This window comes from Balaenoptera ricei, chromosome 11 (genome assembly GCF_028023285.1).
Source record: "Balaenoptera ricei isolate mBalRic1 chromosome 11, mBalRic1.hap2, whole genome shotgun sequence".
NCBI classification, from domain to species: domain Eukaryota; kingdom Metazoa; phylum Chordata; class Mammalia; order Artiodactyla; family Balaenopteridae; genus Balaenoptera; species Balaenoptera ricei.
The window spans coordinates 9,148,983-9,293,161 of NC_082649.1; the positions used below are offsets into that span (position 1 = coordinate 9,148,983).

Sequence of the window (144,179 nt, forward strand, 5' to 3'; positions counted from 1 at the left end):
CTTCCTGTTATGACAAGTATTGCAAGCGAGTAGGTGCAGAGGAGCCAAAAATAGCTTGAGAAATGTATGACCCATTTGCAGGGAGCATGGGGCTAATGTATTGTTTAGGCAAACAAGGTTAAGTCTTCTCCCCAAACTCAAAATTGGTGTCACATGTGAGATAGCAACTCCAGAATATAAGCACAGGTATGGACCAGTCCGTGAAGCAGTAATGTAGCTCCTCCCCCTGCCTGTATAGGTGAGCGTTTCCACCCAGTTGGGGTCCCTAACCCCTTCTTTTGTGTAACCTTGCAGATGTGCATACGTTTTTGCTTTTTAAAATAAAGGCTTCCAGATGCTCAGTTCCTGCTTTGTTCTGTAATAAAGAGGAAGGAAAGTTGGCTTGGGAATCAACCATCTGTGTGACCTTGGATCGGTTTTTTCCCTTTCTCTGAACCCAGTGGTGTGCTGGAGAGAGTTTGTACAGGCTCACAAGGATTCAGTGGTTCTGTGTCTCTCTTCCCAACTCTGCATTCAGTGACACGTTGGTAGCTTGAAAAAGGTCATGTTGGAGTGTTTACACCATGGCAATGGGCAAACTATAAATCAAGGCCTTAAAGTTTTCTTTTTTCCAGAGAGTTGGATTTTAAACATTTACAGAACACCAACATCAGAAACTCAGTTTGCTCGTTTGTAAAAGGAGGACATAATGCATATTCTACTTTTAAGACTTTTGTGAAGATAAAACGAGGTCGTGGAGGTGAGAGTGGCTCTAAATTACATGACACTGTACAAGTGTTACTGCTGGTTTTCTCATCATTTGGTTTGTATTGTTGTTTTCTAACCACTAAGGGCCAAACACAGCCTTATGTAGGCAGCTAATACTGTCTCCCTTTTAATGAATGTTTAGTCAGTGTTCATTACAGGTGTTTTGTTGCTTCTCCTTTCTTAAGCTACACCAGCACCAAGGAAGCACTGTGTGCTTACGTATGTGCTCAATGGGGAATGGTTCTGGGGTATTTCTGGTGTTGGAATAGATATTGCACAGCGGCCAGTCATGCAGCAATCCCAGTTTTATTTGGTCCTGGGGACAGTGAAACCACAAATAGAAATCTGCAGGCTCATCGCAGCCAAGAGCTTACTATGACTCCGAGAAGTATGCAGCCCGAGTCATCTTTGGGTGTGGAAAATCTGGGTGATCCCCTGCAGGCTTCACGTTTGGAGAATTTCCACTGTGACAACTGCTTCTGGGCTCCTGCTGAGACAGGTGCTAGGAGCAGTCAAGAAGCAGCAGGTGTGGGAAAAGAGGTGGTGTTCCCAACTTAATCCAAAAAGACTTGAGGCTCTTATTTGTATAACTGTAAGAGTAGGTTTCAAGCAGTTTTCTTGGTGCCTGTCCTAGTCTTCCCTTGGACTACCTGCCCTGTTGGGATAGTCTGCTCTCTTCTCTAACCCTATCAGACTGCCCTTGGTGTCCATTTCAACCAGATTTCTCCTCTATAATGTTAGATTGGGAAGCCCAAGTACAATTTACTCTGGTGCCCACACCCAACCCACATGGGCCTGTTGACCCATCGATGGACTTGAACATGTTTACCTACCACTAGTCATTTGTGTTCTTTACAAAATATGTCTGTAAATAAAGACCCAGAAAAATCCTCTAGGAAAATTAAAGCAGTGTTCATGAATGTGCTTGTTAATCATCTGACAATCAGCTTTGTTAAACCGTAAACTAATGCAGCAAAGTGCTTTGTACTTAAAGCAGTGTCAGCAGTCATCATAATCATATCACTTCCCATCCAGATTATTCCCCAAGTAAAATGTACATTTATTTGACAAATTAATCAGTATACCAATGGAAGAGATTTTGACAATATCAGTGTGTTCAGTGTTTACCTGCCCCAAATGCTTGCTCACAAGAGGGACAGATTTACCAGTATTTTTTATAACTTATTTTCTCATCGCCCCAGTTAATTTGCTATTATACTAGGTAGACAGACAACTTCAAAAGCAACCATCTCCCTACATTTCCATTTGGACTGAGAAAAAAATAGATGAGAAGTCCATGAAAATAACTAGCTTATGAAAGTGCCTCTGTTTAGGAAAATTGGGATTATTCAAAAATGGCCCAGGACTGGGAGTTAGAAGATATGGGAGACAAAAGCTTTTATTTTGGTTCTGATGCTAATTCTTTGGCCTCATGCAGGTGACTTCTCATCTAGGTCCTCAGCATCCTCCTCTGTAAAGTGAATAGTTTGGATGATCCTAAGTTTCTTTCTCTCTCTAAACATTCTCTAACACCACATTTACGTGAGTTTCTTTGGCTTTGGGCCAGATGTTGACCACAGACCATCCTCCACAGAGGTCAGACGGATGTAACAAATTCTGTGACAGCAGGAATTGTTTTGGGTGTGTCCAGTAAAAGTTTTAAAAAAACAAGAGTCCTCAAATTCAGCTACCTTCATGGCTGTCTTATTAAATTTAAATATCATTCCCTGTCCTTTTTACCTTCCTTTGTTGCTCCACCACCTCCCTGCACCAGGAAGAAAAAAGATGAAAAAAACTCTCATGTTTTCTTCTTCCTCGGTTCTTGGAAAATGGTGTCTAATCACTTCCTCTTCTTCCTCGGCTGCATCGTGTCACCTGCACAAACAAGAACAGAAAGAGACCTTAGCCTTCAGGCTTTCCCTAATGGGTATTCTTGTGTGGGTGGACATTCACCCTGACTTGGGACAGTGGAAAGTTGAGGAAGCTTTTCTGAAGGCAAGATGATGTATTTTAAAGAGTTCTGGGAAACCACCAGCACCGCCGCAAGGGCAAGAAGGGACATCTTGCTGTCCTACTTGGTGCCTGGCTCACAGCTGGCCAGCTGACCAGCGGTGCAGTTCATATCGCATGGCTCTGAATACGTCCTGTGAACCACTGATGGCTGTTGCTTTTGGCCATGTGTTTGTAGGCTGCACACAGTTCATCAACAAACTTTGAGACTTTGCAGATGGAGATGAACAAACCACATCAAATGAGAGAGGAAAGAGAAGAATGGATATTCACCTAACTAGGGGCCATTCTGTGACCTCTCACCAAATCAGCTTATTGGCCTGGGTAGAAAAGTACTGGCATATTGATTTAGTTTTTAGTAAGCTTATTACTAATTGTAATAAGTAATAAGCTTACTACTAATTAGGAATTACTAATTACCAATCTAATTGTAGCATTAGATTTCTAGAATGACTTCCATTTAGCCAACCATGGGTACCCCCATATTTAATGATCACAAATCTTTACATAAACTTTGAAACTTTGAAAACTTCATTAACTCATTGTCCTTCCTGTCTGTTGCCAAATGCAGTCTTTTTTCAGCTCAGCCTCTTCTCATCCATTCTGGAAGTTAGAGCCCTATTACTTCCGGCTCGGTATTACCATAGCAATCTCAGCTCCCAATTCCATACTTTATGCTTCAGACCCTGCCCCCTCCATCAGTTATATCTTTAATAGTAAATTTTAAATATCTTATAATTTTATTTGCTGAAACTCCCCTTCTCAGAGGCTTTAGTGACTGATGACTTGAAGTCCTCCTGTGGTCCCCTCATCACACTGATTTTCTAGGGCAGACAGCTCCTAATCACACAGCCCTTGTGGCCACACTTGAATTCATGTCTCTCAACATTTTTAGGCACAGTCCTCTCCTTTCTTCTACTCCTCATCAATCCATACTATATCCAGTCACTCCGGTGAAGCCTAGCTGATTTATCCAGCTTTACATGCTTCATGTTCTTTTCATTTATGCTTCCACTTGTTTTTCATTTTTCCCCCGTTAGGTCTTCTCTACATTAGGTCTATAAGGACAAACACAGTATCTTCTCTTTTCTGAAATATACACTTAGGGCCTTTAATGAATCAGTTTTCAGATAAATAACACGTTAATTCTCCTGTGTTCAAGAGCTTGGTCAGTATAAACTTCTCAAAGTTGTTCCCTCTGTGGTCACTCTGAGGGCACCTAAAACTTTGTTTATCCATGTTGTTACCAACCCTCAACACTTCGAATCTAACTGTAATCAAAACCTCGCTTCTTCAACCCAGGGTTCCAAGGATTGGAGATTCCTTCTCCAGTTAAGAAACACAACAGGGCATGATGGCTTAGAGAGAAACAGCAGAAGCAGCAGCAGAAGTGGTGGTGGGAAGTTCCTCTGGGGGAGGAGGGCAGATGGCTTCTTCCAGTGGATCAGGGTCTCCCCTGTCCAACACCTTGAAGCTAGATAGAGCACCAGGAAATTCCCACATGCCCACCCGTGTGCTAGAGAAGGCACCATCCCCAGATGTGTCTCTGTGTGGAGCTCTAACAGTCATTTCATTCTGTAGAGACGTACACGGTGTGACTATCACAGAAATCACATTTTTCTTTTTGTTTCTAGCAGGTGGGGATGGTTCCTTAGTCCTGAATTCTTATGAGGCTGAGCAGTCTCTAGACTTCTTTGAGTCTTCAGAATTTATCTCTGACCGTGTTTCCACAGTGCATGGCTGGAGATAAGGGAAGTGTTGACTTAGTAATAGACCATATTATCTTACCCAAAGTTCACAAAATGGATTTCAAACTGGTTGAGAAATAATGTTCCTTGTTATCACTCTTTTCCTCATTGAAGGGAGTCTTTCCCAGTGGAACACCTCCTAGTTGGTGGTTAGGGGGTTAGGTCCACCCTGATTTCGTTTGTTTCAGTTTTTGTTTTACTGAAGTATATTTGATTTACAATGTTATATTAGTTTTAGGTATACAACATAGTGATTCAATATTTTTATAGATTATACTTCATTCAAAATTATTGTGAAATATTAGTTATATTTCCTGTGCTGTACACTACATCCTTGTATCTTATTTATTTTATACATAGTAGTTTGTACCTCTTAATCTCCTTCCCCTATCTTTCTCCTCCCCCACCCCTTTCCCCACTGGTAACCACTAGTTTGTTTTGTGTATCTATGAGTCTTTTTCTGTTTTATTATATTCATTCGTTTTATTTTTCAGATTCCACATATAAGTAAAAAGATACAGTATTTGTCTTTCTCTGTCTGACTTACTTCACTAAGTGTAATACCCTCCAGGTCCATCCATGTTGCTGTAAATGGCAAAATTTCATTCTTTTTTCTGGCTGAGTAATATTCATATGTTATCTTCTTTATCCATTCTTCTGATGATGGACACTTAGGTTGCTTCCATATCTTGGCTATTGTAAATAGTGCTTCTATAAATATTGGGGTGCATATATCTTTTCAAATTAGTGTTTTCCTTTTCTTTGGATGTATACCTAGGAGTGGAATTGCTGGGTCATATGGTAGTTCTATTTTTAATTTTTTGAGGAGCCAATTTACATTCCCACCAGTGTGTACTAGAGTTGCCTTGTCTCTCCATCCTTGCCAGCATTTATTATTATTTGTCTTTTTGACAATAATAGCTGTTCTAACAGGCGTGAGCTGATATCTCACTATGGTTTTGATTAGCATTCCCCTGATGATTAGTGATGCTGAGCATCTTTTCATGTGCTGGTTGGCCACCTGTATGACTTCTTTGGAAAAAAGTCTATTGAGGTCTTCTGCCCATTTTTTAATTGGATTGTTTGTTTTCTTGATATTGAGTCATATGAGCTCTTTAATATTTTGGATATTAACCTGTTATCAGACAAATCATTTGCAAATATCTTCTCTCATTCAGTAGGTTGTCTGTTCATGTTGTTGTTGGTTTCCTTCACTGTGCAAAAGCTTTCAAGTTTAATTTGATGTAGTCTTATTTACTTATTTTTGCTTTTGTTTCTCTTGCCTGAGGAGACAGATCCAAAAAAAATATTGCTAAGATTTATGTCAAAGAATGTACTGCCTGTGTTTTCTTCTAGGAGTTTTATGGTTTCCGGTCTTACATTTAGGTCTTTAATCCATTTTGAATTTATTTTTCTGTATGGTGTGAGAAAATGCTCTAATTTCATTCTTTCACATACACCTGTCCAGTTTTCCCAACACCACTTACTGAAGAGACTGTCTTTTTCCTGCTTTATATTTTTGCCTCCTTTGTTGTAGATTAATAGGCCATATGTGCATGGGCTTATTTCTGGGCTATTTATTCTGTTCCATTGATCTGTGTGTCTGTTTTTGTGCCAGTATCATACTGTTTTGATGACTATAGCTTTGTAGTATAGTCTAAAGTCTGGGCACATGATGCTTCCAGATTTGTTCTTTTTTCTCAAGATTACTTTGGCTCTTCAGGGACTTTTGTTCTTCCATACAAATTTTGGAAATTTTTGTTCTAGTTCTGTGAAAATGTCATGTGAGTGTTTCAATAGGGATTGTATTGAATCTGTAGATTGCTTTGGGCAGTATGGACATTTTAACAATATTAATCCATGAACACAGAATCTTTCCATTTAATAGTATCATCTTCAGTTTCTTTTATCAGTGCCTTATGTTTTTAGGGAATAGGTCTTTTCACTTCACTGGGTGAGTTTATTCCTAGATATTTTATTGTTTTTGATGTGATTGTAAATGGGATGATTTCTTACTTTCTCTGTCCGATAGTTCATTATTAGTGTATAGAAAAGCAATAGATTTCTGTATTCATCTTGTATCCTGAAACTTTAGTGAATTCATTTATTTGTTCTAATAGGTTTTTTTGGTGGAGACTTTAGTGTTTTCTATATATAGTATCATGTCTGCAAATAGTAACAGTTTGACTTCTTCCATTCCAATTTGAATGCCTTTTAATTCTTTTTCTTGTCTGAGTGCTGTGGCTAGGACTTCCAATACTATGTTAAATAGAAATGGTGAGAGTGGACATCCTTGTCTTGATCCTGATTGTAGAGGAAAAACTTTGCTTTTAACTGTTGTATATGATGTTAGCTGTGGGCCTTTATTATGTTGAGATATGTTCCCTCTGTACCAACTTTGTTGAGAGTTTTTATTATGAATGAGCGTTGAATTTTGTCAGATGCTTTTTTTTGCATCCATTGAGATTATCATGTGATTTTTATCCTTCATTTTGTTAATGTGGTATATCACATTGATTGATTTGCAGATATTGAATCATTCTTGCATCCCTGGAATAAATCCCACTTGATTATGGTGTATGATCATTTGTATATGTTATTGAATTCAATTTGCTAATATTTTGTTGAGAGTTTTTGTGTCTATATTTATCAGGAATATTGGCCTGTAATTTTCTTTTTGTGTAGTGTCTTTGTCTAGTTTTGGTATCAGAGTAATGGTGGCCTCATAGAATGAATTTGGGAGTGTTCTCTCCTCTTCAATTTTCTGGAATAGTTTGAGAAGGATAGGTATTGACTCTTGTTTATTTGTTTGGTAGAATTCCCCCTGTGAAGTTGTCCAGTCCTGGACTTTTGTTTGTTTTGGGAGTATTTTGATTACTGAGTCAATTACAATACTAGTAATCGGTCTGTTCAGATGATCTATTTCTTCCTGATTTTGTCTTGGAAGATTGCATGTTTCTAGGAATTTATCCATTTCTTCTACATTGTCCAATTTGTTGGCATACAACTGTTTGTAGTGATTTCTTATGATTTTTTGTATCTCTGTGATATAGTTTGTTATTTCTCCTCTTTGGTTTCTTATTTTATTTGGGTCCTTTCTTTTCTTCTTGATGAGCCTAGCTAAAAGCTTATAAATTTTGTTTATCTTTTCAAAAAACCATCTTTTGGTTTTATCGATCTCTTCTATTTTTTAATCTCTATTTTATTTTCTCTCTGATCTTTATTATTTCCTTCCTTCTGCTGATTTTGGGCTTTTTGTTCTTTGTCTAATCCCTTCAGATGGTAGATTAGGTTGTATGAGATTTTTTGCTTGTTTCTTTCTTGAGATGTGCCTGTATCACTGTTAACTTTCCTCTTAGGACTGCTTTTGCTGTGTCCCATAGATTTTGGAAAGTTGTGTTTTTATTTTCATTTGTCTCGAGGCATTTTCTGATTTCCTCTTCAATTTTTTTGTTGACCCCTTGGTTTTTCAGTAGCAGGTAGTTTAGCCTCCATGTGTTTGTGTTTTTCTAAGTTTTCTTCCTGTAATTGGTTTCTAGTTTCATACTGCTGTGGTCAGAAAGGATGCTTGATACAATTTCTATCCTCTTAAATTTTGTTGAGACTTGTTTTGTGGCCTGGAATGTGATCTATCCTGGAGTACACTCTATGTGCACTTAAAAAGAAAGTGTATTCTGCTTTTTTGGATGGAATGTCCTGTAGTTATAAGTCCAACTACTCTAATGTGTCACTTAAGTCTACTGTTTCCTCATTGATTTTCTTTCTGGATGATCTGTCCATTGATGTACATGGGGTGTTGAAGTCCCCTATTATTTTATTATTGTCAATTTCTCTTTTTATGTCTGTTAACATTTGCTTTATAAATTTAGGTGCTCCTATACTAGATGCATATATGTTTATGAACATTATAGCTTCTTCTTGTATTGATCCCTTTATCATTATGTAATGTTCTTCTTTGTCTTTTATTACAGACTTTGTTTTAAAGTCTACTTTGTCTGATATGAGCATTGCTACCCCAGCTTTCTATTCATTTCCATTTGCATGCAATATCTTTTTCCATCCCCTAACTTGCAGTCTGTGTTTCCTTAGCTCTGAAGTGAGTCTCTTGTAGGCAGCATGTTTTTTTATTCAGTCAGCTACTCTATGTCTTTTGATTGGAGCATTTAGTGCATTTTTATTTAAAGTGATTGTTGATAGGTATGTACTTAATGCCATTTTGTTATTTGTTTTCTGATTGTTTTTGTAGTTCTTCTCTATTCTTTTCTTCTTCCTATGGTCTCTTCCCTTGTGATTTGATGATTTTCTTTAATGTTATGTTTATGTTCCTTTCTAGTTTTTGTATATATATTGTAGTTTTTTGACTTGTGGTTATCATGCAGTTCATATATATTGATCTATAACTATATCTATTTATTTTAAACTGGTAGTCCTTTAAGTTCAAACACATTCTAAAAGGTCTACATTTTTTCTCCCCCCACACCATGTTTTGTATTTTTGATGTAATATTTTACATCTTCATGTCTGTCCCTTACCTGTTTATTATAGTTACAGTTGATTTTACATTTTTGTCTTTTAACCTTCATACAAACTTATTTCAGTGGTTGATCCACAGTCTTTATATTTGTCTTTACTAGTAGGATTTTCCCCTTCCTATAATTTCTTATCTCTTGATATAGCCTTTTCATTTTCATTTAAAGACTCCTTAACACTTCTTGTAATATTGGTTTAATATTGATGAATGTTAGTTTTTGCTTGTCTGAGAAACTCTTTCTCTCTCCTTCAATTCTGAATGATAACCTTGCTGGGAGGAGTATCCCAGGTTGTAAGTTTTTTCCTTTCAGCACTTTATCTATATCATGCCACTCCCTTCTAGCCTGCAAAGTTTCTGCTGCAAAATCAGTTGATAGCCTTATGGGGGTTCCCTTGTAGGTGACTCTTTGTTTTTCTCTTGCCACCTTTAGAATTCTCTTTTTATCTTTAACTTTTGCCATTTTAATTATGATATGTTTTGGTGTGGGTCTCTTTGAGTTCATCTTGTTTGGAACTCTCTGTGCTTCTTGTACCTGGATATCTGTTTCCTTCTTCAGGTTTGGGAAGTTTTGAGTCCCAGTTTTATCAGTTACATTTTCTACCCTTTTTTCTCTCTCTTCTCCTTTTGGGAACTCTATAAGTCAAATGTTAGTACGATTGATGTTGTCCCAGAGGTCCCTTAGACCATTCTCATTTTTAAAGATTTGTTCTCCTTTTTGCTGTTCTGATTGGGTGACTTCCATTATTCTATCTTTCAGATTGCTTATGCATTGTTCTATATCACCTAATCTCCTGTTCATGCCATCTAGTGTGTTTTTCATTTCAGTTATTGTATTCTTCAACTCTGACTGGTTCTTTCCTGTATTTTCTAGTTCTTTGTTGAATTCTCATTGTGTTCATCTGTTCTTTTCCCCAGTTCAGTTAATATTTTTATTACTATTTCTTTGTACTCTTTGTCAGATAAATTATTTATCTCTGTTTCATTAGCATTTTTTCAGGTATTTTTTTCTTGTTTCATTTTGTCTTCCCATTTTGTTTAACTTTCTTCATCTGTGTGAAATCAGGTGAAACAGTTGCCTGTCCTAGTCTTGATGTCATGTCCTCGTGTGGGACCATTCCCGTGCAGTCTGTGTGAGCCCAGTGGCTTTGGTGGGACAGCTGGATTTGAGGTGAGCATCTGCATCTTCCCCCAGGGTGTGCTGGTAGCCACGGCCTTGGTGGGAGGTAGGCCTGGAGTTGGAGGGGCTAGAGCCAGAGCCAGGTGCAAGCCAGGGCTGCTTCTGTGCTCAATGACTGTCACTGCTCTGTTGGGGGTTGGGGTGAGGGCGGAGGGGCTGGAGCAGGAGCCCTGAGGGAGCTGGGTTTCTCTTGGGTATGATGGCAGTCTCCATCTTGGTTTGGGACAAGGTCAGGGCCTAAGGTCTTGGGGCCGCACTTCTGTGCTGGTTTTACTTTTTCCCCAGTGTGTGCCCTCAGTTAGAGGCTGGGTCAGGGCTGGAGGGGTTAGTGCCATGCCACTGAGCTGACCCCACCCCTCCTCCCCCCAGTGTGCACAGAGATCTGTGCTCCAGCGATGGCATTCTCCATCCGGAGTGTGGGCAGGGATTCGTGAGCTGGTAATGGTTGCCTCTACCCTGGGCAGAGGCAGGGCCAGGGTCCAAGCCAGCTCCATTCCCTCCAAGTGTGCACATTCTCGTGGGCAGTGGCAGCCTCTGCCTTAGTGGAGAGCAGTGCTGGAGCAAGAGGGGCTGGAGCAGGTGCCTGGTGCAGGCTGGGGGGCACACTGGGATGGTCCCTAGGCATTTTTCAATCAGCTGCCTCTTTGCTGTCACTGGGAGTAAGCAGATCTGTGCGTGTGCTCTTCAAGAGTGGAGTCTCAGTTTCTTACAGCCCTTATTAGTAAATCCCACTGGTTTTCAAGCCAGCCAAGGGGGCTCGTCTTCCCCATGTCAGACCCAAGTGCTGAGGTGCCTAATATATGGCTCGCACCCCTCGTTCCCCAGGGAGGCTCCCTTAGCTTGTGATAGCCCCCTCCTCCTCTGTGTCCCCCACCAGCGGTGCGGGTCCTGACCAGATGGCTTCTTCTCCCTTCCTACTCAACTGCGTGTGGACCTTTCTTTACAGCCTTGGTTGTAGAATAGCTATTCTGCTAGTCCCCAGGTCAGTTTCAGTGAGAGAAGCTCTATATGCAGTTGTAGTTTTGATGTGTTCATGAGGGAAGGTGAGCCCAGTGTCGTCCTACTACACCATTTTGATCTCCTCCCACCCTGGATTATTTTAGTCCTTTCTTTATCCTATGTTAGTACCAAGGAGTAGAGGTATTTTAGGCCAAACATTTAATGTTCGTCTTGTGCAAGATTCAAACATTTTCTGCTGGCGTGGTAAGGGAAACCATTCATTTAGTCAACATCACTATGGATACATACGTAATTATATACCTTATTATTCCAATAGTTGGAACACAGGATAAGTAAAAGCTACTATTAAAAAAAAAGATTTACACCTATGTATCTACCATCACAAAAGCTACTGCTAGACTTTGAACTGAAAATTTGAAGAACATTTGCCTGGTTTTAGAGGCTTGGCTTGGAAAAGGGTGAGAAGGCAGATTGTGGGGGGGGATATGAGGTGTTAGAAGAATGAGATTTGAACATAGTACAAGTGAGTACAAGATTTGAATGTAGTTGAGTACAAGAACATGAGTACAAGTCACAGTGCAGAAGTAGTAGGAGGAGATGGAGTTGAGAGCTGGCTGGAGAAACCCTAGTGGGGAAAGAGGCTGCGGAAGAGGGAGAAGTAATGATCCCTAGTGGACTCTCTGAGCTTAGGGAGATGAAGTTAGGACAAGAAATGCAAAAAGGAGATGTATTTTTCTAATGGACTAAATGGTGCCCAGTGAGGCCATGCTTTATAAATACATGTGGAGTCAACTCATGATAAGATTTTTTTTAATGAAATGATTAGGGACAACATGCAAGATAGACCTTATAATAAATTTCTTTATGGGTAAAACTAAGTAGGTAAACTAGATGGCCTCTAAGCAGCTTTCAACAATAAAATCTCTTTTAAATAAATCTGATCTGTAGGAAATAGTATTAAAGGAAGGTTTTAATATCATTCTATCCAAGGCACTGTCACAAGGTCACTTGGCCAGATTGGAATTTTCAGCTTATAAACTATCCTGGGTGAAAAGGATCTGTGGTCTTGGGCCCTGACAAAGGATACCCCTGGCATATATCCCTCAGTGAATGTAAGGAGAGGGGCCGTGGGCCACAGGTAAGCTGACTGCGTCTCCAGCTACACCTACATATAAGAGGCCGTCCATTTTGGCCTGGAGGCACTTAGTCCCTTTCAGTGCCTGGTATATCTTGTAGATTGGGTTTCTCTTCCTGATGGACTTGTGTCCTTGTGTCGGCATCCTTATGTCTTATCAAGAAGGAAAAAAAAAAGAGAGAAAATTAAGTAGTTAAGTGGCAGAGAAGGAGGCCTATACTGGGACCCCCTGACAGCCCCTTTCTCCCATTCAGAGTGTAAATAATCTGTCTGGAGTATCCCTAGATGCTCAGCCATGGTGAGCCAAGTTTTCAGTGATCTACCAAAGACTGCTTCCCCCTGCCGGCTTCCATCATTGTTTGAAATCAGTGTTTCACCTAGCTCTGCCTGAAAAGTAGAAATTGACTCTTTCCTGGTGGGTATCTGGTCCCAGTAATTGACTCAGTGTTTGTCCACCCTTCTGTTCCATGATACAGAAAAGCTAGCACAGGTCAGGAAATGAGATGGTGACAAGTCAAGCAGGGTGGCCCTCTGGAACCTTTTGAGAGCTTTTTGAAGGCCAGCAGGACCTTCCTGAGGGCTTGACAACAGTTGTCTCCCTGGCGCACAGGGTCAGCTCTCTGCATCTGTATACCCCTGGAGAATGTCACACACTTTCCAAGTTTACATTTGATTCCTGGTATCACTCCTTATTATTGCCCGTCTCAATCTCTTCTTCATTTTCACCCACTGACATGACACACGAAGAAGTATAAAGTGGGTAGACGTGACCATCATTTCCAACACCCTTCTCAGCCAAGCAGCTGACTTGGGAGAACACCACATTGGACAAGGAGGCTTGTAGACATAACTATTTAAACTGAAAGGAGTCCAGGGTCCTGTGGCACATAGGGCCTTGCTCTCGGACCAGCAGTGTCAGTCTCTCTGGGGCACATGTTAGAAGGACAGAATCCCAAGCTATCCTCCAGATCTACTGAATGAGAATCTACATTTTAACAAGATCCTAATTTTAACAAGATTTTCAGGCACATACAAGTTTGAGAAGCGCTGTTCTGTGACAGTGGTTCTTGACCCTGACTGCAAATTAAAATAACTGGGAAGTTTTTAAAAATACCAATGCTGAGTCCCCATCTCCATAGATAGATTTAATTGGTCTGGGGTGGACCTGGGAGTTAGTATTCTTAAAATTCCCCTAGTGATTTTGTAATGTGCAGTCAAGATCGAGCATTACTGCTAGAGAGATACTTGCATATTACCTGGGTCTTGACCGATACTTCTTGATCACTTGGTTAGTTGGCTGGCGACTCCCAACCAGGCCGCACTGTGGCTCAGAAATTTCAGAAGCAGAGATTCTAATCAATTCTAATCTCAATTAGCCCAGCCTCCTGCTTCACTCTGTAAGTTCTTCAGGAACTACACCCTCTCTGTCAGTTTGCATTCAGTTAGGTGGCTGTTACTTTTAATCACCTTCAGCTGGGGAAACTGATAATTTATGCATGAAGTTGAAGGGGATGATTGGAATATCCACATAGAAAAGAAGGTTACTGATTTTTCCTGGGAAAGAATGAAATTAACAGCAATAGTGACTAACCCTGTGTGCCAGACCCTATACTTGGCAGTTGACACGTCCCAAGTCATTTATTATCCTCCAGAATCCCACGAGGAGGGTACTAATATTGTCTCCATGATATGTAAGAGAAAACTGGAACATGAAGACATTGAGTGCCTCGCCCAGTGAAACAGGTCTATAAGTGGTAAGCCCAAGGTAGGAACCCAGGCAATCAGGCACAGAACTTTTCTCCAAACCACAGCTGCCCACTGCATCACTAAAGCACTCCTTTGAATTTCTGCTCTCATCCAAGGAAGCTCAGGCTGTGGGAAAAGGTGAGAAAGTAGAATTAGCCCTGAATTTGGACAGAGTAGGTGGCCACTTAACATGTTTCCATAGATCCAGAACAGAGGGTCTAGAGGCGGACTCAGAGATAGAGGGACCGCACAGTGTGTTGTCCAAGCCTAGACAATGTAAAATTCTATTCACACTGGCACAGCTGGCATTAACCAGGACTGTCCTAGGCAAACTGAGATGTGCAATTGCCTTTCTTATAGGTCGTCTCATCAGCGAGGAGTTGAAGTGCATTAATACAGGATACATGGTTGGTTTGTGGCCAGGTGAAGGACATATCCTAGTTTTCTTGATTCCTATTCCGATGCTCTTCTCCTGTTTTGTATTGCTTGCCCTAATTTTCATCTCTTTTTTTGGCAACTCTCTAACCAGTATACTGTATCATACCCTCCTATTCTCCTTAAACTCCCTGTCCCACACTTTAATCTCCAACCAGTAGAGTCACTCCTTGACCACTGTCTCCAGAACAACTTTGCACAAAGTCCCATTTAATGCCTAGAGAGAAGAGGCCTTGAATATTCTCTATTTGTGTTGATTGATCCATTTAATATTGGGGAAGCTAATGGAAATGGGGGATTCAAAGATGGATAAGACATACTTCTACCCCTTAAGAAACTCAGGGTCTAGTGTAAAAACAAATCTTGGGGCAGACCAGGGTAGGCTTCCTAGAAGAGGTGAGTTGAAATGAATGAGTGGGTGTGAGACAGGCAAAGACTGGGGGAAGTGAGAGAGCCCATGGAGGTGAGAAACATCAATGTGTAGGGGAAACAAGCGGTTCCGTGCTGCTGGGGCACAAGTTTAGAAGAAGGAGAGTAAGAGTCAAGGCAGGGACTGGGTCACAGTGTGCCATTCCAAGGGCTTGGATTTTCATCTGATGAGGGAAGGCTGACAGTGCTTTCAGTGGAATAGGACACGGGAAAATGTGTTCACATATACAGCTCTGTTTAGTTTTAGGTGATTTAAGTGTTCACTGCCATTGGAATTTTAAATGATCTAATTTCTCTTTTTAATTTCTTATTTAACCATTTATAATTAAGATCAGTTCAGAATGTAACACATTTATGATCCTATTCTGATGCTATATAGAACTTTTTACCCATTCTATTCTTAAGGAGTTTAAAATCTAGAGAGAAGAGAGAGACACATAGCCACTGACGGTAGTGTCCATCGTTCACATGAACATTCACATATGCATGATGCAAATGAGGGTCCACACGTTGATGCCAGCCTGCTTGCTCATTGGGATTCAACTGTAGTAGACAATGGATGTAGCACTTAAACAATGAGGCTTATTAAAAAGAGCTTTGTGTTGAAAATAGTATTGATTTAAAAAGTTATTGTTCTCTAAGCACTGAGTAATCACTTTTTTCTCTGCACATTTTCTGCCAAGTTTTAAATGGATTAGTGTCTTGCTTTATTTCTTTTTTTTTTTTTTTAATATAGATTTGGGGAAGGCATCAACAATCTACCCAGAACTTCAAGGAGCCAAAACTAGTTAGAATTAGATGTCAGCACATCTGAAATGTCAACACATTTTTTTCTGGATAATTTCCTGTGATTTGAAATCCTGATTTTTTGAGTCATTTTTAGTATTCCATTTTTTAAGTGTTTGCTTTCAAGGAGGATATTGCCTCTGAGGCTTTCTCAACCAGTTAAATTCTCCAAGAGCAGAAAATATGTGAAAAAGCCAAGTTGCATGCTTATTTCTCCAGGGTCTCAGTCTCCTCTCAGAAATACAGACTCTTATACTGAACCTTCTGAGACTGTCGTTTTTTTTGCATACACAGGCTTATGTTTTCACACCAGTTCATAGATTGGGCGGAAGATGCCACTTCTATTTTAATAGAACAGAATGGCATGTGGGTGTGTGATGTGGGGGACTGTGTGTGACTCTTGCCTTCCTTATATACAAAATCAGAGTGGAGTTCCTGCACTTCTCCTTGGATAGGTAAAAAATCCTGGCTATTTTGCAACCTGACTTTTTGGTGGTTACTTTTCCGACAGAAAATATTCTGGGAGGTGAGGGCAGTAGGGGAAGCAGGGAGAGAATAAAATCTTCCACTTTGAAATCAACTAAGTTAAGATTGCTTTTTTTCTATGAAGAAGCAACATGGTTCTGCCTACCTATAATTAGAAAGCTTAGCTTACGGGCATATTCACATTGCCTAAACCCCAAGTGAGAATTTCAGTCTCAAGTACAGGGTGTGATTCTACCTGGTGAACACTTTACTAAAGGTTGAGAAGCAACCTCATGAGAGAGGGATGGGAACACATCAGGGAAGGCACTGCTGAGGGTGGAAGAGCTAAGAGGGTCATCTGGATCCATTTCTTTCAAAGAGGAATTCTCGGTATTTAATAACTTGTGAACCTCAAGTCCTCACTTAAGGGAGGGAGAGACCTTGAGTCGGTTTTTTCATGCAGGGGTTGGTGATACCCGTGCTCTCTGGGTCCTGAGCTCTCTAAACAAGATGATTTTTAGCCTTAAAGTTAAATGAGGTGTTGTTTGGAGGAGAAGGGGAGATAATTTGATGGGGTCCTTTGAGAAAGTATGAACTTCCCCCAGGCTTTTCCTTTGCTGGCTTTGGACAAAGGCATCAAACATCACTGCTTTCTGCGTTACTGGTTTCTCCTTTTGTTTCCAGGAGGAGTCAAGAGAGCATAAGGAAGAAGTGTTTCTGTAGGTAAGAGAGAGATGAACTGACCCCATTTCCAGTGGTTGAGCTTCTCTCCAAATAGGTAGATGCCGACGCTAAAGACGTAGCTGAGAGAGAAGAAGGCTGCTAGACCCACTGGGCTGAGTTTGGCAAACACGGGATACACCCATGTACCAGTCTCAGAGTAGATCCATAGAACCCTGCAGAAAAGGACAAATCACAATGATTAGGACAGCAGGGGAAAAAAGCCGTAGTCTCTCTTCAAGATCATTGGGGTTCTGGAGTCCAGGCAGAGGAAAAGAAGCCACAGGAGACATTTAACAGCCGAGGTGTTTCCCGAACCTACAGAAGTGAGTATTCTCTGGATAAATAGACTGATTCATTGAGACATTCTGTTTCAGGTGCTGGGCTTGGCTATTTTACCTAATCCATTAAAATTCAATGATGGTAAAAGACTATGGGAGAACACTGAACACATCATTAGCCAAACAAAATGTATAAGAACATGAATTATTTCTTTCCCTGAAAGATATGACCTGCTGAGACATTGAACTTGCTAAGATGGTGCCCATTTGCTCACTGTCAGCCAGACAAGTGGGGTTTGCTTTTCTGTGCCTAAGAGTTAAGTATAGCTTTCCATTAGCTCTCCAAGCCTGTTGGGGTAGGAGAGGCAGAGATTGAGCATTATTACTATAATACAGTAGACCTGGGGTTTAATTGTGGGCCTAGATTTCAGCTCATGGAAATAGCCACGGATAGAGTATTAAGTAGGAATAGATGGATCTACAGGAGGCTCAGATCTTGCTCATGTGAGGATAGAATATAAATCATTTCTGTCAGCCAAGAGAAGGAAAAGAAATGCTAGGAGAGGAGCCACAATGTCTAAGTGAAGCCTAAAAATGCAGTTTGCTGGAAACAAACTGCACCGGAAGATGCCAAAGTCTGAAATAACTTTTAAAATTAAATACGGGGAAGATGATGTATCAGCTACAGTTTATAATCGGTTAAGAGTACGGAATATGGAACCAGGCTTCTGTGATTCGAATCCTAGTTGTGCTACCTGCTAGCTGTGTTACCGTCACTAATTTATTCAACTTTTCTCTCCCCCTACCCTCATGTATAAAGTAGGGGTACAAACAGCATACAGCTTACAAGGCTATTGTAAAGATTAAGGGAGTTAATTTAGCACATGTAAATTACATAGAACAGTGCCTGGCAGATTGTAATCATTTTATAAGAGTTTAAAAGCTTCTCTCCTCTGAGGGAATACACAGTGGGTGTCGCCTCAGCAATCTTTCTTTGAGGCTATTCATCTCTTGTAAAAATTAGGGTAGCCTAGGTTATGCTTCAGAAACAACGTTCATATGTGGATATCCCAAGTTGTCAAACGAGTTCAGATGGAAGAATGAAATTCTGTGCTTAATTAAACTTTCAGAACCCAAGTGCAATCTTGGTTGTTTCAAATACTTTAAGTTTGTCAAATGCTTTGCTGGAAGAGAGGGGCTAACATCAGGGCCAGGACTAGGGTGAGGCAAGGGAGGCACCTATGGCATAAAATTTAAGAAGTCATCTCTGTGCATCAAAGGACACAGTCAACAGAATAAAAAGGCAACTTATAGAATGGGAAAAATATTTGCAAATCATGCATCTGATATGGGATTATTATCCAGAATATATAAAGAACTCCTAGAACTCAACAACAAAAAATAAACAATCCAATTAAAAATGGACACAGGACTTGAAGAGACATTTCTATGAAGAAGATATACAAATGGCCAACAAACACATGAAAAGATACTCAGTGTCACTAGTCATTAGGGAAATGTGAATCAAAACTATAATGAGATTCCACTTCACACCTATTAGGGTATCTTCTATCAAAAAACCCCCAGAGAATATCAAGTGTTGAAGAGGGTGTGGAGAAATTGGAACCCCTGTGCACTGTTGGTAGGAATGTAAGGTGGTGTAACTGCTGTGGAAAACAGTATAGCAGTTCCTCAAAAAATTAAACCTAGAATTACCATATGATCCAGCAATTCCATTTCTGGGTACATACTCCAAAGTATTAAAAGCAAGGACTCAAAGAGATATTTGTACTCTCATGTTCACAGCAGCATTATTCACAATCGGTAAAATATGGGAGCAACCCAAGTGTCCATTTAAGGATGAACAGATAAATAAAATGTGGTACAGTTATATACACACAATGGAATGTTATGCAACCTTTAAAAGGAAGGAAATCCTGGGACTTCCCTGGTGGTGCAGTGGTTAAGAATCGCCTGCCAATGCAGGGGACACGGGTTCGAGCCCTGGTCCAGGAAGATCCCACATGCCACGGAGCAACTAAGCCTGTGTGCCACAACTACTGAGGCTGTGCTCTAGGACCTGCGTGCCACAACTCCTGAGCCCGCATGCTGCAACTACTGAAGCCTGCGCGCCTAGAGCCCATGCTCAGCAGCAAGAGAAGCCAGCGCACCTCAACGAAGAGTAGCCCCCGTTCGCCGCAACTAGAGAAAGCCCATGCGCAGCAACGAAGACCCAACGCAGCCAAAAATAAATTAAAAAAAAAAAAAAAGGAAGGAAATCCTGACATATGCTATAACTTGAATGAAACTTGAGGATATTATGTTAGGTAAAATAAGCCAGTCACAAAAGGACAAATACTGTATAATTTCACTTATATGAAGTACTTAGAGTCATCAAATTCATAGAGACAAAGTAGAATGGAGCTGGGGGGAAGGAGGAAATGGGGAGTTTGGGAAGAAAAGCATTCTGGAGAAGGATAGTGGTGATGGCTGCACAACCATGTTAATGTCCTTAATGCCACTAAACTGTATACTTAAAAATTGTAAATTTTGCGTTATGTGTATTTTACCACAATAAAAAAGAAAATTTAAGGAGGCATCAGTCTCAGGTTTCTGCATGTGTAGTATTGTCCCTTGGGCCCTAGTCCTGGCCCTGCTGGTATCACTCTGCTGCCCCAGACTTGTCTAGATGCTACTCTCATGTACTCAAAACTGCACTAGATTGAAAACAAGTAATAATTGTTATCATTGTTACTAATATTAGAATTCTGTGAGATGTGCATCCATGGATGCATTTTAGAAGGATATCTACAGCACTTCTTTCCTGTGTGCCTGTCTCTCCTGACAGGCCGGAGGAAGTATAAGGGACAGAAAGTAAATATCCTCAAGTAGCTAAGGCCAGAAGTTTGGCGTCAGCGAGGAGATCTAAATACACTCCAAACGGGTTGCATTAATTAGTTCACTTTGTTTTCTTTATGTACTTGAAATTAGGGCTTCCTAGTTTCCATGCACATTTATATAAGATAGTCTACAAATAAGGACATTCCTCTAGAAGCCTGGAAAGTTTCTGTTTATTTACTTCATTTTTGTTTCCACCAGCATAAGGTTTGTAAAGGAAAGTTCCTGAAGTAAGCTAATGAAGTCTGCACTTTCACAGAGAAGGTGCAAAGAAAGTTATAGGTGTGTTAACTGACAGTGGGAAAAGTAATGCAAATACAATTAGAGCGTGAGGCATGATTGCAGTCATTTAATGAAGGGCAGTCAGCAGAGAGGCCTGAGTGCAGAGATAGTCATGGTCAGGTGCTATCACCTCTTTATGGCTTCTGGAATATATGTTAAAAGGGGGAGAGAGAGAGAGGGAGGGAAGGGGAGAAGGAAGGAGGCGGGGAAAGAAGGAAGGGAGGGGGGGAGGGAGGGAAAGGCACTGAGCACGTGTGCAGCCGAATTGTCCTTGTCCTCCTCCTCAGTCAATGTCAGCTCTCCCCTAGCTGCCATATATGATCCCATGGAATCGTATGTAAATATTGCTGCAGTGCGCTCATTTCATGATCTCAATCCAGGCTCCTTCATCTCGTATACGTTTCTATAATTGTCTCCTCACTGGGCTTTCTTGCTCACATCAATCCACTTTCCACAATGCAGTAACCCAATAATCTCTCTGAAAGAAAACACTCTGTTCATGGTGCTCCTGTGCTTCCAGTGGATCCACGTTGCTTTAGGAAAACACCCAAGCTCCTTCCCCTGGCCTGCCTGGCCCTGCCCTGCCTACCCATCCACCCATCCACCCTCAGCTCTGCAGTCTAAGCCTTTCTGTTTCTTGAATGAACCCAGCTCTACAGCTTCTGGTCTTCACACAGGCTATTGTCTCTGCTTGGAACACCTCTGCCTTTACCCTTCCTAGGACATACTTCTTGCTCTGTCCCTGGCTGAATCTTACTCATGCTTTGAATTTCAGCTTAAAAGTTAATTTCTCCAGAAAAAATTTCCTGACCATTCTTCCCACAACCCACATTTGGTTAGGTTGTTATGTGCTTCCCCTACCATGAATTTACCCTTGTTGCATATTTGACTGTCTTTCTCCAGAGCTTCTGGAAGCTTTGTAAGGACTGGGATTTTATCTATTATGTGCATCTGTTTCCCAAGTGCTAGGAACATGGCAGGTTCTTTATTTTTAAATAAATGGCTGTTTGGGTGGCACTACCAGCACCTTGGTTCCTTTTAACTGCTGTTAGCTGTGGCTTCTATAGACAGGTCTCAGCTGCCTGACCCACCGAGAACACTGCAGCCTCTGAAAACTGGAAAGTGTAACCGGTAGCCTTCCAAATGGTAGTTAATTGGGTGCTCACACTAATGGAATCACCATCTTCCCAATCCACCAGCTGAAAATTCTGAGAGTTATCCTTGATGTTTCCTTTTCATTTGCCCACTACACACCAATTAATCCATAAAACCTATTCTGTTACACCAATAATGTGTCTCAGGTATGTCCCTCATTCCTAATCGTACAGCTATATCCCTCTTCAGGCTCTTCTTATTTCTAAGTTCTGTAACAGGCATTTTGGGTGAGCAGGAGCTGAGATTTGGACAGGAAGGATGAGAAGTGTAGATAATCATTTCCATTCTTAGCCCTCCACCTCCACCCGTCTTCAATTTGCATGCTGGCTGGCCTGGACCCCAGATGCTGATGATAGAGGAAGTTGTGTGGCATCTTCATATTTATTTTCATATATTAATTTACATGAGGGCTAGGGAGTCTTTCTGTGGAAAATGAGGCTGGGATTCTGATCCCCACTAAGATTTTAGGTTGTAAAACAGTGGTGCCATCTAGATGGTCCCAGACTAAGGTCATATTTCAGGAAAGGGTAACAGTGGCTCTAGGAGTGAATTCACATAGTGCGCTAGTGGGAGTAGGAGAGGATTGTTGGTAGCGGGTATGACCAGGTGGCTGGTCCTGGAACTCAGCTTAGTCTGCCCCTCTGGCAGTTTCTGATGGCTTCTGGGGGTAAGATGTCTATATGTGTAAGTGTGCACGTGTAAACGGGTGCACGAATTTAGAGGGTTATTACGCTTGGGGTGTCCAGGCAGCTTTGCTCTGGGGCCTCACTTGAGTGAGCACAGAATAGAAGAAAGGAATCATCTCTCTTGCCCCATAGGAACTGCTATTGAGAGGTGACTTTAAAAGTATCTTTCCCCAGGCTGGGTTACAGCTGTATATCTGTATGACACTTGCACTTAGCATGCAGTACCCTACACGCTAGCAGAGACAAATACAGCATCAGCTGATTTCTGGTCTACCAAGAGCAAGGCGGTGGTGCCCTGCAGGCCAGCTGGGGCTGTTGCACTAGCCAGTAGCATTGTTCGACTTCCACCAGCATAGGAGACTAATGGGCAGTGGCATTGTTGGCAGTGACAGCAGCGGGGGAGGCGTGCTAACCTCAAAGCAAGCGCCGTGGAGGTGTTGGATCCAGGAGGCTGGGTATTGTGGGCTTCACAGTCTGTGTGGGAGAGTGATTCTCAGGACTGTGCACTACCTGGGCATGTGTGAGCCCTCACTGGATTATTAAAATATTTTAGAGATGGAGGTCTTGGAGGACTGGACCCCCTGCAGAAGGGTGTTCCAAGCATCCAGACATGGGATGACACTGGAACTGTGAAATATCCGTGGATGAAGAATAAACCATTGTGATTGAACTAGATGACTTAAGAGTATTCCAGCTAACCTTTATTCGTATATTGCTTTCTTCTGTTTTGCTTCCCATGTCTTGCCACTTCAATCCATTTTAAGCACTATAGTCAAGATAGTCATTTTAAAGCATAATTCTCTGTCCATGTTACTAAGAATTCTCACTTCTACCTCCATGGCAAACAAACACATCTCACATTGTCTGTACCGTGTCCAGCCTCCTCCAGCCTGCCGCCTGCAAGGCTCTGTGAGTGGGCAGTTTCAGGGTGATTTCCTGTTAGTCTCTTTCACTAGCAGGTCCAGCGAAAGTGAATTGCTAGCCATTGCTTTAACGTGATGTGTGCCCTCTTGGCTTTGCAACTGTGCAGTGTTCGCTTTCTCCCAGTTTTTGCTACTCCAATCCAGGCAGTCCTTCAGGGCCCAGATCCAACGACACCTTTCATGAAGTCCTTCCCACACTGCCCAGTCAGGTGTAACTGCTTCCTCCTCGTGTTCCCTTTGGCTCCTCGTTTTTGTAATGACATTTTATCACTTCCCATCTCGTGTTCTTATAATTTGTATGCATGGCTCATCTCCACTTATTAGGTACAAACTCCCTATGGGCTGGGGCCTGGCCTTATATAACTTTGCTTTTCCCAGCAGGACCAGCCCTGTGTTAGGGGAAATATTTGTTCAATAAAAGAATGAATAAGAGCCAGCAGTAGGAGCGTTTCTATTTTCCTGCTCCTTAGGAAGAGCTCGGTGATGTGTTTTGGGGTGAGAGAGAAGGGGGGAGTAAGTGAGCTGCCATATATATAGATGACTAATGCTTTCCAAAGGAAATGAAAGATTTACAGTTATTACTACTTTGCAAAGCTTTATTTTCCCGCTTAGGGGCCAGCCCTCCAATTTTGCAATCTGAAAAATAACAAAAAGCAAGTGCCACATATGAGGCAGTCCCCATGGTCTTGGTGGATATTTTTAGGTCATTGTAACATGGTTTCAGCAGTGAAATGCTTCTCCGGCTCAGGGTTATTGCCATTTTTTTGAGTCATGTTTGTTTCTCACGCTCTCTCTGGCCCGGGACCGTATTCTTTACCTCATTCCTCCTATGCTGTTTCCCTATTTGAGCATCCAAACTGGCACGCCTAACAGCTGACCTATAGCCGCTTCCCTAAAATATCTCCGTGGACATCCACAGTTTGTGGAACTTGTTGCTGACCATCCGTGGCCATGAAGGTGCATGTGCCCCCAGAGTGTTGTGTAAGGGTGGAGGCAGCTGGCAGCAAGGAGGCTGAGCTCCCCTAATCAGGCAACGGGCGGGGAGGGAAGCTTCAATCCATAGGGCAGCATAAAATGCCTGCGTACAGGTGTGTTTGCTTCACTCCAGCAAAAATGAGGCCTACTGGACAGAATGCTGATTCTGTACTTCATTAATGATAAGAAAGTCCAAATCCCAAACCACTTCAGCTCCCTGCCAGGGTCTACCCAGTCACATCCCTGCTAGCGATAGGTCTCCAGCCCTTCCCTTCATTTGCCCCATTACATCACTTTAACATACAGTCAGAGCACAGAGCTGGAAGGAACAACATCGTGAAAGCTTTTAGACTGTAGAGATGATGGTAAGCTTTTTTGTGTTCTCACCCCTTCAGCATTTAGCAGAGTGTGTTTTACACAAACAGGGAGCTGAACAAATACCTGACCATCTGAATACACTGAAAAGAGAACTGGATTTGGAAATAGAAGTCCTTGATTTAAGTCTCAGCTTTCATTTTCCCCAGCCACACGACCTTGGACATGTCATGTAGCCCACTGGGGCTTCAGGTCTCCAAAGCTGGATGATCTCTGAGTCTCCTTCCACCACCCACCCTCTCTGATTCTATTGGCAGATTGATTGATATTGTCATCTGTGGGCCAACATCAACTCTCTTGAGTTACCACAAATGCCACCAACTGATCTCCCTGTCTGATTCCTCTTTAATTTCCATACTTCAGCCAGCATCATCTTTCTTTTTAATTTAAAAAAAATTTTTTTTTATTTTATGGCTGTGTTGGGTCTTCGTTTCTGTGCGAGGGCTTTCTCTAGTTGTGGCAAGTGGGGGCCACTCTTCATCGCGGTGCGCGGGCCTCTCACTATCGTGGCCTCTCTTGTTGCGGAGCACAGGCTCCAGACGCGCAGGCTCAGTAATTGTGGCTCACGGGCCCAGCTGTTCCGCAGCATGTGGGATCTTCCCAGACCAGGGCTCGAACCCGTGTCCCCTGCATTGGCAGGCAGATTCTCAACCACTGCACCACCAGGGAAGCCCCAGCATCATCTTTCTAATCATCTTTCTTACATAAGCCATGTTATTTCACTTCTCTGCTTATAACTTTTGCAAAGAAAAGCCCTCATTTTAAAAGTCCAAATTCACTAACTTCTCCCTGTCCTACAGTTCAGCCACGCCCTCAGCTCCTCCAGCCTTTCACAGATGCTGTTCCCTCTGCCTGAAGGTCTTTTCCCTATCTCTTTTGCCTTATTTCTCCTTATTCTTTGCATCTCAGCTTAGACACCACCTCCTTTAAGAAGCCAGTCCTCCACATCCCCCAGCACCCCGTGCTTTTCCCTGTTAGAGTCTCACCACCCTGTCTTCCCGTTGTTTCTGTACTTTCCTCTCTCCCAGGCTGTCCCTAAAGGCAGCACGGTGTCTTGTACATCTCTATATCCTCATACCTTAGCACAGTGCCTGGCACTGAGGAACAATTGACTGGACGTGTGACGTGTTCACTCCTGACCATCTTGCTGCACCTCCTTTCTCCAGCACCCCAGTTCCCTGCATTGTCAGAGCTCATGCCCAGGCACCAGTGAGCCAAACCCTCTTGACCACTGCTTTTCATCCTTACGGGCACCACAATTTTCCCCAAATACCAGTCACCTTAGGTGCTCTATTACCTTCTTGGTTTCTGAGGAAGAAAAGAGCAAGGGTAGATATGAGGATTGATGATCAACTTCCAAGTCCTTAGGTAGAAGAAAATTAATAGACCAAAAGTACTATCTCATATATGAACTCTGAAAGTTATATTTGGCAAGAAAGAATAAATCAGATGAAAGTCCACCAAAAAAAACAGAGTATGGAAATTCATGTGCATAATCAACCAGCTACCACCCTGCTTCTCCTCAACACATAAAAGAAAAAAATATATCTTTTGTGTATACCTTACCCGACCCCAGGTCCTAGATATTCTGTCTTTAGGGATTTATTCCTTTGGGTTAAGCCAGACTTGGAATATACATGGCGCATGTCCCACCACTCTCCATTCACATGCTATAGGCAGATATTGCTAAATGATAGCACAGCTCTTTTGGTAGGGCCTCAGAATCCTTCTCAACACAGTGCTCCAGACCTCAACTACCAGTAGGTCCCCAACTTATGCCTTATTCTCTAAAAGTGTCCTTTGTTAAAATGCAAAGGCCCCAGGCTAGTGAACAGTGTAAATCAATTGAGTCTTGGGGTGGATTTACTGAACAAGTGCTTTCTTTAAGACAGGTGAAACATGAAAGACTTTAGGCACTCGGGGAAAGAAGGGTGCAGAAGGGTGGGAGGAACATACCTTGCAAAAGGGAAGGAAAGGCTAGGGAGGAACCGTCACCTGAGTTCTGGGCACAAAGGTTACTGGCTCTAAGACAAAGGCTGGTGAAGCACATGAAGCAGGCACTGCTGGAGACCAGTCCTTTGGAATGTGTTCTTTCCCTGGCTTCCGTCTCTGCCAGAGCACTGCCCTGAGTGAAACTACCCCTCACATAGGGATTGGGGGATTATCCGGATTGGCAGATGTGAAAAGCTTATGTGAGGCTAGGCTAGAGTAGGAACATCATGATTCGCTTCCAATCTGCAGGTATTATGCTTGGCATGCCCCTCCCGGTAGAACAAGAGCATGGCTGTGGGTGAGAAGGCTGTAGAATAGAAAGGGGGGTTTTTCCAGTTGCTAGGTGGAAGGCCAAGCACTTTGCCTTGATTACAGACATTGGGCAGAATTTCTGAGAATTAGTGTCACCAGGTGGTTGAATGATGAAATCTAGGCCAGCTACTTAAGTTATCTCTCATGCCTCCAGTTAGGCTGTTCTGCAGGCCCCTGGGCAATTGCCCAAATGCCCTTTCGGTGCTCCAGTGCCAGATGTTGATGCAGCTAAGCCCATAATAATACAGGCAACAGGAATGGACCAAACCTTGCCTGCTCAACCTGTCAAGCACCCTTTTAGATGGAATATATTTAGATGCCTTAGATCATTCAACCATTCAAACATTTTAATTACAAATGAAACCAAAGATTAATGTTTTCCTAGGGAAAGTAACATGTGTAGCTTTACAACAATTCTTCATGAGAGGGAGGGGGAGCTCATGACTTGCTGTGTGTGTGCACGCATACCTGTGTATTCTTGGGCATTTGATGTTTCCATGAGTATCAAAAGGAAACACTAAGATTCCTTTTTTCCTGAAATTTAAAGATGGTAAAATCCCTGTTAACTCAAGATAAAGGCACTCTTATAGAACAGTGTGCTTCTTCTGGAATATTCCTCTGAGTCTGGAATGACAAGTCTAAGTTGATTTTCTCTCTGCAACTCTTACCTGCTGACATAAGCAAGGCTAGCAGCAGCCAACAAGGCGAGTCCTTTCTTCTTCAGTGGGTAGCAGTGTGGCCTGAGGATGACTTCAGCCAGAGAGAAGGGCAATATGGACGTGTGCTGCAGGAGAAAAGACGACAAATCATCAAGTCAAGTTGCCCCGGCTGCCTCCAGCACCCCTAATTCTCTCTTCCCCTCCAGTCTACCTTCTTACACAAGTACCAGATGAAACTTTCCAAAACTTGGCTTGAATCGTACTCCTTGGATGCCAAGGACCTACAGCAGGTCCCTACTGCCTACCATATTGATCCAGACTCCTTCATCTGGCTACCAAGGCTCTTTATAATATGCTGTCACCCCCTTCCTGACACACACACTCACACACTCACACACACACACACACTCCTTCATAGAACAAGGCTGTCTCCTTCATTCTTTGCACTTGGCATGCTTGCTCCCCCTTCACACTCCTGTTCATGCTTCAGCTGTGTGGAGTGTGTCTTTTCTCCCTGTATTCATATCGTCCATGGTGTTCACAGCCAGTGCAATCTTCCATGATGCTGTCTCTGTATTTTCCTCTTGCTAATTTCTCTCACTCAGTTCTGCTGCATTTATATCCTGTGCCATGTAGTCTAACACTTACGGTGTGTATTGGTAAGCTCGGTGCGGGGAGAGGCCGAGAACACATTTAGCAGTGCCCTTGGCACCGTGGAACTGTCCTGTCGACAGGTGATGGGTGCTGTAGGGGGTGTGAGAGTCTCCCTCTGAAACCTCTATATTCTCCCCCCTCCTTCCCTGCTTCACCTCCTTCTTTATAACCATCTGTTTTCTCACATCTTTCCAACTCTTAACACTAGATTTTTTCAAATGACATAATCAAGGAATAGTGGTGTTTTCAGGTACGAAGACTACTGAGTCCCACTCCTCTCTTGGTTATGGGAACTGATCTGGGAAAGGTGACTTGAGTGTCTTTGCAATGTCCTTTCATTTCTTAAACACATTTATTAAGTTCCTCTGCCACACTCTGTGCTTACTGGTAACATCTCACAGTGTTAGTATTTTATACTTTTTACATTGACATCATTCCTCTTTCATCCCTGCTCCCCAATTTCCTCAGCTCTTGGAAGCCTCTTGCATCCATAGCTTCCACTTGCAAGCTCCCTCCCAGTCCCATTCTTGAGCCCCGAGACAGCTGCGTCAGCACCTCAATTACAATAGGGGCTGGGGCTTAGGCATGTCACAGTGCCCATGCCACCATGCTCCCATGCCCAGCTGTGCTGCTGGAACCCTGGGTGCTGACTCTGGCTGGCCTTTGCTGTCAGTCATACCGGTCTTGTGCTCAGAAGCGTCCACAGGAGGTGGTAGCTTCTTCTTGCTCTACCTGTGCTGGCGTGGGTCCAGGCAGGAGATCAGAACCCTCTGATGACAAGACACATGACAGGTTTTAATGGAGCAGGGGTGGGATGAGGAAGAACAGGTCTTAAATATAGGGCCGTGCTGGGCAGAGGGAGCCTGCACTTCAGTGGCACAGAGCAGTCAGGCTTCTTGAAGGCCCTGGGTACCCACATTTTAGCAGCAGAGCTTGGAGGAAGAGCACTGTGGACAAACCACAGCTTTTATAGACTTTCTGCAAGGTTGGTCCTGAATATACTGACTGGTTGACCACACAATGGAAAGACTTCCAGGCCCACTGTCATATCCTGCATCTTTCTTTGGTCTAATTTTAGGGACCAAAATCTACAGTTTCTCTGTCTCTCCCTCCAGTAAAGGAGCGTGGTGTTTAAGGGCACGTATTTTCGAATCTGACCCTGGACTAGTTACTGAATCTGTCTGAGCTTCAGCTTCCTCGGTTATAAAACGTGACAGTAAATAGTACACATGTCATAGAGGTACTGCTCTGAGGATTGAGATTAGTGCACATAAAGGGCTTAGTGCTTAGCCCAGGAGAGCTTCCAGTGAGCATTAGCTGTGATGATCACTGTTACCCTTGTGATTGTCACGCTTCCTCTCATTGGTGGCCCAGTGTGGAGTGGGGTGAGGCCAGCTTCTGGGGTGTCCACAGCACCAGGTGTCTGGATGCACCCTTGCCTGTGGCCTGCAGGCGGCTGGAGTGTGGTAGCAGGGCCATCCCCATGGCTGTCCCGTGGGTCCCTCTCCACCCACAGCTGGTGCCTGCGCTCCCAGTGACGGCCACCTCAGAGCCCTGGCGATACTCTGTGACGGACACTGATGCTCCTTTAATCCAGAGGCCGCTTCAGGAGGCCAGAGATGGGGCTGTCTGCCCAGTACAGTTGCCTGCCTTTCTGCCCACCTTCGCTCTATCAGGAAGGTCCGACTTCTATCAGGAACCATTAACAGTCCCATTATACTGGCCATTGACCTGACAGGCTCTATTATCCCTGCTCACAGTCAGCAGCTTCTGTTCTCTACATTAATGATCATTTGGAACAGAATTCCTCTGGGATAGTGTAGCGCGTTTGCATTAGGAACAAATGAGTTCACAGTGATTAATGCTTTTATAACAAATAACTCAGGAATGCATGACTGGTCACCTCTTCTAGGAGCCTGCCCTTTGCAAGTGACATTCAGTTGGGTTTCCAAATGAATTCTCCCTGATGGCTTCTGGGAAGTTTACTTCAGTGATGCCATTAGTGATGGGCCATATACTATGGCTTAATACCAGCTAAAAGGTCTCTAAAAGAACCACATCGTTTTGGCCAGGGCTGGGGGTATGAAAGAGGAAAGGAGGAAGATTGTATTCTGTGAGCTTTCTAAATATTGAGCTACTGTGAAGAGCCAAGCATGACACAGTAAACCTCCTGGTATTTCACCTCACGTTGATATAAATTATATAACCTTTGTCAGGCAGCACATATTTTTCAAAAAAGGAGAAAAAATTTAGTAAGAGAAAAATCAAATATGCTTTCTGCTTCCAAAAAATCTAATAATTAGGCTGGGATTGACACAAATTAGAATGCTGCCAAAAATTACTGAAAACAGTGACTCATTCTGTATTTCAGTTAACAGTTTTTCAGTTTCCCTTATAAACAGTGAAGCTGACAAAAATTAATTATCTCAGAGGGGGTAAAATATTTCCTTCCAAAGTAAACAAAACATCATGGGCTGAAACAATAGTATGTGTAAACAGAGGGGATGGAAGGAAGCTATCTTTCCTTGTTAACTGAGCCATCATTTTGGTAGATTTTTCTTTAAATACCTCATTCCAAAAGCATTGGTTAAAAGGAAAAGTGTTGTTCTTTTTTCATCCTTTTCTACTAAATTACACCTTTCCTCCTGTCCTTTGTGTGATGCCTACTTCCATCGGAATATCTTGGAGACAGAACTATAAGCATGAAAGATTGATTTAAGTGTTAGTATAATAGTTGCCCTGTAGATTCCTTGGTTGCAAAACAGCCTTGTAGATAAGTACTACAATTTACTAGCCCATAGAGAATTCCTATAAGGTTATATGAGTGGCAACATGGAAAGTAATGAGCACTTATTTTTACTAGCCTCATACCAGTAGATAAGTAGCTGCTCTAAACAGCTTCCCTATGTCTGAGGCTCAAATTAAAATGAGATGCATTTGCCTGACTCTTGAGAAAGAGCCAAGCCTCGATCACTCAGATAACCCATGGAGCCGACAGTCTTCCATCCTTGTTGTGCAGCCTCCAGAGACTGACTCCAGAAGGCGAGGACGGCCACACTCTTATCTCTAAGATTCTTGGAGGTCCAAGAGCACTTAATTGTCTTCAGTGAAAGAAATTCAGAGAGCCTACACATTGTAAAAATCAGACGATAACACTTTAAAATAAGTTCTCTGCCTCTCTCCTCTGTTTCATTTCCTTATTGCACCAGCTCTTATGTTGAGTGGACCAGTATAAATACATCAGCCTTTGCCTTCTCAGGCTGGTCATTGAAAGGCTTTCTGCTTCATGTGCTGTTCCTAATCATGAGCTTATGTACTATTGCCCACTTCACATCTGCTTCAGTCTTCTCCTTCCTTCCTCTGTTCAGGCAACGCTTGGATCTGAGAATTCATTCCTTACACTGGCTCTTCCCAAACTGAGTTTCTTTCTCTCAAGTCTCTAAGATAATGTCTTTGGTTTGTTTATGGTGCTACTGGATAGATATTTTAAAATGAAGTTTTAGTGCACGGACAAGATTTTACTTCTGGGTACATTAAGGAGGATATTTTTGCTTACTGTATATTAAATATATCATTTTTAAAATTTATTTAAAAATGAAAGCCTTCACAAAACCTCCTCTGGGCAAACACATGGTCAAAACATCAATTAAAACTTAAACATAAATACAACAACAGACATGAAAATGGAGGCAAAACAAACCTTAATAGAACGCCATTGTACCCAGGCTTGTTATTACAATGGTGGATCATGTTCCTTAAGCTTGAAAACTACACACAGTTAAAACATGCAGTAATAGTTGTTTTGTAAATCCTAGTAAGGCAATCTCTGGTTTTGATAATATCCATTTACCAGCTAAAAAACTTTACCTCACTTCTCACCAACTTCCCCCACTGCAGTTTCTGCCTCTAACTCTTACAGTTTGGGACAGTGGTGATGGTCTTTCTGGGAATATTTTGTATCCAAAAGCAGAGACCATCTGTATTCTCTATGCCCCACCCCCATGTTACTAAAGGTGCAGTTTTGCTTTAAGTCAATCCAATATATGGTAATCTGGATATGTAGACACAGGTTATAATGCTTACATATCTAGGGGACCTTTTTTTTCACTCTTCCACCTGCACTACCTGCAGGAGTCTTTTCCATCTCAAATACTAGAGTTTAGAAGATAATTGGATTTGTAAAAACTTCCTTTTCTACTTTCTAGGAACTTAAGTGCACAGACTAAGCATCACTGTAATTAAAGAGTCAGGGCCTGGGGATGAGGGATTGGGAGGATAAACCACCCATAGATAGAGCCAAAGGCTTCTCTTTGATCTCCAGTCTACCTAGGTGGGCTGACACAGCCCAGTCAGGTAAAAATTCAGAGAACAGAAGTTAAAAACCAATAGTTTTATTTATTGCAGAAGAGTAGTAATGTTTGCAACTTCCTCTGATATGCACCACAAATAAGATGGTGGTTGGATGGATAGATGCATAGATTTGTGATAAAGCAAATACAGTAAACTATCAATAGCAGAACCTAAGTGGCAGGTAATACAGGTGTTCACTGTAAAATTCACTCAACTGTGCTTTATGTTTGAAAATGTTCATAATAAAATGTTGGGAGAAATATGAATAGTCTTACTGACCTGGAAAGAGAAACAAATGCTCCATTGGGCTGAGGAAGAAAAGCATGCCATTATTTATGAACTTGTATGTGAAATGAACAGGTGGTTAAATGATAACTTTCTGAATCTTTTATGGTTAAATGATAACTTTCTGAATCTCTGAACTTCCTATGTGATTTTTTACTTGCTACACTATTGTCCTTTGGGTTAATATGTAGTTTAGCCAACATTTCAAAGTAGCATTCTTCTAGGAAGCTAGTCGGCTTTGATGGTGTCCAGCCTGGTGAAGAAGTGATTTAGGTTCTATTCAGTTAAGGGTAAGACAAAAGAAAGATCTGGGCTCTTGAGAGCCTGCAGTCAGGAATATATCTGCCTCTTCCCATTCTCCTCCTCTCTGTCCCTGCCTCTCCAAAGCACCAAACCCCTTCCTCTAATTTAACTCTCTCCAGCAATAATAACACCCTAGACACCAGCTGTAATAAGTGACTCATTTCTTTCCTTCTCGATCCAAACTTGATTCACTTTCCTCCTCAGATGCTTCCCGTAGCTGTCTATTCTTTTATCTTCCCCAACATCACCTCCCTAGCTTTCTTCTATTTTGGTCCATACTCAACGTGGCAATTAGACCAACCTTCTTCAAACAAGTTTCATGTTACTACTCCCCCCAAAACCTCCTGTGGCTCCCTGTTGCCTCAGTCCACTGTCTACTCCTCTAATCTTATCTCTCTCCCGTTTCCCACAGTATCTCCACAGGCTCCATCCCTTCCACTCAGTCCAGTCTCCTCATTATTCCTGTGTTTCATTCTGTTTCCTTCCCTAGAACGCCTCCCTCTTTTCATACACCTAACTCTTTTCTTTAATTCTTCTCTCCCAGTCAGACCCACACACTTTTGAGATGCCTTCCAACCAAGAGCACACACATTAACATGAGGAGATGTAAAAGAACATCAGGACCCAGGAGAACACTGAAACAGAAACACGCCAACCAGAGGCTTGCTGGGTTGCTGCTGTCGAGATTTAAATTTAGCAATTTCTTTCCAGACAGCCAAAGTGAAAAGAGAGAAATGGAATGTATACAGTTCCTGTTTTTTTTTTTTTTAAGGGGAAATTAAGTTTTTCCACTAGTAAGTAGGCCTCAAAGAAATGTTCACTGTTGCGTCTCATTTAGGGAACACTCAGTAATAGTAGGCAGTGCTCTTACCAGTGTCCCCATAGCAAAACATTTCAGAGATCTAAGTTCCATAAAATGATAATATCTGATAAAATTTGAAGACAAAATAATAAAACATATTTTGAAGGGGATTCTGCCAGTAAGGAGATAACATTGTATGATTATGTAGGCTTCTGATGATCAGAGCATTAGAGGGACTCCAGAAATAACATTTCCCCCCACAAGAGTTTTTGTTTGTTTTTACTCTAATTGTGAGTCATAAAACAGCCAGTATTTTATTCTGTGTTTAGAGCCTAGAGTGTAGGTATTATACACTGTTGATGACATGGAGATATAAATGCTTGCAGGAATTCAGAGAGTCAGTGGTAATGTTGACACCCTTTCACTGCAGATCAGAAGCCTCACCAAGGAAACCATCCTGCCTCTAGGAGCTGAGCACCCAGCGCTTTCTGCAACCTCTGGGGCCCGTGTCACATGCATGTCACACTCGTGTCACATCCTGCCTTTGCATTAGATGCTGACTCTCCCCTGTCCTTCCTGCAGCTCTTTTGGTTTGCATTAGACTCTTCTGTGCTTAATTCCATTCAGTTTTCACTTTTACACTGTCAATTTCGTGTACTTTTTCTTCTGTTCTCAGTTAGATTATAAACAATTTGAGGTCAAAGCTTTCATCTCCTATTTTTTCAGGACTCCCCTCCACCCTCTGATTAATAACTACTTTTCGACCCATTTTCTTCATTCAAACCTATGTGTTACACAGTATTATAGAATTAAGCCCTTAATATGGCCTGCAAAGCCCCTGGTGATCTGGTTACCTGTCCCATCTTTATTTCCATGCCCTGCTCCGCATCCTGTGGCCTTCACCCAGCCCTCACCCCCTGATTACGCTGCCCTCCCCCCACAGTTCCCTTTCTCACCACTGGTACATTACACACACTTATGTCTCCCCGTCCTCAGCCCCCTCCACCTTCTTCTCACCTTATAGGGCTCAAGGTGGATACCCCTGCCTCCAGGGCAGCATCTGGACCTCCGGCAGGTGCCCTTCCTTGGCACGGCTGGACCTCCCTGTGCTCGTCCCCATCACAGCATCACACTATTGTGTTCACCCAGTACCGGCCAAACCTCCCAGAGATGGAAGCAACTCGAGGCTAGGGCTGTCACCATTTCATCTCCAGGGCTTAGAACGGTGCTTAACCTCTCTGGCCACTTACTATCCGTGGCATTAATGAATGAATCAGTGAAACAGTGGAGTGGGGCAAAAGAGGAAGAAGAGTTCCTCTGCATAGCCTGGGAAGATAATCAGTGTCCCAGAGTGAGAAGCCAACAGCTACAGGCCACACTCACCTGGCTTGGCAGCCACATGTCGGGCTGTGCCCATGGTTAGCAGGGCCACAGAGTCAATCCCACTTCAGGCTGGTCACCTGTACCCTTTGCCATGGCTATAGATGGCACCCCAAATCCTGAAAATGGGTGTTGTGGGTCACGGGGAAACCTGTGAGAAAATGTGACTCCTGGGAACAATCTCCGGGTGCCAACATTACAGCAGCTAAACTATAGACTCAGTAAAGGGGTGTCACCATCCCTGCAGCCCTGCAGGAGTCGGCAGCCCTGGAAGAAGTCAGGAAATTTTTATCCAGCAAAGGCTGTTCTTTGGGACCCACTGGCCAGTGGCCCTCCATTCTTTTTTTTTTTTTTTTTTAAAACATCTTTATTGAAGTATAATTGCCTTACAATGGTGTGCCAGTTTCTGCTTTATAACAAAGTGAATCAGTTATACATATACATATGTTCCCATATCTCTTCCCTCTTGCATCTCCCTCCCTCCCACCCTCCCCATCCCACCCCTCTAGGTGGTCACAAAGCACCGAGCTGATCTCCCTGTGCTATGCGGCTGCTTCCCACTAGCTATCTATTTTACATTTGGTAGTGTATATATGTCCATGACACTCTCTCACCCTGTCACATCTCACCCCTCCCCCTCCCCATATCCTCAAGTCCATTCTCTAGTAGGCCTGTGTCTTTATTCCCGTCTTGCCACTAGGTTCTTCATGGCCTTTTTTTTTTTTTCCCCCCTTAGATTCCATATATATGTGTTAGCATACTGTATTTGTTTTTCTCTTTCTGACTTACTTCACTCTGTATGACAGACTCTAACTCCATCCACCTCATTACAAATACCTCCATTTCATTTCTTTTTATGGCTGAGTAATATTCCATTGTATATATGTGCCACATCTTCTTTATCCATTCATCTGTCGATGGACATTTAGGTTGCTTCCATGTCCTGGCTATTGTAAATAGAGCTGCAATGAACATTTTGGTACATGACTCTTTTTGAACTATGGTTTTCTCAGAGTATATGCCCAGTAGTGGGATTGCTGGGTCGTAATCCTTGCATTCCTGGGATAAACCCCACTTGATCATGGTGTATGATCCTTTTAATGTGCTGTTGGATTCTGTTTGCTAGTATTTTGTTGAGGATTTTTGCATCTATGTTCATCAGTGATATTGGCCTGTAGTTTTCTTTCTTTGTGACATCTTTGTCTGGTTTTGGTATCAGGGTGATGGTGGCCTCGTAGAATGAGTTTGGGAGTGTTCCTCCCTCTGCAATATTTTGGAAGAGTTTGAGAAGGATCGGTGTTAGCTCTTCTCTAAATGTTTGATAGAATTCACCTGTGAAGCCATCTGGTCCTGGGCTTTTGTTTGTTGGAAGGTTTTTAATCACAGTTTCAATTTCAGTGCTTGTGATTGGTCTGTTCATATATTCTATTTCTTCCTGGTTCAGTCTCGGCAAGTTGTGCATTTCTAAGAATCTGTCCATTTCTTCCAGGTTGTCCATTTTATTGGCATAGAGTTGCTTGTAGTAATCTCTCATGATCTTTTGTATTTCTGCAGTGTCAGTGGTTACTTCTCCTTTTTCATTTCTAATTCTATTGATTTGAGTCTTCTCCCTTTTTCTCTTGATGAGTCTGGCTAATGGTTTATCAATTTTGTTTATCTTCTCAAAGAACCAGCTTTTAGTTTCATTGATTTTTCCTATTGTTTCCTTCATTTCTTTTTCATTTATTTCTGACCTGATCTTTATGATTTCTTTCCTTCTGCTAGCTTTGGGGTTTTTTTGTTCTTCTTTCTCTAATTGCTTTAGGTGCAAGGTTAGGTTGTTTATTCGAGATGTTTCCTGTTTCTTGAGGTAGGCTTGTATTGCTATAAACTTCCCTCTTAGCACTGCTTTTGCTGCGTCCCATAGGTTTTGGGTTGTCGTGTCTCCATTGTCATTTGTTTCTAGGTATTTTTTGATTTCCCCTTTGATTTCTTCAGTGATCACTTCGTTATTAAGTAGTGTATTGTGTAGCCTCCATGTGTTTGTATTTTTTACAGATCTTTTCCTGTAATTGATATCTAGTCTCATAGCGTTGTGGTTGGAAAAGATACTTGATACGATTTCAATTTTCTTAAATTTACTAAGGCTTGATTTGTGACCCAAGATATGATCTATCCTGGAGAATGTTCCATGAGCACTTGAGAAAAATGTGTGTTCTGTTGTTTTTGGGTGGAATGTCCTATAAATATCAATTAAGTCCATCTTGTTTAATGTATCATTTAAAGCTTGTGTTTCCTTATTTATTTTCATTTTGGATGATCTGTCCATTGGTGAAAGTGGGGTGTTAAAGTCCCCTACTATGATTGTGTTGCTGTCGATTTCCCCTTTTATGGCTGTTAGTATTTGCCTTATGTATTGAGGTGATCCTATGTTGGGTGCATAAGTATTTACAATTGTTATACCTTCCTCTTGGATCGATCCCTTGATCATTATATAGTGTCCTTCTTTGTCTCTTGTAACAGTGTTTATTTTAAAGTCTATTTTGTCTGATATGAGAATTGCTACTCCAGCTTTCTTTTGATTTCCATTTGCATGGAATATCTTTTTCCATCCCCTCACTTTCAGTCTGTATGTGTCTCTAGGTCTGAAGTGGGTCTCTTGTAGACAGCATATATATGGGTCTTGTTTTTGTATCCATTCAGCCAGTCTGTGTCTTTTGGTGGGAGCATTTAATCCATTTACATTTAAGGTAATTATCAAAATGTATGTTCCTATTCCCATTTTCTTAAATATTTTGGGTTTGTTATTGTAGGTGCTTTCCTCCTCTTGTGTTTCTTGCCTAGAGAAGTTCCTTTAGCATTTGTTGTAAAGCTGGTTTGGTGGTGCTGAACTCTCTCAGCTTTTGCTTGTCTGTAAAGGTTTTAATTTCTCCATCAAATCTGAATGAGATCCTTGCTGGGTAGAGTAACCTTGGTTGTAGGTTTTTCTCCTTCATCACTTTAAGTATATCCTGCCACTCCCTTCTGGCTTGCAGAGTTTCTGCTGAAAGATCAGATGTTAGCCTTATGGGGATTCCCTTGTGTGTTATTTGTTGTTTTTCCCTTGCTGCTTTTAATATGTTTTCTTTGTATTTAATTTTTGACAGTTTGATTAATATGTGTCTTGGCGTGTTTCTCCTTGAATTTATCCTGTATGGGACTCTCTGTGCTTCCAGGACTTGATTAACTATTTCCTTTCCCATATTAGGGAAGTTTTCAACTATAATCTCTTCAAATATTTTCTCAGTCCCTTTCTTTTTCTCTTCTTCTTCTGGGACCCCTATAATTCAAATGTTGGTGCATTTAATGTTGTCCCAGAGGTCCCTGAGACTGTCCTCAGTTCTTTTCATTCTTTTTTCTTTATCCTGCTCTGCAGTAGTTATTTCCACCATTTTATCTTCCAGGTCACTTATCCTTTCTTCTGCCTCAGTTATTCTGCTATTGATCCCATCTAGAGTATTTTTAATTTCATTAATTGTGTTTTTCATCGTTGCTTGGTTCCTCTTTAGTTCTTCTACGTCCTTGTTAAATGTTTCTTGCATTTTGTCTATTCTATTTCCAAGATTTTGGATCATCCTTACTATCATTATTCTGAATTCTTTTTCAGGTAGACTACCTATTTCCTCTTCATTTGTTAGGTCTGGTGGGTTTTGACCCTGCTGCTTCATCTGCTGTGTGTTTTTCTGTCATCTCATTTTGCTTATCTTACTGTGTTTGGGGTCTCCTTTTCACAGGCTGCAGATTCGTAGTTCCCGTTGTTTTTGGTATCTGTCCCCAGTGGCTAAGGTTGGTTCAGTGGGTTGTGTAGGCTTCCTGGTGGAGGGAACTAGTGCCTGTGTTCTGGTGGATGAGGCTGGATCTTGTCTTTCTGCTGGGCATGTCCACGTCTGGTGGTGTATTTTGGGGTGTCTGTGGCCTTATTATGATTTTAGGCAGCCTCTCTGCTAATGGATGGGGCTGTGTTCCTGTCTTGCTAGTTGTTTGGCATAGGGTGTCCAGCACTGTAGCTTGCTGGTCATTGAGTGAAGCTGGGTCTTGATGTTGAGATGGAGATCTCTGAGAGATTTTCGCCGTTTGGTATTACGTGGAGCTGGGAGGTCTCTTGTGGACCAGTGTCCTGAAGTTGGCTCTCCCACCTCAGAGGCACAGCCCTGATGCCTGGCTGGAGCACCAAGAGCCTTTCATCCACACGGCTCAGAGTAAAAGGGAGAAAAAATAAAAAGAAAGAAAGAAAGAGGATATAATATAGTGAAGTAAAATAAAGCTATTATAAAGCAAAGCTCTACAGACAAAATCTCACCCAGAAGCATATACATATACACTCACAAAAAAAGGAAAAGGGGAAAAATTAATATATCCTGCTCCCAAAGTCCACCTCCTGAATTTGGGATGATTCGTTGTCTATTCAGCTATTCAACAGATGCAGGCATATCAAGTTGTTTGTGGAGTTTTAATCCGCTGCTTCTGAGGCTGCTGGGAGAGATTTCCCTTTCTCTTTGTTCGCACAGCTCCCGGGGTTCAGCTTTGGATTTGGACCCGCCTCTGCTTGTAGGTCACCTGAGGGCGTCTGTTCCCCGCCCTGACAAGACGGGGTTAAAGGAGCAGCTGCTTCGGGGGCTCTGGCTCACTCAGGCCGGGGGGATGGCCCTCCATTCTGAGATTGGGCCAGGTGTAAACAAAGTCCCCAGGTTTTGTTTGGTATCTTCTCTGTGCCCCCTCCTCTGTATCAGTCTGTAATCCGCGCTTCCTCCACGCTTCTGCGCCTGGCTCCACAGAGCACACGTGGAGACTTGTTTCGAAGACACAGACGGATGGGCAGCGCTCTAGAAAGCTGCTCCGAGCTGGAGAAAGGAGACTGTTCTTCTCAAGAAAGAGAAAGTTTCAGAAGCCTAGGAGTCTGCTCTTGCTTTAGAGCCACCATCTCTCAGGGCACCTTCCTTCTTCTCAGCTGTCTCATCTCCATGTCAATAAAGGACTCAGTATGTAGGCACCTGGTTTCCCTGGGAGATAAAACAGTGAATCAGGAAAGTACCCTGTAAGCACAAGCACCAGGGCAGAGTTCCAGATTCTCCATGTGACGGATCTCATGATGGACCAGTTTCCACACTTTCTCCTTCCTGCCTCTGGCTTTCCCTTGCTGACCCATCAGGGTATTCCTAGAAGGACTCACCAGCTGTTCTGCAAGAATGGCAGTTGCTCACTGGTGATTTTCCCAGATGTGTGTACTTGGTTGATTTAGGGTCTGTCTGCATGAGGGGCACATGAGCTCACTGTGGGGTTTCGGTGGTGGTGGGGGGGTCTTCCCAGTAGAGGGAGGGGATGGACGGGAGTGGCGCCTAGAGGTAAAAGAAAAGTTTGCTTGGGAAATGCCCTCATTTGCTATCCATCAAATATCTCATGAAAAGCAGTTATGTTTCAGCACTCCAGGCAATTAAAAGGTCCATAAGATATGGTCTTGGAACTCAAAAATATATTAATGAATTTCAACTTACATTTACTGTAACCCTACAGGTTTTACACTACGCCTGGGCTAGTTCTAAAGCATTATGTAGTGGAGGCTCTGAAAGTGTTAGACAGCAGTAGGCAGCACTGGGTTGAGCCTTTGAAGTCCACAACCAAAGAGAACAAGTTCTCATTTACTGCAAAGGCCTGCTTCTCCTTCACGCACTTCGTAAAAATTCTTCACACCTAAGAGACTCAAGGGTTTCTCCTCATCAGCTTTTGTGGCATCCCAAACTGTCTTAATATCTCATAGGCAGTCACTAAGCTGTGTTTTGTTCTTTCAAAATAAAAGTCAATTTTAATTCTCTTTTATTAAAAGCAGGTAGCTATAATCACAGACTACTTTTTCAATTATGAACAATTATTTTTCTGGCTGAGAATCAAAAAGCAAAACAAAATGAAAACAAAAGGGGCATCTGTAGGATATCAAACTGAGGGAGTCCTGTAAGATAGCAGATACACAAGTCTGGTGCTCAGAAGAGAAATCTAGCTGGAGAGAGAGAGATGGGAGCAGAGTGTAGAACTTGTTTTAGTGGTAGTAGTTGAGATGACCCAAAGGGAGTGTGTGAGTGAGAAGAATAATAAAGGATCTAGAAGTAAACAGTGTGAAAGGCAGGGTTTCTCAGTCTCTGAACGATTGATGTTGAAGAACAGATAACTCTTTGTTGTGGAGGGCTGCCTCTGCCTGTAGGATGTGTGGCATCATCCTTGGCTTCTACTCACTAGAAGCCAGGAGCACCTGCCCACCCACAGTTGTGACAATCAAATCCATCTCCAGATACTGCCATGCATTCCCTGGAGAGCAAAAGCAATCCCAGTTGAAAATCCCTGATTTAAGTGATGGACAAAAGAAGAACGTCTTGCAAAGGTAGTTGACAAGGAGTGTCAGAGAGTCTGGAGGTAAAGGAAGAGAATATTTTGAGAAAAAGATGTGGTAAATTTGTGTCAAAGATCAAGGAAAGGTATTAAGACATGAGCACCAGCACCCCTGGTTTTAGGGAAGAGAATGTGTGGTGAGCAGAGAGGAGCTTGCTCCTTGTGTCCCTGATCGCTCCTTCTTCCTTCTAGGCTGACTCCCATGTTCCTTGTCCAGTCTCCTGCATCTTTGGGTTTCAACCTCCCGTTCATAGTATTTTTAGACCTGGACCTTGGAGCCCCTGGGCTCTGGGAGGAGGTTAATACAGAGATGTCTCCAGAGCTGCCATTGCCTTCTGTTCTATAAACCCCAAGAGTGGGTGGACATCTAGACAAGTTTTTTTTTTTTTTTTAATTAAATCAGGTTATTGTTGGCTTTCTTCTTTCTATAAGTAAGTGGTGTAATGATAATTACCGTAGGTCTTTCTTTTTTTTTTTTTTTAAAGATTTATTGATTGATTGATTCATTGATTGATTGCTATGTTGGGTCTTCATTTCTGTGCTAGGGCTTTCTATAGTTGCGACAAGTGGGGGCCACTCTTCATCGCGGTGCGCGGGCCTCTCACTATCGTGGCCTCTCTTGTTGCGGAGCACAGGCTCCAGACACACAGGCTCAGTAGTTGTGGCTCACGGGCCTAGTTGCTCCGCGGCATGTGGGATCCTCCCAGACCAGGGCGCAAACCCGTGTCCCCTGCATTAGCAGGCAGATTCTCAACCACTGCGCCACCAGGGAAGCCCCTAGACAAGTTTTTAAGTGTAAAATTTGGGAACCTACATGTGGCACAAGTTGATGACAAGTCCACTTGCTCAGAGCCCTCTACACTCCTGGGAATGCAAGCCTGGGGCATTGAACTTCTCCCATTGCCGGGAAATTTGGCTTACTTCCTTATCGTGGTCCTCTTAGGAAAAATAGAACAGAATTTCTCAAAAGGTCACAAAATTCCGTCTCACCAGAGAATAGTAAAAATGTGGCTTTTATGAGTTCCTAGATGTGTTTGGAGAGAGATGTCAAAAACACACAAGCTTTTATTCCCAAGCAGTTTGTACAGGAGAGCTCTCCAGAATACCCCTCTGAAATGATCATGCATTTTTTGGTTTCCAAACTCAGGGGGGAAAAGCACAAAGGTTTTTGTTTTGTTTTAGTTTGGTTTTTATAGCTTTCAGATCTGAATTTTCACTGGTAAAATCTGTTCTGATTAAGGGAAGTGAAATGCTGAAATCTCCCCTGACTTTATGAGGGGTTTTTTTGTTTGTTTGTTTGTTTTCCAAATCTGCCCTCAACATAAGACTCTTGATTACTACTGAACTCTTAAAACATTAGGTTCTGGCTTTATGGAAGAGGGGCTACAAAAAGTTGCTGCTGCAGGTGGCCCGGCTTTAGGAAGACCAGTATAAGTGCCATGAAGCCACACATTCTTGACTGCTTTTTACTACTGAAATCCATGGATCTACATTAGTTCCTGGTTCATAATTTTCAGAAGGACTGGAGAAGAGCAGAGATTAGAAAGACTCTCAGAATTATAGCAGCTTGGAAATCCTGAACAGAAGCCAGTCTAACAAGGTAGAAAGGTTTGCTTTTACCATTTGTCCTAGGTTCTGACTGTTTGGGTTTTTTTTGTTGTTGTTGTTTGTTTGTTTTCTTTTTATGAGTGTGTGTATGTATGTTTCTTTGTGTGATTTTTTTTTCCGTTTAGTTTTGCTTTTACCATTTGGCTTGGGGTTCTATCGTTCATTTTCTTTTTTTTTTTCCTTTTTTTCCCTTCCTTTTCTTCCAAGCCTTGTGACTGGCAGGGTCTTGGTGCTCTGGCCAGGTGTCAGGCCTGAGCCTCCGAGGTGGGAGAGCCAAGTCCAGGACATTGGACCACCAGAGACCTTCTGGCCCCATGTAATACCAATTGGTGAGAGCTCGCCCAGAGATCTCTGTCTCAGTGCTAAGACTCAGCTCCACCCAATGGCCAGCAAGCTCCAGTACTGGACACCCCATGCCAAAAAACTAGCAAGACAGGAACACAGCCCCACGTATTAGCAGAGAGGCTGCCTAAAGTCATACTAAGTTCACAGACACCCCAAAACACACCACTGGATGCGGTCCAGGACCACCAGAAGAACAAGGTCCAGCCCCACCCACCAGAACACAGACACAAGTCCCCTCCACCAGGAAGCCTACACAAGCCATTGAACCAACCTAACCCACTGGAGGCAAACACCAAAAACAACAGGAACTACAAACCTGCAGCCTGCAAAAAGGAGACCCCAAACACAGTAAGTTAAACAAAATGAGAAGACAGAGAAATATGCAGCAGATGAAGGAGTAAGGTAAAAACCCACCAGACCAAACAAATGAAGAGGAAATAGGCAGTCTACCTGAAAAAGAATTCAGAGTAATAATAGTAAAGATAATCCAAAATCTTGGAAATAGAATGGAGAAAATGCAAGAAACGTTTAACAAGGACCTAGAAGGACTAAAGAGCAAACAAACAGTGATGAACAACACAATAAATGAAATTAAAAATTCTCTAGAAGGAATCAATAGCAGAATAACTGAGGCAGAAGAATGGAAAAGTGACGTGGAAGATAAAATAGTGGAAGTAACTGCCACAGAGCAGAATAAAGAAAAAAGAATGAAAAGAATTGAGGACAGTCTCAGAGACCTCTGGGACAACATTAAATGCACCAACATTCAAATAATAGGGGTCGCAGAAGAAGAGAAAAAGAAAGGGTCTGAGAAAATATTTGAAGAGATAATAGTTGAAAACTTCCCTAACATGGGAAAGGAAATAGTCAAGTCCAGGAAGCACAGAGAGTCCCATACAGGATAAATCCAAGGAGAAACACAGGAAGACACATATTAATCAAAGTATCAAAAATTAAATACAGAGAAAAAATATTAAGAGCAGTAAGGGAAAAGCAACAAATAACATGCAAGGGAATGCCCATAAGGTTAACAGCTGATCTTTCAGCAAAAACTCTGCAAGCCAGAAGGGAGTGGCAGGACATATTTAAAGTGAGAAAGGGAAAAACCTACAACCAAGATTACTCTGCCCAGCAAGGATCTCATTCAGATTCCACGGATAAATTAAAACCTTTACAGACAAGCAAAAGTTAAGAGAATTCAGCACCGCCAAACCAGCTTTACAACAAATGCTAAAGGAACTTCTCTAAGCAGGAGACACAAGAGAAGGAAAAGACCTACAAAAACAAACCCAAAACAATTAAGAAAATGGTTATAGGAACATATGTATCGATAATTACCTTAAATGTAAATGGATTAAATGCTCCAACCAAAAGACACAGACTGGCTGAGTGGATACAAAAACAGGACCCGTATATATGGTGTCTACAAGAGACTCACTTCAGACCTAGGGACATGCACAGACTGAAAGTGAGGGGATGGAAAAAGATATTCCATGCAAATGGACATCAAAAGAAAGCTGGAATAGCAATACTCATATCAGACAAAACAGACTTTAAAATAAAGACTATTACAAGAGACAAAGAAGGACACTACATAATGATCAAGGGATCAGTCCAAGAAGAAGATATAACAATTGAAAATATTTATGCACCCAACATAGGAGCACCTCAATACATAAGACAAATGCTAACAGCCATAAAAGGGGAAATTGACAGTAACACAATAATAGTAGGGGATTTTAACACCCCACTTTCACCAATGGACAGATCATCCAAAATGAAAATAAATAAGGAAACAAGCTTTAAATGACACATTAGACCAGATGGACTTAATTGATATTTATAGGACATTCCATCCAAAAACAACAGAATACACTTTCTTCTCAGGTGCTCATGGAACATTCTCCAAGATAGATCACATCTTGGGTCACAAATCAAGCCTCGGTAAATTTAAGAAAATAGAAATCGTATCAAGTATCTTTTCCAACCACAACGCTATGATACTAGATATCAATTATACGAAAAAAACTTTAAAAAATACAAACACGTGGAGGCTAAACAATACGCTACTAAATAACCAAGAGATCACTGAAGAAATCAAAGAGGAAATCAAAAAATACCTAGGAATAAATGACAATGAAAACATGATGACCCAAAATCTATGGGATGCAGCAAAAGCAGTTGTAAGAGGGAAGTTTATAGCAACAGTCCTACCTCAAGAAACAAGAAAAATCTCAAATAAACGACCTAACCTTACACCTAAAACAATTAGAGAAAGAAGAACAAAAAAACCCCCAAAGTTAGCAGAAGGAAAGAAATCATAAAGATCAGATCAGAAATAAATGAAAAAGAAATGAAGGAAATAATAGCAAAGATCAATAAAACTAAAAGCTGTTTCTTTGAGAAGATAAACAAAATTCATAAGCCATTAGCCAGACTCATCAAGAAAGAAAGGGAGAAGACTCAAATGAAAAGAATTAGAAATGAAAAAGGAGAAGTAACAACTGATACTGCAGAAATACAAAGGATCATGAGAGATTACTATAAGCAACTATATGCCAATAAGACGGACACCCTGGAAGAAATGGACAAATTCTTAGAAAAGTACAACCTTCTAAGACTGAACCAGGAAGAAAGAGAAAATATGAACGGACCAATCACAAGCACTGAAATTGAAACTATGATTAAAAATCTTCCAACAAACAAAAGCCCAGGACCAGATGGCTTCATGGGTGAATTCTATCAAACATTTAGAGAAGAGCTAACACCTATCTTTCTCAAACTCTGCCAAAATATAGCAGAGGGAGGAACACTCCCAAACTCATTCTACGAGGCCGCCATCACCCTGATACCAAAATCAGACAAAGATGTCACAAAGAAAGAAAACTACAGGCCAATATCACTGATGAACATAGATGCAAAAATCCTCAACAAAATACTAGCAAACAGAATCCAACAGCACATTTAAAGGATCATACACCAGGATCAAGTGGGGTTTATCCCAGGAATGCAAGGATTCTTCAGTATACGCAAATCAGTCAATGTGATACACCATATTAACAAATTGAAGGATAAAAACCATATGGTAATCTCAGTAGATGCAGAAAAAGCTTTCGACAAAATTCAACAACAATTTATGATAAAAACTCTCCAGAAAGTAGGCATAGAGGGAACCTACCTCAACATAATAAAGGCCATATACGACAAACCCACTGCCAACATCGTGCTCAATGGTGAAAAACTGAAACCATTTCCTCTAAGATCAGGAAGAAGGCAAGGTTGCCCACTCTCACCACAATTATACAACACTGTTTTGGATGTTTTAGCCACAGCAATCAGAGAAGAAAAAGAAATAAAAGGAATCCAAATCGGAAAAGAAGAAGTAAAACTGTCACTGTTTGCAGATGACATGATGCTATACATAGAGAATCCTAAAGGTGCTACCAGAAAACTACTAGAGCTAATCAATGAATTTGGTAGAGTAGCAGGATACAAAATTAATGCACAGAAATCTCTTGCATTCCTGTACACTAATGGCAAAAATTCTGAAAGAGAAATTAAGGAAACACTCCCTTTTACCATTGCAACAAAAAGAATAAAATACCTAGGAATAAACCTACCTAAGGGGACAAAAGACATGTATGCAGAAAACTATAAGACACTGATGAAAGAAATTAAAGATGATACGAACAGATGGAGAGATATACCAGGTTCTTGGATTGGAAGACTCAACATTGTGAAAATGACTATACTACCCAAAGCAATCTACAGATTCGGTGCAATCCCTATCAAACTACCAGTGGCATTTGTCACAGAACTAGAACAAAAAAATTTCACAATTTGTATGGAAACACAAAAGACCCCAAATAGCCAAAGCAATCTTGAGAAAGAAAAACAGAGCTGGAGGAATCAGACTCCGTGACTTCAGACTCTACTACAAAGCTACAGTAATCAAGACAGTATGGTACTGGCACAAAAACCAAAATATAGATCAATGGAACAGGGTCGAAAGCCCAGAGGTAAACCCACACACATATGGTCATCTTATCTTTGATAAAGGAGGCAAGAATATACAGTGGAGAAAAGACAGCCTCTTCAATAAGTGATGATGGGAAAACTGGACAGCTACATGTAAAAGAATGAAATTAGAACACTTCCTAACACCATACACAAAAATAAACTCAAAATGGATTAAAGACCTAAATGTAAGGCCAGACACTATAAAACTCTTAGAGGAAAACATAGGCAGAACACTCTATGACATAAATCACAGCAAGATCCTTTTTGACCTACCTACTAGAGAAATGGAAATAAAAACAAAAATTAACAAATAGGACCTACTTAAACTTAAAAGCTTTTGCATAGCAAAGGAAACCATACACAAGACGAAAAGACAACCCACAAAATGGGAGAAAATATTTGCAAATGAAGCAACTGACAAAGCATTAACCTCCAAAATATACAAGCAGCTCATACAGCTCAACATCAAAAAAACGAACAACCCAATCCAAAAATGGGCGGAAGACCTAAATAGGCATTTCTCTAAAGAAGATGTACAGATTGCCAACAAACACATGAAAGGATGCTCAACATCACTAATCATTAGAGAAATGCAAATCAAAACCACAATGAGGTATCACCTCACACTGGTCAGAATGGCCATCATCACAAAATCTACAAACAACAAATGCTGGAGAGGGTGTGGAGAAAAGGGAACTCTCTTGCACTGTTGGTGGGAATGTAAATTGATACAGCCACTATGGAGAATAGTATGGAGGTTCCTTATAAAACTAAAAATTGAACTACCATATGATCCAGCAATCCCACTACTGCACATATACCCTGAGAAAACCATAATTCAAAAAGAGACATGTACCCCAGTGTTCATTGCAGCACTATTTACAATAGCCAGGACATGGAAGCAACCTAAGGTCCATCGACAGATGAATGGATAAAGAAGATGCGGCACATATATACAATGGAATATTACTCAGCCTTAAAAAGAAATGAAATTAAGTTATTTGTAGTGAGGTGGATGGACCTAGAGTCTGTCATACAGAGTGAAGTAAGTCAGAAAGAGGAAAACAAATACCGTATGCTAACACATGTATTTGGAATCTAAAAAAAAAAAATGGTTCTGATGAACCTAGGGGCAGAACAGGAGTAAAGACGGAGACAGAGAGAATGGTCTTGATGACACGGGGAGAGGGAAGGGTAAGCTGGGATGAAGTGAGAGAGTAGCACTGATATATATACACTACCAAATGTAAAATAGATAGCTAGTGGGAAGCAGCTGCGTAGCACAGGAAGATCAGCTGAGTGCTTTGTGACCACCTAGAGGGGTGGGATAGGGAAGGTGGGAGGGAGGCGCAAGAGGGAGGAGATATGGGGATGGATATATATATACATACAGCTGATTCACTTTGTTATACAGCAGGAACTAACACAACATTGTAGAGCAATTATACTCCAATAAAGATGTTAAAGGAAAGAAAAAACATTAGGTTCAGTGGCAGCCACCGAAGTCGTTATTCTCTTTCTATCGGTGGAATTCCACATTCGTGGGTTCACTTTTCACAAATACTAATGCACCCCATTACTAGCTTCTGCTCATCAGTAGGAATCCTTGGTTGTATGTTATCAAGAATCTCTCTCAGAGGGATTTCCCTGGTGGTCCAGTGGTTAAGACTTCCAATGCAGGGGGTGTGGGTTTGATCCCTGGTCGTGGAGCTAAGATCCCACATGCCTTGGGGCCAAAAAACTAAAACATAAAACAGAAGCAATATTGTAACAAATTCAATAAAGACTTCTTAAAAAATGGTCTGCATTTAAAAAAAAAAAAAAAAAAATCTATCTCTCTCAGAGCCACTGCTAGCCCACCAACAAAACTGGGGGAAATTGGCCTTCCACACACTTTCACAGAGATAAAAAGAGGCAGTTTTTGCAACCAATGCTTCTCTTTCTTTTGACCACTTTTCTTTCATCTGGTTTTTTCTGTGGTCATGTCTTCATTCCTTTTCTTAAATTCAGCCTCTGCCACCCTTCTTCCTTCATTTAATGGTTTTTTGAACTCTCTTTGGCTACATGAATACTCAGTTACCTAATTAACATCTGAGAATGGTGATAACAGAGGAAGATGTAAGCCTGGAAATGGTTTTTCCAGAACCGCTTTTGAGCCCCAGTCCAGTCCAAATCAGAATAAACATCATCTCTCCTTTAACGAAATATATGTAATTGCTATGACTCTGTGCATCTCTTTGAACATAAATCAGTCACTAATATAGCATACGTCTCAGATGCAACAACTAAAAGCTCCATAGATATTTCAAGGTACCAATAATCTCTCTAGAATTTTCCTCACTTGTAACTTTCTGTACAAAAGAACACCTCAAAGTTTCAAACGTGTCATGTCATCCACAGATTGTAAAGGCAGGGCTGCTAAAGGCTTTCTCTCTGCCTCCAGTGCCCTTTGGTCCCAGCACACCTCACTCTACCCCTGAGGAGGAACTCTGGGGTCAGTCTAGGGCACAGAGAAGCTACCAGAGCAAGAGGAAAAGACTTCATTCTTCCGTGCGGCCATCTTCATTAGGTGCCTACCCCATGCCAGGTGCTGTGTGAGGTGCTGGGGATTAAACGGTAAACAAATATGGGCCCTGCCCTTGTAGACCTTACAGTCTAATCAGCAAGATTTTCTGTAAACAAGTAAACAGCCACATAGATACCAGTCACGATATGGGCTATAAAGGAAACAAACAGGAATCTGCTCATTGGAAGGAAAGTGGAGGCACGTGCTTTACATAAGGCAGTCAGGGAAGGTCATTCTGAGGAGGTCATTTTTAAGCTGGGACCTAAATGTAAGGGAAGGTCATTCTGAGGAGGTCATTTTTAAGCTGGGACCTAAATTTAAGAGCAAAGCCAGGGAAGAGCAAATGGAGAACATTCCAGGCAAAGGGGACAGCATATGCAGAGGTCCTGGTGTGGGAAGGAGCTCTCATAGTTACAGAAACAAAGCGGAGGCCAGAAGAGCTGTAACATAGTGTAATGGGGGGACAGCCTCCGCTGGAGTCTGGAGCATTAAGCAGGGACCGGGTTCCTCAGGCCTGTAGGCCGTGGGAGGGAGTTCCCATAAGCGTAGTTTCCACTACACCTATTCCAAGTGTAGTGGAAAGCCACTGCAGAGCACTAGGAAGGGGGACACGATTTCCTGTGGATCGTGCTGCTGTATGGAGAAGGTTGGAATGGAAGCAGGAAGACCAGTTTGGAGGTATTGTATGGTTTAGATGAAAATTGAAGGTGGACACCAGGGTGTCGGCAGTGAACAGAAAGCAAACTAGAAAGCGAACAGATTTGCTACATATTTTGGAGGTAGCATCGACGACATTCGTTCATAGATGGCATATGAGGTGGTGGGATGGAGGGAGGTGGGAAGGTCAATGCTGGTTTCTGTCTTGAGCTGTTGGGAGGATGGGGGCTCCATTTTCTGAGATGGAGGTGCCCAGGACAGGTTTGGCAGTGAGTATAACAGGTCCACTTCTGGACACGTTGATTCAGAGATGTCTGTGGCACGCCTATAGGTGTGCCTATAACAGCGATGTCAGGTAGGCAGTTGAGAAACAAATCTGGAACTCAAAGGCTATCTGAGCTATAGACTCAGCACATGGATAGAATTAAACCCATGGGGATGGATGTGAGTAGTTACTGGGAAAAGAGTACTGGCAAAGAGGGTCCAGGACAAGCCTTAAAGAGGGCATCACTTAGAGGGCAGGTAGAGGACACAACCAGAGACTGAGGTAGGAGGAAAACTAGTCAGTCTGCTATCAATAGAACCAAAAAGGCACAGTTTCAGGGAGCGAGAAGTGTAGTGTGCTGACTGCTGCTGAGAGTAAGATGGGGGCTGAAACAGGAGCCCTGGGTTTGGCAGTTTGGGGATAGTTGGTGGCTAGAATAAGAGGAATGAGTAGAATGTATAGATAATCCGTATGGGTCTGGGGCAATGCTCTTGGACTTTGTTCTGTTCGAAAAAGTATACCTGCTTGTTTTGCGTGTGGCTCAAATAGCAGTATCTGCCCTGAAGGAAACTCCTAATCAGCCAACCCCACAACCACCAGAATAGAATAGAATACAAGAACAGAAGGGATTGGGAAATTGGGGAAAAGAAAAGCAGTGCCTGTGTTGGCAAAGTCTCCATTTTGGGGCATTGCTGAGCTGGGGAGAGCTGAGAATTTGGTTTCCAGTTAGATCTCTCAGTGGGGGAAATCCTGGGTAACAAATAGAACTTGTATTTCACCCCTCCCCTCACTAGTAGGTCCAGGTTGTTGTATAGATTTGTGTGCAGAACTCCCATGTTGACATTAACAGGAAAGTAAATCAGGCAATCCTGAGACATTAAAACCCAACCCTGAAACTTTAATTATATACAAAGGAATACACAGCATGCACCACGATATAAAAAAGATACAAACTTGTGCTTAATTGTTACATTGCCTAGCATGGAAGGCAGGCAATTTGATCACCTCCAGAGATCACTTTATGGTCAAGAGCCCTTTCTTAATTGCCAGAGAACTCTACGGGCCTCCTCTCCAAGGACAGCTGCCAGGATTAGAAAGGAGAACACTCCACCAAATTCATCTATAATCACAATTTAGTATTAGTAAATAGTGGCCTGTGGAATAAGCCTTCGGGAACAGGGCTCTTGTCCCTACTAAAGGGATGAACAGAAAGGATGCTTTAATCATTAATTCCCTTTTCTTTTGCCTACTCCTTTAAAATGAGTACTTCAGAAGCTTAGCATTTTACTCTCAAATATGTTCTGACCTTCCCATCCTGCACCCCAACCCCCATCATATCAACTACATTATTACCTGGAACAGCTCAATTAGGGGTTAGTTGCATCATTTAGAGATCTGTGCCTGCAGGAACAGTAGACATGATTCTCAGGGGAAGGTAACTTAATCCTTCAGGAAAGGCCTTTCCACCATAAGCCACTTCCCATATTCATGGGTTTGAATCTACCTCATACCAGGTCCTGTTCCCATGCTTTTCTCCACACCTTAGAACAGTCTCTGACCATGGATTCGAACTCTCTTCAGTTTATTTTTTTTTCTGTTCATTTTTTCCTTTTCTACTGATGCGTAAGTCATACAGTCCATTTGTATGTGGCTATTCTAGACATTAAAACACACGTATTTAATGTGGTAACGGCTAATATAAGTCATTATTTCTAGCCCCTCCCCACCAGCAATCCAGGGGGGCTTAGCGTGCCTTAATTCTAATCAGCCCTCTCTCAATTTACATTCTGTTTTCATCCAGGATTTTAATTCATTCTTTTTTAGAGTCACCATAAACCGAACACATTGCTTGCCATTGTTTTTGGTATCTCGTACCTCCCTTCTGAGATCATTTTCCTTCTTCCTGAAGTACGACCTTTAGCATTTTCCATTACTGAGGGTCTGTGGGTGATAACGTCTGCTTTAATGTGCCTGAAAATGTCTTTACTTTGTCCCTGTTTCAGAAGATACTTTCGGAGAGTAAATAGGTTGGCTCTTTTTTTCTTCAATACTTTGAAGCTGTTATTCCACTTCTTCTGGCTTCTTTGTTGGTATTGAGAAATCAGCTATCAGTGTAACAGTGGTTACTTTTTGGGAAATCCATTTTATCAATCTGGCTGGTTCTAGGATCTTTTTGTCTAAGGTGTCTGGGATGTCATACAAGTGACTAGATGTCTGCACTGTGTCCTGTGTGTCTTTTTTTTTTTTTTTTTTTTGGCACTTCTTGACTCTGAGGATTCATTTTTCATAAATTCCAAGAAATAATCAGTGATTCTCTCTTCAGATATTGCCTGCATCTCACTCTCTTTCTTAGCTCCTCTTCTGTTTTATTTTAACTTTGGGGAATTTCCATTATTTTCTTGTCCGTAAGTCAGATGTTTACAAATATTTTAAAAATATTTTTTTCAGCGTTGGAGGTGCCTTGTACTGTTTATATGTTTGTTTGTTTCAGGCTACTGTTGTTCTCTATGGCCAGAAATGGACGTCACTCGGGACCTTGTTTCCTTTGGATGGATAACTTTCTCCTCCTGCTAAGGGTTGTGGGCATGATTTGGAAGGATGCAGGAATTTATGGTCATTATCAGTCAGGATCCCATCAGGAACAGGGAAGCCCATTGAGGGATTCCAAGGATGAAGGTTTTAGAGGCTTTGGCAGTTATTGGAAAGGTCAAAGCAGTAAAAGTCAGGGAAACTTCTACTACAAGGGGAGGGTTTGAGGGAGCTGGCTCAGAAGGTGTGGTAAATCTCAGAAGTCTCTGGGAACTGCCGCCTCGCTGCTTGTAGTATAAAGCCTGTGATTCCTGGGTGCTTGTCCAGCAGTTGATGCTACCCTCGTGTCTGCACATCTGTTCTCAACTGCCACTAGAGAAAAAGGCGTCCTCACTTTCACGTCTCATGAGAGTGCCTGTCATTGGCTGACTCTCACCTGGAACCATATGGAGAAAGGGATTCTAGGACCTTGTGTGTGATTCCAGGCTTACCCCTTGCTATGCAGAGGAGAATGGAGAAGGGGTGACGGTGATTCCAAGCTGACAACAATTTGGCATAGGTTGTTACAGATCACGGATAGCACTTTATGTTGCACACATATTATTTTATTTGCTCCTAATAGCATCACTGAGAATTAAGAACAGTAAACATACCTATTTCAAGGAACCAATACCCAGTGTAGGTCTGTTAGCTTTTCCAAAAATCACACAGCAAGACAGTGGCAGAAATGGGACCAGAATTGAGGTTTTCTGGTACCTGTCAATTCTTTTCATGAAATCAAAAATTAGCTTGTAGAAAACATCTGAGATCAATTATTTTTGCAACTGAGACACAGGGCTAAGACATTTTGCTTCCACTCATCCCAAACTAACTCTTAGGGATCAAGCTCCAGCACTTTTCTTCCTAGTAATTTATCCCTTCCAACTTTTTAGCCCAAGAAGAACCTTAACAGATGTGAAAGGACATTTGTGAAGATAGAATATGATTCACCAGATGGTCCATTTCCTGATGACCTGTACCTGGAGATGTCTTGGACTGTCTGCACCATGCTCTAAAAGTCACCGCCTCAAAAGATACCACTAAGATTGTGTCATTCCCTTTGCATATGCAGCTTAATATTCCAGTTGTCAAATATCATTCAACAAATATTTCTTAAGCACCTTTTTTGCTAGGCTTACAATTTCTGTGATCATCATGATATTTTAATGCCACTAACTCTGACATTATTAGGTTAGCAAAGTATTTTAAAATATGTCAGAAAAAGTATGCATATTAATTAAAATGTTCCCACATATAAGCCTTAAACTAAAGTCCCTGGGTTGATTGGAGACAAAAGACTTTTATTAAATACTATTTGATAGGTTAAGTGTTTTAGTGTCTCTGCCAATCATTGCTACTAAAGAATATTTATCGTCAAGCATGAATTGGGTAAAAAGGGAAATACCCCTATATTATTGTCTGTTAGTCATATGTACTAAGACAATAGCAAGAACAGCATTTTCAAGCAATGGCCATGCCCTCTTGCCCCTGATCAGCAAGCTTGTTTCTAACATCAGGTTTTTATTGTTTCTCAGCATTTAGAATTAGATAGCTGATTCTTTTTTTTTTTTTTAATTTATTTGTTTTATTTATTTAATTTTGGCTGTGTTGGGTCTTTGTTGCCATGTGCGGGCTTTCTCTAGTTGCGGCAAGCAGGGTCTACTCTTTGTTGTGGTGCATGGGCTTCTCATTGCCGTGGCTTCTCTTGTTGTGGAGCACAGGTTCTAGGCACGTGGGCTTCAGTAGTTACAGCACGCGGGCTCACTAGTTGTGGCGCACGGGCTTAGTTGCTCCGCGGCATGTGGGATCTTCCCAGACCAGGGCTCGAACCCGTGTCCCCTGCATTAGCAGGCGGATTCCTAACCACTACGCCACCAGGGAAGCCCTAGATAGCTGATTCTTTGAGTGAATACATGGAGCGTGCACCAACATGCCTATAGATTTTAGTATTAATGGAGATGCTCTTTAGTGGCATCTGGGCCCTTTCATCAGACCACTGTTAAAAGACTGCAAGTATACACTCAGTGTAGAATCACTGAGCGTAAAAGCAGGGTCTCCACTTTGAGCAAACCTTTTGCTCACACTCTCAGACTCTGGCAGTTGCCCCTGTCTCACATGGCTCAACATGCATGAACTCCCTAGAGAAAGAGCTCATTCTTGTTCCCATGTTCTCACTCTTCTTTAGCTTTGCTCTAATTATAAACTTTTAGAGAAAACAAATGAGTCTAGTGAATACATGAAGGTGATAGAAAAAGGATGAAGCTGGTAAGTGAGTAAGGCTGGTGGTAGGTTGGAAGAGTTGTTGAGATTTAGGAAGCAGTTGGGAACGCAGGCACCTATATATTAATGAATGTGCCCATTGGATTGAGAGGAATGAAAGGCAGGGCTGAGAATTCAAAACTTAGGACATAAGCATGTGAGAGCTAGGAATCCATGTGATGGGTGTATAATATGTGGGCAAGTGGAATAAAGCAGACTAGATAACGCCCTACAGAAATCATCTACTGGCTGATAATCCAAGGATCTGGAGGTGAGAGTAAGATTAGAGGACTTGGAAAAGCTCAATTCCCAATTAGGCACAAGTGGTTGCTCTGTAGGCAGAGAAGATAAAGAGACCAGGGAAAAAGATGTGGAGGCTGGTTGAGAGCCTGTCAGCGGCTCCCTGTTCAAGGACAGGACTCCGCAGCTGTCAGAGTGTCTGCCTGTGGGGTTATGAAGTAACCAGAAGCACGAAGGGGGCTTTTCTGTGCTGGCTCTCTAATCAGGAAGGGGATGTCCATTCAAATGTGTGGAGAAGGCTCTCACAGCCTCCACCAGGCTGCTCGTGGGCATTTTCACTTCTGCTCTGAGATCATGGGACTTTCGCCCTCTCCTACCCACTTAGATTTTATTTCTTTTGGTATTTCAGAGAGGTTTAGGATCTTCTGTTGTGAGTTTCTCCATCTTGGTTATTCTCCAGCATAAAGTCATTCTTCCTGTTGGTCATATTACCCGTGGTTGCCATGGAAGTGGAGACTAATTACATCACACAGGAGGGGAGACCTGCTAGCGAACCCTCAAGGACACCGAATGATTTCAATTATTCAAATTCCCAGTAACTTCTTAGAAGACATGTATAGGTTTTGATCATTAAAAACCTTTGACTTTGATTTTGAAATTGGGATGTATTTTCTACTGGTATTCTTCTATTTCAAAAGCAGCCCATTGATAGAGCATCACTGGATAATGGAATTGTAAAAGCAAGCTACTCTTCAGCACACACTGGAAATTCTCAGAACTGGGATTTTTTTTTAAAAAGATATACTTCCACCATTCTGGTTTCTGCTCTCAAGAGATGAAGAAAGCAGGCACTGTGATTGCTTGGTTCTAGTTATATAAAACCTTCAGTGGACTGGTGATCCTTTGGCAGTTCATTATCAGAATCTCCTGTGTTTACCTTAAGGCTTCCTGAGGGGCAAGATGGCTTTACTGTCCTTACCCAGCTAACTCTGCTTCCTCATCCCAGCTTAGCTTCTGATTTCACTGCGGAGCTTTAAGCATTCATTTAACTCAGTGTTTCTCCAGTGCCACCAGAGAGTCTAACCTACCTTAGATTAGGAAGCGAATGGAATGAATAAAGTGTTTTAAAACAAGAGGCCAACTTTTTATAACACTGTAGTGATTAAACCTGAAAAAAAATCCAAGTAAATTTCAGGGTTTGGTAAATGATTCTATCTTCATTCTTGCTCAGAGCTTTAGAACAATTCTCTGAGAAAGGATCTTTCCTGTGGTACACCATCGGCTTAACTAGTGCAACTCTTCCCTCTCCAGAGTCACATGATGAGTTTTTTCCCAGCACCATTTTCTGGTCATTGTTGGCAGTCATAGTTTCTCTTTCTGATGTGGACTTGGTCTAGAGTAGAAAATGGCCAGAGAAGATTTTAGAATTTAATGGTACAACAGATTTGAAGGAGGAAGAGACCATGAATCAAAGAAGGCAGACAGACTGTAGGTGGAAGAGGGAAGGAAACAGATTCTCCTCTAGAGCTTCCAGAAGGAATGCTGCTCTGCTGACACCTTGATTTTATCCCGTAAGACCCATTTTGAACTTCTGACGTCTACAACTGTAAGATAATTTGTATTGCTTTAAGCCATTTAAGTTTGCATTAATTTGTTACAGTAGCAGCAGGCAACTAATACGTACAGCACTACCAAGGCTCTCCCCTCCCCCCAATCAAACTGCTCTTGTACAAGTCACCAGAGAGTTCATTACTGCAAATCCAGTGATCATCTTACAGTGTCGTTCTTACTTGACCTCTCAGCAGCTTTTGACATAGAAGACTTCCTCTTGAAACATTTTTATACTTGACTTCCAGGAGACTAAACTGCACTGGATTTCCTCCTCACTCACTGGCATCTCCTTTTCAATCTCCTTTGTTGAATTCTCCTGTTTTTCCTCCCAAGTACTGAAAGTTGGAATGTTCTAAGGCTTAGTCCTGGGATATCTTCTCTAACCATACTTACTCCCTAGATGATCTTATTTAACTTTAAAAACAATCTTTATAATGAAGACAGCCAAATTTATGTCACCAGCCCAGAAATCTCCCCTAGGCTTATATGTCCAGCTGCCTATTCTGCATCTAAAGTTTGTTGTCTAATTGGCACCTCAAACATGTCCAGACAAAACAATTTCCTTCTCCACAATCCTTGCACCTCCCCTACCATCTCTATCCATACCTCCCCTGTGTCTTAAGCTGATAATCTTATCTCCCTTTTTTTTCTTGCCAGATGTTCAGTAAACCCTGATGGCTCTACATTCCAGATCTATACTGAACACAAGCGCAGCATGTCTGCGGACTTAGACCAAGCCTCCAGAGGATCTCACTTACCACCCTGTGAGTGACATGGGCCGGGACACTGCTGTTTCAGCAGAACGTACTCTGGCTGTTGTCTTGTATCATATGGAAACAGAAGTAGATGGGAGGTGGAGTTCCCCATAGGAACCGTGACCAGGAGCCTCTTCCTTTTCAGGCATGGACTTTCTGGGGAATAATACTGGAGGGGCGGGGGGCTGTTTTTAACTGTGGCAGATGTTCTGCCAGAGTTCCTTCAGAACACAGCCTCTACTTACAGCAAGTTAAAAGGCTGGGTGGGAGTATGTATATAGATAAAACTATAATTTAAGCTTCTTGAGGTTAGGAATCATACCTCAAATTTCTGTTGTCACCCCATGAATAATTCTTGATTTTGTATTAGAACTCATCTGGGGGCCCAGTTTTCAAGTATATGTTCAGTTATGTCAGGAGATTTTAACCTGCGGTCCATAAATGGAATTTTGAGGGTCTATGAACCTTCTAAGATTGTACACAAAATTTTATGGTTATTTGTGCTTTCCTTGGGAAAGTGTTCATAGATTTCCTCAGATTCACGAAGGGTTCTGTTTCCTAAAGGCTGAAAACCACTGAGCTATCCAGAGATATCTAGACTGTGGGTCCTCTCTGCCCAGAAGCACTGGGGGAAAGAACCAAGGAGGCATGGGCGAGGGGTTTGTAATGTTGAGGACAAAGAGCGGCCATTTGATGCTGATGTCCCCACAGGTGACCTTCTGTACTCATTAGGACTCACCTACCTCTACCTAGCAGCCCGACAGTTTCACACCAAGCTTACGGGTGGGAGAGAAAAATCTGAGACGGGGCCTGAATTTAGTGATGGACAACATCTGGCATACTGTGAGTGAGGAAGAAACTGGAAGGTTTAGAGTTTCACTCCCTTGACATTTTGACTCCCCAGCAAGCCCCCAGAGAGGGCTAAAAGGCCTTCCAGGTTGTCCAGTCATGACCCACGTGCCTGTCACAGCCAGGCTGGGACACAAGGGGCATAGCAGCCCTCCTGTCAATGCATTCACTTGGCAATAATAGCATACCGCTGCATGACACCACCTATGTCAATGTCTTATATTAGTATTAACTGTTATTTTTATTATTTCAACTTTGTGTGTGTATACTAGGCTCAACCACATTTAAGGGTGCCAGAAGTCAAAACCCTTGTCAAATATCCATCCTGGTGTTACCCTTATAGTTGGTACTTAATAATTATTTTTTTCAAGTGAATAAATGACAACACATTAAATAACTAGGTAGCTGGTATTTGCTCCAACATTAAATAACTAGGTAGCTGGTATTTGCTCCAATTTAAAGAGCCAAGATAAGGCCTGTCTCTTAAGAGCAGATTGTTTTGAAATCTCTATTAATATAAATGAAGCCTTTCCAGTTCTAAAACTCTGTGATCATGGATTGAGAGTCTTACATGATAATAACTATTTATGCAGTCCTTGGTAGTTTATAAGGTGCTTGTATGCACATGCTCAATAATCGTGTACTGATTTCAAATGTAGAGGGCCTCTGAGGGGGTTCTCTGATCTTTTACCTCTCCTTTAGGGAAACCTGAATGGTTTAGGTTGATTTCCGGAGAAATAAGTTCCCCAGCTCCCTTCAGGGTAGGATCTGAGCGTTTCTTCAGTTACTGAGTCCTCTTCCTGCTGTTTGAATCTATCTGTTCTGGTTCTGTCTTTAGTAGTCATTTAGATAATGCCTGAGGAGTTAATGTTTTCCTGGCAAAACCTGGAGGAGTACTTTGCTATTCTTTCCCTTCTTTCTTGAAGACTGGAGAACAGCTTAGCAATAAAACAGTCCAGTTGATCTACTTTAAATAAGGCAGGCTGCCCACGGTTGATGCAGATATTACACTGATGTTACTGTTTGGTTTGAATATATAACAAGGATAGAAAAATGTCCATTAGAGATGATAGTCAGCTTTGAATGATCTATTGCAATGGCAAGTCTATAATGAGCTAGAAGGGTTGGGCTGGGAGGAGCCCAAAGGCTTGATGAATCATGAAGGTTTTAGAACTACACTGTGTCAAAGGGGAGAGTGGTGTTTCTTAATTTGACAAATTCTACTCATAAAACCCAGGGCAGCAACGCAAATGGCAACAGGGAGAATATTCCAAAGCTAAGGCTAGAATAGTAAACATAAAGACTGTTGTGAAATGAAAGAACCTTCAGGAAAGCGTGACCCTGGCTTTGTACAGCAGTAATTCTTATATTGTGGAAGAAAAAAAGGAGCAATACAGGAAGTGATTCCTTTTAAGATCAGGCCCAGCCCCACATGGAAGCAACTAGTACCAGTGACCTCCCATCCTCACTTTGGCTGCCACAGTGGTGGTTTCTGGGTATTTACTCATTTGAGTTGTCGTGGAAGGACACTGTTAAAATGCAGAAAGTGTCAACAAATTAAGCCAGTAACAGCCATTTCCATATTCTTTTATACTAGTATTTAAAAAGTTAGCAGAGAGCCTTCCTTGAGGTAATAGACCAGGAGTATTTGATAGTGAGGACAGAAAATGTCCAGAGTAAGGGACACAGTTTGGGGCAGAGGGATGAGATGCAGTGACGAGCACACTGGCTTTGGAGCAGACACCACGAGGAAGCATGGACGTCTGGGGATGACCCCATTAGGAGCACCCAGTGCTGCTTTTGCTGATGCCAACATTTTCACTAGAAATGGCTCTGTTGGGAGTTTCTCCAATTAAATTAACAGAATCACAGAAGAGTCTGTGTCTGACCCAAGGCAGGTTGCCTCTTCTTTTCTCTTTTTCACTGTCGTTCCACCTTTTTTGACCCTAGCCCCTTCTCCCTAAGGGATTCAGTTTACTTGATTGACCAAAAGGCAAAGAGCAGAGTCAAAAGAAACCCCCAGGTTGTGAAGGCACACGAATATTTTATGTTCTCTGTTGTATATTATCTGCCTTGCTAATTAACTGATGGATATGACATACATTATCAAGCTGTCTGCTTCCAAAATTACCAAAAATCCATATGGCTGTTTAGCAAGGTCACAAATGCTGGGCATCACCATCACAACTATTTGGAAGAAATCTAACCTTACTTCCATGTGGAAAACGGTACCCCAAAGAGGTAGGAAGCTTGTAATAGTTGTAGGAAAACTACTAGCTGAGCTAACAAAACCTTGAAAAGGTATTTGATATATGTGTTTGGCTCCAAATAAAAGACACTTTCAATACTCTGCCTTTTTATTTTAGTAACATCTAGCTCAGTCAGTTGTCCCAAATCGCTTCATTTTCTTAAGTAGAGTTTTGGCTTATTAGCATACAGATGGGGATTTTGGATTTTTTTAAGTGAGAATTCTCACTTTGCTTTGTTAATCAAGCAAAGTGACATCCTTTTTGATTGCCTGGTGAATTATGAAACTAGATTGAACCACAAGTTCTGCACTTACTATAGTACAAGGCAAGGAAGAGTGAATTATGAGCTCAGTGGCCCCAGGCAAATCACTTAACCTTTCTGAGTTTTTATTTTTTTAACTTGGAAAAATTCAGGATTGTAATTGTTATCTGAAGAAAGTTGTATGAATTAAATGGGCTTCTATTTGAGGAACATACTTAATATAGTCTAAGTGCCATAAAAAGCCACAATATTCCCTGTGTAGGGGTTTCAGATTAATGTTAATGGGAAACTGGGAAGATGAGGAGGTGATCTGACAAAAAGAAGCTGGTAGGACGGGTCTCTGGGAGGCGGGACTTATTAAATATATAGTTTTTGGTCCTGAACTCTAAATGAGATCGGAACTTGTATACCTTAGTTAATTAGTTAGTGTCTCACTGAGCACCTATTTAAAGTGAAAGTATGTTTTTCTGAGGGGTGGGGGGCAGGGCACATGGTGGACTGAGCTGCTTTTCCAGATTGGTAATCATGTGAGTTTTAAGACAGTGGAAACGTTGGAGGTAGAAGAAAGTCTGTGAACCTGAGGAGCCTTGATATGCTACTACTCCCTGGTGACTTCCCCCTGGTTTTTAAATGTCATTTGCTTCACAGACTCTCAGACCTCCTTCTGAACTCCTGACTAATGCGGAAATACATTTGTAAATATTGAGGAGCGGAGCGGGTACTTTGAATGATTACTTTGTGCATGTGGTGCTGATGACTCAGACCTCCTCCTTCATCCAAGACCTGGACAGTCCTGCTCCAGCTCTGCTTTCCAGACCACTGTCACTGGTATTGAGATACAGTGCCCTGAATAACTCAGAACAGGTTCTGGTTACTCTTCAGCCCCTCAGAAATAAATACATGAATAAAAACCCAGGTGGGAAACAGAAATATGTAAATCATTTGTGATAAATAGTCCTGATCAAGTGTTACGTAAGAAACTGCTTCTGAGCCGTGAGTTATTCTTTGGACATTTGGGTGGATTTTTTTGAGGTATAATTGACACGTATAGCGTATTAGTTTCAGGTGTACAACATAATGATTTGATATTTGTATGTATTGGGAAATGTTCACCACCACAAGTCTAGTTAACATCCAGGGTGGATTATTTTTAAAGCTTGCTTGATTCCATTCCTAGATAGGAATTCATTACATGTTGTTTGCTGAAGTTACTTCTCTTTCAGGACTGCAGACTCCAAGAGTTTGCTTGCCCTTATGGTTTCACGTCTTTTCAATAACTTCATAAGCAACTTGGCAAAGAGTCTTGCCTGGACATCCCATCTGCTCTCCGTATCTCCAATTACAGCACCACTTTTTGTTCATTTCGTATTCTCAATGTGTTCTTTAAATAAATAGTGACGGGATGAAGAGGGAGGAGTGAACGGGATTTTGGGGGTTGAGGAGAAGTTTGGAAACATAAATAAGGCACTTGGAGTTCTCAGAACAGAGGCTATTGCCGTTCTGTATTCACTAAATTTTCCTTTTACTCACCATTGCATGATTCAACCACACTGGAAAGATACCATCTAGGGCCTTAGGGTAAACGAGTTCTCGATCATAGAGAAAGAGGATCCAGAATGACAAAAATACAAACTGGAAAATAGAACACAAAAATAGTATCATTAGGTTTATTTTCAATCAGTGCTTCCTAAGATAATCAAGGAAACATAGCAAAATAAAAATAGATAACCAGTTGTAAAGATACAGTCCTATATATACATAATGAAATACTAAATGAAGGAAAAAAATATTTATTGTAGAATTACGATACCCAGTCTCTGGGGATTTCAGAGAGTTAGGGATCAATTATTTGTCATTGTGGCAGGCAGAGAGGATGTAGATAAATAGGATTCACAGACCATTTCATGTTAACCAATGACTTCTCTCTTCTCTGAGCTTTACCAGGAGTGCCGAGAGCAGCCACATGGAATGGCTTGAGTCTTCCACTTGCTTTGCCCACCCTCTAAATAGGCATGGCAAGGGGAAGCAGGAAGGCTGGGGCGAGGAGAGGTGACAAGCTCCCAGGGTAATTCACAAGCTAGTTAATGGAGAGTTGGATCTCTTTATTGCTCAGAACTTTGGATTGATCCCCATCCTCTTGTAGCCCTTGGCTATCTTTTCAAGGTGTCTGTCTTCCATGCTACAAAATCAATGTAGAGATGGAAAAACATAACTATTAATCTTCCGATCATCTTCTTAAATTCGAAAGGCTCAATTTCTAAGTCTTAAAAAATGAATAAACTCCATTGATACAAAAAAACTTAGCCTTTAGAAGATTTATGGGGGTGGAGGAGGAGGTGTCCTGCAAAGTAAAACTGGAATGCCAGTACTCGCTCCGTTATCTGAGAACTCATTAGTGTTTGGAGAGTTCCATTTTGGATTTAAGTTTGAGGTCTCAATACTATAGGAAGCGGAACGATGGCAGGTAGAAAGAGGTAATCATTTCTAATTATAGGCCCTGCTGGTCAGTCCGTGTGCCTGGTCTCAGTTTGTTTCCATTCCAACTAATGAATGAAAACATGAGCAATGTTGTAGAAATGTGGACAGTATCAGCAACAAGCCGACTGTCCCTTGCATATATATGTCTTGCTTCTTCCCAATGTCCATTCATTCAACAGAATGCATGAGTCACCCACCATGTGTCCCACACCAGGTATTTCAAACAGCCTGTCTCTCTCTCCTCAATTTCAAAGTGTCAACTTTGAAAGTTTTCATACCTTTTTTTTTAATGGTTTCCACTTGCAGAAGTAACAAATGCTTATTGCAGCAAGTGAAACAAGGTGTCTGAAAGGGAAATTTGTCATCTCCCTCCTCCGCACCCTCCATTCCCATCACCCTGATGGAACCAAGGTTATCGCAGTTGTATTTTGGTTAAGAAAGGTCCTTCAGACTTCCCTGTTAGACAGTAATAAGGATCTTGTATCAGACGTTCACAAAGATACAAAAGTTAATGATAAATCTTGTCAGTTAATGTGCCTTATGTCCCGAAGACACTGGGCAGTGCTATGCAGTCCTCAGGCCTTTTATGCAAATGCAGTTGCCCTGGATAACAATAATGGGCTCCTTGCTGCCCAGGAGAAGTGTCAGTCCATATGACATGTGTATTATATTACCTGCACATCTTTGTAACTTACTGCAGATATCGGAAAAGCCAGTGTGGTGAAAAGCAGGTCTCTGAAGGCAGTTATGAACTTAATGTCTTTTTGCCCTTTAGCTCTTTTCAGCACATCTTCCAGGCAGGCCACCCCGTAGAAAATGGCCTGCAAGAACTAAATTCATTACAACAAATGAGGACCTTTTCATTTCCTTTAATTAATACATTCTTCACTGATGTGACGCGCCATCCCTCTGGGAGCAGTGTTGATTTGAGAAGGAGGGGCTGCTGGCTGTTTCGGTTGGGAGCCCATTCGAAGGTTGGTCTTGCAACTTGCTGGGCCCTGACCGTGATCACTAAAACCGACTGTGTAAAGTTGTTTAGGGGATAATGATGTGTACAGTATTTAGCATAATGGACTTGAGCTAAAATGGAAACAGAATAGAGTCAGCTTAAAAGGAGAATGTAATGAGATAGATACCTTGGCTGCACAGAGGTGGGAAAAACCAAGTAAGCAGCACAAGGGCAGAGCACCAGACACAATGGTAGATATATTCTGGCCTCTTCCTAGGAAGAAAAAAATTTTTAAATGCCTAGTGTTGCAATCTCATTAGAGAAGCCAGAATCAGGGTCAAGAGCACCATGCAGGAGCTCTGTGCTCCCCTGAGGGCGACCCACAAAATGGCATCTTGCCTATCTGAGGGAGAAGCCAGAGGAGAAGGCCCCTGAAGCCCTTACAGAGACAGTCTGTGTGAGGGAGTGACTTAAATCCACAGGGCTATAGAGCAAACCGTGGGCTCAGGTGCATCTCTAGGTACCTGAGGGCCTTGAAGGAAAAAAAGAAGCAGGGCCTTTTTCAAGGACGTAAGATCACAATCAGAACAGACTTTGTCCATTCTTACAGTTTTCCACAAACCCACGGCTTCTAATTTAAGGGTCACAATAGTACAGAGTTGGAGTTTGTTTTGAGTTATTGCTTCAGAATCAATCCTGTTCCTTGAAAGCTCTGACTGGTACAAAAGGAACAGTCTGGACTCTGCTCTGAGCCCGAGTCAGACAAGTTCTGGAACCTGGGCATCTGGACTAATGATGAACCAAGTCGGCTTTGGGGGAACAAGCTCTGAGCTCTGAACCCTAGGAAACCTCTAGCAGAGTTGGCCTCCTGCCACTGCTCAGGCTGAAGGGTGGGCAGGAGAGAGGACACAGAGGCGGATGAGGCCAGCGATGTCCCCACCGGGGTCCTCAGACCAGCAGTACCAGCATCACCCCAAAGCTTGTTAGAAATGCAGGACCTCAGCCCCACCCCAGACTACGGAATCAGAATCTCTGCGAATGGGGCCCAGGAATTTGTTTTTCAATAAACTCCCAGGTGCTCTGTGTATATGCTAAAGTTCTAGAACCACTGGATTAGACATAAATTTATCACTTAAAAATCTTACTGACTACTCAAAACTATAATAGCTGACTTTTTTTTTTTTGGTAATAGCTGACTTTTATTGATTTCTTGTTATGTGCTGGGCACTGATCTAAGCTTTTAATTTCTTATAACAACCTTATGAGGTAAGTCCTATTATTCCTTCCCCACTTCCCATTTTACAGATGAGGAAACTGAGGCACAGAGAGATAAACAAACTTGTCTAAAGTCTGATGGTTGATAAATATCAAGGCCAGGATTTGAAACCCAAAGTCTGCTTCTTGAGCCAGACTTTAAAAAAACCACACACACCATGTGATGTGTCAGGTTTCTAAGAATAAGGATAAAGCACTGTGGGAGTTCAGAAAAAGAGACCGTTATCTCCAGGTGGGAGAATTAAAAATGACTTCAGGGCTTCCCTGGTGGCGCAGTGGTTGAGAATCTGCCTGCTAATGCGGGGGACACGGGTTCGAGCCCTGGTCTGGGAGGATCCCACATGCCGCGGAGCGGCTGGGCCCGTGAGCCACGGCTACTGAGCCTGCGCGTCTGGAGCCTGTGCCCCGCAACGGGAGGGGCCGCGATAGTGAAAGGCCCGCGCACCGCGATGAAGAGCGGTCCCTGCACCGCGATGAAGAGTGGCCCCCACTGCCGCAACTGGAGAAAGCCCTCGCACGAACCGAAGACCCAGCACAGCCAAAAATAAATAAATAAATAAAAATAAAAGTAGCTATAAAAATGACTTCAAAAAATACCGATGCCTGATTCTCACCCCCAAAGATTCTAATTTAATTTAATGAGTCTGAGGGTGCAGCCTAGGCTTCAGGATCTTAAGACATTCTCCCAGGTGATTGTAATCAGGGCAGCCAAGGTTGAGAACCACTTGCCTAGAGGAGCTTCCATTTGGAAATGCAGACCTGGTAGTCTCCAGGGAGGCGGGGCTGCGGAGATGAGCCCGCATGGTGGGATGAGGGTTCTAAAGAGAGGACGAAGGGAAGAGGAGAGAGAAGTGGGAAGCAAATGCTGAGGAAATGCCCTCCTCTAAGGGACAGAAGGGCTAAGGGGGAAGCAAAGTAGCAAAGAATGATCAGATGGTAGAAAATCAGGAATGTGCAAGAACCCCATGGCCCTGAGGGAGGAGGAAGCTTCAAGCCAGAAGGGGCCATTCCAGGGAGGGTGGGCTACAGTTTTAAATGCCATGAAGAGACTGCCACCCCAATACGCATCATTTACTTTTGCCGTTCAGCCCTGAGCGCTGCAGAATTGGAGTGCAGCCTCTGCACTGGGTGCAAGGAGAAGTCTCCTTCTCTCCCCTTCTTCCCCAGCAGCTCTCAGCTCACCCCTGAGGCCACAGCAGGCAGCTGCTGGAGTTAGGAAAGGCAGACGAGGGGCCTGGGCCCCGGTGAGGAGGCCTGCACCGGTCTATCAACACGGCAATTAATCCACACAGCAATTAATCTCGCACTGAGCGCTGAGCGCCTGCCAGGTTTTCCCTCCTTGGGGAGAGGCCGCCTCCACCCAGCATGTGAAGTCCATGTGACCACTTTCCTTAGCGAGAGCTTCCTAGCATCAGCATGAGTCAAGCTCGTCCTGACTTTCTCTTGCCTTTCCCAGTCGCAGAATGTGGAAATTGGACTGGGGAGAGAACACATTACTCAGAGCCTCCGTGGCTTCTCCTTCACCGATAAAAATTTGCTCCACACCACAAACTTGCCAATCACTTCTCCCCCTCTACCCTCAGCTCACACGTTATTTCCCAGGCATATGTCACTTTGGAGAGATGCCAGCTGTGTGCATGAGGCAGCCTTGTCTGCACTGATCTTAATCCACGTTGACGTGCCATCATCTGTATCAACAAGGAATATTTATGAGCCCCTACATAGGAGCCCAGGGGGGAGGCGCTAGGGTGTTGCCAAAAGAAATAAATAGGCAAGAACTAGGGCACAGAGGAACCACACAGCAGAGCTGGAGAGCAAGGAGAGGGAGGTGGCATCGGCTTACTCAATGGGGAGGCTTCCTGGAGGGCCTCAAGGACAGGTTTGCATCAGCTCACAAAACCAGACGCTGGTCTGCTCATTCTGTAAGGACAGTACACTGGAACGTTTGTAAGACATTCGCAGAAAGAATAGTCGAGGGGGAAAATGGCAGCTGTTAGGGACTGAATTGTATCCCCCCAAAATTCATATTTGAAGTTATAACCCTCAGTACCTCAGGAAGTGGCTGTATTTGGAGACAGGATCTTTAAAGAGGTGATTAAGTTAAAACGAGGACAGTAGGGTGGGCCCTAATCCAGTAGGACTGGTGTCCTTATAAGAAGAGGAGATCAGGACCCAGACCCACACAGAGGGTAGACCACGTGAAGACACAGGGAGAAGGCAGCCATCCACAAGCCAAGGAGAGAGCCTTGTAGAAACCAACCCTGCTAACAACACCTTGATCTTGGACTGCTGGCCTCTAGAACTCTGAGGAAGTTTCTGTTGTGTAAGCTCCCCAGTCTGTGGTAGGTTTTTATGGCAGCCCCAGCAAACTAATACAGTAGCATTCAAAGAAGATAGCAACAACTGGCCTTCTTTTACGACTCTTACAGCAAAATTACTGTTGTTTACATTTCTCAACTGTTTGGGCTGCTCAGAAAAGCAGAGTTAATGGTATCTTCTTGGTCAGGGTTTACTTCAGAGCTGCTGCTGTCTGATTTATCTTTTTTCTACCAGTTCTTCCCTAATTCCGTTTGTTCTTTTGTGCCTTCTTCTGAAATACTGCTGATCTAAGTTTGTTAGCTGTCTTCCATTTTTGTTGCTAGCTGACAAACTTACCACCTGGGAGAGCTTAATTTACATTTTTTTTATAACTAGTGCAATTTGAGAAACCATAGCTAAAGGATGTTTCGTTTTTACATTCACGTGTCTTCACAAAATTCACAAAAATCTTGAAAACACAGAAGCTTAACCTTTCTAAGTCGTCAAGTTTATTTTCCTTGCTTTAAGCCAGAACCCTCTTAAGCTATCCCAGGAGATGAGAATTTCTTCATTTAAAAATAATTCCAGAGAGGGAGATTCCACAAGTTTCCTGAGCAAGACATTACAACTCTGATTGAATGAGTCAAGTAATCCAACGCCCAGCTCAGCTCTCTGTGCCTGACTCAGACAGGCCGGGACTTTCTCAGGTCTCGCCTTCAAAATGATGCAACACTTGCAGTGGAGATTAATTCAGAATAAAACAGCACATGGGGACTCATTGTGATGGGCATTTTGTATAACTGTGGTGGTAAGGGTGGTGGCACTTGGGACAGGTAGAGGAAGTCTTTGTCAAATATGTCTGTATTATGTGTAATATTCTATTTCAGACATTATTCATGTGCATTGAGCTTATGAAACAGATGAAAGAATGAGATAAAGAACATGGGAGAAGAAATGATATGAAGAACACAAGAAAAAAAAGAGAAGGAACTAAGAACACTGAGGGACAGGTTGGAAGGAAGATTTGTGAGAATGCTTGGCCAGTGCTGTGTAGCTGGTAACAGCTGGCTTCACTGTAGCAGTGGGGTGGCCGTGGGGTAGGCTGTCTTACAGGTGGGATGGGGTTCTCTAGAAAGTGGCTCTTACCAGTTAAGAGTTACGTTCTGATCATTTATTCATGCAGCCAACATTCACAGAATGTCTCTTAGGTGTCAGAAAGCAGGCATAATACAGACCAGGGCAGGTTCTATGTGACTATGTCTTCATTAGGAAGAAGAAGAGGCAGCAGAAGAGGAGGACCCTATTCGGTACATTTCCCATTTTACGTTTTGTAGGCCAGGTTCCTTGGGAAACAGAATCTGAGATGCTGAGATCTGCCTGGAGAGTGTTCATGGAGGAGTGCTCTCAGAGCATCCGTGAGCGGGAGGGAGGGAGGGAGGGAGAAGGACTGAGCAGGAGGCAAACCGGAAGGGCAGTACAGTTGCACGGAAGCAGCTAATCCCTGAAGGAGCGCTGGCATTGAGCCGTCCCTTCAGAGTTGTCCTGGAGCCCAGCCTTTGTAGCCCAGCTCCGCCAGGCTTTGCACGCAGCACCCTCAGGGAGGCCTTAAGCCTTGGTCCAGGTAGCTCCCTTCTGCTGAGGACAGCTGTGGGATGAGAGCTCCGCTGTGAGTCATCAGCAGCCGACACCCCTTCCCCCAGGAGCTGGGGAATGAGTACCTTGACGCCGAGGAGGTAGGGGAATCTGTGTGCCACCCCACAGATCCACTACGTATGAGGCACAGAGAAGTTAGGTAACTCACGCAAGAGCACACAGCAAGTGAGCGGCACCCAGGCCGTCTGGCTCCAGAAGCTAGGCCTTCAGTCACTAATCTTTATACCGTGCGCAAAGAACCTACCAAAATGCTGTCGTGGTTACTCAGTAAACCACAGCTGTTTTATTTTGGGTGCTGGTGGTGACTCTTCCCTTCTCTCAGCCCTCACTCTTTCAACTATCTGAGAGGTAAAAACAGTGATCTTAAGCATTTTTGTGGAATAGACAGTTAAGTGTATTTCTGACTCTGTTGAGCTTAAGAGTTCCACAGATGAACATATTAACCCGATGATGGAAATTAAATGTTGGCCCCAAGTATCGCAGTGGGTTCTATATACTACAAATGGATCCCTGTCTTCTCACTGTTCATGGGCTACCTTGGAGTTTGGACGAGGGAACGTCCCCAAGGATCTCTCAAGGATCTCTCTTCCCCTGGCCTTGCTTTGACCTATGTAATGAAGTGGCTGTTGTCATCCTGAGAGCTTGACGATAATGAGGTCACAGCTGCCTGCGGCTTGGGCAACTTTATATGAAGAGGGGAGGGAAATGTCGTGCCTCTGTTGGTGAAGTTGGGGGAGGGAAACAGGGAGGGGCCCGCCCAGAATCTCCCCTGGAGGTCCCCGTTATGAGGCACCAACCTCTAACCATGTTTCAGAAGGAAGTTTTTTTTTTTTTTTAATTTTTTATTTTTTTTTTAAGATTTTTTTTTTTTTGATGTGGACCATTTTAAAATTTATTTATTTATTTATTTATGGCTGTGTTGGGTCTTCGTTTCTGTGTGAGGGCTTTCTCTAGTTGTGGCAAGCAGGGGCCACTCTTCATCACGGTGCACGGGCCTCTCACTATCGCGGCCTCTCTTGTTGCGGAGCACAGGCTCCAGACGCGTAGGCTCAGCAATTGTGGCTCACGGGCCCAGTTGCTCCGCGGCATGTGGGATCCTCCCAGACCAGGGCTCGAACCCATGTCCCCTGCATTGGCAGGCAGATTCTCAACCACTGCGCCACCAGGGAAGCCCGGAAGTTTATTTTTAAAAAGAGGAAAACCCAGCAAACTCTATGAATTCTGCAAGCCGATTTCAATTGTAGCTGAAAATCCCCTTTATCCCCTCTCCGCAGCTTGAATTCCCTGGGGTCAGGGACAGTCCCTGGGTGGAAGTGGAGTGGATGGAGAGGAGGGAACACAACATTGTGGAAGACCCAGGCCCTGGAAGCCTGAGCCAACATGAGCACCCGGAGGATGTCCACAGCACTGCCTTGTCTCCATGCCCAGCTCCTGGGGGCTGCCCCATTCAGCAGGATTCACTGCCCTCTGCCTGAGCTTGCAGACTCTACCTCTAGGGCTTCCCCAGTGCCTGAGGGCATCCACCTAGGCAACTATTATATAGGGAAAGCATTGACTCCACAGTGGTCCTCCTCTAGCTGGGAAGCTGAAGTATGAAGCCTGTGGAGGGAAGTACTTGAGCAGTGAGGCAGTTGGGTGACCCTTGCCTGAATCCATGACCCACCACCCATGGTGCTCAGTGAGGGGACTGATGTCCCAAAAAATTACCCTCCCCTCTGCACCATCCCTTCTGTACTCAAAGATGAGATGGCCTGAAGCTCACCAGCACTCTCCTATCTCCTCATTCCATTGTCCACTGCTTACACCATTCTGAGTGCTTCCCTCATGTCCTTTGTCCCTTACAGTCACTCTGTGGTTATGCACTATTTGACAGATTTGGAAATAGAAGACAAATACCCAGACCAGGGTCAGTAGGAGGTGGAACTGAGGAACCATCCCAGAGAGCTCATGATCCTAGAGCTCATGCTTATAACCACTAAGCTGTACTGCCTTCCCTCCCAACAGGGAATTGGCTGCCTCTTCCCTGGGGTCAGTTTACTCCCTCATTAGACAGAGACTCACGTCTCTCCTCTTCTTCCTTTACTCTCCTTAGGCACTAGGCAGGAATTGGTCACCATTCCTCAGTGGCACCCCCCCTAACTCACCTCATGCCCCAGGCGTCAATCCTTTGAAGCCCCTGGGGTAGCTTCAGGAGGAAATGGGGCCCACTTAGAATGCTGACTTGCATTAAGTTGGACTTTGTTCTTAGGGACCATGACGGATATTCAGCCAACTAGAAATGAAAGCTGTTTAAAGGGGCGGGGTGTAAATTTCCTGGAAAGCAGGTTGGGGTACTGACTTCAATATGTTTACATAAAATAAATTTAAGAGTGTTATAGCAAGTTATGAGGCCTCTGTGACTTTATAAACGCAACCATTAACTAATTATTCGTTAGTTAACACTAATTAATCATTAGGAAACACAACCATTAATCAGCCCACAAGACCTCAAGAGCTAGAAATTTTAAGGCGCAGTATTTCACGTGATGTCACATATTTGAAGTCTGACCTTAAATTGATCCTCTAAAACACATTCAACCCATCTTCACCAGTTGGAAAACGTTGCATTAAGTCACAATTTCAGGATGACACCTAACAGCAGAAAGGAAACAGCCATAGGGAAGCCCCTCTCTGCCCATTTCAAGGACCAGAAGATGTCAGAAGAGACTATACTGCTCAGGAATACGGAAGAGTCTGAGGTCAAGTCCAGTCAACATACCAAGTCAGCCAGCTTTTATTATGGGGATAATCTGTGCCAGCCACTGTAGCAAATACAGTGTAGAATCAGAGAACGTTAGGGCTGGCACAGACTTAGGAGACAAAACTCCTGTTTTGGAGCCACTTACAATTTGATTGAAATGTTGAGAATCACATGTGGGTGGAAATGAGAAAACAATACTATACATAAATAAGCGGAGACTGAGAGAAGCTGTAAAAATTCAAGGAAAGGAAAAAACGAATTTGGGCTAGAGTTGGTCAGCAGAGATTTTAAGGAGAATATGGGATTTCAGGTGGTCTGTGAAAGCAGCAATGTGGTGTAGAAGCAGGTAGGCCTTTCATTCAAGGATAGTGTGAATATGGGTAGAACAGTGACAGCAAAACCCTAGGGACCGACACTGGAGAAGACACAGGCCTTCCTGGAGAATAGACCAACCTTCCTAGGGAGGCGAGCGCCCGACGGCTAAGTAGGCAGGTGAGCTCTTAAATCAGGAGTTTGGATTGGTCCTGTAAGGTAGGAGGGAGCCCCTGTGGTTTCTTGAGTAGCTGACCACACTTCTCACGCAGGCTTATGATGTTTGAAGCAAAACCAAACCAAAAACAGTTCTTTGGGAAGATTAATCTGAAATCTGAGCGATGGATGGACTGATAATGGGAGGACAGTGAGGAGGTGATCTGGTCATCTAGGTACCAGTTAATAAACACCTCCAGTGAGAGGGGCAGTAAGACTGGGGAAGAAGGGATGAACCTAGCAAGAGGGAAGACATAGGATTTGGTGGCTGATTAGTCAGGGAATTAACACTAGGAAATAGGTGTCTTGGACAGATGAGTGTCTTTTTCCATTCTTGGAAATATGATGACTCTGGGACATGTAACCGAGCTATAATTAAGAAGCCAGGGAGTGGGTTTTGGGAATAGGTGATGAATCTGCTATTAGCCATGCTTAGTGTGAGGGAGGACAACCATACTAGAATTTGGATTTGATTAGACCATCAATCCTGGCTGACACTGCTCTCTTTACCTTGACTATTCTTAATGTGAAGCTAATAGATACATAAAGCTGAGACTTTTACTGTATTATTCTAATTCCACAAAATCATTTTTTGTTATTGTTTTCTATTTACTTGTTTTCTCATAAAATTCTATGATTGAAACAAGCCATCACCTTGATATTTTTCAAGCACAGTAGAACTGTACTCAGGGCTCAAATCTCAAAATCAAAAGCCAGCAAATTACCAGAGAGGAGGAAGCTGAACTTCCAGGCTTCTTTGATTTGAACCTTCTGAATTTCCTCTCCTTAGCATTACAGAGAGTCATCTTTTTTTTCTTTTCTTTTTTCTTTTTACCATGCATTACCTCTGCCTAGGATTATGATGCCAAAGAACTGGAATATTTTGTCTAGTTTCTGAATTCAGATGTTTATATGGTACCCTACATTTAGGTTAAAAATCTCAAAACTTTAATTAGCATCCCCAAAGGCTGCAGCATTTTTAGCTTTTAACTCTAAAAATAATTTTACATATTTCAAAAACATTTTTTAAAAACCTATTTTTCTCCCATTCATTCACACTTCATCACTTCATTCATCAGATTGTGGTCAGCTGGGCTAGGGAGACAAGAAAGGATCAAGTGATGTGATTGGTTTGTAAATAGTTGAAAATGTGTATTTGCCATTTGGTTGGGTGATTTGTCCTTTAAGATGGAGCCTGAGCCTATAAAAAATTGAAGTGGGATCCGAACATGGCAAAATGTATTTGCTTTTCTTAGATAAATCTGTTAGTCTGTGTGTGCTGTAAAATGGCATTATTCCTCCACTGGAAATTGCACTTCCCACGTAGCATACACCACTCTGCCTTCCCTCACAGACTTCCCCCAAGCAAAGTTCAGAATCCCTCCTGCATATATAGTCAGTCCCATGGTGAAACCATTAGTTTAGCTCCCCATTTGGGCTCATCTGAGAAGAACTTCAAGACAAGATTCTTTTCAAAAGAGCATTTAACAATTAGCCAGCACAAAAGGTAGCTATGGATAACTCCCAAATGGGGTTTCTCAGAGCAAATTGTCAAGTAAGAGAGAATGCCAAAACTCACAAACAGTGAAGAAGAAAGACAAATATTGGAATTTTGTACTTGATAAAATCAAAAGGTGTTATGTATAGAGGCACTGATATTACAGACAAATAGCTTGCTTCCTGATACAGCCGAATGGACTTACCAGATTAAGGAATGTTAAGTACTTCCATTGTCCACCACTTAGAAAGACTTTGGATTTCCGCCGATCCTCTCCTTGTTGTGAGATATAAAAATTGAGGAAAATATACCAGCTCAAAACAAAAAAGTGGTATATGCACGTAGAAGTCCTCGTCATGGTTAGCTCTGACCAGGGAACTGTAACCGTCTCAAAGCAGCTTCCCTCTGGCGTACTTGCGCAGGTCACGGCGCAAGTCCTGTGGCAGGCCAGGCCGGAGAAGGAGAACTGCGTAACACACCGCTCCGGGACTGAGAGTTCCAACATGGCTGAATTTCGCTTCTCTCATAGGCTCCTTTCCTGATAAACGTGGGAGACAGGATTATTGCTGATTTTCAGATGTCTTCATTTAGATACTAGCAGGTAATCCGCAAATTTGCATATGTTTCAGTATTTAGGCTTTGAAGAGGGCAGGGAGCAATGTAGAAGTGCACTTGGCACTGTTTGACTGGGTCGGGGCATGATTAAATGACCTTATCATTAAGTACCAGAGAACTCTAATGAAATACCTACCGTCATGGTCGTATTTTCTTTTCTTTGGGGCAGAATAAGGAAGTTGCCATAATATATCTTGAGAGAATGAGAAGCAGGTTGGCAGACCAGGAGGGAGAGATGGTGGGCGTGTTTATCGCATGGAGGGAAGTAAATATTTAGAAAGGGGAAGGGTGTTGTAATCTTGCTCCTAAGGTCTCTGAGGCCCTATAAAATCTGAAACAACCTTTGATCCTCTAGGGAGCAGCCCCAGCGTTTTAGTTGGTTGTTCCCCCCCCACCCCCGCCCCCCCGCAGTTTTTTATCTGTATCCTAGAGAACCAAGAGTTACTGAGAGCTGCCCCAGACACTCCATTGAAACAGGCATTTCTGCTCCCTCGGAGGGAAGAAGCATAGCAAGAGGTCTGTGACCAAAGAATCAGGAGGAGGTGTGTGGTCACTACCCCAACATACCTGAGTTCAGACATTGCTGATTGAGAATGAGGGTCTCTGCATTGCCTTGGAGAAGACAAGAGTGTGCTTAGGCTGGGCAAAGTTTTCAGAACCGGGCCCTGCCTCGGGCTCGACAGAAGGGACCCGAGAGAGGGCTGGAAGTGTCATACCTTGTGACATCACCAGTTTGTTTCCCTGGGCAACTGACTCAGAGGGTTCTGAGCAAATCCCCAAGGGAAATGCCCCTGATGCAGTTATGTAAGTCTGTAGGTGGTGCTGTTCAGTGATTTAATCAGGGCTTACAAGTACTGGGAGAAAGAACTGCAGGCTATACATGGAGTACAAAACAAAAACAAACCTACCTCCTAAGAGTCATTGGATCCCAAACATCAGGAACTGTAAACGGGGGTAGAGCGGGCCTGAGCCGACAATATAGGGTCTGCATTGTAACCATTCCCAAAGGAGAGGATGGTCTGGGAAATGAGAGACGTAAAATGCCGTACACAACTCCATGGCCTAAGTTAAAATGGTAAATAACAATAGCGGCTAATACTTTTACAGTACTTACTATGAGGCAGGCATTGTTCCAAGTGCTTTGCGCATATTAACTCAGTGAACACTCTAAACACTACTATGAAGTAAGTACTATTGTAATCCCCATTTTCAGATGAGGAAATTGAAGCCCACGCTGGATGCATTCAGAAGCTAGTAAGAGGCAGGCAGAGCTGCAGGCTGCACTCTCACCAGTGTGCCTGACCACAAAGAAGCACACCCTCAGACGCCCTTTGCAGTATTTGTCCACTCCCTGCTGAGCCCCCTTTATTCCTCTACCTCTCCCATCAGAAAATTCTCTCAGGAAGGGATCAGATATGCTTTAAAACTTGGTGCACATATGAGGTACTGTGCTATGTCTCCCAGGGTGTTTTCATGGTAAGCATCATTATAGATTTAGGGATTTTTATCCCTTTATACACAATCTCAAGCATAGGTCTGCAGATGGGTAAAGAATTGAGGAAATATTGGGAAAGGAGAGGAGGCAAAGACCTAAATCTCCCTGGTGTTTCCCAGGGACCTGGTCCAGCTCTTTGTCCATCTCACACTACATACTCACCATAGTGATTTTGCTGACTCTCATGATTTCTACTACTGCTTTCTAGTTTATGACCAAAAGTTTTATACCTCTAATCCCTGCCCTCTCCCCATCCCCATCAAGCTTCAAACATATCTTTGACTGCTTGTTGGACATTTCCTCAATTAGTTAGATGCACCTCAAACTCAAGATGTTTAAAATGAATTCAGTACGTTGCCCCAAACCTGACTATTTACCTCTATTCTCTGTCTGTGAGTATGGCCCTGTCTTCTAACTGGGAGTCTTCCTTGTTTCCTCTCTCTCCTTTACTCTTCAAATCCAACTAACCACCAGATCCTGCCAAGTTCATCTCCCAAATCAAGCTCAAGTCAGTCCTCTTCTTTCCATTCCTTCTACAACTGACCTAGTTCAGTACTTTAGTAACTGTCTTCTAACTGGTTTTCCTAATTCTAGTCTTATCCCCCAACTCTGTTCTTCACAAGGTCAGGGAGTGATTCTACCTAAAATGCCAGTCTTACCACATCTCTCCCCCGCTTAAGTCCCTTTACTGCATCAGTATCATTAACAGAATAACATCCAAGTTCCATAACTTGATGAACTGGCCACTCTCAGCTAGCTTTGATACTCTTTCCTGCCTTACTCTTGTCTCATAGTTGATGTTCCTCCTACAGCACCAAATTGGCAGAGTTTTCCAATCACAACTGGCTATGTCATGTCCTAATGCCTTTACTCTTACTATTTCCTCTCCCTGATGGCCTCCTTGCAGCATGTCTTTGGTTATTTCATAACCATATTCAAAAATGCAGCTCAGCAGTTTCCTTCTCTAGAAACCCTTACTTGAACCTCTCCTCAACCAGGCCATATTAAATAGCCACTTCTAGTCTTCCTTAATACCCTGGGCGTCTCTGCAAATTGCATGATTATAGTGTTTTAGTCCGTTCAGGGTGCTATAACAAAAATACCATAGATTGAGTAGCTTGTAAACAACAGAAACTTATTTGTCACAGTTTTGGAGGCTGGGAAGTCCAGGATCAAGATGCTGGTAGATTCTGTCTGGTGAGAGCCTGCTTCCTAGACAGTCATCTTCTGGCTATGTCCTCACATGTGGGAAGGGGCCAGAGATCTCCCTGAAACCTTTTTTGTAATGACACTAATCCCATCACGAGTGCTCCAGCCTCATGACCTAATCACCTTCCCACCTCCTAATATCAATACTTTGGGGATTAAGATTTCAATTCATGAATTTTGGGGAAACACAGTCTGTAGCAATTAGGATTTTATCTTTTTTATATGCCATTATCTCCCATTATATCCCAACCACACAGAGATGGTGTGTTTGGATTCCTAGAGCTTAGCATATTGCTAGGCACACAGTACGAACTTAATAAATAATCTGTTGAATAAATGAATGTGTGCAAACCAGGTGTGGTTGTCTATTGAGCCTTACTATAAATAGCTGCCTCATTCATTAAAAACCTACGATGTTCAAAATGTTCAGCTGCTGGGTTCTGGGGAGGAGGTGGAATACTAAAATGAGTAAGACATAGGCTAATCCCCATAGGAACTCACAGTCAAGTGGCAGAGACAGATATGTAAACAAAAAATTACAGCACGATGTGATAAGTACTGTAATAGAGGCATGTATAACATACTAATGGAGCCTAAATTATCCTGCAAATTATTCTGTCATTCTAAATATGCAGAAGATGGAGTTAAAGATGAACGCATTGAGTAAATCATAGGAGACTCTAGGTGACATGTAGGAGAAGGTAAGAATTAATGTAATCTCACTGAGTAAAGTTGTGATAACCACCAGCACAGATAACAGTTTTGTCTGATGGAGATTGTAACCCATTCCTTCTTAGGCCAGTCACAGAATGATGAGGTACAAAGAGCAGGGGCTCAAGCCTGGGCTTGAGTCTGCTGCATGACCTTGACCTGGTCAGACATCGGCCTCATTGGGATGTTAGTTAGTTCCCTCAAGTGTGAATTGGGGCTCAGGGAATCTGGAATGGTGATTGTCTCACTTCCCAAAGCCAGGACATCTACTGGGCTAAAGGAGTAATTGATGTGGGCTAGCCTCTGAAGAGATTGGCGGGAAGTCCCAAGCCCACACAGATACACACCCACTCCAGCACATACCGTAGAGCCAGCCATAGTGGAAGGTGTTGGAAGACCCTTCGCAGTGATGACTGCAGGTAGCACAGTGGAGAGAAGGAATTAAGGATCGTGGAGCCCAGAATTCTTGAGGTTATGGTGTTCTCACCATATGGTGTTGAGGGAGTGTGGTTTCATTCTGGCACAAGGGAGAGACCCCTCCTGCTGATGGTGCTGAACAAACTAACTGGTAAATCCCAATCATTTTAAGCTTCAAGACAAGACCTGTTGGTGGGACTTACCTGTATTCCACTTACCCTCTTAACGTACAGAGAACCATGTTGAGATGGCTCCTTCCCTGTAAAGTTGATATATACCTCCCCAGCCCTTATAGGCTCCCTTAGCTTCACCCACCCTTCGGTAAATAGTCCCATTATTAAATTCCCAGCTGGGTGGGGCTACCTTTTTCTGCTGGAACTCTAACTGATGGAGCCAATCAGACTGTGTGCTCCTCCAGGAGTATCTTATACAATTCTGGGCCCTCAGCACCGTTTATGGTAGCAGGTAAAGTCTAGATGCTAATGAAGATCTGTTTGCATGGATCAATTCTGGTATCGTGGTATTCTTAACATCTACTTGGGGCCGGGGGAGGTTCTCTAACCCTTGGGTTTCCTGATTGTTACCACTCTCATAACCCAGTGCTGTTTGTATTTCCCTAGAAGGCCTGCTGCCTCTGAGCCAATATCACCCCCACTGTCTTCTAAAGGCCCTCTCCCCAGTAAAAGGTACCTACCTTTTATTCTGGAAATAGTTAAATGTGTGAGATGCCCAGTTGAAGTCAAGGTTCAGGGAGACTAGGATCTTCCTTCCAGTGGACTTTGCATCCCTAGGATCCCTTGTCCATTTGCTGTACATGTGGCTGAAAACTGAGTTAGAATGAAGCGTTTCACCCATTGGGTTATTTATACCACATCTAACAGCACTTGATTTTCCCAGAGGTCACTGTGACTGCCCTGCTTTTTAAAAACTAGAACATTTATTAAAGGCTCCCATCTGAAGTCTGTTTGGTGAGACCATGTGTGGGTTTCCAGCCACCAAACCAAGCCAGCTCTGAAAGGCATTGGAACCTGTTTTTTTCAGTCTATGAAAACTTCCCTGGCCCATCACTTTGCCTGTTGCATTGGGAAACCTGATTCAGATCTGCCTTACTCTTTGATCTCCGGTTCTGCTTTTGCAGTGGAATGCAATGTCTGTGTTAATCTTCTCAGACTCACTCAGAGCAGCAGAGTTCTCTGTTGGTAGTTTTGATGGTGCATTTTCAGTTGGGAGGCCAAAGAACTCTTCCTGTTTACAAGCATGAAATTGACTCACATTGTCTTAAAAGTTTAGAGCAGGAGAGAACAGTTTGAGGTCAGTTAATTCAACCTCTTCATCTTTCAGATGAGAAAATTAAAGCTCAGAGAGGTTAAAGGACTTGCCCCAAATCACACAGCTGTTAATGGGGGAGGAATGACCAGAACACAAGTGTCTTAACAGTCAGGCCAGTGAGCTTTCACTGTTTCTTGAATTGCTTTGTTTTGTACCCAAGCTCTGAAATTTTCAGGTGAATTTCTCTTGCTTGAATTAGTTTGTGTGTCACTTGATTATGTGAGGTCTGATGAAGTTATTAAAGAGAAACTGTCTACCTAGAAATGACTTTTTTAGATGCCATGTCAGATTTCATGTTTTGCAAAATTGTGTTAATGAGAAATACATGAGTTTTCTCATGAAAGTACTCAGATATTTCAGATAGATTTTTATATGCTGAACTAATCAACAAAGTTAAAAAACACATTCAGTGCTGACCAATCAGCAATTCCAGTTTCAATCATTTAAAACTCTCATGTAAATGCCTGTTTTCTTGGGAAGTTCACCACAAGAAGATCAGCAGTTAAGCTCTGGTTATCTTGTTTCAGTAGTCTATATAGTACCATGTGTGAATCATGTATATTCATATACCTAAACTGCACTTTGCTGATTTTCTATCTAATAATTATGTCATTTGCTGAAAGAGCAGTATTGAAGTCCCTAACAATAATTATGGATTAGTCTATTTCTCCTTTCAGTTCTATCAGTTTTTGCTTTATGTGTTTGAGACTCTATTATTTGGTACATGTATCTTTCGGATCGCTATGTCTTCCTGGTGATTAATCCTTTTCACATTATGTAATGTCTCTCGTTGTCTCTAGTAAGTTTCTTTGCTCAGATAAAGTCTGCCTTAACTGATAGTAATATTATTATTTCTTCTTTTTTAAATTAATGCTTACATGGTACATATTTTCAATCTTTTTACTGTCAATCTACCTATTTTGTTGAAATTAAAGCAAGTTTCTTGTAAACAGCATAGATGAGTTGTGAGGTTTTTCTTAACCCACTGTGCCAATCTCTGCCTTTTAATAGTTGTGTTTAGACACTTACATTTAAGGTAGTTGTTGGTATGTTAGGACTTCAGTCTTCCATTTAGTTATTTTCTTTCTCCTTGTTTCCTCTGTTTTTTTTTTTTTTACACCTCTGTTCCTCCTTTCTTGCCTCCCATGTATTAATTAAACACTTAGGATTCCATCTTGATTTAATTATAGTATTTTTGAGTGTATCTCTTTGTATAGTTTTCTTAACAATTGCTCTGGGTATGACAATATACATATGTGACTTATTACAGCCTACTTGCATTACAGTTTACCACTTGGACTCCTTACTTCCATTTTAGTCCCTTTACTTTTCCCATTTTTAAATATCATAGTCTTGGAAATCAGATAGTGTTGCAATTTTTGTTCTACTTATTAAATGATTTATAAAACTCATGAGAAGAGTTAGTGTATTGTATATACCATATTTCTGCTCTTTGCATTTGTTCTTTCATCCTTTCTGATGCTTCAAGTTTCATCCTTTTGTCATTGTCTTCCAGTTTGAATTAAGTCATCCTTCAGGATCCTTGGGGGATTGGTTCCAAGACCTCTTGCAGATACCAAAATCCAAAGATGCTCAAGTCCCTTATATAAAATGGTGTAGTATTTGCCTATAACCTAGGTACATCTTCCTGTATATTTTAAATCTCTAGATTACTTACAATACCTAAAACAATGTAAATGCTATGTACAGGCAGACCTCGGAGATACTGCAGGTTCAGTTTCAGGCCACCACAATAAAGCAAATATCATAATAAAGTGAGTCACTTGCAATTTTTTGGTTTTCCAGTGCATATAAAAGTTATATTTACACTATTCTATAGTTTATTTAGTGTGCAATAGCGTTATTTCTAAAAGAATTTACATAACTTAATTAAAAAATACTTTATTGCTAAAAAATGCTAACCATCATCTGAACCTTCAGTGAGTTGTAGAAACATCAAAGATAACTGATCACAGGACACCAAACAAATATAATAATGAAAAAGTTTGAAATATTGTGAGAATTATCAAAATATAACACAGAGACACAAAGTGAGCAAGGGCCGTTGGAAAAATGGCACTGACAGACTTGCTTGATGCAGGGTTGCCACAAACCTTCAATTTGTAAAAAAATGCAATATCTGCGAAGTGCAATGAAGCAAAGTGCAATAAAATGAGGTATGCCTGTGAATAATTGTAAATACAGTATAAATGTTATGTAAATAATTGCTGTGTGGCAAATTCAAGTTTTGCTTTTTGGAACTTTCTGGAATTTTTTCTTGGAATATCTTTGATCTGCAGTTGGTTGAATCTGTGGATGTGGAGATATGGAGGGCTGACTGTATTTCCTTTAGCCGTTTTTTAAAGGTAATTCTGCTAGTAACAAAATTCTTTAAGTTTTCCTTCATCTGAGAATGTCTTTATTTCCCTTTCATTCCTGAAGAATAGCTTTGTAAGATATAGAATTCACTGTTGACAGTTCTTTTCTTTCAGCACTTGAAAAATACTGTGCAACTTCCTTCTGGCCTCCATGGTTTCAGATAAGAAATATGCTTTTATTTGAATTTGTGCTCCCTTACGTTTAATGTGTCATTTCTCTCTGGTTGCTTTGAAGACTATCTTTAGTTTTCAGAAGTTTATTTATGATGTGTTGTGGCTTGAATTTCTTTGGGCTTATCATATTTGGAGATTGTGCAATTTCTTAAATCTATAGATTTACACCTTTCACCAAATTTGAGAGATTTTCAGCCATTTTTAAAAAATATTCTTTCAATCTAACTCTTTTTCTACTCCCCTTCTGGAACTCCGGTGGTATGAATTTTGGATCCTTAGTTGTTGTCTCACAGTTCCCGGAGGCTCTTCTAATTCAGTTTTTTTTTTTTTTTCAGTCTATTTTCTCTCTGGTTTTCAACGTGAGTAAATTGCTCCAGAAGTTCATTGATTCTATCCTCTGTTATCTCCACTCTGCTACTGAGCCCATTCAGTGAGGTTTTTTGTTTTTGTCTGTTTTTCTGTTACTGTTATCTTTCAGTTCTATATTCCAGTTGAGTTTTTTTACAACTTCTATTTCTTTGTGGATATTTTCTGTTTTTCATTTGTTTCAAGAGAATTTTTAATTGTTCATTAAAGCATTTTTATAATAACTGCTTTACAGTCTTTGTCAGATAATTCCAATATATGATTCATCTTTGTGTTGGTGGCAGTTGATTGTCCTTTTTTATTCAAGCTGTGCTTTTTCTGGTTCTTGGTATGGCTGGGATTTTCAGTTGTATCCTAGAGATTTTGATTATTATCTTAAGAGTCTCTGAGTCTTATTTAAATCTTTTAGCAATCAGTCACCCTGTTTAGGGTTAGCACACGGGTCCTGGCCTGACTTTTGTAGGCTATGGTTCCAATGACAATTTAATTTCCTGAGCCTTTGAGATGCTACTTTGATTTGCTTTGTTTATTTGGTATCACTGGGGGTCCCAGTATTACAACCAGAAATATCTATAGACGTTATCAAAAGTCCCTGGGGAGAAAATCACCCCCAAGTGAGGACCATTACTCTATAGAAATCAAAAGAGTTCAACACGCTCCATATAGAACAGGCCATGATCCTGTAGGGAGATGGGAATATGTTCTCCCCTAAAGCTTTATGGAAGCACTTTAGGATCCCAATCTGTGTTTACGTGCGCTGACTCCTTCGGCTTGGGATGAGGGAAGGCTTTATTTGCCTCTTACTACATTCCAAATTTGTACTCAGGGAGGATATTGATAATGGCTCCTATAATGGAACAGAATTTGATTTCCTGTATAACCCAGCTCAGAAGTTAATCTAGCCCTTGACAAACAAGTGGTCTTTATTAAGGAATTACAGCTATCAAGTTTCAAGGTGAAATCCTCTTAGCCTTACATATATAGCATGCATGTTTATATATTCTGCTTTAAGACATCTGCCAAAGATCGTTATCAAATACATCCTTTTTTTCATGTTAGTTGGTTTTCTTATTTCTGCATTGCTGAAATGACATCACATGACCTTTTGAAAGTTTTTGCTTTTCTGCCTGGAAACATAGGGCAGTGTTTCATAAAAGCAAGGAAAAGGTTGCTGTGCTTTTAAAAAAAAAAAATCCCCTTAACACAAAAAGTAAACCAAAAAATCCAAAAAACACACAAACTGCCAGATTGTTTATTGCAGAGTTGACTCATTTGGTCAAAAGGAGTTGTTTTGGCTAATCATTTACTTGACTGCCCTCTGAATAGAAATGCCATCCTCAACGTGTATGAAAATGAAATGAAACCTCACAGAACACTTGTTTACAAAATGGCTGAAGTTTAAGGTCAAATCTGTTAGCCTCCTTGGCATTTTCTTCCTGCCAAGCACATCTGAATCATTACATACTAATTATTCATCTAGAATTGCTTTACGTTATCTGGTTGGTTGAGGTGCAGTTTCCACCGTTCTCCTCCAGAAGGTTCATAGCATTTGGGGCTACTCAAAGTGATTCCAGTTTTTGTTGGTGCCTGAAATAAATCACATGCCAATACAGAATAAACTCAGCATCTCTCTTTTGCCTTCAACAACAATAGTTCTCTTTGAAACCTGGCCTCTCAGGATAAGAATGTTTCATAGATTGTGAGCTCCTGGAGACAGAAGCACAGCTGCTTCTCAGCTATTTAGAGGGAATGTCTCCTCCTGACCCTCTTCTCAAGTACCAACCCTTTGCATTCTTGTCTTCAAAGATGTCAGAACTTTTTCCATGATATTCTGCCTTTTCCCCTTCTCTGTCCCCCGTCCAAAATTCAGAGGGAGTAACGTTGAAATGATTTGGAAAAGGCCTACATAGGGAGTAGATGAAGCATAATCAGTTGTCTTCAAGATTGTCCTCAAACCATGAGGCCTCTTTGCCAATGAACTTACTTGAAGTGCTGAGGTGCTGACTTTTTTGTGTTCTTGGAAACAATGATTATTTCACTGCAGGCCTAATGACACCCTCCCCTACCGCTGTAATAAGATAGAACAGTTTTTACGAAGTTATTGGCTCTTTAGTGGTGTTAGTATGAGCATCCCTGGTTCCATAAATCTGGCTGTAGCTTTCAAAGTGAGCACTGGTTCAGGAGCTAAGAGAGAATACACTGGGCCTAGAAGCCACTGGGCAAAGTGCCACGTAGGAAAATCCAGTGCTCAGTCCTGGCACTGCCATTTTTCTACCATCAGTGACATCGTTATGGGGATACTAAGAGGGGATGACTAAGGAAATGTTTGCAAGATGCTGGATGATTTGAGTGGTCCTCAGGTTGCTTTCTGTTTGGTGAGGCTGCTGGTCTGCAGCTAAATGTTGGCTTCCAAAGAAGCATGGACTCCAAAGTGAAGTGAGGCAAAGCCTTGTCACTTAGTGGCCAAGACTGTGGGCTCCAAAGTCAGCATGCCCTGCTTCAAATCCTAGTTTCACTTCTTTCTACCTGTGTGACAGTGAGCAAGTTAATGAAACTCTGAGTCTCGGTTTCTTCAACTGTAAAATGGGGATAATAATAGTGCCCAACTCATAGTATGGCCATGCAAGTTGAATGAGACAGTACATGTGAAGTGCTAAGGATAGAACTTGTAAGGTAGTAAGTACTCAATAAGTGTTAGGTTTTATGATAGGAATTACTCACAGCCTGTCCTCACGGCCACCACCTGACCAGAATGCTCATCTGGCCGACAACAAGTACCCCACCACTAGCAAGAATGGTCACAGGAACAACTTTTGCAGTGTGTCTTTGGTGAATAGCATGTTGAGGTGCTAAATCTATCAATAGGTTCTTCATTGCAAAAAGCCTGAATTCTTTCCAGAAAACATTTGATGGGAACAATTTTCACACATATTTCAGAGTTCTCTTAAGGTCAACATTAGCTTTTAAACTGAAGAAAAGCTGTTACTCTTGACCTGGGGCTTTCCATTAAGACTGCAACTCAGAATTTCCCAATGCCCCCTGCTTAGTTTCTTAGAAATTGAAAAGACCAACTGAAATAGACCTAAAGTTCAAGGTTTGTGGATTATCATCACCTCTTTCTTTGTGTGTGAGTGTGTGTGTGTGTGTGTGTGTGTGTGTGTGTACATAGTGGGGGCAGGTTCATGTGGGCAAGGGTGGGTAAGAAGAAAAGTCAACACTCAGTGTTGAATTGGTGTCTTTGTTTTAATCAAGGGGAATGCTAAGTGATGATTAGAAGTGTCTTCTGGTAGCAGAGAGAAATATGGAAAAATTAGAGTGTGTTCAACTGTTTACCAAATTTTGAAGCCTCAGAAAACTGATTTTGAATTCATAACCCAAATATTGTCTAGTTAAAAGTATTTTCTTCTAAAGAAATCAGACAGCAGGAGTGACTGTTTCTCAGTGATGGAGATAAATGTGCATGGCTCTCTAATGGACCACACAGAGGCCCAAGGATCCTGGGAGTTCTCTGTGTTCGAGAAGTAGAGACACAGCCTTCAGTACCTCAGAGATCATAGAACGAGAAGAAAAGGGGGAAGAAGGTGCTTGGTCCTCCAGTTTCTCTGCCCTTCTGCTTCCATCCCCGGCTCAGCAGGGAGACAATGGGACGCTGAGTTACGGATCATTCACCAACCCCATAGAAGAAGGAGTCCCTGTACCCGTGCCTAGAGCTCCTAAGAAGGTGCTCTGTGAGCCCCGTCAGTGAGCCCCGATTGAACAGACCAGAGCAGAATGTTTCAGCTTCCCATCCTGGATGGGTGCTGTGGACTGTTGGTGTCCTCTCAAAATTCACTTGTTGAAACCCTAATCCCCCATTTGATGGTATTTGGAGATGGCAGCCTTTGGGGGGTAATTAGGTCATGAGGATGGAGCCCTCAAGATGGGATTACTGCTCTTATAAGAATATACAGGAGAGTTTGCTTCCTCTCTCTGCTCTCTGCCTTGTGCAGATACAATAAGACAGCCATCTACAAGCCAGAGAATGGGCTCTCACCAGACACTGGATCTGCTGGCACCTTGATCTTGGACTTCCAGCCTCCAGACCATGAGGAATAAATATCTGTGTTTAAGCCACCCAGTCTATGGTATTTTTGTTATAACAGCCTGAAATGTCTAAGACAGTGGGTATACCCACTCCATCTTCCTTCCATTTCTTTAGGTGGGGAGAGACATGTTTACAATGTGAGACCAAAATGGTGGTGCATCCATCTGGCCTGGTATAGACTGAGCCTGGGTGAAGGTTAGAACTGAGAACCCCTTCAACTGCCTGAGAAAAGGAACAAGATAAGGAAATGGAACTTGTCCTTTGAAGTGCTAAAACTATAGTTATTAGATATTGGCCATTTAAAATTATTATAACATTTAAATTTAACAAATTTCATTAATTTGTTAAAGATGTCATCCACATAAATAATAATGTGCTAATGTTGATTAAGCACAACAGTGGCCCAAGCATGTACAAACCACTTTACACAAATTCTCTCATTTTCTTTCTTTCCCACAACCCTCTAAAGCAAGTTCTGTTGTGCCATTTTACAATTGAGGAAGCCACATCTGAGGGTATGAGTGGTTAAATAACTGATCCAAGGACACAGTAATAAATAACGACTTGGGACTTGAAGCCGTTTTCTGTCTGACTCAGAAACCAGTTATCATATGGGGATTCTGCATACTTCCTTTGAAACTATTCCATGAATCTAAAGTCATTCCAAAATAAAAAAGGTTATTTAAAAAATAAAATCCATTACCTAAATTGCTTTACTAGGCTACTTGTTCAAGCAGCTTGTGAGAGTTTTGCTTTATCTGCTAAATTTCTTGGAAATTTTGAAAAACAGTGTGTTATATTTTCACCTGGGGATCCTTCCAGCATCTGTGTTCCTGAAGTATCCTTCTTGTATTTCTTCATGTAAAGCACTCAGAGTAGAGCTTGCCACCTGGAAAGCGCCCAGTGAATGTTAGTGGTCATCATCATCATCACTATCTTCACAAATAACCATTTGTTACATTATCCTTTACAAATCAGTGAACATTATTAATCTCCCCTACTGGACTGTGAATGACTCACGAGTAGGGACCTATTGAGTAGGTGCTCGATAACTCCTATAAAACAAATACATCCCTGTGCTCACAGTTAGATCTTTCAGCAGTGAATCTTCAAACCGACAGCAATTTGTTCCTGTTTCTGTTTCTAATTCTCCTTTGCCCTGGGGGAACAGGGATGTTGCCAAAGTGCTGTCTGTCCTCTCTGTGACTCCTGGCCACTTTGTAAGAGGAGAAGCCCCGTTGCTGCATCCAGCTGATGCTTGGGGTAGGGATGCGACCGACTTAAAGGCACCCACTCCTAAGGTGGTTTTCCTAGGCATGTCCTCTTCAGTTCTAACTCAGCTAGGTCCGGCTATCCTCTCTGCTATGCTGCGCATCAAGGGAAAATCCGCAAATGGGAACAAAATTAGTGTGACCCTCATGCCTCATGGACACAATTTAAAAGGAGTCAAATTGTCTTTTCTTGCTGTCGTGTTAAATGTTTCTTAATGCCATATTCCCATTTTCACTAAATGGGAACAACTGTTTATAAATCCCTGGGAGCTGGGAAGATTGAGGGCATGGTTCCAGAAGCCTGATGCATCAGGAAATGTGAACTCTGAAAAACAAAAGTTTTCACTGAGGCTTTGCTGAGCCAGCATGCTCTGTGTGTTCACTGAGATGGCAGGCCCCATCACATGAGTTTGCTCAACCAACTGGTGACACTTGACCAGGGTACTGTTTTAAAAGATGTTAGTTCTAGGTACTTGCTGGAAAAACCCTCTAGCTCAGCACTATCCAACAGAACTTTCTGCAGTGATGGAGATTTTTACATCTACGCTGGCCAGTAAGGTAGCCAGAAGCCACATGTAGTTATTAAGCCCTTGAAATATAGCTAGTGCAACTGAGGAACTGTTTTATCTATTTTAACTTACTGAGATTTAACTCACCCCTTGTGGCTAGTGGCTACAATATTGGATAGTGCAGTTCTGGGTGAAGAGGACTGAGGGGCTTCCTGGGATGCAGGACGTTCAGTGTGAAAACAAGACAATCCCAGGCAAACGAGGACAGTTGGTCACTCTAAAGCAGATTCCTTTGTGAAATATGTTTGGCATATTTGGAAGTGAGAATTAGACATGTGCTAGCTACATGTAGAGTGAAAGGGAGAGAAACGCAGAGGCAAGATAAAGAACTGAGTTTTCCTTCCCAAGCAGAACACCTATAAAATATTCTTTCAAATGAATGAATTGATGTGATCACAGAGTTGATTATTAAAACTGAGGTAGTCTATGTAAAACTGCAATAAAAATATGAATATAGAAAACACCAACAAGACACTTATCCTCAGACTACCTGACGAAACCACCAGTAACCTACTTGACCATATTTTGAATCCCACTCAGGTGGGAAAATAGAAGGTAATTAGTGAGTTCACTGAAAAATCATAACTGCCCTGATTTCCTCATCCCAGACAAGGATGTGGTTAAGAACCCTTAGAAGTTTCTTCTTGGATATGCTTCTCCTGGGAAAGGCTTCTCTACCCCATCATCTCATCTACCTGCCAACCAGAGAGCCAGAAGCTCTCCTTGAGTGGATTCCTCTGGAGTAAGCATTGTCCTCTATGAAAATACAGATATCTTCTAAGAGGGGGCACATGGGACCATATATTAGTATCCTGTTGTATTTTTAAAGTTTATCAGATTCATCTCAACTATCGAGATCCTGAAGGAATGAAATAAAGCAGTGGTTCCCAAACACTTTTGATTATGTCTCCTTATCAGCAAAAATTTTGAGCTCTGTCCCCAATATATGTATATTTATTGGTAACTACTGTCTATCCATACATTTTAATAAAGGATTTTTTTTTATATTTTGAAGAAGAAGCCCACTTTTTATTTTATTTTGCTTTGCTTTACTGTTCTCATGTCTCTAGTTCAATTGATCTAAATCAGCATCCATATTAAAATGTATACGTAATTTCAGTCATATTGGTTACCTGAATCACGATGACTTTAGAAGTAGTGATGTCTTGGGTGTCTTTGTGTCATTAAAGAGAGTTAAAAATTACCTATTTCAGCATTCTAGCATTTATTACTTAGACTTTTATTTCTCTTATTTTGGTCCTTAACATTTAAACCTTTCTTGTGCATTTCTTTTTCTTATAATGCATTGGGCCATTGGAAGGTGGTGGTGAAGTCTAGAGCTCCAGTTGCTGAGATAAATATAAGAATGAAATCAAGGCCTTGGGTCTGGTTCCTTTACGAACCAATTTCCTTGCCATCTTGCTGTCAGTGGTTACTGAACTTTATTGTGCATAAGCATTAGCTGGGGATCTTGTTTTTTTAAAAAATAAAACAATTCCTAATTCCAACCCAAGAGATTCTGTTTCAGTAGGTCTGGGGAAGAATCAGTGTTTGGAATAGGGCCCCCTCCATGCAGGCAGCCCACAGCTGGACTGTACTCGTATCTGTAGAAGTACTGGAGGAGACAGTGGGAATGGGCGATCACCAGGGCACCCTCAGGAGTGAGTAAAACAGCCTCGACTTTATTACAGGGTGGCAACTGCTCAGAAGCATGATCTTTTTCACAGAATTGCTAGGAATGGGGAAATGGGCGGGGGAGTGGATGTGGGTGTAGATGTGTGCAGATGTAACACCAGGTCCTGTCTATGAAGCTAAACACTTAGAATTGGTTTTCTTTCCCTCTCTCAAGAAGCAAGCTTGTTTTGAATGGATCCATTTTCAATACACTAAATCCTTTAGAAATCACTTAGTCTTATACCTCCAAAGAATTATTTGTAAATTCATGTGTCATTAACAACTCTGCCATTCCCCACCCCCTCAAAAAACAATTGTTTAAATTGGTCATCTTGATTCATGGTTCACAATGAGACTTAGGTCAGGTGTGGATCTTGGTCCCAAAGTAAACTTATTACTGGGGCACCAAAAGAACACAAACATCATATGACATCCAACTATACACTTTCTTGATTGCCACAGATAAGTTATGTAATCGGGAGGGCAGAGGCAGTTGAATAATTTACTTCTTAGAAACCTCTTAAGCCCCAGAAAATAGACCCTAAATAGGTGAGCCTGCTTCCGGGATCCTAAGCGTATACAGACCTGTCTGTAGCCAGCATGAACACAGGGTGTGGTTCTGAAGGTAGGATTCTAGATATGCTCACTGATTAAGAGAATGGTAGTTACTGTTGAAATAGAAATAAAACATCATTTCAGATTCAGGCCCTTCATAAAGTCTTATTGCAATGTTCAGTCTTCACCTTCACCTTCACCATTTTCTTTTCTTTGTTTTGAGGCATGCATGACCTTGAAAAATCATTGAGCGTAATTAGTCAGAAAATTGAACTTTTTCTTTGCTTATAGAAATTAATTTGGCAAGCTGTGGTTAATTTAACAAGAATGTTTGCACTAACTATATTCTGTGTATCTAACCCTCTGTATGCGATTGTGCCCTGTGATCACTTTGAAATGCTGCCTACAGTTTATGTTTTGAAGGCTCAGAGTTGCAGGAGGGTTTTAGGGAGACCCTTCTGGTGTGAGAAAGGAGGGTTTCTTGTTTCTTATTTCACATAAGGCATATCCTTAAGCATAATTCTGTTATTTGCTGCTCATTGAAATCATGTCAGTCCTGAGAGAAAAGTATTCTGGAAATCATTGTAAATCAAATTCATGGGATTTATGATCTAGGATCCCTGAGATTTGCTAGTTTAGTTCAAAAGGAAGATCTAACAGCAAAGGCACCCCTAGCCATCAAGGGTACACTGGGATATAGAGGGTTTACATGAATTTAGCACCTCATCTTACTGCCTTCCCTCCAGAGCTACCTTGCTCCCCGACGAGATCCCATCCCCCCTCTCTTGTATACCTTCAGAACGTTTTTCAGTGTTTCCCAAGCGCTTAACAGTTTCACCCCTTGTAAATGGAGAGGCTAAAGAACTGTGATGGGCCGGAGCAGATCACCTTAGGCTTGACTGAATGGCACAACTTAGTGGCCAGTAGTGTGTGTGGGGATTTCTTCCCCTCTGCCACTCCCATCTGGAAACTTTGCCACCAAAAGGTCTCCCTCGCTGGTAGGTGGTCATTTATTTTGCTGATTGAAAAATAAAAGAACCGCACCACAGCGCATATAAATATCTGAGGCATTGGGAAATAATACCGGCTAGACAGTCCTAAACGCCTCTTAGTTTTATTCTTTCTCAGGGTATAGGGAAAACTTTTTCTGATTGTAAAGAAGAGAATAAATTACAGCTGGACCCCTAGGCTCTGAAAGAAAGAAGGATGAAGGAAAGGGACATTTTCTCAACTTCCAGGCATTCAGTGTTCCAGAGATGATTCACTGAGTATTCAAATGGCTGGTGCCTGGGGCACCTCCACCCCCCCACCCCCGCCCCCGCTGCTGCTTATCTGGGTAGGTGAGTTGGGTGTAGCCCAGCAAGGGTGTGCACACCAAAACAGCAAGTGGCAGGACAAACCTGGGCTTGCTCTTATCTGTGTCTCATTGGATTCGTGTGGTCTAGATCTTCCAGAGACAGGCCACTGAGCAGCTGAGTCTGCAGTGCCAGGTGTACTTTGCCAGGGGCCTTCCGGCAGCAAAAGTGCCATATTGGTAGGCTAACCTACTAGTGACTTTAGTGGTTTAAAGTTTAGGAAAGTTTTGGCTAGATTAGAGGAGAGGGGGTAGTACTTGAGGAAGGCACTGAGGAGGATGTGGAGGTGAGGAAGGCCTTTCAGTGTTTTGGAAAACACATCATCCTGCTGACACCATTTACCCTATAGGAGTATGATAATTAATACCCACTCTCAGTTGGGTAACTTTTAAGAACAGAAGGAAACAGGATGCCCTGCGTCGTGTTTACGTGGAGAAAACTGAAAGTGGAGGATGAAAGGGCATTCCGCTCTTAGATCTCAGTTTCACTCGTGGGCAGGAAGGTTCCTCATCACCCCTCCTCTCCCCTCCATTATCTTTGACCAAAGCAGTAAATGGCATTAAACCTCTCCGTGTGAGTTCACACTAGAACTGTAATTGAGCAGGCATCTGGCAGCACTTCACTGGCACGGAGAATAAATGGTCAGAAACCCAAGCCGCGGTTCTGAGAAGCTGCCCGAATGCACGTCCCTGTCCGCCCACTGCAAGGCCCCTTACCCTCTCTGCAACTCTTCATCCTCACCCAGTGCTGGAGCTCAAATGCCGACTCTCATGTGCACGTAGCTCGCCTCAGGCTGCCCGAGTTTCCTGAGAACGAAAGGCAGGGGGCTCGAGACCAAGCCCAGCTTCCTGCACACGGGATTTCCGGCCCAGAGCTCTGCCTGCTGCTGGCCGCCTCTTCCCCTGAGATCAGAAATGCTGTGTGGGAAAGGCACTCCGCTCGCCTCCTTACCTGGCCACACCAAGCCAGCTGTCAGTCTGGGAAGGTAGGCACCTGCAAGCTGTTTTTCTTAAGATTTGGCCTCACCTTGGGTGGTTTCCACAGGATGGCTCTGTTCCTAAGCACGGTCCTCATGCTAAGTTGCAAAATAAAAAACAAGAAAGGTGGCTCTGGTTTGGCTGCTTGGCTGTGAGAATGCCCTCAAAGGTGAGCAGGCAGCATACCTGACTGATGAACGGTGACAGTTGTGCTGCCAGACAGTGTGGGTGCGCTCGCCAGGAAGAGCCACTTTTTTTTTTTTTTTTTTTTTTGGTGAGTGGGAGTTCAGCGGCAACGCCCTCCGGAGCTGGCATCACCCACCTGAAGTAGGAAAGTACAGGAATGGGGCGATGAGGGAGAGTGGGTGCATCTTTGGGGGTGGGTGTGTGCGAGTGCAACACAAAAGGTTTCTATCAATGAAGCCAAGGAGTGGTTTTCCTTTTTTTTTGAAATTGCTTCATTGAGGTATAAGCGATATACAGAGAACTGCGCATATCTAATGTGTACAAATTGATGAGTTCAGACATATGCAAAGTCTTATGATACCATCACTGTAATCAAGGTAATAGACATTTCCAACACCTCCCAACTTTTCCTTGTATCCCTTAGGCTTTTTTTTTTTAATTGTTTTTGTTTTTTTTGTGGTAAGAACATTTAACACGAGATCTGTACTCTTAACAAAATGTTAAGCGCACAACACTATATTGTTAACTATAGGCAAGTACAGCAGATCTCTAGAGCTTATTAATTTAACATAACTGAAACTTTATACCTATTGAACAACAACTCCCCATTTAGAACTGATTTTCCTTTAACTAAACCTCTGTTTTACAAGAAGCTGCAAGAGCTTTGGGTTTTCCTCCCATGAAGCAGCATGATTTAGCAGTGGTTTTCAAACATTTTTTTTAAAGCACCGGAAGCCTCTTTTTTTTCAAAGTTCTACCCCTGAGCCCCAAATTATAAAAGAGATCAAAGCAGAGCTGCTCTGGTTGGAGTGGGTGCTGGCCCCAGAGACCCATACCCTCCACTGATCCTCCTCTCTATGTCCAGGAAGGCCCCAGAGGCACCCACATGGAGGCCCTAAAGCTCCCCAGAACAAAATTTAACAAACCTGTGGGTGAGTAGGAAGGGGTCTGACAGACCTGGCTTTGGAGTCTGACTCTGTTGTTTGTGAGCATTGAGACCTTTGGTCATTCATTAACACCTCTGCACCGCAGTTTCCTCATCTGTAAAATGGGAGTAATAACACTTAATGTTGCAGGGTAGCTACAAGGATGGGAGAAAGTGCAGTTAAGGCACTCGGCACCCTGTCTGGCACATGGAGTCTTTACACCACTTACTGTTGCTCTAGTTATTTCAGGGAGACGTCGGAGGCCTCCTACTGGAGGCCAGGAGAGTGAAAAAGTGACAGCATGGAGACTTTCCTTAGCTCAGAACTGTTATGACCGTTACTGTCTTATTTGGTACTCCTTTCTTAAAAGCATCTGAGTGCTTTGTTTGGTATCTTCTCTTTAAAAACAGGACAATGAAGAGAGTACATAAACAACCCATTAAATGGGAGAAAATTACTTGTAAATCACATATCTGATGAGTCTAATATTTAGAATATATTTTTTAAAAACTCCTACAACTCAACAACAACAAAAAATTTTTAAATAGGCAAAGGACTTGAATAGTTATTTGTATATCTCCAAAGAAGATATACAAATAGCCATCAAGCACTTGAAAATATGCTCAACATCCTTAGTCATTAGGGAAATGCAAATCAAAACCATAATGAGATACCATTTCAAATTCACAAGAATGGCAATAATAAAACAGAAAATAACAAGTGTGGTGAGAATGTGGAGCAGTTGGAAACTTCCTATATTGCTGGTGGGAATGTAAAATGGTACAGTATCTATAGAAAATAGTTTAGTAGTCCCTTAAAAAGTTAAATATAGAATTGTCATATGGACCTAGCAATTCCACTTGTAGGCATGTACTCAAAGGAATTGAAAACAAATGTTCAAACAAAAACTAGTACACAAATGTTCATAGCAGCATTATTCACAGTATGCAAAAGGTGGAAGCAACCCAAATGTCCATCAACTGATGGGTGGATAAACCAAATGGGCTTTATCCATACAATGGAATATTAGTGATCCATAAAAGGAATAAAGTACATGCCAAAACATGGATGAACCTTGAAAACATTATGCAAAGTGAAAGAAGCCAGACACGAAAGGCCAGATATGTGTAATTCTATTTATATGAAACATAGGAAGAGGCAAATCTATAGAAACAGAATTCAGATTAGTGAATGCCAGGGGCTGGGGGAGGTAGGAATGAGGGAGTTATTGCCAGTGGGTACAAGTTTCCTTTCGTGGTGATGAAAAAGTTCTGAAACCAGATGGTGGTGATGGTTGAGCAGCATTATGAATGTACTTGATGCCACTGAATTGTACACTTCAAAATGATTGAAATATAAGTTTTCTGCTATGTGTATTTTACCACAATGAAAAAAATAGGACAAGTGTTCATCCAGCCAAAATACAGCCTGTGCATTTTTAAAGTGATTTTGAAGGCTTGGTTTTCCTTTTTTCTTTGACCTTCTAGCATAGACATAGCAAAACACAGCCCTAAAATGCCAGGACATTTGTGCTAAAGAAGGCTCATTCTTGTTTCAGGGGCTCATCTCCCTCCAGAGGGCCAAGGAGAACTGTACTGGAGAATATGAGTGCCCATTCCTCCCTCGAAAGACAACTTGAAAGGGAAACTTTCCAGGATCTCAGCCAAGAGCCTGATTGGGGCATGACCAAGCACCCCAGCTTGTTTGCTTGGACATAGCTACCCTAGGCTTAGTGGGAGCTGCCACAGTTCAGGTCTTGCCTTGTCACGTTGCCCTATTAAGCTCAGAATCCTTTCCCCGGGCTCCTTCCCTAGGAAGGGGACGTGTCAGGAACTGCAGTCTCAGGGACATTCTTTGGGATTTCAAATGAGATCCAGCCCTAGGGCAGGTTTTGGAATCCTGTGGGCTGTGTTTGGCCCAGATACCTCCCCTTTGGCCACTTTGCTGTTGCTATTATTTTTAATTGGTGGAGCAATCATTGTACCCCTTTGCATGGCTTTCATCTGGAGAATCTTAAAGCTCTTTACCTCCACTCCATTCTGTCACAGCCCTTTTAGCAATGATCATTCTTTTGCATTCCAAACTATAAAAACAAAATTCTTGGTGAGGCAAACAAACTCCCTTCAGCCAAGTAAAGGACACTCTTTGGGGAGGGAAACTCCTGCCCACTCACCTGGGATGACCTTAACTCAGATCTGCCCATTACACACAAATGCTGGTCCTATTCTGAGTCAATCTCTTGGGTCCCAAGCTCTTCTCTTTAAGAGAGAGTTTGATTTGATTTTGTTCTTTTGTCTCTTTTTTCGGAGTATAATTGCTTTACAATGTTGAGTTAGTTTCTGCTGTACAATGAAGCAAATCAGCTATATGTATACCTATATCCCCTCTCTTGGACCTCCCTCCCACCCCACCCCACCCACCTAGGTCATCACAGAGCACCGAGCTGAGCTTCCTGTTCTTTATAGCATGTTCCCACTTGCTGTCTGTTTTACACATGGTAGTGTATATTTGTCAATCCTAATCTCTCAGTTCGTCCCACCCCCTCCTTCCCCCCGTGTGCACATGTCCATTCTCTACGTCTGCATCTTTATTGCTGCCCTGCAAATAAGTTCATCTGTATCATTTTTCTACATTCCACATATATGCGTTAATATACGATATTTTTTTTTTCTCTTTCTGGCTTACTTCGCTCTGTATGACAGACTCTAGGTCCATCCATATGTCTACAGATGACCTAATTTCATTCCTTTTTATGGCTGAGTGATATTCCATTGTATATATGTACCACATCTTCTTTATCCATTCATCTGTCATTGGACATTTAGGTTGTTTCCATGTCCTGGCTATTGTAAATAGTGCTGCAGTGAACATTGGGGTACATGTGGCCTTTTGAATTATGGTTTTCTCAGGGTATATGCCCAGTAGTGGGATTGCTGGGTCATATGGTAGTTCTATTTTTAGTTTCTAAGGAACCTCCATACTGTTCTCCACAGAGGCTGTATCAATTTACATTCCCACCAACAGTGCAAGAGGGTTCCCTTTTCTCCACACCCTCTCCAGCATTTAGTGTTTGTAGATTTTTTGATGATGGCCATTCTGACCGGGGTGAGGTGATACCTCACTGTAGTTTTGATTTGCATTTCTCCAATAAAGTGATGTTGAGCATCCTTTCATGTGCCCCTTGCCCATCTGTATGTCCTCCTTGGGGAGATGTCTATTTAAGTCTTCTGCCCATTTTTTGGTTGGGTTGTTTGTTTTTTTGATATTGCACTCCATGAGCTGTTCTTGTATATTTTGGAAATTAATCCTTTGTCTGTTGCTTTGTTTGCAAATATTTTCTCCCATTTTGTGGGTTGTCTTTTCGTCTTGTGTAGGGTTTCCTTTGCTGTGCAAAAGCCTTTAAGTTTAATTAGGTACCATTTGTTTATTTTTGTTTTTATTTTCATTACTCTAGGAGGTGCGTTGAAAAAGATCTTGCTGTGGTTTATGTCAACAAGTGTTTTTCCTATGTTTTCCTCTAAGAGTTTTATATTGTCCAGTCTTACATTTAGGTCTTTAATCCATTTTGAGTTTATTTTTGTGTATGGTGTTATGGAGTGTTCTAATTTCATTCTTTTACATATAGCTGTCCAGTTTTCCCAGCACCACTTATTAAAGAGGCTGTCTTTTCTCTATTGTATGTTCTTGCCTCCTTTGTGATTAATTAGGTGGCCATATATATGTGTGTAATCTCTGGGCTTTCTATCCTGTACCATTGATCTATATTTCTTTTTTTGTGCCAGTACCATATGGTCTTGATTACTGTAGCTTTGTAGTATAGTTTGAAGTTGGGGAGCCTGATTCCTTCAGCTCTGTTTTTCTTTCTCAAGATTGCTTTGGCTATTCAGGGTCTTTTGTGTTTCCATACAAATTGTAAAATTTTTTGTTCTAATTCTGTGAGAATGCCATTGGTAGTTTGATAGGGATTGCATTGAATCTGTAGATTGCTTTGGGTAGTATAGTCATTTTCACAGTATTGATTCTTCCAATCCAAGGACATGGTACATTTCTCCATCTATTTGTCATCTTTGATTTCTTTCATCAGTGTTTTATAGTTTTCTGAGTACAGGTCTTTTGCCTCCTTAGGTAGGTTTATTCCTAGGTATTTTTTTCTTTTTGTTGCGATGGTAGCTGGGATTGTTTCCTTAATTTCTCTTTCTTATCTTGCCTTGTTACTGTATAGGAATGCAAGAGATTTCTGTGCATTAATTTTGTATCCTGTAACTTTAACAAATTCATTGATTAGCTCTAGTAGTTTTCTGGCAGCATCTTCAGGATTTTCTATGTATAGTGTCATGTCATCTGCAAACAGTGACAGTTTTACTTCTTCTTTTCCAATTTGTATTCCTTTTATTTCTTTGTCTTCTCTGATTGCCGTGGCTAGGACTTACAAAACTATGTTGAATAAGAGTGGCGAGAGTGGACATCCTTGTCTTGTTCCTGATCTTAGTGAAAATGCTTACAATTTTTCACCATTAAGAATGATGTTTGCTGTGGGCTTGTCATATATGGCCTTTATCATGTTGAGGTAGGTTCCCTCTGTGCTCACTTTCTGGAGAGTTTTGATCATAAATGGGTGTGGAATTTTGTCAAAAGCTTTTTCTGCATCTATTGAGATGATCATATGGTTTTTATTCCTTGATTTGTTAATATGGTGTATCACATTGATTGATTTGCATATATTGAAGAATCTTTGCATTCCTGGGACAAATCCCACTTGGTCATGGTGTATGATCCTTTTAATGTGTTGTTGGATTCTGTTTGCTAGTATTTTGTTGAGGATTTTTGGATTATGTTCATCAGTGATATTGGTCTGTAATTTTATTTTTTTAATGATATCTTTGTCTGGTTTTGGTATCAGGGTGTTGGTGGCCTCATAGAATGAATTTGGGAGTGTTCCTCCCTCTGCAATTTTTTGGAAGAGTTTGAGAAGGATAGGTATTAGCTCTTCTCTAAATGTTTGATAGAATTCACCTGTGAAGCCATCTGGTCCTGGACTTTTGTTTGTTGGAAGATTTTTAATTACAGTTTCAATTTCATTACTTGTGATAGGTCTGTTTATATTTTCTAATTCTTCCTGGTTCAGTCTTGGAAAATTGTACCTTTCCAAGAATTTGTCAATTTCTTCCAGGTTGTCCATTTTATTGGCATATAGTTGTTTGTAGTAGTCTCTTATAATCCTTTGTATTTTGGTGGTGTCAGTTGTAATTTCTCCTTTTTCATTTCTAATTTTATTGATTTGCATCCTCTCCCTTTTTCTCTTGATGAGTCTGGCTAAAGGTTTATCAATTTTGTTCATATTCTCAAAGAACCAACTTCTTGTTTTATTGATCTTTGCTATTGTTTTCTTCATTTTTATTTCATTTATTTCTGCTCTGATCTTTATGATTTCTTTCCTTCTACTGACTTGTTCTTTTGTCTTTAGCTAATTCCTGCTTTATCATTTAACAGCCTAAATTTAGTCCAACACTCCATCTTTATAGTACACATTTCCAGTGTGCTCTCAGAAGCAGCAGTATCTATGAGTGGGAGGCATTGGAGAGGGATGGGTGTGGGGCATGGGGGCGTGGGGAGTGCAGGTACATAAGGTCCAGTAGGTCAGAGGGGAATCTACCATATTAGCAGAGCTGCTCCTGACATTCTTAGGTTGCCCTTAGACACATAACGGACCCAAGTACCACAGTAGTCCTCTGATTCAGCTGAAAGGAGGTACAGAGCTGCCTGTAACGAAATAACTCATCAGTTCCTTCCTTCCTACAGCCATTCAGCAGTAGGTGTATTGGCACAATGCACAGTACGTGTTAACCACTCGAAGAAAAGAAAGAGCCACTCACTCTGATTAGCTGTCAGAACTAATTTTCAGCCATGTTATTATATGGTAAAGAGGAAAAAGGAAATCCAAGGAAACTGTGCTTAAGGCCAGTGCCTAATCAGGGTTTTTCCCCTTCCTCTGTTTCATACAAAAGCTGCCTAGAATCACTGGTGTGAGCCATTAGGTTCCTCTCTTCAAGTGTTAATTAAATGTGATATTTTAAAATATACACTCTTCTCTCCAGGTAGAACACACTGAGCCTTTTGTGAATTGTTCAATGCCCATTGGTCCCCCTTGCAGCTCTACCTTATTGCCTTTTGTACCTTCTGTTCCCCTGTTGAGCCACAACTCCAGCAGCAATAAGTATAGGGCAATTATTTCTGCCAGAAGTGTTCCCCCTTTCAGTGTCTGAAAGGGGCTTGCCTTATTTTGGTTGTGTGTATGTGTGTGCTTGAAAGAAAGGCCTATTATAATATCAGGCCCCTTTGTCTTCCCTCTTTTAATACCCACTGGTTCTCCAAGATGTCATTGGCAAACACGACACCATTTGCTTTTTGTTCCCTTTATAAATATTTTCCACTTGAGCCCTATTTCTTACTTATAACCACTGCGTGTCTTGCTCTGGAAAGCAACTGTTCCAAAGTAGTAGACTGAATGAATGCAGTCTGTGTGGTTTTGATTTAGCAATATTTACTATGTTTTTGGTTTGAAATGCCTCAGAATCTGAAGCAGCTTATAGTCTCTTGGGCCTTTGAAGGCAACTCAAATGGTAGGTACGTGTGTGTAAGATGGGAGCTGGGGGCAGATGGGGAGACCTGGGAAGTCCAATTAATCAGTTGTGTCTGTTCCAATCGTGAAATTATCCATTCAGTAGCAATTGCTGAATGCCTATTATGTGTTTGCTGTTCCCACACAAGTTAGGATGCCCAAGGGTGACCATTCAATCCAAGTAGGAAGCTTGTACTAGACACTCCATGTCAGGAAGTTCAAAGGACCAAATCTCATCATTGTCATAAATCTATGTGAGATATAAACTCTATCCAGAAATCTGGAGACATGGACCCTTTCCCTATCTTGGAAGAACGCTTACCATAAGACACTTACATAATTATGTACTTTTTTATTTTAAAAAATGAATAGATTTTATATTATGCCAACAGCAAATCATATTATTGTCTGTTACTCTGATAAAAATGCCCAGGTTACTTTACAGAGTGCCAGCTGTACTCTTGCCAGAGTTTATTGTAACAAGGTGCTTGAAAATGTTATTTTTGTCCAGGTTCAGATCATCCAACAAAGCTTCTGATCCTACACCAGGTTGTTAATGACAAGGGGCCAGGCAATTGGGAGTCACATGCCTGGATAACATCTTCAAGATTCTGCCTTCTCCCTCTGAACCTGCATATAGCCTCCAATTTTAATTTGATCATGTTACTATGACTTGTTCCTCCAGAAGAGTGGTCTGTACCTCACCCTAGATCAGGTTCCACCAACCATTCCTTTTTTTAAAGCATTGTAGCAAGATAAGCAGTGATTCCTTAAGTGACTCAAGAGTTTGTTAAACTCAGAAGTATGTGACTAGGTAGACTTTTGGGAGCTCCATCCAAATGGGATTCTCATTTCAAACATACATCTAAGTATGCAAGTGCTAGAGGGCAAGGACTGGCCCTTTTCTTCCTATGCAGCCCACTATACTTAGTCTAGTGCTAGCGGTGGGGAGTGCACACCATGTATTGCTATAGGGTAATACACTTGCAGTGCTCCATTAGTTGGCAATACCAACTGATAATTTCAATCAAGTAGTGAAAATGAACCCTGACCTTTCTTCACCCCGTACACTGATTAGGAATGTGTTGGATCCGTTGAGTAGGAATGTACCTCTATAACACATTTGAGGGCTATCAAAATCTCAGGCATCCCACCCTCTATTTTCTTAAAGTGATATCGTAATCTTTATCCTGCTGTTGTTGTTTTGTTTTGTTTTCAAATGCTATTGTCCTTATAATCGTCTTTCCTGCTGTTTTAAACAGTTCGTGTCGTGCAAGAGGACTTTTAAAATGGCGTGTGGTAGATCATGTTTTCAAGGTGTCTCCAACAATATCTCTCATTCTACAGCTCTCTTGCACTGTGATCTTGCTACTCTCTCATAAAGAGGTGGAGCTTATTTCCCTCTCTACCCTCTTTGGATCTAGGCTGGGGCAGTGACCTCTTTTGACTAATATGATGTTTCATAATTACACTGTGTACCTCCAAGGCAAGGTCTTAACTTTTACTTGCCTTTACTTTTTGGAAGGCTCCTTGTTAGAATCTAACAACCATACTGTTAGGAAGCCCAAGCAGACACGTGGACAAACCCATATGGGAGAGAACTGAAGCTCCCAGCTAATAGCCTAGTTGAGCTCCCAGGCAGCCACCAGCACCAATTAGCATCCGTGTGACTGAGGCCATTTTGAATCTTCTAGCTGTCCCAGCACCCTAGCCAATGTCATGAAAAGGAGAACTATTCCAATTGTGAGAAATAAAAAAATTACCTAGAGCAGAAACACTAATTAATAGAATTCCTGGAATTGGAGGACAGGTGATGGCAGGGGTGTGGGGTGCATTTTGCATAATTGGACTTTCCCAATCTCTGAAATCATGCCGTTTGGTTTCCTGACTACTTCTTTGGGAAAGTGGGAAGGATAGAAGGTGAAAAGACTCCAGAAACATTTTTATTTGGATTATGACACCTTAAAGGCAGACCCTAAGTGGCCTGTTCAGCCCTCTTTTGTAGGGGATGCTCAGTGAGCAGGAGAATGAAGTCAGAGGCAGCTTTCGTCCTTGTTCCCGTGGGAGTCTTTACAGCCCTCTCCCCCAAACCCTTTCGCATTCCCTACAGCTACCAGTTAACTTTTGTTCAAGCAAAAATCACTATTGCTTATCTGTGAATATCTCCAACAGTATTCAAGCTAAATGGGTTTTCTTAAAAGTGACATCAACTAGGACTCCATATGAGCAGGCGAGATGAGCCTCTTTTCATTAGGGATCTTCAGAAAGATTCACATGGAAACAATGCTTCCCATCCCCCCCATCACAAGCAGAGGCATTGAGCAGAGGTCCATCTGCCCGGGAGAGGGTGAGATTCTGTTTTACTAGACTTGGAAGAGCTGGAGGGATTTAAATTTTGGGGTTAACTACAGATGAATAATACAAAATTAGCATGAGCTTGCCGTAGTGTTCCTCCTAGGGACACATCCATCTCATTTGGTTACTCTGCATTTGGAGCTTCAGCTGAGCTTCCCCTTGGCTGGAGATAGTTATTTTGTAGAGCAGTACGTCTTGCACTTTACTGTGCATACAGACTTCCTGGGATCTAGATAAAATGCAGATTCAGCAGTTCTGGGGAGTGCCTAAGACTCTGCATTTCTAGCAAACTCCCAGGTGATGCTGATGCTGCTGGCCCACAGAACATGCTTTGAAGGATGTGGTGAGTTTATTCCATTGTCAGCGAGCCGTGAGACATGGGTTCAGTCCAAGTTCTACCTGACTTTGTGCAAGTTACTTTTTTTTTTTTAATAAATTTATTTTATTTATTTATTTTTGGCTGTATTGGGTCTTTGTTGCTGTGTGTGCGCTTCCACTAGTTGCAGTGAGCGGGGGCTACTCTTTGTTGTGGTGCGCGGGCTTCTCATTACAATGGCTTCTCTCGTTGCAGAGCAGGGGCTCTAGGCACGCGGGCTTCAGTAGTTGCGGCACGTGGGCTCAGTAGTTGTGGCGCACGGGCCGAGCTGCTCCGCGGCATGTGGGATCTTCCCGGACCAGGGCTCGAACCCGTGTCCCCTGCATTGGCAGGCGGACTCTCAACCACTGCGCCACCAGGGAAGCCCGCAAGTTACTTCCAATCTCACTAAAATTCTGACTTTTCGTCTATAAAATGACAATAATATCTGCCCCAAAGCATTGTTTTAAGAGTTCAGTGAGGTAACCAGTAAAGCACTTTATAAGTCTGAATTGGCTGGTGATCTTGAGGCTTGTTGCTTGGTTTCTCCACCAAGTGTGTGTTGGATAACTGTGGGCTTTTCACAGCAGAACCAAGAAGTGGAAGGTGGAGGGAGCCCCGCTTCTCAGTGACTGACAATCCTTGTGGCTGCTCCCTTGGGTCTGAGTGGAAGGGTAAGCAAAAGTTAAAACTGATCACGGTGACATCACCAAGGGCTGGTTGAGACCTCCGCCCTTTGAAGGACGCAACAGCTAGCTGTGTCCCCTCTGCATTTCTGAAGGGATGACAAGAATACATATTTCCCTTTTGCTTCTTTTTCTTATTAAAGGGAAAGGATGGAAAAGAGAAAATATTTCTTTTACTGATATATTAGAATCAATGAATTTATTGGACAGTTGGAGCAATTCTCTCCTAGGATTAAAAGTGATAACTCATGTCGAAGTCTTTTGAAATCTCCGACGCTCATACAGTTCTAAGGTTTTATTATTGTAGAAGGTCATTGTTGCAAAAGACCTCCTACGCCACATGCCAATCATGTTGAATTGGTAAAAGTCTTATAATTCATCCAAATAAAAGTGGTTTGCCTGGGTCTTGGCTGGTTAAGCTGAATTATAGCTAAGTGTGAGTGCTGTGATTGGGGAGAAACTGCCTAGATAAAGGTCAAACAAAAATCACATTTCCTTGAACAATCATTAAATTTCTAAAGGAAATTCATATCAAGCCCCTTACGATATTTGTAAGGTTTCTCCAAATTCTTTTTTACTTTGGTTTTCTGCCAGAAATGGGTGCAGATGCATCAGCTACCTCGCAAAGCAAACCTGTTCTCACAAGTTTTATCGCACCACTTGGCAGAGAAAAAGGCTTGGGTAGAGGCTGAGAACTTTCACATAGATCCAGAAGGCTTGGGAATTCAGCCACTTGACTTCCCGCCCACCACTAAAAAGAAACGGGCAAACTCTGAGACCAGGATCTAAGATTCCCCTCATCAGAAAAGGAGAGAACTCTCCAACTTTCTCTTTGAGGCAAATTCCATAGATTGTTACAAAGATAGGCCATTTCAGAACTTTTCAGGGTAGTGAGGGAGCTCAAAGTTGCCATGGTTCCCTTGCTTTCTGTTCCCTCACCCCTCTCCTCCCAACCTCCACTGGCCCAGGGCAAGTTCCCTCAGGAGACTGTAACCCCAGGAAAATGTGCTAGAAGGGATGAGGGGTAGGGCAGAAAGGGGAGTAGGAAGAGTGATTATTTTTGTTGGGCCATTCTGCGTATTTGGGAGTCCATGAGACACAAGGGATGGACCCACTTTAATTAAAGAGTAAACAATGAAGACCACGGGATATGTAACTGGAAATCTATTGAGAATGTCTTCACATTACTCACAAGTTAGTAATTTCCCCAAGAGCGGGAGTTTCTTTAGGATATTTGCGATTTATTTTTAAGCCTTTTAGAGTGTTAGAATAACACACACAGTTTCTCTTTTACTATTTTCTTGGTATTAAAAGGTTTCAAACCCAGGCATTTTAGAGCCCACCCAGGCATTTTAGAGCATTTTAGATTGACTACAATGATGTAGTCAAATTAGTTAGAAACACAGGGACCTCTCAAACTCATTACAGGGCTTATTTGAAACATGTAAATTTTTATATATATATATATATATATATATATCCCTCATGATCTTCCTGACGCTTATAAATTTGAAGTGGTAGCACGTTCACTGTCTATAACCCACAGCAGCTCAGTCTATCATCATTGCTTATGCTAAGTCACTTTTCATAATTGGTGCTGTGGAATATTTAAGTCAAGGGCATTTTCTGAGAACCTATTAGGTAGCTACCACTGCAGTAGGGACTTGGAGGAAACTGTGTCATCGGAAGACGTGACCCTTCCTGCCTGATAGAAGAGACTTCTGAAAATTTCAAAGGAGGAGAAAAACCAGTCATGTATTTGGATCTCAATCAAATCTGCCCATGTGCCCATGTTACTCAAAGGGAAAATAAACAACTGAACTTGCTTACTATTTGTTGATTTCACAGATAATTTTATTCGAGTACTATTAGGCCTAATGGACATACAAAGATGAGTGCATTGTGATTAAGTGAATCTGATTCAATGAAACCCAGTAAAGCATGGCACATAGTAAAAGTATAATAAATGTTAGCTTTTATTATATGATCATCATCCTTATCATCATTATTTCTGTCATTAAGGACCTCTAAACCTTGTAAGGCAAATGACATGCACATATTTATAATAAAAGGCACAGAGTATACAGATTATTTACTATATTGTTGGTACAGATAAGATTCTGTAGGAATCCAGGGAAAGAAAAAAAAATTCATACTGGAGGTAAAGATTTTAAAACATATAATAATAGCAAAACACAATACCCTCATTGCCTCAATCTTATATGTCTGAGGAGGCCAGCAAGTAAGATTTTTGTGAGAAGACATGGTAATTTGGCTTTCAGCACGAGAACCTCAAGTGTTCCTGATTTCCTTAAATAATATATTGTGGTTCTGTGCACCATTAATTGATTCCAGTCCTTCTAAGGTCTATATATGTCTTTAATCACATGATCACTAAATGAGGGATTTTCCAAGCCTGCTGTTTGTCAAGTGTCTTTAGATGGTAGAATTATAGCTTTTGGTAGGTAATTCTGTGGTCACTCAATTTTTATCTTTGTGATTTTATAAACTTTGTATATGTTATTATCCTTTTTGTAGTCTGAATAAAGAATTGTAGTATGTCAACTGGTTTTCTTAAAACAGTGCATCTAATCTCTTTACTCTTCAAAAATGCTTTCCCACAGGTCTCTGTAGCTCTCAGTTATTTTTCTTAAGGTTTGACAACAGAATGACACACAGAATTCCTCAGGTAGATGTATCCTGGTTAGGTTCAAGAATGTGATGCTGTTTTAATCCTATTGTTAAAAACAATCCCATGTTAGCACAGGCTAGGGGACCAGCTTCAGGTTGACGGGAAACTGCATGTGTCATTGATCACGGAACATTGTTTGTTATCTAGGTTACAAAAAGAAATACTGTTAAGTTATAAATTGGTGATAGCTTCTTATAAAGCTGCCTAAAAAGAAGTTGACATAATACGATTAATCTTCTCTCACACATCCTTTTTATATCTTGTGTTTAGGAATGTGTCACTCGAACTGTTTATTGAGCGTGATGCATGTACTCAGCATTGTGCTGGGCACTCTAGGGGTTACCAAAGACGCACGTGGTGGGTCCTCTGTCCTTCAGAAGTTTTAAATCTACCTGAAACACTGTGCAACGTAGGAGGAGAGCACATGACCCAATATAATCTATAATAAATGTTCTGCAGTACGCTTCAGGCAGAAAGAGCTTTTAAGAGTCCAGAGAGTAGAGAGGAATGTCGACCAGAGTAGTTAGGTTGGGGGCATGTCTGGGGGCCTGAGAAGAGCTCTTTTGGTCTGCATTATAGAGAAGAAATGGCCTCTTGTCGTAGCTCCCAGGACTCAAGAGCCTTTAGGAATAAAAATCATAAGTGGGCTCCCTGTCTAATGAAGAACATCCTGTGTGTTCTCACATGCGTTCAAAGGAGGCGGCTCTAAAGAGTGGGGCCTGTGAGCGCTTTTATACACTTTACATTATCCTTGAGCAGAGCCAAACGATCAGTTGCCATTCCCTGAGGAAAATGTCTGAGTTACCTTGTCAGGGAAGATGAAAGTTTGCTGTCATCCTCCTACTTTCCACAAAGGAGAGGGGAATATTTCTCAGCTGAGAGGGAGCATGTCTGGTCGTATCCTCAACATTGCTGGACTTTATAGACAACAACATCACTTCTGCCCCCTTTTAGGGCTGTGCCTTGATGGAACGGTGTGCAGTCATCAGTTTCATATCATCATCAACTGTGTGTTTTCTCTTAAATTAGCTGCACAGCAAGGCAAATTAGTCAGAACAACAAAGCCAAGGTGACAGTGGGTCAGGCTGATGCAAAGGCTAGCATCTCAGATTTAAACCTCTTAGTCTCTTGCAGAGGATGATCTCCTGGGGACCTCCTGGTCACCGACCTACCACTCCAGGTTACTGGTACCAGCAGAGGACAGTTTTGTGGCTGAAAAGATATAACCTATACAATGAGCATTCATGGACAGTTTCTCCTTTGCTTGCAGTGCAGACACAGGGCCATGGAACTGTCTGTAACCAGCATGATCACCCAGGCAAAGAAGCTTGGATCAAAGCCTGGTGGCCGAGCAGACACCTCCAGCCACTCACTCTGTAAGCTCATTCGTCCAGCTACCAGTTGCTGAAACACCTATGATGTGCTGGCTGCACTTTCCTCTCTAGGAACCGCCTGTGCAAAGACAAAGCCTCACTTCTGAGCTCTCTGTACCTCTGGGGAGCCATGGACATGGAAACACCTAATCAAAATGTAGTATGGGAAGAGAGTTATAAACAAGGTGTCGTTGATCCCAGTAGAAGGCGCGAATCACTCTAAATGAGGTGTGATGGTCAAGACAATTTTTGAGCTGCTGTGACTTGAAGGGTAAGTTGGGGTTCTGGTGGAAAAATGGAGGAGGGCCTGGAGTATTTAAGGAATTGCAAGCAGTCCCATATGGATGGAGTGTAGAGTCTAGAGGGTTGGGTTGTGGAGCTGGTTGTAAGTGATGGAAAGAAAGCTGGAAAGATGGGCTGAAGACAGACTCCCAAAGGGGCCTTAGATGTTATGCCAAACTTTGGAGTCAAGTGGAGGATCTCTGGAGGTTTGTCATTGGGAGAATAACATGGTGACTAGGTGTCTGTTTTAGACATTTTACCTTGCCTGTGGCTAGAGATTAGCAGGAAGTGACACCGAGACTGGAAGAGAGTTATTAGGCTTTTAATAACTCTCTCATTCTGGAGAGTGTGTGAGGGAGAGCTCATGCTCCGGGTTTAAAGAACCAGTCTCATCAGCGAGAGAAAGCCTACCAGCCAATTCTTAACTACCACCGCAGAAGTAAATTCTCTGCGGTTCTTCCCATTTATTCAGCCAGTCACTCAGGCACTCCCACATTTACCCATCAGATCTTTACTGAGAAATTGCTATGTGATAGACACTGGAGATATAGTAGACATAGTTCTACCCTCTTGGAGTTTAAACTGTAGTGGAAATGACAATTAAATCAGTAGTTATAATTGGGTTTAATTCACCTGGACCCCAATTAAATACAACATCTGAAGATCCACAGTTGACGGCATGCTAAAATAATGCCCTTCAAATCTCCTCTAAACTGACCAACCTGTAACCCCTAATGATTTGTTGAATGGAGGAATAAATAAACGAATGAATGCAAAGGGGAGATGTCAGCCCCTCCGAGTTGCCTGCCCCCCTGGACCTTTCCTGGCTGTGGGGCTCCCATCCCCATGCGTTAGTCCACAGGGAAAGAGAGTTTTACATAGCGGGAAGTGTTTGGACACCGAAATCAGGAAAATCTACTTAGGTACCTGATTCTACATCTGCTTCTCTGGGGGAAGAAGAGCAAGTTCCTTAACCTGTCTTTGTCTCAGTTTCCTTATCTTGAAAATAGGGATGATAAGATCTACCTTGTAAGGATAATATATAAAGTATTAAAAAGATTTAAGTCTAGGGCTTCCCTGGTGGCACAGTGGTTAAAAATCCGCCTGCCAGTGTAGGGGACACGGGTTCGAGCCCTGGTCCGGGAAGATCCCACATGCCACGGAGCAACTAAGCCCGTGCGTCACAACTACTGAGCCTGCGCTCTCGAGCCTGTGAGCCACAACTACTGAGCCCGAGCGCCACAACTGCTGAAGCCCGCGTGCCTAGAGCCTGCACTCTGCAACAAGAGAAGCCGCTGCCATGAGAAGCCCGCGCACCGCAACGAAGAGTAGCCCCCACTCGCTGCAACTAGAGAAGGCCCGCGTGCAGCAGCGAAGACCCAACGCAGCCAAAGATAAATAAATAAAATAATAAATAAATTTATACAAAAATAAAAGATTCAAGTCTAGAAGTTTAAATAAAATTATATATTTCAGTGCCAGGCACAAAGGAACACATCTAAGGGCTAAGTGTTAACGATTCCCAGGCCCCCCTGCGACCTTTCTCTGTACAGAGAACCTGAAAGTGCTTCCGAGCCCACTCCTCATCGTGCCGCTCTTCTGCTTAAATCCTCAGAAGACTCCCTATTACTTTTCCTCTTGGTGTAGCATGTAAGGCCCTCCGTGACTGAGTCACAGTCTCTCTTTCCAATCTTATTTGCCTTTGCCAATCTGGCATCACTTCCACCCTCCTAGGGCCTCTGCGTTGCAGAGAAGCCAGGGATTGCATTTCCTCAAACCCTTATTCTGTATTGCTCCAGGTTAGAATTTGCCATTGTGAGTTATTTGCATAAGATTTGGAAGAGAGCAGGAGAGGCCATTATTTTGTGGAGGCAGTTACAGTCTGACTGGTGGTAATTTGGTTTCCATGATCAAACATGGACATGTTACAGACCCTTCTCTTGTTTTCAACCCCTGGCAAAAGTGTCTGGCTTAAAGATAACTCACTAAATCGATTAGAACAGCACACTTACTGTGACATGTGCTACCTCCAGAATCCAGAGATTCCCATCAGCCCTTGTGCCTCTCAGTGGTAGGAGGCACAAGATGATGCAACTTCAGCTGCATCTCGAGGGAATACCTCAACATCCCCTAGCCCGCCGGGCCCTTAGAGACTTCACCATAGGTTTGGGTTTCTGCTCTCTTCCACAAGAGGAGCATATCCCAGGTAGGAGATGCTCCTTCAGCCTGGTTCCCAGAAGAAGAAGACACCTGAAGAAGGGCCAAACACAGCTACAGACAACCGGCAGATCTGTGAGCAAGACAAAAATTGTTGTGGTTATAAACTTCTGAAATGTGGGGTTTATTTGTTATCATAGCAAAACCTAACTGATAAACCTTTTATCTCAGCCAGATGTTTCTTGTAACTTTTCGTATGCCCCATTCTTTCCCATTGCTGTTTCTTGACTGACAAAATGTTTTTTTTCATTCTCTTGTCCCTCATTTCAGTCTTCAATTCAGAAGTATTTTCTTTATTAATCCCCAGATAGAAATAAGCTCTCCAGGTTTAACACCCAAAACACTTTAGTTACATCACTTTTATGGTTCAGCACTTTCTGTCTTGCACTTTATGATTTGTTTACATGCCTGCTGTAGCTCTTCTGGTTGATTTCTCAATATCTACTCCTTCTAAAATGGTTAGTCTAAGCCAAACATTGTAGTCCCATTCTTTCATTAGTGATAGTTTTAGCAAATGGTCTTAGAACCAAATCCTGGCTAATGGAAAAAAAAATAGTGGAAAGCTCTGGTGGATTTCTAGGAAAAGTTTCCTTGCTCCCCCAGTTTTTTTTAAAAAGAGGGACTGAAGAAAGAGGCAGAGGCCGTCCTTCCCGCATCTTTTCTTTCTCTTCTTTGCTAACAATGTGACGGTTAAGCAAACAAAAGAGAGGAGCACCAAGCTGAAACAAGCACAGAGAAGGAGTGTCCTGCATAGCCTGAGGCCATGTGCCACTGCCCCAGAGACTGTCAATCTGCGTCAGTGCAGGCCTTCTCCACGGCACCCAGTGTACGCCTCACCCAAGGTAGACACTCGAATACTTCATTACACGAATAAATAGAGAGCCTTTCAGGTTATTTATGTTTGGGATATAAGATCATTGAATAAACCATAAGACAGTGATGATTATTGCAGCCTGGAAAGTTGGTGGAGAAGCTGCTTAATCAAGGTTCTCATGTACATTTGTTAAAAAGCAAAAGAACAAACAAAAACTTTTAAGGAAATAAAAATCACTGAAAAGAAGAAAAAAATAGGGAAACAGCTTTCTGGAACAAAAATCTCTCTTTCGGAGGTCTTTGTAAACTAGACAAGAGATTGTACAGATTTTCATCTGTACAGGAAGTCTAGATTTAATTCTGCCCATAGGATTCCAGTAAGTGCGGCCAAACTAAATAAGGATGTGAACCAGAATTCACTAGTGTTACTGACCAAAGACCACATTTTAAATATAGTAATTTATTATATGAAATAAAATTGACAGATTTATTTTCAGTATTCATATATCTCTGTGTAGTAGTTTCATGTCAAGTCTTTTAAAGAACATAGTATAACATCTAATCACCACAATTTAGAGTAGCCATTTTCAAACTTGCTGCAGAGGGTTGTACGTAACGATCTGATTGCTATCTGCAAGCTGTGTTTTGACCATTTCTGTACTGAACAAAATAATGGGTGACACATCTTAGGGACCTTGCTAGGACTGTGAGTTCATGACCTTGAGGCTCCAAAATAGGGATGGTCTTTTGAAGACCTGAGAAAATTGTTTTAACTCCACTGAATTGCTCAACTCCTTAGCATGGAGTAATTAAAGCTCCCAGTAAATGAACACTTTCAGTAAGGTGAGTGAGGTTTTCGAGAGTTTTTGTTTCATCTGTAGAAACAGTAGATGTTGGTGTCAGTGCTACATGGATAGGGGCCATTGAGCTTTCAATTCTTAGAAGAAAAAGGAAAATTACAAAATCCATTATATAGTTATTAATTCCTGACGTCTTTCACACTCGAAGAATAGAAAAACCCAGTTTTCCTGGATCTGTGATCCTCTTTCCTCCCCACCTTAAGTCCTAAATGCATAGATATTCCTGGGGAGAATGACAAAAGCAGGGACTAATATGTTTACTGGTAAATTAAAAACAGAAGTTCTCATTTAAGTAATAGAGGCGGGAAATTCTGTCCTGTACCTGTGTTTTTCCTCTGCAACACTGAAAAAAGAACTTGCTTCATTCAAGTGAAATGGCATGTCTAATATGACAGACCACTGAAAAATCAATATTCAGTTTCAAAAGTACAGTTGTTTATCCTGTCATGCACAAGGCATGATTCTAAGGTATTGACATGCTCAGACTGTAGAGGTAGTGCGATCTCGGTGCAGTGATCGAGTGTAGTGCAGGAGTAGAAAATCGAATGGAAGGGTTCTGATTTCGGTATCAACTCAGAAGAAAATGTAAAAATAAAATCATTCTTTATCCCATGACTCAGTTTACTTCTTTGGAAAATGAACACATTATATTACAAAAATCTTGGCACACAGTGTTGAGAAAAGCAGGCCAGATGTTCTCTTTCAGGCTTTCCTTTATTAAAAAAATGATTAACAGGCTTCCCTGGTGGCACAGTGGTTGAGAATCTGCCTGCTAATGCAGGGGACACGGGTTCGAGCCCTGGTCTGGGAGGATCCCGCATGCCGCGGAGCAACTGGGCCCGTGAGCCACAACTGCTGAGCCTGCGCGTCTGGAGCCTGTGCTCCGCAACAAGAGAGGCCGCAATAGTGAGAGGCCCGCACACCGCGATGAAGAGTGGCCCCCGCTTGCCACAACTAGAGAAAGCCCTCACACAGAAACGAAGACCCAACACGGCTAAAAATAAATAAATAAATAAATAAATAAATAAATAAATTAGCTATAAAGTAATCTATATTCCCATTTCTCTCTAAAAAAAAAAATGATTAACTTTTGACTAGTCAATTCCAATCTTACAAGGAATATGTTCTCAGTACATGGTTGTTGAATCACATTTTTATAAAAACACAAGTGTGCGTTTATGGGTGGAAGGTTTCCTTCAAAATCTAGATTCTGAGCAATTGGCTTTGTTTGACTTTCTGGGGTAGGTGCTGAGCAGCAGTCCAAGAGTAACCTTGACAGGAACTTCTGTGCGGGGAGAGGACTGGAATGGAAGAGGAGGAGGCAAGCTGGGGTCTGAGCTAATTCAAGGTTAGTAACTAACAGAATAAATGGAAAGCGGAATGGAGAGCATGTTCTGTCTTTTTCATTTATCTTGTCTTCTATTAAAAGATATGAAATCAGCACTTAATGAGATAGTGATAATGTTTTCGATGTTTATGACCGAAGGTTAACCGTATACCAATTCTCAGTTGCCTGAGTTATGGTTTCTTGTCGTTGCTTGACTTATTTAACCAAGTGATGTTATGGATGTTCAGGTAGTTGACTAGAAACTCTGAAAAAGACAATTTTTCAAATTTTCTTTGGAGTTTTATTTCTATTCACTCATTTATATAAAATATTGAGTAGGAAACCAGAAATAGACATGGGATATGAGGTGGCTGTGAAAAGTACCTCTCTGATCTTGGCTGTAGGTGGCATAATGGACGAATAGCCCCAGCTACTGCTCTCAGAAATATACCATCACTTTGGCACCACGGACATGCTTCTCGTGGGCTGCTCCCAGCCAGTGACTGAGTGAGGCAGGGTTATAAGTTAGGCCCTTTCCTGGAAGACAAGGACTCTTCTGATGGGCATTCGTGGCCCAATAAATTTGCCAATACTTTCTTAAAACTGCACTGCAGTCTAAGATGCTTCTTCTCAATCATCCTTCCTTCCTTCTCTTCTGCAAGGTCTGATGGTTGTTCCAACCTCTGCTGCGTCTTTCCCTATCTTTCTCCCAACGGCATTTCCCTTTGGGAAATCTCATCTTGAGGTCTCTCGTTGGAGGGTTCAGATTAACACAGAGCAGAGGAGGAAAACCAGTCATTTGTTGGCTGATATCTACTTACCCAACAGCATTCATTTTTTTAATCCATTCATTTGATATTTATTGGTTGTCTAGCATGTGCCAGGGCACTGTGGTAGCATTTAATGACAACAGAAACAACAATTTGAGGTCTACAGAGATTTCAGAGACCTTAAAAGGCCAAGTGTTGACTGCACGTCCAATCTTATCATTGAGACACCAGAGACGTTGTTGTGGTTTGTTTGGGAAAGAGGCGGCAGATTTCCTAGAGAGGGCAGCTGGACAGGTAGGCAGGCCATGAGGGTTATATTTTCCTTGGTGTTGTCCTCCCTGCAGTTTGATCCGCAAACTCAACTTTTCAGTGCCCCAGACTTGATGAAGCTCTTAAGCACTGACTCACATTAAGCAAACAAATATTGGGTCACCAGTGACCTCCACACTGCTGAATCTAGAGCTCAGATCTCAGTCCTCGTCTTACTGAACTATCCATAGCATTTGGCAAACACTCTCTGCTCTGGAAACTATGACATCACCTGGCTTCCAGGCACCATAATTTTCTGGGTTTCCTCTTACCTCCCTGGCCATTCATTCTTTGTCTCTTTTGCTTGTTCTTCCTCATGCATTTGACCTCTTATCGTTGTTGTGCTCCAGAGCTCAACGCTTGGACTTTTTTTTCTATCCGCACCCCTCAGCAGTTTCATACAGCCTCTTGTTTATTTTAATGCTGTCTGTATAACAATGACTCCAAAATTTATGTGTCCAGCCCACACTTCTATGCACATTCCAGAATCGTGTTCAAATGCCTACTTGACATCTCTGTTTAGCTGTCTAACTAGCATCTCAAACTTAATATGTCCTAAACAGAATTCCTATCCTCCCACCCTAGTTTGCTTATTCCATAATCTGCCCATCTCTGGTAATGGCAACTCCATCCTTCCAGCTACTCAGGCCAAAAGTCCTGGAGTTATCCTTTTTTTTTTTTTTTTTAATTTATTTATTAATTTATTTATTTTTTGGCTGTGTTGGGTCTTCCTTTCTGTGCGAGGGCTTTCTCCAGTTGCGGCGAGCAGGGGCCACTCTTCATCGCGGCGCGCGGCCCTCTCACTGTCGTGGCCTCTCTTGTTGCGGAGCACAGGTTCCAGACGCGCAGGCTCAGTAGTTGTGGCTCACGGGCCCAGTTGCTCCGCGGCATGTGGCATCCTCCCAGACCAGGGCTCGAACCCGTGTCCCCTGCATCGGCAGGCAGATTCTCAACCACTGCGCCACCAGGGAAGCCCCCTGGGGTTATTCTTTAACTTCTTTCTTTTGTAGCCTGTACTCAATTCAAGAGCATTTTCTTTCAGCTCAACTTTTAAAATATTTCCCAAGTGCAAACTCTTATTACCACCTCAACAATACTGCCACCTTGGACTGAGCCACCTCCATTGCTCTCCCTTCTTGCACCCTTGCATCCATACAGCTTTGTAGCCTATTCTCATCACAGCAGCCCAGTGATCATGTTAAAAATCCAAGTGAAGTGTTATGAACTAAATTGTGTCCCCTCAAAATTTATGTGTTGAGGGCTTCCCTGGTGGCGCAGTGGTTGAGAATCTGCCTGCCAATGCAGGGGACACGAGTTTGAGCCCTGGTCTGGGAAGATCCCACATGCCGCGGAGCAACTAAGCCCGTGAGCCACCACTACTGAGCCTGCGCGTCTAGAGCCTGTGCTCCACAACGAGAGAGACCATGACAATGAGAAGCCCGCGCACCGCGATGAAGAGTACCCCCTGCTCGCCGCAACTAGAGAAAGCCTGCACACAGAAACGAAGAGCCAACACAGCCAAAAATAAATAAATAAATTTATAAAAAAAAAAATTTATGTGTTGATGCCCTGATCCTCAGTACCTCAGAAAACGTCTGTATTTGGGGATAGGGTCTATAGAGGTAATTCAGTTAAAATGTAGTCGTGAGGGCGGGCCCTAATCCAGTATGACTGGTGTCCTAAGAAGACAAGATTAGGACACAGACAATACCCAGATGGAGGGATGACGACTTGAGGACACAGCAAGAAGGTGGCCATGTTCGAGCCAAGGGGAGAAGTCTCAGGAGAAGACCACCCAGCTGGCACCTTGATTTTGGACTTCCAACCTCCAGAACTATAAGAAAATAAGTTTCTGTTGTTTAAGCCATCCAGTATATGATATTTTGTTTTGGCAACCCTAGCAAACTTTTATGAGATGATAAAATTCCTCTTCTTAAAACCCTCCAATTGCTTTCCATCCTCCTGAGAGTTCATACAGGCGTCTACAGGTCCACAATCTGATCCCCAGATCCCAGGTAGGGGGTGAATGGTGGAATGAACTCAGTCACCAGAAGCCTGAAACCTCCCGCGCCTTCTCCCAAGAGTTGGTGGTTCTCTCCAATGCCAGTAGTACCACTGACCTGTATCCTTTCCCCTAGACAGCAGTGTAAAAGCACACTCAGTTTTTACCTTTCTAACCTCTCATTTTGTATTTTCACTTAGGGTAGTTTCCTTTGGGTATGTCTACATTATTGATTAGACTTTAGGGCCACGTTAACCTTGGATAAGTTATTTAAACTATGTGAGTCTTAATTTCCTCAAATATAAATGGGGACTAAATTGGGAATAATAATAATATCTATTTTATAGAGTCTTTCTTAGTCAGTCAGAAAAAGTGTATTGAATACCTGGTAGGTGGCAGGCACTATGCTATGAAGATAAAAGTATATAAAATCTATAAAGCATGACACTCATAACTTGGCTTATATAAGTTGCTTGATAAATGATATTATTATTGATTTATCACTATTTTTATTATTGTTGCTGTTTTAACCATACTCTAACTCTGCTCTTTAATCTAAGAGATATTTTGTCTTTTTAATGTGGCTTTTGCATAGATAATCTCATACATTATTTGCTAATTTCAAAGTTTAATCCTCATAATCCTCGAACCCCACATTTCCCCAGTTTATCATCCTATCTCTCTTTTTCATCTTCACATTCAAATTACTTTTTTTTTCACATTCAAATTGCTTAAAAGAGTTGACTCTGCTCCCTGTCTCTCTTTACTCATCTCCTGCTTATTTCTCAGCATGCTCCAATCCAGTTTTTAACCTCCATCTCTCCCCAAAGCAACTTTGTCATTGGTAATCTAAGACCTTTGTTGCTTGTCTTAGTCTGCTAGGGCTGCCATAACAAAATATCTAAGCGGCTTAAACAACCCAAATTTATTTTCTGGAGGCTGGAAGTCCAAGATCAAGGTTCTAACAAGTGTGTGTTCTCCCGAGGCCTCTCTCCTTGGCTTGTAGATGGCCACCTTCTCCCTGTGTCCTCACATGGTCTTTATTCTATGTACCTACATCCCTGGACTCTCTCCCTCTTCTTATAAGGACACCAGGCATTTTGGATGAGGTCCCACCCTTATGACCTCATTTAATCTTAAATACCTCTTTAAAGACCCTATCTCCAAAAACAGTTACATAGGGCAGTAGGGCTTCAACATTTCAATTTGGAGGGGTATAGCTCAGTCCATAATATGCTAAGTAATCTTTTCCTTTTGCTTATTTTACTTGACCTTACATGAGAATTCAAGAGCATTGTCCACACTTACCTTCTTGAAACCCTTTCTTCTCTGGGTTTCTGGAACCCCACATGCTCCTGATTTTTCTCCTACTCCTCTGACCACTTCTTGGAGGCCCATTTTCAAGCTTATCTTTCACTCTCCGACAATTAAATGTTGGAGTTCCTTAAGACTTTGACCTTGATTCCTTCCTTTCTCATTCTGTACTCTCTTTCTTTGTGAGTTTATCCAACCAAACGACTTCATCCCACTAATATACAGGAAACTCTTCAGTTTTTTATCGGTAGATCAGGAGTGTTGACTTGCCTTTTCCATGCATTTGCCACTGTCTGAAATATAACAGACCTTGAGAAAAACTGTTAGTGCTATTTTTTTGGTGCTACTTTTTTTCTTGTTTAGAATGTTTGTTGTGTTGAAACGCATTTACCCCGTAAAATCACCTGTCATTCCACTGTACCACCACACTCATAGGAGGGAATTTCCAGGGTAATCTCAGATTAACTTGTGTGGCCCTTTACAGAGCTGACCCCCACGTGTAGCTCCTCTTGACATCAAGGTGGCGGGGGGAAGGGGGGAATTCCAAGGTGCAGAGTGCATGAAAATAATTTTTTTTAAGTTAACTGATAACCATCTCTGTTGCAAGCATTCTGTGGCTCTGTCATTTTATGATTAAGGACTGTGATGTTATTACCACACACTGCCAGGGTGAAAGGGGGATTTTTTTAGTCTGAGCTGAGTTGTTAATTTGCTGGGCTATGGTGAACAGTTTCAAGATATTACAGCTCTCCAGATTTTAGATGTAGTTAGTTCCTGAGATAATACATTACTAATTATTACTAATTATAAATGAAAGGAATAAAATCAAATCATTCACAAAGAACACATCCTTTGAGCATCTGTACTAGGTATCGAGCGTTGTGCTTATAAGTGAGGGAGAGAGGCAGGGATAACAGAAGATGGGAAGGTCCCAACACAAGCTCATGGACCTCACCAGTGAGGTGATTGTGTCTGGGCCGCCTGTTCATTCTACTCAGGATCACTCCATGTGCATCTTGGACACACACACACACACACACACACACACACACCCCTTAGCTTGCCAGCCTCAGTATAGACCCTGCTTATGTTTGCCTGAAGGCAGCCTAACTCCACATTCGACTTAGATATGCAATTCTGACCATTCAAGCTCCTTTCACCAGGAACTGTTTAATTACACACAGTTCATGTTTGTCCTGAGGTAATTTAGCCTAGGTGATAATTGTATCAAAACCTCCAACTGAATTTTGCTCAAAGGCATCAAACTTACCAAATGTCATATAATTAACATTTCTGTACTTATATACTTACATTCTTTCAGAGAATCTAACCCAAAATAGTTCCAGTAGATATTGGTTGACTGTTTCTTGGATTTTTGGTTTCTCTCTTTGCCTAACAAGTTTGATTTTATTTAAGAAAAAGAAAAAAAGAAAAAAAACACTTAAAAACCTTCCTTTCTTTAGGAGATGCAGAGTTCCCTGTGTCAACTCTGTCCACTATGAGTGACGTAACCTCACTCAACCTTATCTAAAACTTGAGGATGAATGGGATTTCCACAGAAGTGCCCAAACTAGTGGAGCGCAGGGGGACCATTAGGAACAATGGAGAAACAGATATGTTAGGTAACCTAGCTGTGAAGAAAAAAATAAAAGGAACAACTTCACCCTATTTCAAGTGGACTTAAGTGGGTTTCAGTAAAATGGAGATTAACTGTGCTGGAATGCTTTGTTCCTCCCATGCCTGCTCCCTTTCCCTTCAATGCCTCTGTGTTTTTCCTATATATGGGGCTCTCACTGAATTCAAAAGGAACTCAGGGAAGTGAAGACTTCCAAGAAAGAGGAAATGAGAGGGGGATGAAAAAAGAACTCCTGATTTCAGCGGAGCTCACCCAGATGGTAAAAAGGAAAAAGAAAGTGACAATTTTAACCTTAGAAAGCAGTATAGTAGTAAGAAAAGTCAACTTGAGCCCAACGTCAATTTCCTCTTTGATGGCTAAATAAATGTTAAATTACTTTGTAAATATTTTTAAATGAGTGGTTTTGGAGTGGGAGTGGTGAAGAAAGAAAGGGAAAAAAAGTTAACTATCACACATAAAAGAACCAGCTCACACAGCGGATGGCCAACTTTTACAGCTGCATTTTTATAAACTCCTTGAAGACTTGGGCGAGGGACAGGTTTATGATGTTACCATGGCAGTGCTACAGTTTTTTGACACAATATTGTGACACTGAAGCAGATGTACGATGGGGAGGTAGGCATATAGCGGTTGGGACAAGTATGAAGGAATTTAAGACCCTCACTAAATATTTCAGCGGAGAGTGTCTCACCGAAATGTCACTGGATTTAATTAGCTGTAGAGTAAAAGGTGAAGGGTTAATCCAAGGTCAGTGTCAGGGAAAATGAAGCTCGTGACGCACGCAGCTATGATATTTGCTGAATACATACTCTAGGCGATTAGAACAGTAAATTAGCACAGTGTGGGAAAGAATAGGCAATAGATTTTTTAAGTCAATTTGATGTGACGGTGTTCAATTATTTTATTTCCCTATGTGTTTCTCTGAGGTTCTTTCTGTCAATGCAGTCATTTCTTCTGAAGTGTTGAAAGTGACTGCCAAGTGAATAAGAAGTGTTCTCTGATTTTTAAAGTGAGAAACAATTTGACTGAACTAAATTAGACAATTGAATTTTGTTTAATAGTGTTTGATGTCTGTATTTGCCTGTTTACACTACAAAAAAACTTTTTTCCCTTATTCACTGGGGGAAAAAAAATCTGTTGTGCTGACATTATTTTCCTTCCCACAGAATCCACAACAAACTTGTTTGAGTAGAACAGACTGTGTAACTCTGTGTAGAATAAGGGAAGATCTCTCAGGCATACAGAGCACCTTCAGCATTCATTAACTGATTCAACAGATATTCCTTGAACATCGGGCCAGGCATTGTGCAAGGCACCGTGTTCCCACTAAACAACAGGACAGAAGAGTTCTTGCTTCGTAGAGCCCAATGGGTTGGGACCCAGAAAAGTGGCTTCTCTTCAGAGCAGAGCTCTCAGGTGGGCAAAGGGTAGTCTTAATCTACTAACCATAAGAATGATTAAATGGTTAGTCACCTTTGCAACAAAAAGTTACTGAGACACTGATTCGCCAAAGATCACAAGCTATTCTAGTGTGTATAAACATACTGAATAGTTCTCTGATTTCTGTTCTCTGACTTAATCACTAGATAGATGCTTCATAGTATTTCTCATATAAATTCCTAATATATACATTTATATACTACTAAAGACATATTTGAACTTAAAAATTTTTTTCTGGATTCACACCAATAGTATAACTTTAATACACAACTAAAAATGACTATTTACTCTGGCTTGAGTGATGTGAATGAGGAAATATCCCCTGTTCACCACTATTCACCCTATTCACCACTATTCACCCTATTCACCACAAGTAAAAGAGGAAAATCAACTGGCTTTTACAACGTCATAAAATAGTAAACTCCCAAGAGGGTCCTGAAAAAGGTTAAGATAAAAGAAGATGTGAGCCAACATTTTACCATGTTACCACACTAGGCATAGACATCAATCCAAGCCAAAGTACACTGCAGCGTTAACCAAGGAACGCTAGCTTTAGCAGAAAGCACTGGACAATTCTAAGCGCACAGATATCTGTGGAAGATTTTAGAAGGCGCTCCATTCAGCGACAGACTTAGAGGGAATGGCCAAAGATTAATAAGCATAAGCCTGGGTGAATACTGCAGCCTCCACCAGCTGCCCTTCCAGGGCTGACCTTGGAGCTTAAGGACCTGACAGCTGGGAACTTTAGCAGCTGTGGAAATAAGATATTGGAGTTTCTTTACTCCTAACCCCAACAGCTCGTGCAAGTCATCCGGTTGAAATCTGTTTACTGAGAGCCTGTCTGCAGCAGACATTGTACTGGGTGCTAAAGTACAGTCCTGGGCAAGAAGACACTGTCCTTGTGTAGTTCAGTAGAATCGGTGGTGTGGGAATGTGAGTTGGTGATCTGATATTTCAGTAAACTGACTTTTTAATTGCGTCGAGTTGAGTACCCCTTGCTCTGGTCCTGCTGGTGATCTCTGTCGTCCAGGTGGACACAAGGACAAGGACCTCTCCTCCGTGAAGGTCAGGTGTGGCTGCCACAAAGGGGAAAGTGTCTTGGAAGTCTCTGCCTCTTAGGAGTTCTGCAGGTGGCAGGAGGTCACAGAGGGCTGTGGTCAGGGTCCCCAGCGCCTCCTCTGTACTTGGAAGGTCTGCACTACCCTCATAGTAGCTACTCAGAACTGTTAACTTGGTGCAGCCAAACTGGCAATTTACATTCTACCTCCCTTAACTGCTAAAAGCCCAACACTCCATGGGAACCATCCCGTTCTATAAGTGGCGTGTAGAAGCCCATTAACATATGTGTCTGTGTCTAGAAGAGACATTGGAAGAACAAAAACAAGGGATATGGTACTCACGGTCTAATGACAAATTTTCATGGGATTCTCAGTTGATTGCCTCATAAACGCTCAAACTAAACTGACGCTAATTGCTCTTATTCATGGATTTTCATCTTCTACTCAAGGAATAGATGCACTTAATTTGAACTAATTGAAAGCAAAACAACATCAAAAATTCTGCCTAAAAATAATGACTATCACTGTTAAATACTACTTAAAACCAGTTTTGGAAATTAGTTGTTTGTTCCTAGGAAGAAAGGATGTAGGGCCCCAGTTCAGAAGTATACATGTTTCTACGATGTCAAGAGTCAATGGCACAGTTAATCTGTTTCACTGACCCTTGGTTAACCAGACAATTATCAGAAAATCCTCCCTTGCACTTTGTTAGTAGGAAAAACACTTCCATGACCATAATTCTCTTCTTATATAAAGTCAAGTAGAATGGTAGTGTGAATATGCTTAGTATCTTTTAAAGCTGTAAATGTATGTTCAGCATAAAAGAAAAGCAATTTAAAAAAAGGCTGAACCTGAAACTCCAAAGCCATTAAGATCTTCCTGAAATCTATGGAAGAAGAAAGCCAAGGTGAGGTTGAATTTGTATTTCCTATTGGGAAATCAAATAGCAAGCAACGGTTCCCACTAAGGTCTGCTATGCTTGTTGGTAATCACTTAGATTTCCTGTAAGCTAAATTCTCCATGACTGCTTCAACAAACATTTGTTGAGTACCTTCTTAAGAACAAGACTCTGTACTAGGATAATTTAAAGATGATATGAATCTTATTGAAGATTTGATATATAGTGATTAAATCTTATTCACAGAAGTGGGGTATAAATGGTACCTGAGCTTATATGTAAAGGCATTTCTGTGTTTTGGTTTTCTTATCTGCAAATGTCCATATTGGGAGAAACATGCCAATCAAAGCCCCCAAATTGTTGTACACTGACACTTTTTTTTTTTTTTTTTCTGAAAAGGGTTCTAGCAACAAAGTTTTCCAACTCTGAGAGGTAAACAATATAGAGGGCATTATGCTAAATGAAATAAATCAGACTGAGAAAGACAAATACCATATGATCTCACTTATATGTGGAATCTAAAAAAAAATCAAATAAACAAACAAAAAAAAGAACTCAGATACAGGGAACAAAGTGGTAGCTGCCAGAGGCAGGCGGTGTGAGATGGGATGGGTGAAATGGTTGGAGGTGGTCAGAGGTACCAATTTCCAATTATAAAATAAATAAGTCATGGGAATGCAGTGTACGGCATGGTGACTCAGTTATTAATACTATATTGTGTAGTTGAAAGTTACTAAAATAGTAGATCTTAAAAGTTCTCATCACAAGGAAAAAATCTGTGTGGTGATGAATTCTAATTGGACTCATTGTGGTGATCGTTTTGGAATACATACAAATATCAAATCATTATGTTATATACCTGAAACTAATGTTATATTTCAATTATATCTCAAAAAAAAAGAGATAAATAAAAGATACTTGAGCCTCCTTCTGAAAGAACCTTATTTTGCTGACTTGTTAGGGCAAGTCATTAGGGCAGCAGTTGAAACTCTCACTTGGATATGGGTGTTTGTGTTGCTGTTTTTTTTTTTTTTAATTAATTAATTTATTTATTTTTGGCTGTGTTGGGTCTTTGTTTCTGTGCAAGGGCTTTCTCTAGTTGCGGCAAGTGGGGGCCACTCTTCATCGCGGTGCACGGACCTCTCACTATCGCGGCCTCTCTTGTTGCAGAGCACAAGCTCCAGACGTGCAGGCTCAGTAGTTGTGGCTCACGGGCCTAGTTGCTCCGCGGCATGTGGGATCTTCCCAGACCAGGGCTCGAACCCATGTCCCCTGCATTGGCAGGCAGATTCTCAACCACTGCGCCACCAGGGAAGCCTGTGTTGCTGTTTTAATGCTAGTCTTAAGGGTGGATTCATTCATGTCATGGCTTTGAATGACTCGAGTTTTCTCTAGCACGGGGCAGGTGAGCCTACCTACAAATGGCCATGGCATAGAAAACACATGCATACATATACACACCTAACATATGGGTGTATAATGCACATCCAGGTTCAGATTCTTCCAGTATGCATGATAGGGAGGCCTGTGGGGAGGAAGGCAATGCTGAGCTCATCTTGGTAATAAGAAAGCCATTGGTCGGTGGACCAAGAGTCAGATACAATCAAGAAGGAGCTGACGCAGCTGCAGGAGGTTGGAGGCTGGGAACTTTGGTGGAGCTTCAGATACCAAGATTAGGATTTTTGAGGTTGAAATTAATGGTAATGAGGAGCTATTGGAAGATTTTTGAAATGTGGGTGAGTTTAATCATTTAATAGAGTTATATAAATGGCCTCGATGGTCACAGTGATTACTCTTGTGCAGTTTCTGTTCTTCTGACCCTCCAACAGCAGAAAGTCCTTTGAAGCCAATAGCCAGCTTGTGAGTGGCAAGGGCTAATGGGAAGAAAGTGATGGTGACCACCAAGCAGCCTCTGTCATTTTCTTTGGCTCTGGAGAGTATGGTCACCTGAGGCATTTCCCAAATCAAAGTCTCTTAGAATGATGTGACAAGAAGGGCTCAATGTTAGAACATTGGTGTGCAAGTTATTTATGGCAGAGTCCCAGCTGCTGCCAGAATCCCCCTTCCTAAAATAACCAACAGGTGGGTGACCTGGCCTTTGGAAACACTGTGTCAGAGCATGCATGGGATACATTACTGCTTACTTTCTCTTCTTGCTTAGATAGCACCACATTTTTCTACTTGTAAATCCACCTTAATTTTGGAATTCAGATATCACAAAAACTGCTAGCGTAGTGTCATTCAATAGGTATTTAAGAAGTGTCCGCATCCCGATTAGTTAAAAACTCCTGAAAGTAAGTGTGTTTTGGGGGCGGGGGTTGAAACTGTCTTTATTCTATTTGGATCAGTGTGATCATCCATTTATCTTCTTCTTCTTGTAGTTTATTGACTTTTTTTCTATAATGTAGGTACCAGGTATTTGCTGCTTCATCTTCTTAAGAGAAAGCAAACCATGGCCATATTTTCTCTTTCTCAGAAAATGAGGGTGACTTTCCAGAAATCATTTTAGTTAAAATCTGTGCCCCTCGTGCATGGAGAAGATAGGTGGAGCAGCGCTGGCTTTCCCTCTTGTGGGTGGACCATTCGCTGTTGGAGGAGGCAGCTGGTGCTGTAACTCAGGCTGCAGGCTGGTCACCTTCCATGCCTGTCTTTCAGCATGCCCTCTTAAGAGCAGGGAAACATTAAAAGGGCTGGGCCAGGCCCCAGCTCAACCAAAGACATTACCAGCTGAGCACAGGGGACTGTCTCTGGCCATCATGACTCCACTGATGGCTCTGACATTTGTTCCACAGAGATGGCATCCAAATCTTCAGCGATGCCTGAAAACACCAAAAAATAACATATGGTGAGGAAACAACTTTCCTAACTGGTTCTTCAACACTCTTGCTTTGTGTTGAACTTGGATGCATTTGGTTGAATGAAAGCAAGGACACTGTTAGGCCAAAAAAAAAAAAACCAGACAGTAAAAGAAATGGGATTTCCAGAGACCAGGAACAGAGGCCGTCCAGCAAGGGAGGCACCCACAGAGTGAGTGCTAAGTGACCTGAAGACGTGGTGGTAAACGTAAGGATGAGTAAGGAAATCCTCCTTCCTCTCCAGAAGTGAGGAACCAGAGCAGACTGCAAGAGAGACTGGGGTCGCTTTGGAATATGTACAGCTTAAAGACAAATGGTGCAATCTGGGGTGGGTAACAAGGTGATGGAGACAGAGAGCCCCAGAGCCTGGGAATCAGAGAATCTGAAATCTGGTCTTGGCCTGCTTCCAACCAGCTGAGGGTTCTTGGCCAAAACATTTTATCCTACCTGAGCCTCAATTTCCTCATCTCTGGAGTGTAGGCATTGGATCAAATGACATCTAAAGTGCCTTTCCTTTTTTATAATGATAGGCCTGAGAGAAGTTGTCATTTTGATTTGGTTCTATTAGGATCATGTTTTTTAAAGCCGGATAACAAGGAAAGTTTGCATGACAAAGTGTGGTTTTCTGTTTTAGAATTATTATTTCCTTTAATGTTTCGCATTACCCACCCCTTGGCTAGGTTCATTAAATTTGCCATGTGCAACGGACCTAGGCATTCGGATCCTGATATGATAAGACATCTGACAGGAAGAGCTTGGCTGTGTTAAGCTTCCCATGTTGGTTATCAGCCTATTCTTCAGTGCCTGTGGGACAGCAACAGAGAACCCAGGGTTATATTCACTTGAGCAAGGCCCTTACATCAGATTTCCCAAGAAAGTTACAAGTACAGCAGTGACCAGTGGCCAAGAAATAAATTTCCTGGAAAAAATAGGTAGGCAATGAACTTCACCCTTTGGAAATATTCAGGGAAAACTGCATTTTGGACTTTAGACTTGAAAGGGTTAACTGAGGTATTAGACAAACACTTTGGTGTAAAAGTATAAAACTGATAAAGACCACAGAAGTCACCTATTCTGCCCTTGTTTTTTTGCAGAGGAGGAAGCTGAGGCTCAGGAAAGTTGAGTGAATTCTCCAGAGACACATAATTGGTTAAGCAGAACTGAGACCCCACTTAGGGCATTTGACTCCCAATCCAATACTTCTTCTCCTTTCCCAATTAGTTTCTTCTGAACAAAACCAGCCCTATTTATAGATGAATACATCCCTCTCCTAGGAAGTAGGCATCAAACCTACACACTGCCCCCAGAGTCTCCCAAACAGCCTGTCCCGAGACCTAGAAGCTTCCCACAGCATGGCAGGCTGCCCTGGCAAAGCCTGCATCACATGGATGGACCACCTGTATCTGGACGTCTATTTCCAAGTCAGCTTAATGAGGGCCCGGACCACGCTCCTCTCGTTCTCAGTCCCATTTCCGATTTTAGCACATTACCTGGCCACGTAGTCAACACTCAATAAATATTTGTTGAATCAATGATCAAAAGCTTGAAGAACACAGTAATGAATGAATGAATAGGAACCCAGGATCTCTGTCATTAGAGTCATTCTTATGGATTAAGACACTGTTCCATGTTAAGATGCAAAAAAAGGCCCGGGTGAGAATGACATGTGAAACCATTATCGCGACATCTCAAATTGCTTTGAAGAGTCCTGAGAAAAACAAAGCTTTAAAGGGCAACAGGGACAAGTGGGGGCCGATGAGTGGGAGATACTGCTGCCTCTGTGTGTGGCGGGGCAGAGTGGAGTGAGTGGTTCTCACTAGGAAGCCTTCCAGAAGTGACACCCAAAATAATGCCTCATTGCTTCCCACTTGGCCTAAGGCTGGCGCTGCTTGTAGTCATTCCAGCATCCAGAATGGGTTTCTTCATCACAGATTGCAGTCTTACAGACACAAAAGTATTATGGCTGTTCACCCTTCTTAACTGTGTATTAATTAAAAATTTCCAGAGAATCATTACTTTTTTCCCCTTATTTAATTTCTTTGCACTTTGGAGAGACCCAGGGCAGGTGATATTATCTGCATTACTGTTGGGAAAACAGAGGCAGGGGAATGGGTCTTCAGCCTCACAACCCTGTGCTCTGACCACTAGGGAAAACTGTGTTTTTCTTCCATTTGTTAAGACCAATGCTGAATTTTAAAAAATATTTTATTTTTCCTAGGCAAATGCTTTCAGGGAAGTGGTCTCAATTTTTATTAATGAGGGCATTGACTATAACACTCTTGCAACGCCAGCTTGCAGCCTAAACTATCGCTCCATTACGTGTAACTGTCAACCTGGCTGACAGGGTCCCTCCTGGAATTCCCCAGCGAGGCTGAAAAGAAGAGGAAAGGAGGGAGAGCCACACAATAATTCTTGAAAGAATTCAGTTATGACAGCACCGCGCCTGATGCCTACACAGTTTATATCTTCTACCTGAAATGAAACATTATATCATTATAAAGAAGATAAAAGGCAGAAGAGTAATATTAGAATAATAATGATAAATTTGTTGCTGCTATTTTGTTATACTTCTGCAAGTTATATTTCTTGCTCTTTGTTTGCACTGACCTAGATTTGTAGAACTGCCATTATTTTATATAAACAAGCTTGTTATTCTTAAATATTAGGTCTAACGATTGCTTCATCACCATCAACGCCCTCTTTCCCTCGAAATCATCCAGTAGATGAAAGATGTTATAAAAGGTTAGAAGATGGATAGTACTGGAAACAGCTTTTCCTCGAAAACTTTTTTTTTTTTCAAGATCAAAATCAGAACCCATCCTTTTAAGGAATAGACCTGAATTTAATTTCCTTTCCTTTGTTCTTAGTTTTAATTTCCCCCCAAACTACAGTTGATCTTCTGATGTTCTTCTTTCCCATTTAATGCCATAATTTGCACTTCTGTCATCTCTTTCATCTGGGAAATCACAAGCCCATTTGAAACTTTCTCTGCTGGACTTCAGAGAGGTGCTCTAACAGGTAAATCCTTTGATGACCTTCTTTTCAAAATGTATAGCAAGAGCAGACTTTGCAATCATAGACATCACTTCTGGAGTCTAGGCTTAGGGGATTTTTAAATAGCAGCTGGTCTTGAATGACGCAGGTGGTCACGTAGGATGCAGGGAGAGTGGATGCACCATGGAAGAGCTCATGAAGCCGGATGTGCCTGCATGACACACCCTCTTCTAAGAACAAATGGCCCTAAATCCTTTGTCCTGTCTCAGTGGTTCTGACTTGCACAAATCCTTGGCTTGAGAAGTAAAATCAGTTACATGTGTTCTCTGGACACAATTGATTAGAATTGGATGAGAACTAGTGTGCTGCCAAAGTCACTAGCCTTGAGAGATATCTGCTACTTTATAGGTGGGTGGTCAGCATCAACCAGCCAATAAAAGTATTTGACACTGAGATCATCTAATCTGATTAATTTTGGGGAAAGTTCAAGTGCAAGGTGAGCAAAGAAAGGTCCGGCCACTTGAGCTCAAGTTTATTTCGCTAGCAACCCTGAGATATTATCTTGGTAGAATCTAAAATATACTGCAGACCCCAGGATGAGAAGGACTAAAATCCAAAGTGATAATAGATGGAAAATTATCCTTCTATCTCATGTTTCCATGGATATTCTAAATCAGTTTTCATTTTACAGTTGTGTGATATATGGGTGCATTGTCCTTACAGCCTCAAAGAACTTGACTGGCAGGACCAGTTCTGTTGAGAAAGAATGAAAGAATACAATACTTTCAGAAGTTCAGGTTATGTGGACATAGACCTGGAGCAGCCTACTGGTAAACCTGAGGTGGTCAGTAGTTCCTTAGAGATTAAAACAAGCTTGAAGAAATAAATTTGCAATGTGTATGGTGTTGTCATATTGTGTCTTTTGAAAGAACTAAAACGCTACTGTGAGGTAGAAGGATGAGTAACATGAACATTTATCTCTCCTCTTCAACATTAAAAAATGATGTATTCACTTTCAAAAGGAAAAATATTGTATTGCAACCCTTTACCAATGGGGCAGGTGGCTTGTGGCATCTGGATTCAGATGTCTTTGTCAGAGAACCTTTTTTGGGGCTATAAGCCAACAGCAGAGCAGGAAATAAGAGTTGAGGACCCTAGCTTCCCACTTCCACTCTCACTTTCAAATTACTGGCTCTAATACCAAATCACTTACAGCAAGAACATCCTAGGTGACAGGGTGAGGGTGGGGGAAGTGGTGGAGGTGTCACATTTCCCCCTTCCCAAATCTGGATAATTCTTCACATTAGAGAGCCAAGCTTGTTTCATTTCAGTTGTCCTAATAAGGAAGTAACATTTAAAGGATGGAAACTCACTAGTTGCTGTCTGTTTTGCAGAGGGCGTATGGAAATGCCATAGTGTTTCCTGGTCCCACAAGAATACTCCAATGTCCCAGAGCGAAGGAGCTTCAACAGAGGGCAGTCTGTATGATTCCTGGCATCACATCCGGATACTGGATCCTAACATTATTTCCTGGCCCTCTGGGGACCAAGATCTCCAGTGGCATGGCCAACTCATAGCTCTCCTGTCAGAGTCAGTTACAACATCTCCTTCAGGCAGGGGGCTGGTGTCTTCTAGATGGGGCTCTTCCTCCTCAGGAACAGTGGTTGGAAGGCACCCTTGCAGCCTGGTTGGGTGTGACAGCTCATTTGGCAGTACTCATAGTGCAACCAGTGACAGGCCGGAGCATGGCTCGTGGATCACCTTGTGGGTCACCCCACCTGCTGAAGGCTCAATGGCTTCTACACCAAGCCCTGCCAGGCACAGGCTCTATGGGACCCCTCTCTCTATTGGAGCTATTTTTATTTATTTATTTTACTACTCTTTCTTTTTTTGCTAGATACAGTTGGTACCTTGCTTCCAGGGAGCACTTGTGAAAGGGGACTTTCCGGAACTCCCCTGAAACAGACCTGACCACAAAGCACTGGTTCAAGTTTAGATATGAACAAGGATAAAAACTTGAGCTTGGTTCAATGTCACTTTCTCTTAGTTTACTACTGAACCAGATAAAGCAGTGCCAAAGGAAACATACACGATCACTGAGGCAGTGAGTGGACACAGCTCTCAGTGCTACCATGGGTTTTCACATAGTTCTCTCCGGTGGTCAGTGCAACCTCTGAGGACCCCTAAGAAAGCTGTTGGGTCAAAGAGCTGTGGGCTCCTTAGACTGAAAAATGTAGCTGGCTACATCAGTACCCAAGAATCTACCTATTACTATATAAGGACATCTCCACAGCATCACACAATCATACACTTCTATGTTATATTCTTAGTGTGTCATTGGGCTCCTGCAGTGCTGGACGTGGAATACCCTAAATTCTTTACTTAAGTCCTAGTGTCTGACTTCCTGCCAAGGGAAAAACATAATACATATTTTGGCTAAACGTCAGGAGACATATGTTCTAGCCCTGGTTATGCCCCTAACTAACCAGTTGTGCAGCCTTACACAAATCACATAATCTTTCTGGACTTTAGTTTACTTAACTGCAAAGGGAGCATTAGGTGGAATCTCCAGTTCTTTCTTGGCCTGAAATTCTAAAAGTCTGATCCAGTGTCTCCCCCCAGATATATAAGTGATAGAATTGTATCCCACAGACTTCTTGGCCAGGTGTAGGGAATGGATAATGTGCTTTTGAAATAAATCATAAAATTGACATAAAAGCAAGGAGCATAAGCAAGTGATGATGGGCTTTAAGCATCAGCACAGCTCTGAATCTCACTCAGCAAAAAGGCACAGCATCTGAGAAATTCCAGACTGGCTGCTGATGATTTCATGTCCTAGAAAGTTAGGAAGGAGGTAATCTATATGTTCTTCAGATTTAGAGAAATTTACCAGTTAAGTGAATGTGATGGAAACTTTAAGAGAAAGTGAATTCTTGGTAACCAGGGTGAGGAAGGTAGAAGATGGTCAAGTGAAAGACAGACTTTAAAATTTCTAAGAAAAATATTAAGCTATATCAACCAAATGAGATACTAAAGGGGCAAATAATTCAAGAGTTTTAGGATATTCTAGAATATTTTCACCTGATTATACAATCAGAAGAGATGCCAAGTAGTAAGAAAAAATGAGACATAGGAAGTTATTGTGACTACCTAGGAAATTCTCAAAATAATTCAAATTTAATAAAATATGTGTAACCCGGAAAATTGTAACATAAAATCAATAACCTATTCCCTTTCTTAGTAAATGTCCAACCATCCATCCAATTAATTGAGCCAGAAACTAAGGACAGTTATCCTAGAACCTTGTTTCTCACTCTCATTCAATCAGTTGCCAAGATCTTTCCATCCTTAAATGTATTCCATTGCTAAATGGGTCTCACTTTTGTCTCCACTGCCACTGCTTTAATTCAGCTCTTCACTATATGTCTCTTAGTTTACTACAAGAGTCTTCTCACTTGCACCCTTACATCATCCTCTGAACTCCTTCTAGAGAGATCTATTTAACCTAAAGATTTGATTATATCACTTTCCTACTTTGAAACTAGTCATCAGATCTCCACTCTGTATAGAATTCCAAACGCCAAAGCATGGCATAAAAAGCAATTCTTTGGCTTTATTTCTAGGCATGCTCATTCACAAATGGCCCTCTAGCCAAAGGCTCCAGTGCCTAAGACATAGTAGGTGTTTAATAAATGCAACTTGGATGGAGTAATGAATTTGTATGTGCATTTTGATATCTGAGCTAAGCAAAGAGCACATATAGCTGCCTAATGAACAATAGCTGGGTCTGTTAGCGTAGAGGAATAATATATTTCCCAGGAGATAGAGAGAGAGCTTAATGAAGAGTCATCTGAACCCATTGTCAGTGTTCTTTGGGGAATAAACTGTGGAGCACAGGGAAAGTACAAGGAAATCAGATAAGTACCATGGTTTTTAATATAGACTGGTGAGATTAATGTCAATCTCAGAAATAATTAGGACTATCTTATGAAGATTTGGTAAAAAGAAGTTGTTTTCACCAGGAATCACACTGATCTCACTTCTTGTGGGGCAAGTTAAGTAGACTGGTGAATGAAAGAATGAGATAGACACCATGTAACTAGATTTTAGTGATGAAGTTGACAAAGTTTCCACTGCTCCACACTGGAGTGAGGTAGACACATAAAAGATAGACAAAAGATGGCGGCACCATTAGACCAATTGTCTTGGTGACGGTTAGTTGCAAAGTAAGTTCCTAGTGGCCTCCCCTAGAATATTGTCCTCAGCCCTGTTCTGTTCAAAAGTTTATCCAACACTTGAATTAAAATCCAGAAAGCACATTGACTGAATTCATGGATTCCATCTGTGTCATCAAAATACTTTGCAAGCCATCATAAGGATCCCGAAAGGACTCAGCAATAGGGAAAAGTGGGGTCAATATAGTAAAATGAAATTTAACAAGAATATACGGATCTGTATCTTCTTCCACAGCAGTATCTGTATGTAGGTTGGGGAAACTTGTGGCTGCCCGTGCAATCTGAGTTAACCGAGTGATCGAAGGCTTCCTTAATGGAAGTAAAGAATGTGGGTTGAAGAAAAGGATAGTCCCCTTTTCTGCATGCTGGTGGATCACATCTGGCCTACTGCTTTGGCTTAGGTGGGCATCCAATTTTCAAGCTGAGGCAAAGGTGGAGGAGAGCAAGTAGAATATTTAAGGTGTTACAACCATATCCAGTTTAAAACAGTGGAAGGACCTGAGATGAACAGCCTGTAAAAGGGATAGCCCAAGGGCCAAGGCAGCCATCTTTCCCATCAGAAGGGATGTCATATGAAAGTGAGACCTTGCTTGGTCCGTTTGTCTTGTCTCACAGGTAGAGCTGAGACAAATAGCTGGACGTTACGTAGATACAATCACATTTTATTATAAGTAAGGGATTTACAATAATCACAGCAATGATTGGAAAACCACTTAGTATATATTATTGATTCAATCTTTTGATGGGAGATTGGCCAGAAAGAACTTCTAATGTCCTTCTAGCCTCCGTTTTAAAAAAAACACACCAGTAACCATACGTGGTAAATTGCAAAAAATGGCCAAAATCTTCTCCCATTCCTTGTGCACATGCTTTTGCAATATGACTTGGCAACATCTCCCATTAAGTGTTTATTTCTCAACCTCTTGAATGTGGGCATGGCTACAGAACTTCCTTTGACCAAAGTAGAGGCTTGAAGGGTACTTGCCTATCAGGGCTTTCTCTATTGCTGCCCTGGGAATCCTGAAATTGCCATGAGCCTAGGCTATCTTGCTGGAGACATTTGACCCAGTGAGCTTCTCACTCCAGCCTACAGTGAGCACCAGTAAGCAACATGTGAGTAAGGCCATCCTAGACCAAGCAGCCCCTACACCATCTGCCCACTGACCAAAGGTGCATGAGTGAGCCCAGATGAGCCTAGCAGAACTGCTCTGCTGACCCCAGCCCATACTGCTGCGTCAGAATCATCAGCTAATAAATGATTGCTGTTTTAAGCAGCTAAGTTTGGGGAGGGTTTATAACAGTAAAAAACTGGTAGGCCATAGGCTATACTCTGCTTTTCCTGAAATATTTGTTTGTTTGATTCACAAAGTATTTTCAAGAGGGAATCTGAGCATTGTTCTTTTTTTTAGTCCAAGATGGAATCTACTCTTAACCTAACAGTGTAGAGAAAGTGGTGGGTTGAGATGGGGTGGGAGTGTTGGGAAATATGGGAGGACCAGCGAGAATTCTGTTGACCTAAAGATTTTTTAAAGTTATTTATAGATGTGGATAATCGATTACATGGTTGAATATCCAGATGACTGCATGACTGAAAACAATCACCAAAGACATGAACACACAGAAAATGTGCTGCATCTTTGGGTTTCTTTCAGAAGCATTTCCCACTAATGATAAGAGGCAGATTTAAACTTTCATTTATCAGGTTTTTAGGTGGGTTATTCCTGATATTAATAACTCTACTTTGCATAGCACATTTTAGTTTAAAAAACATTTTACATCCGTTCCTTCATATATTTATAGTTAGTATTTCGCACTAGGATGTTAGAGGTGTGTAAAACAGATGCATTTTAGTTGGGGTTTCCAGAGAGAATCAAATTCCTTCTGTTTTGCTGCAGCAGTGCTGAGTGGGTGTGAAGGAGAAGAGGGAGCAGGGTTAAAAGATGAAGGTGAATCCCCCTCCTCCCTGCCCTCCACCTCCCCGGGGCGGGGAAGTAAGGTGCTCTCCCTTCGTGGCTTGCAGAAGACAGCTTGAAGGGTTCTCAGACAGCTCTAGTTTGAAAGACCAATATCAAACACACTATTTCCTTTGTCTACTTTCCTTGGTGCAGTAGCATCTCAAGGAAATGTTATTTATTTATTTTTAGGAACATTTCTGGATTTCCTTCACAAGGCTTCACTTGAAGCTACTATATTATGAAAGAAGGAGTATAACCTTTGCTGCTGCTTCATTTCAAGTTTCCTTTTGAATTTTCTGTTTTCTGAGCTGAGAGAAAGGAAAGGATGCCCTTTCCCTTTCTAACAGGTTAGGCAGGGCAGGGGACTGAAAATGGAATCTTTGGAGTTTATCACAGCCTTGAACTTCTTCTGTCAGGCACCCCTTCCTTTCATTTTGCGCAGGCTTTCTTCCTTACTTTGCTTCTCATCTTCTTTGTCCTGCTATTAGAAAGGTGCTTTTTGTGTTTTCTCCATTCTCTTGGGGAATATACATATTCCTTGTTTATCTCTCCTCTAAAAAGGAGTCTCTAATAAATGTTCCGAAATGCCAGCCAAAGAAGAGACTTTTAATCCTGATTCCTGGGTTGGTGGGTTTTTTCCCAAATAAGCTTTGGACACATATTCCTTCAGGAAGCTCAGGAGCCTTGTTCTCCTGCAGACCTGCAGGCCCTCTGAGGCCGACTGGGTGACTGATGAATTGATTGACCCCCTGACTTAGCGGATAGCACTATGGAAGTGCTATCGAAGTATTAATTAACAGGTAGAACAGTTTTACCTACAATCCCATTACCCCACAAATTAAACAATGTCCATCTTCCATGGCGCTCTGTAATGGTGGTTTTTCAGCACTAGGTATTGTTAAAGTGATCAAATATATACATACCCGTGTGTGTGTGTGTGTGTGTGTGTGTGTGTGTATGTTATATACGTGTATACTTTTATATGCATATGCATCCACTTTTTTATATGTAAGGAACTAATGCTCTTAGAAAGCTTGTTGTAGCTTTGAGCTTACAAATAGCCATTTTCACTTAAAGATTCCCCTTCTTTCACTAGAAACCTTCTACATTTTATTGCTTCCTCCGCCCCTCCCGCCCCCTGCCCCCCACCACGCTCCCATCTAGGAAAGATAGATGGGGTCAGTGTTAAAATAACAGAAAATTCCTTTTATAGGCATCCTAGGCAACATTCCATTGTCAATATCAGTATTAGGCAACAGTCAAAAACTTCAAATGCTTCTCTGGAAGTTGTCTATTTCAGCCTCCTGGTTCCACTGAGTAATTCCTTCATTCACCTTCCAAACATTTGGCGCAAGATTGTTTTTCAGGGCATAAGTTATGACCATTAAGCCAATTTATTCAAGCAAAAATGTGCAGCAAAACTGGTTTAACACTTTCTGAAGTTCAGTGTCTCTTTTTTAAGGCAGCCGCTCCTCTCAACAAAAATAGAATTTAGGGAGCGCCAACCAGAGGACCCTGCTGACTGAATCGTCTTTACAAATAGTTGTTCTATTTTCAAAGTAAGAACATATGTTTTCAAATCATGTTTAGACATTATGTAGCATAAAGGCATGAATAGAAAGATTAATCGCCGTGTTTGTGTTATTAGTAACACAGGCTGAGATTAATAATCTGCTCAGAAAATTATTTCTCCCGCCACACACAGAATTTTATTTTGTGTATTTCAGTATTGCTATCTTATGGTCCCAACAGTTCACTGTATTTATATAAAGATTCTTTGCCTCTTTCCAGAGCCTGAAATGTTTATATTTTAACACATACTCTTCACAAGACTTCAGTGTGAAAAGCAGAATGTATTTTAGAAAACTTATTATGTATTTTCCAGAGTTATTTACTAAAAAACGTTTTCTGTTGAATCTGTGTATATGAGTGGTCCTCAACCAGGGGCAGTTTTCCCCACCAGGGGGGACATTTGGCACATCTGAAAGACGTTTGTCGTTCTCACAACTGTCATCTAGTGAGTAAAGGCCAGGGGTGTTGCAAAACATTCTGCAATGCCCAGGACAGCCTCCCACAGAACAGAATTACCTGGCCCCAAATTTCAATAGTGCCGAGGCTCAGGGACCCTGGTATAGAATATCTTGGTTGTGTATCATGACACTACGTTTTATTCCATCCAATAGAGAATTCCGCCCATAATAATACCAGAACGACTACCAGCGGTCTTTGGATTTATGATCCTTTTGCTCTGAGTATACAACATCTCCTCTTTCTGCGTGTGTCTAGTCAGGGAGCTGACCACCAGTTGGAGTGGGAGACTCTAGCTCATATTACTTATGGCTCAAAAAGCTCAGTATGATGAAAGGGAATTTGGTGCTTTCCTTGTTAGTCATGGCAACTTTCCTGACTGCCTGTGGAGAAATGAGGCAAGGAAATGTCTTCAGTTGGTATGATGGGAAAGGAATTTGATATTTAAGAAAAAATACTTATTATTTACTCTACCACTGGTTTGCACCATGACCTTGGGGAGATCCCTGGCTTGAAAACATTATGACTCATAAATTCTTGATGATCTGTCACATGTTGAGAGCACGTGGTCTTGCCTCTGTCAGTTTCTTGTTCTAATTCGTTTTTTAAAAATCAGCTATGAATTCTTGACATATATAATATACATTTTAGCCTACCTTTTCCCTCTACCAACAGGGAAGGTTTGATTAGAAGAGGAACCCCAAATTCTATTAATCCTGTTGCTTTCTCCAGCAAATCCTATTTCTACTACTTCTACTTCCTTCTCACCTTTAAGGCCCTACAGAAGAAGTGATTTTCTTGAGGTATAGTCAGGCAAGGGTCCCATGGGGATGTAACTATTCAAGTGTTTCGCATTTTTAAAAATAGTAAATAGAACTTACAAATATGAACTTATCACTTTATTAATCATTTATTGTCATGAACACCAAAATTTCAAGGCAACAGCTATTCAGCTTTCTAAATCTAAAACCAAAGTGTTTTATACTTTGCGCCAAGAGTAATCTCAAGTATGGCATTCAGGTATATTTTAAGTCACTATGAGTATAACACAGTGGAGAAACCAGGCAGTGATCTGGTACAGATCGGTTTATCTCTCTAAATTTATTTGTAAATTGGGAATAGTAATCATACTTTACACAGTTGTTGTGAGTTGAAAAAAGTTAGAAGTCTTCATATCAAAACTATCTGCTGAGGGTTAAATAGGTGGATGAACAACAACAACAAAAACCACCCCTGGATCCAAACTGATGAACGATTTCAGAATTCCAAAGAACTAATAGAAAAGTCTAAAAACTTCCCAAGAGAGGATAAAAAACTGGCCACATGCCAAGGGATGAAAATCAAATTGGTATCAGACTTTCCAGTAGCAACAGGAGACTCTAAAAGGCAAGGTGGCAACGCATTCAAAGTTCTGATGGAAATTGACTGTGGTCCTTGAATTATATACCCAGCCAAATAATCAGTAAAGCACAAGGATAAAATAGAAACATTTCCTGTTATGCAATGACACAAAAAATACACTACTCATACATCCCATATGAAAATATTATCTGAGGGGTTACTTCAGACATCAAGGAATTTTCAAAAGAGAATAACGTGAGCCATAAGACAGAATAACAATGAAGTGTGACCTAGAAGAGGTTGAACAAGGCTGGAGGCAAATTTGAAAAGAAATCATTGTTAACTGGACATTGTCTTTGGAGCAGCAAAAATTAGTGGCACAGGATCGTATTACTCTTTTACTGATCCCTTCGTGAATAGCATTTATATAATCATAATACTTGCTCTTTTAGAATAAATATCTAACGAAGTATGTAAGACTTAATTAAAGGTTACTATTTGGCAATAAAAGATAACATGACTCATCAAAAGATAGTCATGAAACAGTACATTTAAGCAAGATAGTGTGTTTAAGCAAAAGTCTTAATTTTTTATGATAGAAATCAATAGATACGGTCTGAAATAGGTAATTCAAGAAATATAGAATTACAGAACTTGATACAGATCCCCTTTAACTATTACTGTTAATATTTTCCTGGAGGCATTAAACAGTGCAATTTGATAAGATAAATATATTAGAGGTGTGAATAGGAAAGGAGGTCTAAGAACTATCAGTATTTGTAGATCTCATGTTTATCTAATTGTAAAACCCCAGAGAATCTTCTAAGAAAAAAAAAAAAACTATTGCAAACAATAAATTAGCTCAGTAAGTTAGTAGAAAATATCAGAAATCAATTGCCTTAATAAAGTATAAAAATGACAAAGTGTAAAGTATAAATATTTATAAAAATAACAGAAGTCAAATTACCAAGAAACTTAACTATAAATATGTATAATCTTTATGAGGAAATTTTTAAATAATTCCTGATGGATACAAAAGTGAAAACAAAGACTTAATGTGTTAAGTTAGAAGACTCAACATCATGATGTCAATTCCACCAAAGTTAATTTACACATATAAAATGATACAAATAAAAATGACATCCAGCCAGAAAAATTCTGATAAAGAAGAGCAGTTATTGTTCATGCTAAGTATTAAAGTACAGTATAAAACTTCAATAATTAAAACAGCGTGGTGGTCTGGTGTGAATACGGAATGACAAAATGAAAAGAACAGAGACTCATACATTGTCCAAAATGCATCCTAAAATTAGTACATGGTAAAGATGATATTTCAGATGAATGGAGTAAGGGAGGACTTTTTAACAAATGTTTTGGGGACAACTCACTAGCCATCTGAAATGATACAGAGAATCTGTATCTTTCACTGTATTCCAGATAAGTCCAAAAAGGTGGTCTAGAAGTGAAATGTTAAAAAGAAGAAGAATCATCCATTAAAGTACTAAAAGAAAATATAGACAGTATCCTTTATAACCTTGGAACTCAGAAGCCCTTTCTAACTATGACTCAAAATACAGGCACCAAAAAAAAGATAAATAATTTCAACTCTAAAAAAAGTCAGTATTTTTTCAGTGTAAAAAGTGGTAAGCAAAGTCACAAGACAAATGACAAACTGGGACAAATATTTCTAAATCATTTCACAAACAGCTAATCTCCCACGTATTTAACGAGTTCCTAGATGGCTGCAAGAAAACAGCCAGTAATCAGTAGAAAAATGGCCAGAGGATATTAATAGGAAGTTTGCAGAAAAATAAAAAAGCCTTTAAACATGAACCATTGCTTAGCCTCACTAGTAATAAGAGAAATGCAAATTCCAACAATACTGAGTTACCAGTTTTCATCTAGCAGATTAGCAAAAATCTGAAATCCATGGTAACTATGTGAAATGACAGAAACTCTTTTATTGCCAGTGAGGAGTATAAATTCAGCATAGGATTACCATATGACCTAGCAATTCCACTTCTGGGCGTACACCCTAAAGAATTAAAAGCAGGATCTCGAACAGATATTTGTGCACCAGTGCTCACAGCAACCTTATTCACAGTAGCCAAAAGGAGGAAACAACCCAGAGTCCACTGATGGATAAATGGGTAAGTAAAATGTGGTATATTCTCACAGTAGAAATTTATTCAGTCTTAAAAAGGAATGAAATTCTGACACAGCTGCAACCTGAATGAACCTTAAAAATATTATGCTAAGTGAAATAAGCCAGACACAAAGGGACATGATTCCATGTCCACTTTGACGAGGTTCCTAAAATAGTCAAAAATTCATTGAGGCACAAAGCAGAATAGGGACTGAGACAGAAAGATGCTAGGGCCTGAGGGGGAGGGGGGAATGGAGACTCATGGTTTAATGAAGAGTTTCAGTTTGAGGTGACGAAAGAGTTCTGGAGATGGATGGTGCTGATGGCCGCAAAACAGCGTGAATGTGCTTAATGCCACAGACCTGCACACTTAGAATGGTAAATTCATGTCACATATATTCACCACGATAAAACATAGCTACCTGTAGAGCCAGGGGAAAAGATGCAGGGCTAAGAGTGACACTACTCAAAACAACGTGAATGTACTTAATGCCACAGACCTGCACACTTAGAATGGTAAATTCATGTTACATATATTCACCACAACAAAAAAATAGCTACCTATAGAACCAGGGTAAAAGATGCAGGGGTAAGAGTGAGACTACTCAAAAGTATGCCTTTTGAGCTATGTAAATATATTACCTAATTACCTAGTAAGATCAATAAATAAATTCATACGAAAGATCTGGAATTTCGCCTCAGATCACCTTTGTAATTTGCTTTTTTTCTATATGCAAATACTACTTCATTCTGTTTCAGTATTTTAAAAGCACCTTCATCAATTGTAGATTGATTAAACGTCCACACACCAGAACACTAAGCAGCAACAGTTAAGAATAAGGTAGATCTATATTTCCCTCATTTCAATGTATAGACTTACCCGTTCTGGCCTCCAGAGAAGTGCTCTCAGTTCTGGTCTTTGTGGGGCTGGTTAATTAAATGCCCCGCCCCTGCCCTACAGTCTCAGTCATCTACTGGGGAAAAGAGAAGGGAAAGCTGACCGCTTCATTTACTGTATGCCTCGTGCTCCAAGATTACTTGTCAAAGCAACTCTGCCTTGAGCATGATGGGGTCCTTGCTCAGCCATTAACAAATCAATCCCTCCTTTCTTCTGGTTGTTTTCCCTTGTGTGGGTAGCTCCCCTGGTAGGGAAGCTGAGGCCCAGAGAAAGTGACAGCAGGAATAGGGTTCCAAATTTCACTTCTACCCCCAACTCCATCTGCAACTACCCAGCCTCCACCTGAACAAATCTGTTGCAGTCGGGCATCCCACTTTTGGGATACCCATTCCACTGACCAACAGCTCCCCTGGCCAGAAAATACTTCCTTACAAAGTTTGGAAATTTGCCTCTTAGTGATTTCCACCCATTGGTCCTGTTTTTATTTCCAGGAATCAGAAAACAAAAATATAATTTCTCTTCTGTATGATATCATTTAAGACATTTAAAAACCATTAATATATCCCTTCCAACAATACGTCTCTTCTCTAGGCCTTGAGAAGGCTTCTCCATGGGACCGTATTTTTTCAATGGCTAGAATTCCAGTAACTCCTGAATCCCACAAGCTCTCCTTTCTCAGCATGCATTGGGTCTGTAGCCCATTTCCGTGGATATACCTTTGATTCTCCACTTACCTCGTACAAATCTTTTTCCTTCTTTAGAGATCAGATAGAAATGTAAGCCCAGCTAAAACATGTCTGTGTAAAAGCTGGTGTGGTAGGTGTCTTTAAAATGGTTCCCAGTTGTATTCATGCCCTGTATAATCCCTTCCCCTTGAATGTGGGCTGGACCTAGTGACTTGCTTCTAATGAATTGAATAAAGCAAGAGTGATGGGTTGCACTTCCAAGATTAGGTGTAAAAAACTATGACTTCCATCTCCTGGCTTTCTCTTTCAGGCTCTGATAATTCCACCTCCCATGTGAGCTGCCCTAATGGAGAGACCCACATACCAAGAACTGAGGGCATCTCTATCCAACAGCCAGCAAGGAACTGAATCCTTACAACAATCACGTAAGTGACCTTGAGAGCAAATCCTTCCCGGTCAAGCCTTGAATTGACA

The 144,179-nt window shown here is 41.8% G+C and overlaps 1 protein-coding gene across 16 annotated transcripts; it reads right to left on the minus strand.

The window, feature by feature from the left end:
* Positions 1–1,946: 1,946 nt before the first annotated feature.
* ADTRP (androgen dependent TFPI regulating protein) lies at positions 1,947–94,676 on the minus strand. 16 transcript variants are annotated; one of them, XM_059940651.1, is made up of 11 exons: positions 94,499–94,676; positions 94,214–94,278; positions 88,855–88,937; positions 85,456–85,551; positions 80,412–80,544; positions 75,476–75,808; positions 65,025–65,159; positions 63,382–63,483; positions 27,437–27,552; positions 16,914–17,065; positions 1,947–2,622 (listed from the first exon to the last, which is right to left on the minus strand). In XM_059940651.1, the coding sequence occupies exons 6-11, from the start codon at positions 75,773–75,775 to the stop codon at positions 2,588–2,590; spliced, it is 840 nt and encodes a 279-aa protein (XP_059796634.1). In that variant the 5' UTR covers positions 75,776–75,808; positions 80,412–80,544; positions 85,456–85,551; positions 88,855–88,937; positions 94,214–94,278; positions 94,499–94,676; the 3' UTR covers positions 1,947–2,587. The 16 variants fall into 16 exon arrangements, 15 of the variants coding, with proteins under 15 accessions (XP_059796634.1, XP_059796632.1, XP_059796635.1 ...); XM_059940649.1 differs by having other exon boundaries at positions 94,189–94,278; XM_059940652.1 differs by having other exon boundaries at positions 94,424–94,499.
* Between the last annotated feature and the right edge of the window lie 49,503 nt (positions 94,677–144,179).

Coding starts and splice junctions, on each gene's coding strand:
- ADTRP (XM_059940660.1), bottom strand. CDS start 75,775: ATGTTGGAACTCTCAGTCCCGGAGCGGTGTGTTACGCAGTTCTCCTTC. Junction 63,484..65,024: donor TGGCTTTTCCGATATCTGCA/GTAAGTTACAAA, acceptor TCTATTTTCCAG/TTTGTATTTTTGTCATTCTG. Junction 27,553..63,381: donor TGTGGTTGAATCATGCAATG/GTGAGTAAAAGG, acceptor TTTCTCCTGCAG/CACACGTCCATATTGCCCTT.